At 36.5% G+C, this 144179-nt stretch overlaps 1 protein-coding gene across 7 annotated transcripts; it reads left to right on the top strand.

Moving 5' to 3' along the window:
- Positions 1 to 59242: 59242 nt before the first annotated feature.
- Positions 59243 to 112192, top strand: DNAJC10 (DnaJ heat shock protein family (Hsp40) member C10). Of its 7 annotated transcripts, none has more exons than XR_014143480.1 (24): positions 59243 to 59693; positions 61166 to 61515; positions 63098 to 63263; positions 64538 to 64588; positions 76504 to 76586; positions 76825 to 76956; positions 77484 to 77577; positions 78850 to 78927; positions 82988 to 83031; positions 83694 to 83831; positions 87717 to 87806; positions 88549 to 88662; positions 91195 to 91309; positions 99323 to 99450; positions 99763 to 99879; positions 103458 to 103559; positions 104122 to 104277; positions 105084 to 105217; positions 106289 to 106342; positions 106570 to 106717; positions 108881 to 109000; positions 109219 to 109279; positions 110805 to 110909; positions 111937 to 112192. XR_014143480.1 is itself a non-coding variant. In XM_081814035.1 (24 exons), the coding sequence occupies exons 3-24, from the start codon at positions 61387 to 61389 to the stop codon at positions 111946 to 111948; spliced, it is 2310 nt and encodes a 769-aa protein (XP_081670161.1). In that variant the 5' UTR covers positions 59245 to 59693; positions 61166 to 61267; positions 61382 to 61386; the 3' UTR covers positions 111949 to 112192. The 7 variants fall into 7 exon arrangements, 6 of the variants coding, with proteins under 6 accessions (XP_081670160.1, XP_006727003.1, XP_006727002.1 ...); XM_081814035.1 differs by lacking the exon at positions 109219 to 109279 and having other exon boundaries at positions 59245 to 59693; positions 61166 to 61267; positions 61382 to 61515; XM_031035950.2 differs by lacking the exons at positions 59243 to 59693; positions 109219 to 109279 and adding an exon at positions 59747 to 60453 and having other exon boundaries at positions 61166 to 61267; positions 61382 to 61515.
- The last annotated feature ends 31987 nt before the right edge of the window (positions 112193 to 144179 follow it).

Here is a 144179-nt window from a genome sequence, read left to right as displayed (position 1 = left end):
CAATAAAGCAGTGCTCTGAAACTTAAAGAGTTTTTTCCCACCACCTGACATGAATGGGCAACTAGGGTAATTTCTTCTTACACATTAGATCCAGTTAACAAGGCGGAATCAATATAGTGGAACAGTGTAATGATCTGTTAAATGTTGAGATAATCAAAGTCCTGCAGACTTTATTTTTATAGAGAGAAATGGCATTAATAATGTCCTGGGACAAGATAGTGTGTGCCACTGTCCATCTAACATAAAGGTAAATTGTCTTTGAAACACTCTTGGTTCACAGAGATTGAAAAGAATTCATTTGCTAGATCAATATCAATTACCAGAGGTTATATTGATTTGTTCTAGTGGAGATAAAATATTTGGCACAGCTGTGATTGGGCCCACTATTTGGTTAAGTATGTGGTAGTCTACTGTCATCTGCCAAAATCCCCATGGCTGTTACATGAGTCAAAGAGGTGAATTGAAAAGAAATATGTGGGAAATAAACCTGTGTCCTTTAAGCCTTGGAGGGTGACACTCACCTCTGTAGCTTCTCCTAGTTTTCAGTTTTACTTATGAATTTTTTTCTTGGTGCTGAGAGTTCGACTCACTATAAGACAGATTTAAGGTCCCCTGGGTGGCTCAGTCAGTTAAGTGTCTGCCTTCAGCTCAGGTCATGATCTCAGGGTCCTGGAATGCAGTCCTGCATCGGGCTCCCTGCTCAGTGGGGAGTCTGGCTCTCCCTGTCCCTCTGTGCCTCCCCCAGATTGGGCATGCGCTCTCTCTCTCAAATAAATAACACCTCTCTCTCTCTCATGATAACACCTCTGGTCCCCTGTCATAAGTACCAGCTCAGATTATTTATCCAAAACCCCTTGAAAGGTCTTTACCCAATGTATCACTATCTGATAAGTGGCTGTAAGTCCTTTTGGGTAGGGATTGAAGAAATAGTTATTGCATATACTTGAAGTAGCCACTCAAGGTCCTTTCTCAAAAGAACCAAGGCTTCCCTTCAATCAATGGGCTCTGCATCTGTGAACTAGTTCTGATTACTCTGATAACTAGCTCAGATCTGGAATCTATTTTCCATTGTTCCCTCTAATATCAGTCTTCTCTTCACAATTCATTTTTCCATATATTGAAGTTAACAAGGTACACACTGATGGGCTTTCCATCTCTCTTCTTCTGAGCAGCATGATGTATGAACCCTTGGCACATATCCCAGTGGGCCGAGGCTTCCTCTTTGCCACTCTGGCCTTGTTGCCCATTATAGTAATTCTGTCCAAAGTGCAACCATTTGGCCTCAGATATTCTGGAATCCTGTCATTCCCATTTTCTCTAGGCAACCACAGATGGCAATCTCCAACTGTGCTGTAGTCTATAGAGGACAACTACTACAGAACTTCTCAACGATGCCAATGTCTCCCTCAGTAGTGCATTCCTTATTGCTTTAGGGATAGTCTCACATAAAAAATCCATTCTAACATGCCCACCTTCTGAGCATCTAACTCCATTCCTCAATATTCTGTCAAGGAAGTTCTGGTTTCTCCTCCTATCTTCAAAGAGGTATTATTAAGTCAGCAGGGTATTAAAATGGGCTCCAGGTGTCCTCTCTAGCACATTAAATCTTGAGCTGTGGGCAAAGAAACCCAAGTCTATAAACTCTCCACTTTCCAGACTTGCTTTCTGCACAGGCCCCAGGCCAATATGGTCAAGATGTACTCCCACACACATTCCCAAGTTCCAGCTGGTACACCTTATTCAGCTCCTGCATTTCTTTGGAAAGTAAGCAGTCCCTCCCCCATCCCCCAATAGGTTTTCCCCCTCAAGCTATGTTGCTTTCTTATTTCTATTTTATAGGTAATGAAGGAAGGAAGGAAGGAGGATGCCTTAAGGAAGTCAAGCAACATTTTACAAGGCATTTGGCTCTGTCGAGGTCTTTCATGCAAGGTCTTTCATCAGGCAAGTAGAGGCTGCTCTTCTCTAGCATGTAGGTGGGGGTCACCTCTGCCAGCCCAGGATATTTAAGAGTTCAAACTTCTCTGGCACATCCAATCAATTTCCTCATCCTACTTAATCAAGTTTCCACTATAAGGGTCCTGACACAAACTTAGGAGACATGTCAAGGCCACTCTCTCCACCTCCTTTTTGCTGCTTGACCACCCTCACAATTCAAGTCCAGTCCTAGTCCAATCTCTGATTGCAAGAGATAAGAGACACTTTAAACACTGCCTTCTGGCTTTCACTGTATCCTGAGTTGATAATTGGCTGATCCAAGCCTATGGTTCTTCTTCAAGGCTTCCAAAGCAGGCCAGACAGTATACAGTCCTTATTTCCCCCACATCATTCAATTAGTGGAACTACCCATTATCTCAGCTTAGCTCTTGCATCTCACGTCCACCACAGGTAAGGGTCTTAGCCATCAAAACACACATCACCCCAGAAGTTATCATTCTACTTAACTACATTACTTTTCTTCTAAACAAACAAGAAACCTCTGAGACACAGTACAAAGTTAGAAATGATACTTACTTAGCAAAACAACATTCAGTACAATCAAAACCTCTGAAAATCTATTTTCATATAATTCAAATAATTTCAAATAATTTGACTTTCTCTTACTTTTGTCAGGCAAGCCAGCTTATGGTTTATCTATAATGCACATTCCATGACAATTTCACTTTGAAACTATTTTAATGGAACTGAGCTGGGAAAAACACAATGAAATCATTATTTATCCATTCTGGGTACAGCCTTTATCAAGGTTATAAATTTACAGCAAATGAAGTGAGTCATGCTTTTCTCTTCTCTGTGTCCTAGGCTGAGATTTTAACTTCTGTGGAAAATGAAAATGAATCTTTAAAATATCCTTTTACTTAGTCTATTAGTAGAAATTCAAATAATCTTTTGACTATATTAGGCATCCTAAATATAGTTTTCTACATTTTTCCTAAATTAAATATTCTTATTCTATTAAAAAATTTACAAACAGTTCAAATATACATTAGTATCAACCCATGTAATTTTTAAAATATTTATACAATTATCTTCTTTCCTCTTGTATATGTTTTTTTAATTTTTTTCACAATAAAAATGTATTCTATGTAGTAAAAAAAGATATTACATGAAAATTTTGCAGTTAGATTTAGGATGTCAAACAGTTGCTTGAGACAGGTAATGTGTCAAATGTATTCTGTTATCCTATACTGGCCAAATATTCCCACTTAGTCCTCATATTTCACACTTTTACAAATATAAATCTCTGGTGAAAACAGTTTCATCCCTAACAAAAAAAACGAAGGACAAAAAATATGTCAGAAAATTTGCCAGAATTCTGCAAAATCCTGAAGTGAACAGATGTATTTATGCTGCTCTTCTGTTTCCTCCTTCTGTACTCTTTTCACTATGCCACTCATCTTTATCACCACGCAAACAATATTCTTCTTTTTATTTGACCATAAAACTTTTTTAATTACTTAATTTTTTTAAGTTTTAAATTCCAGTTAGTTAATATACACTGTTATATTAATTTCAGGTGTACAATATAGTGATCCAACAATTCCATACATCGCTTAGTGCTCATCACAACAAGTGCACTGGTTAATGCCCATCACCTATTTCACCTATCCCCCCACCCATCTCCCTTCTAGTAACCATCAGTTTATTCTCTATAATTAAGAGTCTGATACTTTTTTTCTCTCTCTCTCTCCTTCCCTCCCTCCTTTTGTTCATTTGTTTTGATTCTTAAATTGCACATAGGAGTGAAATCATATGGTATCTGTCTTTCTCTGACTTATTTCACTTAACATTATACTCTCTAACTCCATCCTTATCTTTGCAAATGACAAGATTTCATTCTTTTTATGGCTGAGTAATATCCCATTATATATACAGATATATATACCACATCTTCTTTATCCATTCTTCAATCGATGGACACTTGGGCTGTTTCCATATCTTGGCTATTATAAATAATGCTGCTATAAACATAGGGGTGCATGTATCTCTTTCAATTAGTGTTTTTGTATTTTTTGGGTAAACACCCAGTAGTGTGATTGCTGGATCATAGGGTAGTTCTATTTTTAACTTTTTGAGGAAACTCCATACCATTTTCCACAGTGGCTGCATCAGTTTGCATTCCTACCAACAGTGCACAAAAGTTTCTTTTTCTCCACATCCTTGCCAACACCTGTTGATTCTTGGGGTTTTGGTTTTAGCTATTCTGACAGGTGCACAGTGATATCTCATAGTTTTGATTTGCATTTCCCTGACAATGAGTAATGTTGAGCATATTTCTGTTGGCCATCTGGATGTCTTCTTTGGAGAAATGTCTGTTTGTGTCTTCTGCCCATTTTAATTAGATTATTTGTTTTTTGGGTGTTGAGTTTGATAAATTATTTATTTATTTTAGATAACAACCCTTTATCGTATATGTCATTGGCAAATATTTTCTCCCATTCTGAAGGTTGCCTTAAGTTTGGTTGACTTTTCCTTCACTGTACAGAAGTTTTTTATTTTGATGTAATTCCAATAGTTTATATTTGCTTTTGTTTCCCTTGCCTCAGAAGACATATCTAGAAAAAAGTTACTATGGCTAATGTCATAGAAGATACTGCCTGTGTTCTCTTCTAGGATTTTTATAGTTTCATATCCCATAGTTAGGTCCTTAATCCATTTTGAGTTTCTTTTTGTGTATGGTGTAAGAAAGTGGTCCGGTTTCATTCTTCTGCATGTTGCTGTCCAGAATTCCCAACACCATTTTGTTGACGAGACTGTCTTTTTTCCATTGAATATTCTTTCCTATTTTTTTTTGAAGACTAATTGACCATACAGTTGTGGGTTCATTTCTAGGTTTTCTATTCTATTCCATTGATCTATGTGTCTATTTTTGTGTCAGCACCATACTGTTTTGATTACTACCACTTTGTAATATAACCTGAAGTCCAGAATAGTGATGCATCCAGCTTTGTTTTTCTTTTTCAAGATTGCTTTGACTATTGAAGGTCTTTTGTGGCTCCATACAAATTTTAGGATTGTTTGTTCTAGTTCTGTGAAAAATGCTGTTGGTATTTTCATAGAGATTGCAGTAAATCTGTGGATTGATTTGGGTGGCATGGAGATTTTAACAATATTTGTTCTTCCAATCCATGAGCATGGAATATCTTTCCATTTCTTTGTGTCGTCTTCAATTTCTTTCATCAGTGTTTTGTGGTTTTCAGAGTACAGGTCCTTCACCTCTTTGGTTAGGTTTATTTCTAGGTATCTAATTATTTTTGGTACAATTGTAAATGAGATTGTTTTCTTAATTTCTCTTTCTGTTTCTTCATTATTGGTATATAGAAATACAAAAGATTTCTGTATGTTGATTTTGTATCCTGTGACTTTATTGAATTCATTTATCAGTTCTAGCAGTTTTTTAGTGGAATCTTTAGGGGTTTTCTATGTAGAGTATCATCTGCAACTACAAATAGTATCATCTTCAAATAGTGAAAGTTTTACTTCTTCCTTACCAATTTGGATGCCTTTTCTTTCTTTTTGTTGCCTGATTGCTGTGGCTAGGACTTCCAGGACTACATTGAATAAAAGTGGTGAGAGTGGACATCCTGTCTTGTTCCTGACCTTAGGGGAAGGGCTCTCAGTTTTTCCCAATTGAGGATGATGTTTGTTTTCTGTGGGTTTCTTATATATGGTTTTTATTATGTTGAGGTATGTTCCCTCTAAACCTACTTTGTTGAGGGTTTTTATCATGAATGGAGGTTGTACTTTCTCAAATGCTTTTTCTGCATCTATTTAGATGATCTTACAGTTCTCCTTTCTCTTATTGATGTGATGTATCACATTGATTGATTTGTGAATATTGAACTACCCTTGCAACCCAAGAATTAATCCCACTTGAACGTGGTGAATGATTTTTTAAAATGTATTACTGGATTCGGTTTGCTAGTATGTTGTTGAGAATTTTTGCATCTATGTTCATCAGAGATATTGGCCTGCTGTTGGTGTCTTTATCTGGTTTTGGTATCAGGGTAATGCTGGTCTCATAAAATGCATTTGGAAGTTTTTCTTCCTTTTCTATTTTTTGGAAGAGTTGGAGAATAGGTATTAACTCTTCTTTAAGTGTTTGGTAGAATTTGCCTGTGAAGCCATCTGGCCCTGGATTTTTGTTTGTTGAAAGTTTTTTGATTACTGTTTCAATTTCTTTGCTGGTTATCAGTCTGTTCAAATTTTCTATTTCTTCCTATTTCAGTTTCAATAGTTTGTATGTTTCTAGGAATTTATCCATTTCTTCTAGGTTGCCCAATTTGTTGGCATATAATTTTTCATAATATTCTTCTATAATTGTTTGTATTTTTGCGGTGTTGGCTGTTATTTCTCCTCTCTCATTTCTGATTTTATGTATCGGAGTCCTTTCTCTTTTTTCTTGATAAGTCTGGCTGGAGGTTTATCAATTGTATTAATTTTTTTCAAAGAATCGGTTCCTGGTTTCATTGATCTGTTCTATTAGTTTTTTAGTTTCTATATCATTTATTTCTGCTCTAATCTTTATTATTTCCTTCCTCCTGCTGGTTTTAGGTTTTGTTTGTTGTTATTTTTCTAGGTTCTATAGGTGGAATGTTAGGTTGTTTATTTGAGATTTTTCTTGCTTCTTGAGGAAGGCCTGTATTGCTATAAACTTCCCTCATAGAACTGCTTTTGTTGCATCCCAAAGGTTTTGGCCATTGTGTTTTCATTTTCATTTGTTTCCATGTATTTTTTTATTTCTTCTTTTATTTCCTTGTTGACCCATTCTTTGTTTAGTAGCATGTTGTTTAACCTCAATGTATTTGTGGTCTTTCCAGATTTTTTCTTGTGGTTGACTTCTAGTTTCATGCCTTTGAGGTCAGAAAAGTTGCACAGTATGAAATCAGTCTTTTTGTATTTGTTGAGATCTGTTTTATGACCTAATATGTGATCTACTTCTGGATAATTTTCCACGTGCACTTGAAAAGAATGTGAATTCTGCTGTTTTAGGATGGAATATTCTGAATATATCTCTTAAATACCTCTGTTCCAGTGTGTCATTCAAAGCCATCTTTTCTTTGTTTATGTTCTGTTTTGATCATCTGTCCATTGATGTGAGTGGAGTATTACAGTCCCCTACTATTATTGTATTATTATCAATTAGTTCTTTATGTTTGTTTTTATTTATTTGGGTGCTCTTATGTTGGATGCGTATCTTTATAATTGTTATATCTTCTTGTTGTATTGCCCTCTTATTATTATATAGTGTCCTTCCTTGTCTTTTGTTACAATCTGTTTTAAAATCTACTTTGTCCAATATAAGTATTGCTACTTTGGCTTTCTTTTGACATCCATTTGCATGATAGCTATTTCCTCTATCCCTTTACTTCCAATCTGCAGGTGTCTTTTTGTCTGAAATGAGTCCTTTGTAGGCAGCATACAGATGAGTCTTATTTTTTTTTTTAAAGATTTTATTTATTTATTTGACAGAGACAGAGATAGCGAGAGCAGGAACACAAGCAGCGGGAGGGGGAGAGGGAGAAGCAGGCTTCCCCCTGAGGAGGGAGCCCGATGTGGGACTCGATCCCAGGACCCCGGGATCATGACCTGAGCCGAAGGCAGACGCTTAACGACTGAGCCACCCAGGCGCCCCTTGTTTTTTTATCCATTCTGTCACCCTGTCTTTTGATTAGATTTTTTGGTCCATTCACATCCAAAGTAATTATTGATAGATATGTATTTATTGCCATTTGTTACTGTTTTGTGGTTGTTTCTGAAGATTTTCTCTGATCCTTCTCTTTTTCATGATTTTGCTGATTTTCTTTAGTGATATATTTGGATTTATTTCTTTCTTTTTATTCTTTGCATATTAGTGATTTTTGACTTGTGTCACCATTAGGTTTGTATACAGCTTCTTCAGCATATAGCAGTCTGTATTAAGTTGATGATCATTTAAGTTTGAACCCATTCTTTACTCCTCTACTACCCATGTTTTAAGTGTATGTTGTTATATTTTACATCCTTTTATTTTGTGAGTTTCTTGACTGATTTTTTTTTACAGAAATATTCATTTTTTTCTGCTCGTGTGTGTCCTACATTTATACTGTCACTTTTGGTCTCTCCTTTCCACTCAAAGAGTCCTCTTTAATATTTGTTACAGGGCTGGTTTAGTGGTCATGAACTGCTTTAATTTTTGTTTGTCTGGGAAACTCTTTATCTCTCCTTCTATTCTTAAAGATAATTTTGCTGGATAGAGTATTCTTGGCTGCAGAATTTTCCCATTCAGCACTTTGAATATATCATGCCACTCCCTTCTGGATTGGAAAGTTTCTGCTGAAAAATCCCTTGCTAGGCTTATGGGTTTGCCTTATAAGTTACTATCTCCTTTTGCCTTGCTGCTTTTAAGATTTTTTTCTTTATCATTATATTTTGCCATTTTAATTACAATATGTCTTGGTGTGGGTCTATTTTTGTTCATTTTTTGGGGTGTTCTCTGTGCCTCTTGGGTTTGGATATCTGTTTCCTTCCCCAGATTAGGGAAGTTTTCAGCCATTGTTTCTTCAAATAAGTGTTCTGCCCCCCTTTCTCTCTCTCCTTCTGGGACTCCTATAGTATGAATGTTACTACATTTGATGGAGTCATTGAGTTCCCTAAGTCTATTCTAATTTTGCATTATTCTTTTTTCTCTCTTTTGTTCAGTTTGATTGCATTCTATTTGTCTGTCTTTTAGGCCACTAATTCATTCCCCTGCTTCTTCCAGCCTGCTGTTCATTCCATCAGGTGTTTCTCATTTCAGTTGTAGAGCCTTTTATCTCTGCCTATGTTATTCCTTATCTCTGTGTTAAGGATACTTAACTCTTTTCACTCTTTTAGCAAGTCCATATAGTATCCTTATGATCATCACTTTAAATTCTCTATCAGGCATGTTACTTATATCTGTTTTGCTCAGATCTCTGGCCATGGCCTTGTCCTGTTCTTTCATTTGGGATAAATTTCTCTCTCTTCTAATTTTGTCTAAGTCTCTGTGCCTGTTTCTGTGTGTTAGAAAAGTCAGCTACATCTCCCATTCTTGAGGGTAATGGCCTAAAGAAGGAGAAGTCCTGTAGCACCCTGCTGAGTAATGTCCCCTGTTCCCTATGGCCTGGCACTTCTGGAGTGTCTCCAATGTATGTTGTGTGTGTTCTGCTGTTGTGTTCTGGCTGCTTTTTTCTTCAGGCAAGTCATCTTCAGAGGCTTTCTTTGCTTGTGAGCAGTGTTTGGTCCCTGGCGTGAATGTGGTGCATTTTAACTAGGTGTGCTCTGGTCTGCTTGTGAAATGAGACCTGTTGTCAACGCCACAGGAACCAAGGCTCCAGAAAATTCACATGGGGAGAGATGGTGTGAGCAGGGCTTTGGGCCAGTCTTCTCGGGGAGGGGACCCACCACGCTGGGACTGAGTCAAGTATGACTGGGAAAAGCAGTTACACTGGAGTTTGGGGGGCTGGGCCTTGGTGTAAGCAAGTTAGGTAACCAGCGTTGGCACCATGCTGGTTCCTGCAGGTGGCCCTGTGCTTATGCTGAGGGGCGGGGGAGGAAAGTGGCTCTGCCAGTTCCTTTGTTCTCAGAAGGGTCTCTCTGTGAATACTATCTGGCACATTCTCCAAAACCTCCCACTGTGTACCCCAGGTGCTCTTCAGATCACTGTTTCCAAGCTGTATGTCACAGGTGGTTTTCCCACAAAAATTTTTTCCAAGAGCACCACAATGTCATCTGGTCTCTATCCCAACCAAGTCCACTGACCTTTAATGCTCCAGGCTTTAAGCCCCACTGGCTGAAAGAACTCACAAAATTCAGGCCCTCTCACTTTCCAAACCAGTTGCTATGGGGATTCATTTTCCCTGTGCAATCTCCTGTGTGCTAGTCTGTCTCTCACCCTTTTGTGTGACCACAGCTCCTCCCTCCTCCCTACTGTGGTTAAGATCTGTTTCTCTCCCAAACTGCATCTCTGCACTTCCTACCTTCTTCAATGTGTCCTCTTCTCTACTTTTAGTTGTGGAGCTTGTTCTGTCAGTCTTCAGGTCATTTTCTGGGTATTTAGGATGATTTGATAGTTATGTAGCTGTATTAATGGGATAAGGTGAGCCTATGATCCTCCTACTCTGTTACCATATTCCAACTTCCAGCAAACAATATTCTGATAGATCTTCTATGATATCAAGAAAGAAAAAAAACCTCTCTGACATATTTATCTTTTCACTGGCATAATATGTTAATCTTTCTGAAATATTTACATTTTAAAAAGAAATATTAATTATTAAAAATAGTGAAATTTCAGGCATCAGTAAGAGATGTAATTTTTGCTTCTAATGTTCCTGTAATCAGACCATGTGAGGCAGCCCCAGAAGGATAAAACCATTTCTAAGTTTAGCTGTCCCTTTATAAACGGGTGATCATCAGTAAGAGTGTGTTGTAATGGCTTCTTTATCAGACAGAGACCATTTGCTGTGTGACTTGGAAAGTTATTTAAGACTTCTAAGCCTGAGTCTTTGCATCTGTAAAATGAAGAGAATATCTACCTTGCAATGCTGTTATAAAAAGAAGAGTATTGAGATAATGTGTGTATTGGAATGGTATTAGATGTGAGTAGTTTCTCAGTAAAGAAAAAGTTCTTCCTGCCTTCCCTCCTTTGTTAGTTTCACAGAGTTGCCATTAAAAAGTACCACAAGTTGGGCAGCTTAAAACAACAAAAATTTATTCTCTTAACATCTGGAGGCTAGAAGTCCAAAATCAACATGTCAGCAAGGTTAGTTACTTCTGGAGGTTCTGAAGGAGAACCTATTCCATGCTTCTCTCCTAGATTCTGGTGATACCAGCAAACCTTCCCATCCCTTAGCTTGCCACCGCATTACTCTAATCTCTGCTTCCACCATCATGTGGTATTCTCCATGTGTGTGTATGCATCTTCACATGGCTTTCTAATAAAGACATGTGTTATTGAATTTAGAGCCTACCCTAATCCAATGTAACCACATCTTAACCTGATCATATCTGCAAAGACCTTATTTCCAAATGATGCCTTATCTACAGGTACCATAGGTTAGGACTTCAACATATCTTTTTGAGGTACACAATTCAACCCACAACATCTCTTGATTCTATAATGACATCACTTTCTTCCATACCATAATCGAGAGATTAGTCCAAGAGAAGATAATTCAAGGAATGGATCCTATTAACAAGCTTAGCAAGAAAATGGTAGAAGCAGCTAAATAAGTGAATACAGCAAGCATGCACAAATAGTGGCATGTTCTCTCCATCATTCAACTCTGTTTCAGTTTAAGAACAATATCCTTTTGGAAATTGCATACCTGGAAGTTTTCTCCCTTACACATGCAAATGATTTTACTGCCATTTTCTACTCATTCTTAAATTCTGCTATACTTTTAAATATTAGCAAATCCTTTTTCCCATTTTGAAGAAGTATTAATCAGAGACTCCCTGCAAGTCACCAAACTACTAACAGAGACAAACACGGGATCAGGAGAAAAACTCACTTCTCACCATAAAATCTTTTAATCTATTTGCATTTATCATGTATCTGTATTACATGCAAAATAATTTAATTTAAAAAGTCACCAATATCTATGGGTTTATACCATCTTTCATCATATTTGTAAGTTCCATCTACTTAACAAAAGCCACTTTCATTGTAGAATTTCCTCATAAATCTCCAAACCTCATGAATAGTTCCATTCTGTATATTATTATCTTTCTTTGGTAGAAAATTTGCCACCAGATAATCAAATGTGGATGATAAGGAATAGTGTAAGTATGAAGGGCTGTGAGATCCTTGAATAAATCTAACAGTTATGTTTTCCATTTGTTCTGTCCTTTAAAGAGGAAGATATACAGCCTCATAAAAATACAAGGAGAGCATGAAGCAGACAAGAAACATATGCCAAATTATAAATGATAGAGCATAATATAAAATAAAACCAATTCAAAAAGAATTGCACATCAATTATAGGAAAAGGAAAGATTCATCCCTCAAAACCAGTTCAGAGTTGCACAAAATAAGACTATACAAAAGAATACCCCTTTAATTCTAGAAAACTCTGTCTCCATTATTTAATGCAAATATAAGAGGTATATTATAAACTCTTTCTACCCAATGTAGTAATGAGGCAGATGTATGAAAAAGGTTTATACCTGAAGTCAAAAGTCCTCAGTTGAATTCCCTGTTCTACCCAATCCTGCATGTATAATTTGGGAAATCATCAATGTAGGCTTTACTTTCCTCCCTATAACAGTGCTGCTAGGCATAATAACATAAAATGTGGTATGACATCTTGCAAACTATAAAATGCTACTAAAATGTAGGTACTGCTAATAAAGCGCACATCTCCCAAAAGTGAACAAAATGCCATGAAAATGTTTTTTTTTCTGTCATTTTAGGATTCTCTAATGCCCTCATAATTTTTTAGACATTCTATATTCAAGCTGGAAGAGAATAAAATTATACCAGTGTCTATTACTGACTAATACCAATACAATATTAAAATTCTGGGTAAATCACCAGAAATATTGTAAATATGGCTGTTCATGTATGCGTGTGTGTTAGTGTGTGTGTCCATGTGGCTTTGAATGTAGCTGAAATAGCAGCTTAAAACCAGTGAAATGCAGAAGCTCTCAAATTAAAATCTACCAATTATCCAACTACTAAATGTCACATGAAGTGTCCCCAGACTTACCTAAAAAATAAGGCTAGGGGAGGGGGGTGGGAGGATGGTTTAGCCTGGTGATGGGTATTAAAGAGGGCACGTATTGCATGGAGCACTGGGTGTTATACACAAACAATGAATCCTGGAACACTACATCAAAAACTAATGATGTAATGTATGGTGATTAACATAACAATAAAAATTTTTTTAAAAAATAAGGCGAACACCAAACTATCAATTTAAGGCATATGGCAGTTTAAGGCATGTGCAAATGTTTGAAAAAGAGAAAGATTTGTTGAGACTTTCATGCAATGATGCCATGAAATAAGAAAGAAAATGTTTCTCTGAGAGAATGGAAGAAGGAAAGTGACATTCTACATATAATAGACGCGGTAGTCAGAATCCTTAAAATGATCCCCATTGACCCTCACCCTTATATAATCCTCTCCCCTTGAGTGTGGGTAGAACCAATGAAAATGATGAGATATCACCCCAGTGATTATATTGTATTACATGGCAAAAGGAGTTTTGCAGATGTAATTAAGGTTCCAAATCAGTTGACTTTGAGTAAATCAAAAGAGAGATTACCTTGGGTGGTTCTGACCTAATCAGGTGAGCCCATAAATTTTCTCTGGTTGACTTAGGAGGGAAAAAAAGCAAATAGCCATATTGTGAGCTGCTTACAGAATTGGCTTTTAGTTGCTTAGAGTGGTCCCCATCCAACAAGTAGCATGAACACAAGGACCTCAGTTCTAAAACTGCAAGGACGCAAATTTCTGCCAATAACTTAAAGGAGCTTGGGAGAAGACCCAAACCTAGAAGAAAACTGCAGCACAGCTGGGATCTTGATTGCAGCCCTGTGAGATCTGAAGAGAGAATCCAGTTAATCTGTGCCTGAAGTCCTGACCCACAGAAACCTGAGATGATAAATTAATGTTGTTTTAAGTTGCTAAATTTCTGATAATTTGTTACAAAGCAATAGAAACTAATTCAGTAGCAGAACAGCAGAACTTGCTTTCCCTCTCCTAATGCTTTACTATTGGTTTATAAAGAAAGCAAGCACAAAAACATAGCTTCTGAATGACATCTTTAACATTTGAATGTTTATGCCTAGTAAGTTGGTAATAACGATATTTAAAAACAGCAGTTTTGTCATAAATCAATTCTCCCCAGTCACAGAGTGATTCCCTCTTGTTTATCACAGAGATTAGAAAGATTCTTAAATATTCAAGTTGACACCTACTCTAGATAATTTAAGATGTTACCAGATTGCAAGCTGTAATCACTTTATACTTAAGTATATAATTTTCTAGGATTTTTATGCCTGACAGAAATGCTCTTACATAATATATGTCCATATACTAGGAAGCATAATGAAATTTAAATCCACAATTAATAATAAGTATCTACTTATTAGTAAGTAGATAAGTATCTACTGTGTACCAGAAGCAAGGTTAGGTGCTAGGATTAAAGACTTTCCTAACCATTGTTTACAAACATGAATTCAGGGACTTCATGGTTAATGGTGAATTGTTAGCAGCATTGCCACTAAAATTAGATACAAGGATACTGGCTATTACTACATTATTTGATATACTACTAGAGTTTGTCCTTACCTCTGAAGAAAGACAACAAGAAATAAAAAAGATGGAAGTATTGGGGAAAAGAGGAGGCAACTGACATTATTACTATTAGACAATATTACTGTCTACATAAAAGTCCTATAAGAAACTACTGATGGGGCACCTGGGTAGCTCAGTCAGTTAAGCGTCCAATTCTTGATTTCTGCTCAGGTCATGATCTCAGGGTCATCAGTGTGGCTCCACACCTAGCAGGGAGTCTGCTTCCCCTTCTCTCTCTCTCTCCCTCTGCCCCTCCCCCAGCTGTGTGTGCACACACACTCTTTCTCAAATAAATAAATAAATCTTTAAAAAAAAAAAGAAAGTACTGATAAATTATTACAATAAATTGGATATAAGGTATCAAATACATTCCTATACACAATCAATAAATAACTGAAACCTCGCATTTTAAGAGATGTTTTTTGTAATGTTGCAACAAAAACATAAGGTACCTAGGAATAAATCTAGCAAAAGATATGTAAGACATTTATAAACTTTATGAAAAGACATTAAAGAAAACTAAGTAATGTAAGGACAGAGACTTCTCCCAATTTAATCTATAAAACTGATGCAATTCTAACCAAAAATCAAAACAATATATGAATTTGATAATCTGATTCTAAAAAGAATTGATATGAACAACCAAAGAGCCACAAATAGCCAAGACCATTTTTGAAAAAAAAAAAAAATGAAAAATATGGAGAGGGCTTACCCTACCTAATATCAAGACATATTATATAGTTTTAGATGGTGTAACATGACCTCAGAAGTAGATAAATAGAACAGAATAAAAAACTGAGGAACAGATTATGTATTGAGAAAAAACATTCACAGTGAAGAAAGGTTGGAGCAGCTAAAAGAAATCAGTGCTGGAATAGTAGAAAAATAAATTCAAGATAATTGAAAGCATACATATCAAAATCAAACTTTAAACTTTTTTAGAAGAAAATACAGAAGAACTCAAGAAAATTTAAAACTTCTTAAGCAAGATTTCCCTAAAATAAGATAAACTATAAAGGAAGGGATTCATTAAATGTTAAAGCTTCTGAGTATTAAAAGTTTCCATTTTTAAAAAGTGAAAAGACTGGACATAGACTGAGAAAAATTGTCTGCAACTCTTATACGTGGCAAAGGATTAGTATACCAAGTACATAAAGAAAAACACATGGCTATAAAATGAATGACAGAACTACAGGTATTGAAGTGGAAAAATAGGATAGCTAAAGTCTAATATTTATATAGTTTTGAAACATCAGTATATTGTTTAGGGATGAATACAAGTATAGTTAAAATACAAAGACATGCATTGAAATTATAAACATCACATACAAAAAAATGTATCTTTTTTTTTTAAGATTTTATTTATTTATGTGACAGGGAGAGACACAGTGAGAGAGGGAACACAAGCAGGGGAGTGGAAGAGGGAGAAGCAGGCTTCCCGCGGAGGAGGGAGCCCGATGTGGGGCTCAATCCCAGGACCCTGGGATCATGACCTGAGCCGAAGGCAGACGCTTAACCGACTGAGCCACCCAGGTGCCCCAAAAAATGTATCTTTTGATTTTAGAGCAAGGGAGGATGACATGTGATTGAATTCAAAACATTTAAGAGAAGGACACCACTGCCTATCCAAATATCTTAGTCTGCCAAAAAGAAATAACTCTGCCTTAAAATTAGTTCTAATTAATTCATGCATTTGGATCAGTGGAACTTCTGAATCAATATTGCATGCTTCATAATGTCAAGAGGTACTATACAGAGTGAATTTACTGATTTGACATTATTCTAATGAGATACATAAATCAGTGGATTGCATTTCTTTTTCATTTTCAGGTTAAGACAATGCATATTTTAGGTCCACAAAGTCCTGGATAATGGCTTGTAGCACTGCAGTTTTTCTAAGAAAGGGTAAACTCAAAATACAAAATAGTTATAAGTAAGGTTAATTGTTCCTTAGAAGACATCTTTTGAAGTTTATAAACTGTTTTCTTGACAAATTTTAATCAAATCAAATTTTTTCTTTTCCCAATTTATTTATTATGAAAAATTTCAAACATCCAGAAAATTTGATAGACTATTACAATAAACTAGATTTTGCCATTTTCACTTTAACATTTTTTTCATAATTAACATCATCATCATCATCATTGTCATTATTATTTTATGGTTCAGAGATTTAAATTTTCTTGCCATAAAAAATCTACAAGCTTGGGGCACCTGGGTAGCTCAGTCAGTTAAGTGTCTGCCTTTGGCTCAGGTCATGATCCCAGGGTCCTAGGATCAAGCCCTGCTTGGGGCTCCTTGCTTAGCGGGAAGCCTGTTTCTCCCTCTCACTTTGCCTGATGGTCCCCCTGTTTGTACTCTTTCTCTGTCAGATAAATAAATAAAATCTTTTTTAAAAATCTACATGTTTATATAAAGCAGCACCCTTAAATCTGGCTTAATGAAATAAAGATTACTACATTTAAAAAAAATAAAGAGTCAGATGGCAGAATAAAAGGTTCACTGTTCATATCCCTCCATAGCAACAACAATTTGACAGCCATTGCCAAAAAGTGCCTTTGTGGGAGCTTTAGGATCCAGGTGGGAGTTTGTAAAACTCCAGTGGAGCCCAAGACCAAAAAGGCCAATTTGCGAAAGCAAGCCCACACACCGGTGGCACTCACTGTGATCCTGATTACAGACCCAGAAACGGCTCCACCCTCTGTGGACTCAGCCTTATTTGGTCTTGATTCTGCCACTAACACCATCTGCCAAGGAATCTGGGAAAAGTCACACTGTCTCATGCCTTACGTAACAGGCCCACCAACCTCAGCCAGAGCTGTGGACTTTGAAAACAGACCATGACCTGGCTCCGGCCCCTCATGCCATGGTTCAGGAGCAGTACTTCCCAGAGAGGGGTCCAATGGGAGATATACCCATTTGTACCCTCAAAAGCAGATCCACCAACCTTGATCTGATTGTGAATCCTGAACTTGGTTCCAAATCATCCAGACATGAAATCCATAAGGACACAGCAGACAGTAATAACACTATACACTAGATGGATTAAAGAAACATATATAGAACATCCCATCAACAGCAGCAGACTACACATCCTTCTCAAGTACATGTAGAACATTTTCCACATAGATTATATGTAGGGCCACAAAGCAAATCTTTGGAAATCATACCAAATATCTTTTCTGACCACAATGGTATGAAACTAGAAATCAATAACAGAAGGAAAATTGAAAAATTTACACTTATATGGAAATTAAGCAACATACTCTAGAATGATCAATGGATCTTAACTAAATTATAAGAACTAGTATTTCTCAATTCTGGTTCACACATTAAAATCACCTGAGGAGCTTTAAAAACATAGGGATTCCTCAGTCCCACAATACCACAGGTAAATGAAGACTCTCAGAGTAGGGCTCAGTTTTCAATCTTTTTTAAGAGCTCTCAAGTGATTCTATTGTGCAGTCAAGGTTGAGAATCATTAATCTGGGACTAGATCAAGCCAAAGTTGGGAGACACTGTCCTAGGCCTAGGGCAATGGTGTATCACAATCAAACAGGCTGGGGGAGCTTGTTCTTGAACTTCAGATCTACTGAATTAGAATCTCTGGTGGAGAGCGCTGAGAATTTCTATTTTAAAAAAGGTTTCCATGCGTTCTTATCTAGCCAAAATGATCCTGGTTTAGTGACAAACATTGGAAACCAATCACATAGCAATATGTCTCCATTTCTAATGTGCACATGAATCACCTGAGAAATCTAAAAATTCAGGTTTAATCCAGGGTCTGGTGTGGGGCCTGAGATTCTGTATTTCTAATATACTTTCAGGTCATGGCTATGCTGCTGGTCTATGGGTCACCCTTTTGAGTAATGTTAAAGAAAAAATAATACTCTAGGACACCTGTTAAAGCATGGTAAGGAAAATTTTATTCAAAGTCCATATAGGGACATAAGATGGAATATTGCAATGGGGGAGAGAGATTGGGCTCAACTCCATATACAGCCATGGGCAAGTGGGATTTATAGTTAAAGAGTAGGGTAGGGGTCGTGGATGGAAAATTTCTGAAAGGAAACATTAGGGCTAAAGAAGGATTCTGGCTAAACCACCTAACAGGATTTTTGTTGAAGGCAGGCTATGGTGATCAGACATCACCTGAGGGGTGATGGAAGATGGGGAACCCAATCAGATATCGAGGGCCTGCCTGGAACAGGTTGATTAGTCATTAGTAAAAACTATTTTAATGATTCTGGATTCTCTGAGAGACCTTAGGAGTTTAGCTGAGCAGTATTCATGACCGATTGTCTCTGTGATGTCTTCCAGAGTCCTGTTAACCTATCCACTTTAGGGGCATCTGGGTGGCTCAATTGGTTGAGCCTCAAATTCTTGATTTCAGCTCAGGTCCTGATCTCAGAGTCATGAGATCAAGCCCCGCATCGGGTTCCGCGCTTGGCTCAGTGTCTGCTTGGGATTCTTTCTTTCCCTCTGCCTCTGCTCCTCCCCCAACTTGCGCTTTCTAAATAAATAAACACATAAATAAATAAATAAAATCTTTAAAAAAAAATATCCACTTTAGTTAAACTAAACTTGTACCATTTGCCCCCTCAGAAATTTCTCAATTTTATAAGGAAATTTTAGATCTTCATTCTGATTTGAAATAGTGACTGTAAGGCTCCTCAAGTCTTGCTGTCCCAGATTGGGAGCCCCATTCTAAAGCACCATCTATTTCACCTTCTTATGTGTATATCCAGTAGTTGTCAGCTGACTTACGGAGTTGTCATTCTGCTACTCACATGACTCCAGGATTGACTTTTAGAAAATATCAGAGTAATTTCCCCAGAATGAAAAGAATGACAATAGGACAGAAAAGAATTATAATGATGCATATAATATTATCAGAATCCAGTTGCTGCCAAATATTAATGAAAATATATCATTTTATAATTAGCCATGCCATTTTAGACACATCATTGTCTAACCCAATATGGAAACTCTATAATTCTGATTATTCCAAACTGATGACTTTGAAAATGTGTTTGAGCTTAAAATTTCAAGTTTTGACAAGTCTTCATCTGAACATGTAAGAGTTTTTTAAAAACTAATCAGAATATGTAAAAGTTATTATCAAGAGGCGTAAGTATTGAGAGATAATTCTCTAAGGGTCTCTCATATTTCTGCACTTCTTATGAGCAGAAGCACTGAATATCTATCCTTCTAGACTATCTTTTCAGGGATATTTGTAGAGTGAACAGCTTTGGTAAATAGAGATAATGTCTCACTTGCAAAAGGTAAGTATCTTTATGGTCCATTATAAAAGATTGTGATTTATTTAAGTTCAGGGTTTCTCTCCTATAAAACAGCCTACAATGTAAACAGATATTACCTAGTCCTAGTCACATAATACTGTGGAAGAACCTATACAAAAATGCCAATATTCTGGCTACCACTATTGCTGTGATTAATAAATTGTCCTTTATCTCTAATCTAGAAGTCTTGCGTTTTCTGATAGCATCCATGAGACTAAATTGTTAACCTGTAAATAGGGCAAAATTTCAAATCCTTAAAATTTCTTGAGAGTAAGAAATAGTCTGCTGAAGTTGCTATGTTGATTGCTGACAGGTTACAATGAATCCTTTACGTTTTTCTAGAGTGGGAGTCACACCACCAGCTGCCACCAAATACGTCACTGTAATGAAAGCAGGCTTTTCCTTTTTTTTTTTAAATTTTATTTATTTATTTGACAGAGACACAGCGAGAGAGGGAACACAAGCAGGGGAGAGGGAGAAGCCAGCTTCCCGCTGAGCAGGGATCCCGATGCTGGGCTCGATCCCAGGACCCTGGGATCATGATCTGAGCCGAAGGCAGACGCTTAACAACTGAGCCACCCAGGCGCCCCTAAAGCAGGGTTTCCTTAAAGTACTTTTTTAAAAAAGATTTATTTATTTGTTTTAGAGAGAGAGGGTGCACACACACACGTGAGCATGAGCGGGAGGGGCAGAGAGAGAGGGAGAGAGAATCTCAAGCAGACTCTGTACTGAGCGTGGAGCCCCACATGGGGCTCGATCCCACAACCCCGAGTTCATGACCTGTGCAGAAACCGAGAGTTCACAGCTTAACCAGCTGTGCCACCCAGGCATCCCTCCAGCCCCCTGCAATAAAGTATTTTAATAGCAAAGTTTAATTGTCAAAACTAAGGGCAGAAAGAAGATGTATAGTTTCCATATAATCTAAAACTTAATACCTAATAAAAACATTTTCATAGTTATGGGAGTATTCAGGGGAACATTTTATATCAATCACATTATTTACTTATATAGTCTACCTTAAAATGATCAATAAATTTCATTTCTGTATCCATTTACTTTAAAGGTAAAGATTTCCTTCATATGAAATTTTAGAATTGGGTGGAATATATTACCTAGTATAAACTTCTACTTTTAGGAAAATGTAATGAAGCCCAAAGACATAACATGACCTCACCTTTTTTTTTTTTTTACCATAGTGTACCTTCTCTAGATCTAGATCTAGACTATAGCATGTGAAGAAAAGTTAAACAAAAAATCGTGAGAATCATTTTTCAGAAAATGTATCACTTAAAAAAATATTTTGTCTTTAGGAATTATCTATTTTATCTTAGTACAATGGGGCAGCATTTCAATATAGTATTATTAAATGTTTCAAATAAATAATTTGTAAATATCTTGAAATTTAATTCTATTTGAGATTTAGTTTTTAATTTTGTTTTATGCATCGTTTTATACATGACAATTAATCACAGACTACTTTACATATCATTTCTTTAAATATGTTGCTTATTCAACTCAAATTCCTAGGACACATTCTCTGATATAATAAAAACTGAAAATATTATAATAAGAAACCTTAACTATAATAAAAATATCCTATAAGAAAAACATCCTAATTCCTTGTTTAGAAAACAAATCGCCTGTATTTTCTAAACTTGTCACCCTAAAAAGTAGTCACAAATAGGAACATTTAGCCATAAACCTGGCAGAACTTGCCATCCAATAAAAACACTAATGTTTATAGAGTACTTATTATGTACTAGGTAATATTTTGAGTTCTCATATATATAAACTGATTTAAACCTACCAACAAACTATGAAGTAGGCACTAATATCTTGTATTTACAGATGAGAAAGCTAAGGCACAGAAAATGTATAGAATTTGACCATAATCACAGACTTAGTAAGTGGTATAGCCAGGAATTAAACCCACAAAGTCTGCCACCAAAAGCTATGTATTAAAACACTGTGTATACACTACACCACTATGCAATACAACTGTAGTTGTGTTATTTCCAAATTTGCCCCCAAATTCATCTCTTTCTTTGCACAAATATTTAGCGAGTGCCACAGTGTCTGCCACGAAGCACTATAGACAAACACAGTGAACACAGGGTACTAGCCCCTGTAAACTATCCCCTAATTATCCCTTTGACACTCTTATTACTTTAATCTATGCTCTTACCTTAATTTATAATAATCTGGTAGCTGTGTGTATAGAATTTGCAAGTAAAAAGCCAGTATTATCTCTATCAATACGAAATTTTAGGATGCAGAGCCTAAGGCAAAATAAAAATTGACATGCGATTCTGGATTTAATCACATTTATTAATCACAAAGTTTCATTCATAAACACATATATCTGCCATCCACCCCAGTCCAACATACAAACTTGTCCATAATCTATTCAGAACTGCCACATTTCATCATAGTGAAACATGAAACAAATTCAGTGGTAGATTTAAAGGCATATACTCAAAGAAATATTTTCACAACTACTTATTAAAAACTCAAGAAGCCTGCTTGCTACTTACTGTGTTACTTCTGTACATTCTTGACAGCCTATTCCTATCAAACAATGCTCAGTTAGGCCCAGGAATTCTCTTCTCCTTCCAAAAAAACAAAAACAAAAACACTCATTAAAATGGTACTAGGTAGAAAATTCCTCAGTCTATCTCAGCCCAAAAGCCAGGAACTCATACAATGGGAAAATACTAGGACCATTCCTTTAAAAGGCAAGAATGAGACCAGGATAAATACTGTCACTACTATTTCACAGTGTATTGAAGTATTAGTTTTAATTACATTAAGAAAGAAAAGACATTTAGGCATGTGAATTGAAAAATTCTCTCAGTGCTTTCTCTTGCTTAATAACATATAAATTATATAATGTTATGATGTATACCTGAAAATCCCAAGAAAATCAATGGAAAAACAACCACAAACAGTAAGGTATCTTAGTAAGGTAGCAGAATATATAATTACTGCACAGAAATCAATGTACTTTATTAAAACAACAATGATTTAAATGACATAATGGAAAGTAAAATCCCATTTAGCATAGCAACAAAATATATAAAATAGTAGAAATATACTTAAGAAATATAAAAACCTCTATAAGAAAAATTATCAAAACACTTCTGAAATAGAAAAATACAGACTTGAGTAAACAGAAGGCATTTTCTGGAGGTATTTCATGAAGTGGAAGACTCAGTATCAGAAAGATGTCACTTCTGTCTGTGCTGATTTTTAAATTTAGTGTAATTCCATTTAAATTATCAACACCTTTCTTGCTAGAGCTCATGAAATTTATTCAAAAGTCCATATGAAAAAATAAGCAAGCGGGGGGATCCTAGGTGGCTCAGTTGGTTAAGTGTCTGCCTTTAGCTCAGGTCATGATCTCGGGGTCCTGGGATTGAGCCCCACATTGGGCTCCCTGCTCAGCGGGAAGTCTGTTTCTCCTTCTCCTTCTGCCCCTTCCCCCCATTCATTCTCTCTTTCTCTCTCAAATAAATAAATAATATCTTTTAAAAAAAAACAAAAGAAAAAATAAACAAGCAAAAATAGGACTGGAAAACCCTAAAATATAGGCACCATGGCTGGGCAGGTGGGCAGGAGGATGAACATTATCTAGCTCTACTAGATATTAAATTATCAAGCTTCAAAAATTAAAATAACATGGCATTAGCATATGAGTAGTCAGACTGACCATGAAACAAAATTGAATGTGCGGGGGGGCCTGGGTGGCTCAGTCAATTGAGCGTCTACCTTCAGCTCAGGTTATGGTCCCCGGGGTCCTGGATCCAACCCAAGGTCGGGCTCCCTGCTTGGCAGGAGTCTTCTTCTCCCTCTGCTCCTCCCCCCAGCTTGTGCTCTCTCTCTCTCTCTCATTCTGCTCTCTCTCTCTCTCAAATAAATAAATAAAAATCTTTTAAAAAATTGAAATGTCCAGAAATATAAAAGGTACATATAGAAATTTAAAGATAAAAGCAACATTTCAAAGGGCACCTAGGTGGCTCAGTCAGTTAAACATCTGACTTCAGCTCAGGTCATGATCTCAGGGTCTTGGGATCTAGCCCCACATTGGACTCCCTCTCAGCGGGGAGTCTGCTTCTCCCTCTCCCTCTGCCCCTCCCCCACTCATGTGCCCGTGCTCTCTCTCAGATCAATCAATAAATAAATAATCTTAAAAAAAAACCTTCATCAGTGACATAAAAAAGACAGGAATTTAATTTTAAAAAGTACAGCACTGAATGGAGCCCTGGGTGTTATACGCAAACAATGAATCATGGAACACTACATCAAAAACTAATGATGTAATGTATGGTGATTAACATAGCATAATAAAATTTTTAAAAAGTATAGCACAATTTTATACATGCTTAATGGTTAAGAAATATATAAATACTATAGTAAAAATGGCACTCAACCTTGGAAATGACCTGAAGTTCACTTGTAGAAGTGCACTTAGGAAGGGGTTCAGCCTGTAACTCACTTTGAAGTAGTAGAAAGAGGATTATCACAGTTTCACAGCCTTAAATACTTAAATAGCCTGTTTTTCTGCCTTTGAGATGGGCATGCATTTTTAATAGGGACTTGTTTCATCAAAACTGCAGTGTGACACATTGTATAGCTTACTTCAATTAATATCTGTTTCATTGCTGAAAATTCTTTTGTGGCTTTCTTTTTTGTGCTCTTGGCTTTGCCAGACAGCTGAAGACTTTGAAACTGTAACAATGTTTCAAATCACCAAACCAACAGTCCTAAATAAAAAGAAGTCAATTCTGCAGAATTTGGCAATGTCTATTTAAGACCTTATATATAGGTTATGCTTTTCTCTTTGATTGTGAGAAAAGTTGTTGGCAACACAGTTTAGTCTTCAATCCATATTCCATAGTCTTTCCATTGTTTCCACTTTTTTAAAATGTTGTTCTTATTGACCTCACAGCACTTGAGGTTGTTCCAGCCAGAGATGTTTCTTTTTTATTTGTGGAGTGTCTGATTGTCTGCAATGTAAATTCCTTCATACCTTTTGCTTGAAAGGAATCACATACTTTCTCATTTCTTTAAAAATCTTTATTTCAGGTTTTGCACTTTTCTTCTTCTACATACTGCTTGGCATTTTGGAACCAGGATGCTTAGACGTGTTTGGGATGTGGAATGAGTGGGTTTTTTTTTTTTTTAACATAGGAAGTTTACAAATGTGTGAAGTAATAGCAAAACACAACTTTGTAGCAAAACATGTGTTGAACTGAGGTAGATGGTAGATAGTTGAAGGGTGTGTGTGTGTGTGTGTGTGTGTGTGTGTGTGTGTGTGTGTATGCGTATTGTGGACTCCTTAATATTTAGTAGCTCCTATCAGATGAGTAATTTTCTGTGTGCATGTAGTATTTCCCGCAGACAGAATTGTTCATTAGCAAAAGCAAAAATTAGTGTTATGTTTAAACTGTTCCCTAATATATCAATTACATTGGAACTTGTGTCTTCAAAACAAGTGCTACAGTAGAACTGACTGCACTTTCTAAATAGGAAAAATAAAAACTGAGTCCACAAAGATAAACTCAAAATAGACCAAACATCTTAATGTAAAAAACAATGAAACGCTACAATTTTGGGGAGAAGACAAGTGCAAGATCAGAAGAATTTCCATATATCCTACGAGTGGAGAAGTTTTCTAACACTATCAAAATCCAGAAACAATTAAAAAAAAAAAGAAAATTGACAAATTTGACATTATCCAAATTTTTTAAGTAAACTCTATTGCCCAGCATGGGGCTTGAACTCACAACCCTGAGGTCGAGTCCCATCCTCTATAGACTGACCCAGACAGACACCCCTTACATTATCCAAAGTTTTAATTGTGACCAAAAAATGCAGTCAATGGAAAAAACAAAGAGGGGAAAAACACTTGCAACTTTTCACTGACAAAGGGCTTCACTACTTTCTAGATAAAGACCTGAAGAACAAGAAAAATAAATATATTATATATATATTACCTATTCAATATTACATATTTTGGGGCATCTGGGTGGCTTAGTTCGTTAAGCATCTGCCTTTGGCTCGGATCATGATCCCGGGGTCCTGGGTTCAAGCCCTGCATTGGGCTCCCTGCTCAGCTGGGAGCCTGCTTCTCTCTCTCCTTCTGCCTGCCACTCCCTCTGCTTGTGCTCTCACAGTCTCTCTCTCTCTCTGTCAAATAAATAAATAAAATCTTTTAAAAATATTATATATTTTATTTTCTGATCAATATAGACTAATTAAATATATGAGAAAAATAAACCACCTAGACATTTAAGCTAAACAATTCTAAGAAAAACTCACTAGTTTATTTTTTATTCTGCTTTAAAGTAGACTGCAAACCCAGCCTGAAAACTCTCGTATAAGTAATCACCTCAAGGACTTCCAGGTCAGTTTTCCTGAGGAAGGGATTTATAATTTTTTTAAATGCAAACCATGTAGTTTTTATCAGCCAGTTAAATATTAAAATCATGATTTGTTAAATGATATATTGGAGAGGATATATCTGGGTCCTCTATAGTCACACAAAACTCAGAGAGAGAAAGAAAGAGAGAGAATATATATCCAGAAACTAACTTTGTAAAACCTTGGCTATCAAAGAGAGACAGATGGTTGGCCTGGTTCAATGCTTAATGAAATTTATATATTAGAGAAATAAAATAATCTCTACTGGCTATTTTTTTCTTTGTGTTTGACAAAAAGTACATTTTTCTGCTTCTGAATTTCACTAAAGTTTTTAGTAAATTAGTTAAGGAAATATTTGTATGCTTTGTGTAATATGCTTATGTAATACTCATCTCATATTCTCATTATTGAAGAAAATTATTTCATTGACTATTCTTTCCCTTAATTATTTCAATGGAAACAGTACTGACTTTAGAGACCAATTTGGAATTAAAATTTGGCTTAGCATTTTAAGAGCTGGGTCACCTTGTGCATGATAACCTCCCTGAAATTCAGTCTCCTCATCTACAAATTGTGAACAGTCATAGTGCTTGCTATTATTAAAATGCCTGTCAAAAGCCGGGACCATGGAAGACACTTCTTGAATGCTAATCTCCTCTCCTGTCTGTCCATCCTCTGAATCTACCCTTCCCTTTCTCATTGATGTCTCTGTGATTAGAGCATACACTTTCAGGACTCAACCAAGCCAAAGTATGAGATCAATAAAATTGATCTCCTGAAGTACTTTTGCCTTCTTGATGGCACACTTTTCTCCCCATCTTGAGTATCCAATATATTTTTCCTCCTCTCCACTTCCCTAACAGTCTCCTCTTTTGTAATTGGCAAATGAAGCTGAATATATTACCCCTGCCAAGATAATTTGCATTTTAATAAGACACAAAATCTATTCCATTAGTCATTAGAGCAATCTTAATCATCATATATCATATAATGATTCTGTACTAGATAATGAGCTTGATTTGAACCAGTTCAAACTTGATTTAGCTGGCCTTAGCAACCTGATTTTCTAGAGGAACTATGAAAGATTCTCCATACTCTTCCTTTCCTTGCTCTTCTCTATACAAGTTTATGGACTGGAAAATTCTCTGAGTACCCCAGAAGCTGTCTGCAAACTGGGATGAGAATTGACCTAAAATATACCCTCCAAATATGCCAGCAATACCAAAAAAAGAAAAACATCAATTAATATAATTACATGGTGTTTCTTCTTTAATCTAAGGTAATGATTTATATTAATAGATTTCCTAATGTTAAACTATCTTAACCCCCGAAAACCAAAAAAAAAAAAAAAAATCACTTGGTCATGGTTTATTAATCTTTAATACATTGCTGAATCTAATATACTACTATGTTATAATGTTCATAACTGTATTCATGTATATTTTTGTTTGAATTATTCTTACTAGTATTCAGTATCAAGGTTGTCTTTGAAAAACAAATTGTGGCTATTTTGCATACACACATGAGCCAGTTTTTAAAACTCTGTGGTCTGACATTTCTGCAAAGAAGACATCCAAATGGCCAACAGACACATGAAAAACTGCTCAACATCACTCGGCATCAGGGAAATACAAAACAAAGCCTCAATAAGATACCACCTCACACCAGTCAGAATGGCTAAAATTAACAAGTCAGGAAACGACAGACGTTGGCAAGGATGCAGAGAAAGGGGAACCCTCCTACACTGTTGGTGGGAATGCAAGCTGGTGCAGCCATTCTGGAAAACCATATGGGGGTTCCTCAGAAAGTTGAAAATAGAGCTACCCTACAACTTAGCAATTGCACTACTGGGTATTTACCCCAAAGATAAAAATGTAGTGATCCAAAGGGGCACCTGCACCCCAATGTTTATAGCAGCAATGTCCATAATAGCCAAACTATGGAAAGAGCCCAGATGTCCATCAACAGATGGACATTCATTCATCTGTTGTGTATATATATACACATTCATCAAGATATATATATTATATATATATATATATATAATGGAATATTATGCAGCCATCAGAAATGAAATCTTGCCATTTGCAATGACATGGATGAAACTAGAGGGTATTATGTTAAGTGAAATAAGTCAATCAGAGAAAGACAAATATCATATGATCTCACTGATATGTGGAATTTGAGAAACAAGGCAGAGGATCATAGGGGAAGGGAGGAAAAAAATGCAACAAGACAAAACCAGAGAGGGAAACAAACCATAAGAGACTCTTAATCTCAGGAAACAAACTGAGGGTTGCTGGAGTGGAAGGGGGTGGGAGGGATGGGGTGGCTGGGTGATAGACATTGGGGAGGGTATGTGCTATGGTGAGCGCTGTGAATTGTGTAAGACTGATCAATCACAGATCTGTACCCCTGAAACAAATAATACATTATATGTTAATTAAAAAGATAAAAATTAAAAAAAAAACCTGTGGTCTGAAATAGTTAATAACTATTAATAACTATCTAACTTTGAAAGTTAGATTGAATTCAGGTATAAAACAATCTGGACCTGGTGATTTTTTATGGTTATCTCTAAAAAACCTTTTGGATTTCCTACACAATAATCAGTACAAACATGTCTACCTCCTCTTGGGTCATTTCAGATAATTTATATTTTCTCTAGGTATCTATGATTATATCTTACCTAATCAGAGATTACCTAACTTACTAGTTTTTTTATAAAACCATTTTCCAGCTCTCTTTCAAAATCCTTTCCTAGGGGGAAAGAATAAAAGTCTTGTCAGGTAATTGCCATTTATCCAACTCATCTGTTTCTAGACTATGGCTTAGCAGTGTTTTTATTGTTGCTGTTGTTGTTTTTCAATAGAGATAAAATTCACATACCAAAAAATTCATCCTTTTAGATTGTACAATTCTGTGATTTTTAGTAAATTCACAGTTATGCAGCCATCACCATTATGTAATTCCAGAACATTTTCATCAGCCCAAAAAGAAACTCCATACTTATTAAAAGTTGCTGCCCCATTACCCCCTGGCAGCTCCTAACTTACTCCTGTTTCTAACGATTTGCCTATAGTAAGCATTTCATATAAATGGAATCCTATGATATGTGTCCTTTTGTATCTGACTTATTTTCACTAGGCATAATATTTTCAAGGTTTATCCATGTTATAGTATGTATCAGAACTTCATATCTTTGTATGGCCAAAAAAGATTCTGTTGTATGAATATATCACATTTTGTTATCCTTTCATCAGTTGATAAACTTTTAGGTTGTCTCCACTTTTGCACTACTATGATTAATGCTGCTATGAACATTTATGTATAAGTGTTTGCATTTATATATGTTTTCATTATTTGGAAGTGTATATCTAAGAGCGGAATTATGAGATTATATGGTAACTCTTTTTTTTTTAAGATTTTATTTATTTATTTGAGAGAGAGCACATGAGAGGGGGGAGGGTCAGAGGGAGAAGCAGACTCCCTGCTGAGCAGGGAGCCCGATGCGGGACTCGATCCTGGGACTCCAGGATCATGACCTGAGCCGAAGGCAGTCGCCCAACCAACTGAGCCACCCAGGCACCCGAGATAATATGGTAACTCTTTAACCTTTTGGGAACTGTTACAAAGTCGCTGTATCATTTTACATTCCCACTAGCAATGTATGAGTGTTCTGATTTCTCTACATCCTTGTCAACACTCGTTACTACCTTTTTTGTTCTAGCTATTAAAGTGGATGTGAAGTGTTATCTCTGACTTTATTTGCATTGCCCTGATGACTAATAATGTGCATTTTTTATGTGCTTACAGGCCACTTGTATATCTTCTTAGAGAAATATCTTTGCCCATTTTTTAATAAGGTTATTTGCCATTTCATTGTTGAGTTGTAAGAGTTCTTTATATATTCCAGATACTAGACCCTTATCAGATATACCTTTTTCAAATACTTTCTCCCATTCTCTATATTGCCTATTCATTTTCTTCTTTCTTTCTTATTTATTTACTCATTTTTTTTTACAGAGAGGAGTAGTCTGAGTTGGGTTATGAGGTCCCCAGGCAGGGTACATCATCTCAGCCATTGAACTCACTTTGCTATCAGGAAGTCTATTCCAAGCTCTGACTTAAGGAGGCATCCTCCAGCACCTCACACCAAGGACAGGGTCCATGGCATGCCTGTTCATCTTCTTGATAAACACCAAACTTTTTAATTTTTATGAAGTTAAATTTATTTTTTTCTTGTGTTCCCTCTGTTTTGGGTATTATATCTAAATATCTAAGGGACCATTTCCTAATCCAAACTCACAGAGATTTATACCTGAAGTTTCTTCTAAGAGTTATATATGTAACTTAGCTCTTACATTTAGGACTTTGATCCATCCTGAGTTCATTTTTGCATATGGTGTAAGTAGGAGTCCAACTTCACTCTACTGTATGTGGATATCTAGCCATCCCAGCCCCACTTGTTTAAAAGACTGTTCCTTTCCTATTGAATTGTTGTAGCACCTTCATTGAAAACCAACTGACCATAAATGTGTGAGTTTATTTCTGGACTCTCAATTCTACTACATTGATATATACGTCTATTTTTATTTTATATCAGTATCACACAATCTTAAAGATACAGTGGGCTCAAATGGATGCTGTGCATACAGTGGGCTTGTGTTATACCTGAGAAAGACTTAGTTCAGGGAACACACTGCTTTTACAGAAAGCAGTGAGCAAGCCTGCTCTTTGTCCCAAGGAGAGTGTATCTCATCCCCTCACATATTAGATGTAAACAATCCTGGCAAATGGCCCAGGCGAAAGAGGAATCAGGGTCTTACAGTTTGGGTCCAAAAGACGAGAGACCTCTCTTGATAGGGGAGAAGTCTTACATAGAGTAGTGGTTGCTATAGCTGTTCCAAAAGTTACAGAGTGATTCATCATTTGAGAAATGTCAAAGGCCAAACTGCCCCAAACCTCAATCCCTCTGGACTACAAAGATGCCTGAAATTCCCACCCTGAGAGTTAACTCCTACACTACAAGATATCATGTCTCTAAAAATTCTCTATTAAAATAAGAATGGGGGCGCCTGGGTGGCTCAGTTGTTTGGGCGACTGCCTTCGGCTCAGGTCATGATCCTGGAGTCCCAGGATCGAGTCCCACATTGGGCTCCCTGCTCAGCGGGGAGTCTGCTTCTCCCTCTGACCTCCCCCCTCTCATGTGCTCTCTCTCTCTCTCTCATTCTCTCTCTCAAGTAAATAAATAAAATCTTAAAAAAAAAAAGAAGAATGGAGAGGTGGTTGGTGAAGCTCATGAAGGCAATAGTGCTCATCAGCACAATGAAAAGAACATGGGCCTTGGGTCTGACACATCTGGATTTGAATGTTGGCTCACTTGCCACCTAGCTATGTGAACTTAGGAATTGCTTAACATATCTGAACTTCAGGCTCCTTACCTACAAATAGGATTCTAATCTTTATAATATTCTTTTGAAGACTATTTGTGATAATTTGGGAAAATAAGGGATCCAGATCCTATCCCCTTTGTCATGTTTCCACAAGGGCACATGTTTTTTATACCCCTCCCTCTTCAGGACAGGAGGAGTGGGTGATCTGATTGGTTTACAGGAAGGCAGTTCTCCACTGGCCAGTTATAACCAAAAGGCAAGACACTACATTGCCATGTGGACAGGAGACTGCCTCTTGTCCTCCGGGGTCCTTCTGCTCTCTTATACAGTGGGCACCTGTGTTTTTAATCTTTACGTAATAAGCAGACCAAGAGGGCCTGCGTTCTCAACTCCAGCTTCTCACCTGTAAGCAAGTAAATAAATGACAGACCTAGGGATTCCAAAGTTTAGGTTTAGAGGAAATTGGAGGTGTTTCACACCTTTTAATCCAGCTTTACCATAACATGGCTGAAATCTTGAGCCCTGTTACACTCAGATCTTTGATGCCATATTCTATTGACCAGAACCATGGAGGGGAAAAAAGATGAGGGGTACAATTGAGGAGACAAACCCTACTATGTAACTCCAACAATAATAAATATGAAAATGGAAACACTGTGCTTGGAGCCAGGTAGGCACTCAAGAAATGCTAGTTTCTCTTTTTCTACTTAAAGAATTTATCAAGTTAAAAATATCTTATTTTCTATTAAACTCTTGTGCATCAGAAGAGTGGCAAAGGTCAGCATTTTCTCCTTGAAACAGTGCTGCTAAGTGGTTATTATCAGTGACAGAATGCAATTCCCATATACAGGTCTCGTACGTCCTGCCGCCATTCCTAAAATAAAGCCTCTCGGGACAACCTTCAGGCACCAGATTTTAGAGATCTGATTGGGTTTTTATTAGGAGAAAGTAGTTCTTTGCCCCCTACTAAAAATGTCATGTGAGACTAAACCCTAGACTCTAAATATACCTTGGACCCTAAAATTTAATTCTTGAGAATCTATCTTAACGTAAAAAATCTAGCAATGGTTTTATGCAGAATGATAGATCAGCATTATTTATATTACCAAAGGGAAATCTGGAAACAAATTTAATAACTGAAAATAACCATACGGTGACTAGTTAAATAATTTATGCTGAATCCATTTGGTGAAATATTATACACTACACTATCATTAAATATGTTTACAAAGGTTATGATATAACATTAAAAATATTTATATTATGATTCTTAAGTAGAAAGATCAGAATAAAATATTTTTTCAATATTTTTATAGATTTGGAAAAACTAAATGATACACAGAAAAGTATCATCGTATTGGGGTAGGGGGGTATATGAGAAATTTTTCTTTTTCTACTCCTTTTTCTGCCTATGCTTATCCTGAAAAAAATGTATTTCCTTTTAGAGCCCAGAGACATTTGCACACAGTGAGCATATAACATACCCCATCACCAAAGCAAAGAGATAAAACTGCTGGGCTATGACTTCATCTCCCCTTTAAGGCTGTTCTTACTGTTCATTTCAAGCTGATTTCATCTGTAAATATACTCATGTGGGAGAACATGAGAACACAGTGTATTTGGCCCTGAGACCTCTAGTTCCCAAGGAACCTCTTCAGACACTTGGCAATACTTACCAACTAATAGGAGGATCAGGCAGTAATAGGTTTCAGTTATTCTTAAGTATTAAAGACTGTATGTCTATCCCTGACATAGCCCTTTTTCAGTAATAATGTTGGTGTCTTGATCCCTGTTTGAGTCATTGTCTGTGATTATTCTTTTTTAGTTATAACTCGAGGAGAAAGGGATAAGTGGTAAAATTCAGGCTCCAGCCCTTACCCTGAACCTTCACAAAGGAAACCAGGCTAGGAATTGTATTCATCAGAGTAACTAATTCTTCTAGACAAAACCCTGTACTACCCACTATCCACACTCAGGTGGCAATTCACTCTTTCTTTTCCCAGTAAGGAAATGGGTATGATTTGCTGATTGTTTCAGGCTCCCAAGGTGTTGCATTTTGGTAAATAAAACAAATTTCAGGACTGAACTTTTCTTACTTTTTAGTTTCTGAAAATGGATTTTATCAATTCCCTGAGGGGATAATAAAGCACTAGTGCTTTTGATGCATATGACATATTTTACAAGAAACTGATTTAAAATCAAGAATACACACTTATGGGGGCACCTGGGTCACTCAATGGGTTATGCGTCTGCCTTGGGCTCAGGTCATGATCCCAGGGTCCTAGTGTCCTGGGATCAAGCCCAGCATCGGACTCCATACTCAACGGGGAGCCTGCTTCTTCTCCTTCTCCCTCTGACCCTCTCCCCCTACTCGAGTTCTTGCTCACTGTCCTCTCTCTCTCTCTCTCTCAAATAAATAAATAAATAAATCTTTAAAGAAAAAAAAGAATACAGATGTATGATTTTACACTGCATGGTATTTGTTATCTGACGAGTTAATTCATCTTCAAAAAAGTAAAAGAACATAGAAGGTTACTTAGAGTAGAATACTTTTTGATGACAGTAGCAGGCTCTTAAGAGATATTTCCACCAAGCTAAAATAGCATGATGAAATACCATTCCCTGCTGTTAAGAATGTTTCTGTAGAAAGAACAACTTTGTTTTTTCCTTCGTTAACATTTGTGAATGTTTATTATGTACCATGCTTTTTAAAAACATGGTCTTTTATCATTCTCAAAACAATCTATGAAAGCATCATTATGACTATTTTACAGATAAGGAGGAAAGGGGTTAATTGATTTGTCCAGGGCTAAAATGGCACAGCTGGGATTCAAACCCAATCTGTTTCATTCTCCTGTGACCTTGCTCTTTGATCATGGTGCTCAGGCTGCTGGTCATCTGTCTCTGTGTTTCTCCTGAAAAAAAAAAACAGACAAGACTTCATTCTCCAACTTTCTCTTCTCATGAGGAAAACTACTTTTCTTTGCCACCGTCCTATCACTCTTCTTGACAACACAAGTACTTTTATAGTAGGTCACATTTCCTGAGAATAAAAATCAGTAGCTTACTACATTGTGGGGATACCTTACTCTCGTGACAATACAACATATGGCAAATTAGTTCTGGGAAATTTTCCCATTAAAAAAAAAGTAATCCATGGAATACATAGCCTCATTAGTTTTTATTAAGGAAATAGGTCTTTCCTGACATGAATACTGTGTTTACTTTCTGCCCAGTTTTAGTTATATTTTATTTCATCCTAAAAGTTAAGATGTGTTTATCTTTTAAACCTGTGTCCAAATGACAAAGAGTACTGGATTTGTCTGAAATTACCTGTTCACTTTCACTCCCTTGTGATTCTAGACCACCTTCAAAGATATGGCAGAAGAGATGCAATCTCCAGGGTGGGATCAAAGAACAGAATTTTTATTCCAGTAAAAGTAACTGGCTGAGACAATTCTAATAATATTAATTTTAATTATTGTTTAGGAGATTCCTGCATTTTATGTTAACACTCATTTAAAGAATACAAGTAAACGAAATCTAAGGAAGACTCAATTAAATTTGGGATTCTAGAGTCCAGGTTTCTCTAAAGAAATCAATATAGAATTAAAATTAAAAGTGTGAGAGAAACATTAGCATGTGTGGTGGGTAATAATTTATTCATATGAATATTTATTGGACATATACAATATGCAAAGCACTGTACTGCTTTTAGTGAGGGATGTAAAGATGAACAGTAGGTTCTCTGGCCTTACAAGCTTGCCCTGTAGTGAGGGAGAGGAGAAATGTGTACAGGAGGTTAAATGTGATGCACGTCATAAAGTATGTGCAACGAATTAAAGATGAAGTCAGAGAAAATAGATACTCATTGTCTTATTTTTCATAATTTATATATAAAAGCTATAAAAATATTTCTGAATAAGGAGATATATAAGGAATTGATATTAAATCAGAGCAATACTGTTAAAAGCTATTTTCTTAATTATTTAGATTTCTCTTAACTTATTTTCACATGCCATCTTTTTTTTTCACGAAGTGAATTTTATTATGTTATGTTAATCACCATACATTACAACATTAGTTTTTGATGTAGTGTTCCGTAATTCATTGTTTGCATATAACACCTAGTGCTCCATTCAGTACGTGCCCTTTTCTTAATAATTTTTACTTTGAATCAGTCTAAACTCTTTAGGAGCAACATGGCTGGTGTTACTCACCTGCTACTATTGATGTAACTGGTTTTAACTGAAGTCTTTTCCTGTTCAAAATAAAATGAGTAAATAGTTAAAATATATCAGTTTGGATTTGTGTGAGTTATTCATTCTCTTCCTTGTGATCTTTCAGATGTAGGAAAGTCAAAGGACTTTTTTGAAGGATAACCATTACTTTTTAAGATTTCAAGTTATTATGGCAAATAGAGATGAAAGTTAATGACATGAAACTCTTCATGTACTTTAAGCCAACTGGTAAAGCAGAACTGAACCAACCAAATTGTTCTAAACAGTGAAAGCAAGATAGAATTTCTTTGCAGGAGAGGGTGTGGGGAAATATTTCAAGATATATATTTCATGTTATGTAAAAAATCCTACTTGAGATTGGTCCTTATTTCTAATAGCTCTTCAGATCCCAGTGGCAATTTATTTTTCAAGTTCCTCTTAGACTAACTCCAATTTACATTCTGGAAGAAACAGTCCTGTCATTACTCATTAATTTTTTCAGCCCTCAAAAAGTCAGTGATTCTCCATGCTAAAAGATCTCTGATTACAATGCTTTTATGAGCAGAGGAACAGTTAGAATTTCTGATTCTGATCAGAAAGAAAAGAGAAAGATTCCTAATCTACTAAGCAGAACTTAACTCTTTAGGTCGGGTCAAATTTATGCCTCCAGTCTAGAAAAATTTATTTATTAAATGTCTATTATGGTCCAGACCTCCCTCAATGTAAAATCTAAGGAAGAAATATCACAAAAAGGATTGAAAGCCGCCTTTTGCTTACCTGGTCTGTGAGCTAATGAGATTGGGCTGGGAATCCTGATTCTACAAACTAGCTGCATTGTCTTTAACAAATCATTTCCAAATCTAGGTGTCCTCACCCCTGAGATTAGTCAGTCCTGCATAGCTCCAAACTGTAAGGATTACAAACAAAAGACAAAGTAGCTAATAGAATGTCTGACATGTTATAGACCATCCATAGATGGTAAGGTTCTAGCTCTGGTAAGTTCTTGTTGCATCGGTTACATGAATGTAGGAGGTATGGGAGAAATGTTACCAGTTATAAAACCTCAGTTCTTTGAAGAGCACTCTTTGTACTCTTATCTCCTCATACCTTACTGAGGAATTTTGCCTCTGAAGTCACCAAATTGCTGCAGGTATTCAGGACTCTAAAATTCAGGATCCAAGGTAATTGATTTAGCAGTGAATCTAGAACTGTAGAGGGGGAGGGGGCAGCAGGAAGGAGCCATAGGCTACATGAACTGGAAATAGAGTTGAGGTCATTAAAAATGAGTAAGCATGTTAGGTAAAAATTCAAGTGCACAGTTCTCAGGATAGAATGATGACAGTAGGAAGTCTTCTTTGCAATTGGATTAATTAGTGGTTCTCAAACTCTTGTCTCAAGATCCTTTTACATGCTTAAAATTATTGAGGACTTCAAAGAGCTTCTTTTGTGTCCATGATGTCTACTGATATTTACCACATTAGAAATTAAACTGAAAAATTTTAAATATTTATTAATTCATTTTTATTTATTTATTTATTTATTTATTTATTTATTTGACAGAGAGAGAGAGAGAACAAGTAGGCAGAGAGGCAGGCAGAGGGAGAGGGAGAAGCAGGCTCCTCGCTGAGCAGGGAGCCCGATGTGGGGCTCGATCCCAGGACCCTGGGATCATGACCTGAGCCGAAGGCAGCGGCTTAACTGACTGAGCCACCCAGGTGCCCCTTTATTAATTCATTTTAAAAATAATAAATCTATTACATATTAACATGTTTATGAAAATTTTCCCTAAAAAATTAATGAGGAAGATGATAGTACTTTACATTTCTATAAGTCTCTAATGTCAGGCCCTTATAAATGAGGGCTAGATTTTCATACCTGTTTCTACATTCAGTCTACTGTGATATGATACATCATGTAGCTTTTGGAAAACTTTACTGGACACTTGTAACAGAATGAGAGTAAGCAAAGCATAATTAATATCTCACTATTATGAAAATCATTTATAGACAATTTATGTCTTCCCATTATTACAAAAACAGTTTATAAATAATTAACATGTCACTGTTACGATGGAAATGGTTTTGATCTCTTAGATACCTGGAAAGAGTTTGGGGTTCCCAAGAGTTCTTAGATCATATTTCATGTTATGATGATTAATTGAAGTATTTAAAGATTTTTTCTCAGATATGCCCTAGAGAATGTGGCAAACTACAGCTTGTAATTTTCTTGCTCTTGCAACTGTCAAAGTGATGAAGCAGAAATCAAATCAAATCAAAATTTTAGTGTTTACCTTTAAGAATATAGAAAAAATTGCAAAATCTCCAGTTATCTTTAGGACCAAATATCATGTATGGTCATTTTTCAAACAAAAATTCTATGAAGTCAAGTCTTGCTCACTGGAAAGATACTTTTCTTTCCCAGTATACTTTGGCAGCTCATTTTGCCTAATTATTAGTGGGTGGCACTTTTTGCTGGCTCAGTCACATTTTTACAAATTGAACAAAAACAATAATAATGGAGACAGGAGGATAGGCATAGTGAGAGTATGTTTGCTGCCAATGACTTGATGACAATCTGCCCCTTAGCTTTGTAAATTTAAAAAAAGTTATTCATCTAATTAACATTGTTAATTAATAAAAAAGGCATCAAAGAGGACATTTTTACAAGGAGTAGATTAGGTCTTTGGGATATAAATTAATCTTGATGAGGATCAAGTCTTCAAATGAAAAATATATGACAGTAGAATTAAACAGTTCTATTTTACTGCAGAATTATTGCTGATTTCATCATTATGTTATAAAACTTTCTTATAAATGGAATAAACTGCATTAAAGTATCCACTGCTATTGAGAGGGAACATACCAGGTTTTTGTGCTCAGTTATACCAACAGAATTGTTCAATCTAATACTAAGTTCTTGTTGAAAAGTCTATTTCAGAAATTAAAACTTTTCCATGGAGTACAGAATAGAAACCTATATCAAAATGTGAGAGGCTGGCTGTTAGGTATGAAAAGTCCAAAAAATGTCATCACCAGGTCAGACATTTGTATGTAGATGAACAGGAACAGTGGTTCAGTGTTTAAAAATCTGAAAGAGCCTTTCAGTGTCCACTTCCTTCCCTGAAATCCTATTCCCTCATTTAGGGATAGAGAAATCTGTTCTATTCATTTAGCATCTTTATTCAACATGGAGGATGGTTTTTTGCATATTAGTGTGTAGATGAGGTTTTAACATTTTTATGTAATCTTAGCTTGGAGTATATTAATTTGGGCAAGAGGCACATTCAGTTCTGTTTGATGTTTTAAAATGTTGAGAGAAAAGGAATAACCCCTGGAAACAGCATGTAGTTAAAAAAAATTCTTTTAGGTATAAAATAAATTCATTGAGAAGAAGAGAGCCTTTAACTTGAAACTGGTTATGAGTAATATATTCCAAGGTGGCCAAAGTAAGCTTTTCTGTTTGAAAAAGACAATCAAAAAAGCAATAAGGTTAAAAAACAAACAAACAAAACTCACACCTGTGTTCTTTTCTGGCCACAGAATTTTAAAGGGCACGTGGCTGCTAAAGCAAGCAAAAGTAACAAAAACCAAATTGTGGTTCCTCTTATCCATAGAGTCTGGTTAATTAAAGAGACCAATTATATGTTAGCAGTGTAAGAAAGCCTGGGCTCACAAAGTGTTCCTATTTCACACTGGTAGTAGCAAAGGAGTATGAAAGAGTAAGCAGGGTTTATAGTAGCAAAGGTAAGAGACAATTTAGATTCCTCCTTAAAGCAGAATGAGAAAACCCAAAGATAAATTTGGAGGTGAAAACAAAAGCTGATGCTTAACAATTAGTACGTGTCAGGCCCTGTCCCTAAACACATCACTTCTATAACGGTCCATTTACTTCTTCACAATTCTTTGACGTCAGCACTAGTTTATTCTCCTTGTTACATCTAAATGACCCATAGGTCAAAGAAGAATTACAAGAGACATTAGAAAATATTTTGAACTGGGGCGCCTGGGTGGCTCAGTTGGTTAAGCGACTGCCTTAGGCTCAGGTCATGATCCTGGAGTCCCGGGATCGAGTCCCGCATCAGGCTCCCTGCTCGGCAGGAAGTCTGCTTCTCCCTCTGACCCTCCCCCCTCTCATGTGCTCTCTCTCTCTCTCTCTCTCTCATTCTCTCTCTCAAATAAATAAATAAATAAAATCTTTAAAAAAAAAAGAAAATATTTTGAACTGAATGAGAATAAAAACACAAGATATCACAATTTACGGGATTAAAATGGTACTTAGAAAGAAACTGAAAGAGGTGGAAAGACCAAGATGGCAACACAAGAGGCTCCCGAACTTTCCTCCTCCCATAAATGCACCAAATGTACAGCTACACTCAAGAGAAATTCCCTCTGAAAGAAATCCAGAAACTACTGATTGACTCCTGCACATTGGGCAAATGAGAGTGTACCAACATCAAGATGGGTAAGAAAAGCTGAGACACATTCTTGCCACAAACCCCACCCCAGCACAGCACCAAACAATCAGGAAGGAACACCCAGCTTCCAGCATCTCCCTGAGAAGTGAGGAGTTTGGGTCATGTATCTAGCACCCTAACTCTAAGACTCCCATCCAAGGGATAGGATTCCAAGGCACCTGGCTCTTGAGGGCCAATGGGGCATGCACCCATAAGATTCATGGGACTAAGGCAAACAAAGAAGCAGTTCTTTTTTTTTAAGATTTTCTTTATTTGAGGGCGCCTGGGTGGCTCAGTTGGTTAAGCGACTGCCTTCGGCTCAGGTCATGATCCTGGAGTCCCAGGATCGAGTCCCGCATCGGGCTCCCTGCTCGGCAGGGAGTCTGCTTCTCCCTCTGACCCTCACCCTTCTCCTTCTCTCTCTCTCTGTCATTCTCTCTCTCTCAAAAATAAATTAAAAAATTTAAAAAAAAAAAAAAGATTTTCTTTATTTGACAGAGAGAGAGAAAAAGAGAGAGGACAAACAGGGGGAGCAACGGAAGGAGAGGGAGAAGCAGACACCCCGCTGATCAGGGAGGCCGAAGTAGGACTCAATCTCAATTCCAGGACCCTGGGATCATGACCCGAGCCAAAGGCAGACGCTTAACCGACTGAGCCACTCAGGTGCCCCCAAAGAAGCAGTTCTTAAAAGGTGCATGAGCACTCACCACAGCTCTCACTGGTAGAGCCTCTGTGGAAAACAGTATGGAGGCTCCTGAAAAAAATTAAAAATAGAACTAACATGATTTAGCAATCCCACTTCTGGATATATATACAAAGGAAATAATTTTTTCTGAAAGAAATACTCCCATGTTCATTTCAGCATTATTCACAATAGCCAAGGTATGGAAACATCCTGAGTGTCTGTCAATGGATGAATGGATAAAGAAAATATGATACACACACACACACACACGCACATACACAATGGGATATTATTCAGCCTTTAAAAAGACGGAAATCCTGCCATTTGCAACAACATGGATAAACCTAGAGAGCATTATGCTAAGTGAAATAAGCCAGACAAAGAAAAACAAATACTGCATTATATCACCTCTATATAGAATATAAAAAAAAAGAAGAAGAAGTTGAACTCATAGATACAGAGAGTAGAATGACAGTTGCCAGAACCGGGGAATGGAGAGAATTGAGAGGCTGTTTGAAAGGTACATACTTTCATTTATAAGATGGGTAAGTGACAATCTAATGTATAACATGGTGACTATAATTGATAATACTGCATTGTGTAACTGAAATTTGCTAAGAGAATAGAACCTATGTATTCTCACAAAAAAAATGGTAAATATGTTAGGTAATAGATATGGTAATTAATTCAGTGGTGGGGATCCTTTTGTAATTTATATATATATCAACAAATATATTACAGTGTTGTCAATTATATCTCAAAAAGTGGAAAGAAAAGGAAAATTCTAGCTTTAAATGTTTATTCTAGAAAAAGAAGAAATGTCTCAAATCAATAATTTAGACTTCCATTTTAAGTTTGAGAAGCAAAAATGTTCAAGATCAATTAAACCCAATAAAAGCAGAAAGAAGAAAATAAAGATAAGAAAAAATAAATAAAATAAAAAAACAGAACAACAAAAATCAATTAAATCAAAAGATTAAAAATCTTCAAAAACATTTTTAAAAAATTGGTCAGTAGCTTGATCAAGAAAAATGAGGGGGGAAAAAAAGACACAATTGACCAGTGTCAGAAATGAAATAGGAATATCACTACATATTCCCCAGACACTAAAAGATAATAAGGGAATAACATGAACAACTTTACATCAATAAATTTTGCAATTTAGATGAAATAGGCAAATTACTTGAAAAACACAAACTATCAACGCTGACTCAAGAAGAAATACAAAATCTGAATATCCTTATATCCAGTAAAAAATATATATATATATAAAATTTAAAAATTGTATAAAAACTTTCTCTCAAAAAAACTCCAAGTCCAGGTGAATGTACAGTGATTTCTATCACATAGTTACAGAAAAAATAAAATCAATGTGTCTCTAAAAGTAAAGGAAAAGAATATACTTCCCAACTCATTATATGAGGACAGCGTTACCCCCATCTCAGAAGTGCAGACTCTAGAGCCAGGCTACCCAGGTTCAAATTCCAGTTCTGTCCCCACTAGCTGTCCAACCTTGGGCAAGTTGTGACTTCCTGGTGCCTCACTCTCCCTTTGTAAAACTGGAACAATCATATCTACCTCAGAGGACTTTGTAAAAATTAGATGGGTTATGGTGTGAAAAGTACTTAGAACAAAGCCTGGATTATAGTTATCCCCTCATCTTTGTTGGCTATTTCCTGGTTTTCAATTTATTTTTTTCTCACTACATCCTTAATAAATTAATTCCTTTTACCTTTCCTTCCCAGTGTCCCCTCATGTGTGACTGTAGAGCATAATAGGAAAGGAGCATTTCCTAGAAAGTAGAGAAACCATGGAGAATAAGGTGAAAAGGAGGTCACCTCAGAGAGCTGTCATGCTGCCTAACCATAGGACTGACTTTTTCTGCTTTGCTTTTCACACCCAACAGGGTATGATATGTGCTCAGAATTTTGTTATATGTGTTGGGGCACCTGGGTGGCTCAGTCGTTAAGCATCTGCCTTAGGCTCGGGTCATGGTCATTGGGTCCTGGGATTGAGCCCCACATTGGGCTCCCTGCTCGGGGGGAAGCCTGCTTCTCCCTCTCCCACTCCCTCTGCTTGTGTTTCTGCTCTCGTTATCTCTCTCTCTCTCTGTCAAATAAATAAATAAAATCTTTTAAAAAAAGAATTTTGATATATGTGTTTGTCTGCATGTGTTTCCCATTATACATTTTTTCAAATGTGAATTTTTATTGAAGCTATCTTTTTCTTTTTCCACCCTTGTATATTAGATGTTTTGGGTTCCTCATAATGATACTCCCAGAACTCACCCCTACTACTTCTCATTCATTCTAGGCCCGTAACATTCTGTGTCTTATTCATTCAAGGCCCAACATAGTCCAAATGGAGCACTACAAGACCTGCTTCCCCAAGAAATAGTGTGCACACAAAATGAGGTAGAAGAATTGCCAATTATTAGTGGAAAAACTAGCAAAATCCAAATAAAGTCTGTAGTAGAGTTAATAGTATAGTTAAACCAATGTTAAGACATTAGTTTCACAAGTGCCCCATGATTATGTAAGGTATAAATATTTGGGGAAACTAGGTGAATAATATACAAGAACTCTCTGTACTACTTTTGTACCTTTTATAAATTGAAATTATTACAATTTTTTAATTTTAAAGAAAAATGTAAAAATTTAAAAAATAATAGAACTTCCAATTCATAGTGACCAAAGCCTGAGAAGCATATAGAAGAATGAGTTCTATAAATATTTAGACCAAGAGGTCTGGAAATTTCAACTCAGGAGGGCCAAATATTTAGACCAAGAGGTCTAGAATATTCAACTCAGTAGGGCCAAATTCACTGACATAAGTTAAGGATATCATGTTTAATACTTCGGCATTAGCACCTATTAATAACCTGTTAGGTTAGCTAAATGAAGCCTAGATTAAATGATGGTTAATGGTAAACGAGGTCACAATGTCAGAACTTCCCTCGAAGACTATAGAAGAAGAAGTCTAAAGGCTCAGGAAAAAAGGATAAGTTGGAATGGATCTATGATATTCAACCTGCTCTGCCTCTCCCAAACCATCCCCTAGGGAGGAAGAAAAGAACACTAACTTCACGAAAGTATTAATAAATACATTGGGAGAAGGGCAGGAACATCCTTGAAGAATGTTAATGGCCAGAAATGCTGTGGAGAATATTGCGGTAGAAATGAGTTGCTGATCTCACTGAGAACAATAAGATCCCAAAATTGTAGGGGCCAGATGTTAGGATTAAATTAGCAGGGATAGGAGGGTGCAATTATTACAGAGATGGAATGAAAATCAAGTATTTTGACCTGCAGTGATCTGTAGCAATGGCTAATTGACTATAGGGTCCCAAGAAATACAAATGATAGGCAGCTATTAAGGTACTGTGTGACATACATAGAAAGAAAAATTCTAGGTATGCTGGACAGAAAAATAAATTATTGTAGAAGAGATTCACAGACTTACTTAGCTCCCAGATAGAACCAACCCCCAGAACTCAAGTGAGAGAGAGAGACTTGCAACATGAGAACAGGAATATACTATGAGTTTTCCCCTGGAGCCTGCCCCAGGGGAACCAGGGCCCTTGTCCCAACTGACACTGCCCTTGGGAAAGGAAAACAACCAGACCTTCTGGGAATTTTTAGACAGTAATTCTGAGTTTGTGTTGATCCCTAGAAACCCAAAATGCCACCCTAATCTGCTAAGCAGAGTAGAGCTCATCGAGTGTAGCCTGAGTCTAATAGTAGGCCCAAGAGGATGAGAACCCATCCAATGGTTATTTTCCCTGTCCTAGAATGTATACTTTAAATAGATATGCTCAGTAACTGGCAGAATCCCAGCATTGATTCCTTGAGGGGAGGTAGGGTTTTTATGCTAGAAAGGGCCAAATGGAAGCATCTGGAACTGTTCCCACAGACACAAAAAAAGTAAACCAAAAGCAAAATTATATCTCGAGGTGAATATCAGACATAATATCACAGTTAAAGGCCTGAGACATGCAAGGCTGGTGATTTTTTTTTTTTTAAGATTTTATTTATTTATTTGACAGAGAGAGAGAGCAAGAGCAGGAACACAAGCAGGGGAAGCAGGAGAGGGAGAAGCAGGCTTCCCGCCAAGCAGGGGGCTCGATCCCAGGACCCTGGGACCATGACCTGAGCTGAAGGCAGACACCTAACGACTGAGCCACCCAGGTGCCCCAAGGCTGGTGATTCTTAACATATACTCATTTAACTTGCCTTTTTGGCTAAGACAAAAGTCATTGGTTCTTAGAGAATAAAATGGTAATGCTAAAGAAAGTTACATTTTCAAATATATTTTATTAGCTGAAAAAATTTAGCACAGTCTTTGGCACCTGATATGCAGTTAGTAATTAACCTGTTAAATGCTAGGTTTTTTTACTTATATAAGAGAAAACAGAAGCAATTTGTATGTACCTGGCACCATCAGGTATAGCTCATCTTTATTCCAGGACTATGTCAAACCCCTTACTGTCATAGTATGGTTTAGAGGGACTTTGATCATTCTGATAACCTAAAGACCATCATACTGATCCATTATATTGACTTGGAACAGATAAGCAGAATGTACCAAGGCTTACTAAGGCATACATATGCCGGAAAATAGGAGATAAACTTCAGGACCCTGCCATGTTGGGTGAAGTTTCTAGAGGCCCAGTGGTCCAGGACATGTTGGAATATCTCTTTTAAAGTGGTATACAAGTTGATAAAAGTTAAAATGGTCTAAGTGGCATAAATGGCAAAATGGGATGAGTCGCTACATCTAACATAGAGAAAGAGGTTCAACATTTGGTGGCTTCTTAAATTTTGGAGAGTGTATCTACAATATATAGATGTATTACTCCAACGCACATACCAAGTAATTCAGGAGACTGGCCAGTTTTAGGTGGACCTGAATTATGAAAGAGTCTGAAATAAGTAGATCTAAGCTGTGATGTAATGGTCCCATCTCTTGGACCTTATGACCAACAGATCCAATGATACTGAAAGTGCCTTTGGCAGACTGAAATACTATAAGGTGCTTCTGATATGCCCCACTGGGAAAATCACAGCCTAGGCCTTTAGAGTTTTGTTATATGGCAATGGTATCCTTTTATAACAATTATTTTAAACACAAAAGTGGTTCTCAGCTTTCTCCTAGACCCTAGTAGATAATGAATGCCTGAGCACGGCTACCAAGTGATTATGCAATTCATACTGAATCATAAACTATTATCAAATCCACCAAACCATAAATCAATTTCTCTGGGATCTAGGACTTCCCTGTTGTCGCCACACTCTCCCACCTTTCATAGAGATAAGAATGAGTGCATGTATCATAAGCATGGTAAGTGCAGTGTCCACACAATAGAGTGTCTGCATGAGTGCATAAGTGCAGTGTCTGCATCTAGAAGTGCAGTATTACAAGGGACAAGGTAGAGAGGGTGGCCACTACACTGAGTCAGGAAAGAACAGTGTGTCTAGGTTAGTGTCCACCCACCACTGGCACAGGATGCAGTCTGGGCTTCCTAACTCATTGATCAAGTCAGGGTAGGAAACAAAAGGAGAGATTGTGGGAAGTCATCTAGGCTTGGGTCCTGTGCTGTATTTGCTCCACTCCAGATACTTTCATGTCCCCAGTTTTCTGGATTGCTAAAAGATGCCTAAGAACAGATAAACCTTTGAAGAGATGTACCCAGGGCAGATATAGCATTAGGCAGGAGGTCCAGCCAGTCTACAATGGCATGCTGAGCAGCAGACTACTGAAATTTGTATTTTTCAGGCACCTGTCCCAGCACTTCATTGCCACACACTCTGCAGGTGATATGCACATGGAATAGTCATATGATCCTATGCTAGAAGGCCTAGCTTATTATTCTCTGGGCCATAAAGTGTAATCCATGTCTGATTGGAGTGTCTCTGGATAGCCCCAAAGTAAACAGTACCATACTCTCAATGCTTTAACTGTGTCTGTGAGCACCTGCAGTTGGACAGCCAATGCTTCTGCTTTAATGTATGAATCATCAGACGACTCTGGGATCATGGTGGGTGGGGTTGGTTAGCAGCTACCACTTGGCCCCTTTATTTAAATGCCATAACTACATAGCCTTCTGAAAAGAGGTCACCTTATTGTGGAGGCCCGCCCAGTAATTCTGTTAGTTCACTTAGTCTGCGTTAAGGTTATCACTTTCATGGAAGTAGGGAGCAGAGGGGATGATAATGAGGACCACACACTTTATGCTTCCCCCTCTCACTCTACGTAGTACCCTAATAACATGCTCTGTTTCGTACTACATAGTGTATACCCTGGTTACATGACAACCTACACTGCTCTAGTTATAGAATGTGGATTAGGGAAACGATCTGTTTATTTGGTCTCACTTTATCTAAAATTCTTTGCACATTGCACCCACCAGAATATTCAACTAGTAGTTTCACCTGCATTTCCAGTTCACCCTTATCCTTCTGCTTCAGGTCTTATGCAACCCCCTTGAAGGCCTTAATAACAGCCATAGAATATTTGCAATCTATCTCCCCAGGTCTTGACATTCTCAGCAAATTTATTGTTTAAGAAACTTCAAAGGACTAGTTCTTGTAACATTAGTAATTATCCTTCTCAATCCTTGAAGCTAGTTACACTGCCCTATTTGGCTTTTCTCATTTCTAGAGTAGGTCTTTGATCTGCAGACCTTGGAATGCTAGCTCAGATGCCCTAATTTTTTGTGCCAACTGTTAAGCCAACAAGGTCAAATGATGAGACATCGAACACTCCAGGACTGTGATAAAACTTCTGAGAAAGAAGTAGTTGTTGTACAGGTCTTCCATTGCTTATCATATTCTGGGCTAGAACCCAGCCATTTAGAAGGCCAGACATCAGATTCAGAAAAAGCATCCTGGTCTTAATGCTGTGGGGATTTTGACTGGGAAAACACTAGCCTCTCTCTGTCATGATGAGTGTTCTGGATCCCTGACTCCAAGGAGCTGACATTCTAATAACACAAGTTAAAATTTTCAAATTATTTTTTATTAAAAATAAAGGGTTAAAAAATTTTCTCCCTGCCCCCACCCCCAGACCATCAACAGTGTACCACCTAGGATGCACACAGCCCACTCTGTGTACACTCCTTAACTTCTCTTGCTATTCCTATGCACTATACGATCTCCTTTGTGTTTACAAAGGAAGGGAAAGCATGTGGGTGGGAGAATTGAGCCAATCATTAATTTTCTGAATATGACATCTTCTTCTTCCTCCTAGCAAACCAGGGCCTTTCCTTGACACCTTGAAAATACTCACATCCTCATTGTACCTGTCTGGTGGAAGATGCCTCCACTATGTACTACTTGATTGGTTGGAGCAGAGTGATTAGAGGAGGCTACACAGGAAAGAGTTAACACAGCAAACCTGAGACTGCTATTCTTGGAAAGTCCTGCCTGGAAGATTGGTCCTTGCCTCGTGTCTGGGAACTTGGCTAATAAACAACTTCCTGTTAAAAAATCTTTCCTTAAATAACAAGCATGGCTCACTGTGTCTGAACTCTAAAAACAATATGGTTTGTGCTGAACATTTATTTTCCGTCTGGGGTCTAGAATTTTGGTGCATGCTAAGCAAAGGATGCCTACATGTCCGGCTCCCTGTAAAAACTTTGGTCACTTAGTCACTACTGAGCAACCCTTGTGACATGTGGTCACAACACTTTGCACATGTTGCCACAACTCGTTGCTGGAGTTGTGTGTCCTGTGTGACTCCCCCTGGTTTCCTCCAGACTCTGCCCATGCACCTTCTCTCTTTACTGATTCTGCTTTGTTCCCTTTCCCTGTAAGAAATCTTAGCCATGAGTACAATTATATTCATATTCCAATGTATCATTCTAGTGAATCATCGAACCTGGGGATAGTCTTGGGGACATCTAACACAAGGGCCAGCCTGCATAGCTACTCTTAAATATAGTGCCTCAACCAACAGACATCTACAAGTTCCTTCATTGTCATGTCATTTTCTTCTTTACTTACAAACATCCAAAGCCATTCTCATATCTTACAGCATTCTTCTTTGTGCTTTGCTCAGTGATTTCTTTTGTCCATTCAACACCTTTTGTCTTCTACATTTTAGGGATTCCTCAAAGTTTCTGGTCCACTGAGAAGGGTACATATTCTGCAACAATGAGGTGTATTTTTTTTTTTTTTAAGATTTTATTTGTTTGACAGAGAGAGAGACAGCGAGAGAGGGAACACAAGCAGGGGGAGTGGGAGGGGGGGAAGCAGGCTTCTGGCCAAGCAGGGAGCCCGATGCAGGGCTTGATCCCAGGACCTGGAATCACGACCTGAGCCGAAGGCAGACGCTTAGCGACTGAGCCACCCAGGCGCCCCTGAGGTGTATTTTTTTTTTAATAAATTTCTCTATCATCTCCAAAGATTTGGGATGTAATAGGCTGGCAGGCACATTTTGTCAGTTTATAATCTGATCTCTTGGTCCCCTATTGTTCATTCAGTAAAATGGAAAGAAGAAAATATTTCACTAGGACTGTCAATCCATATTTGCTTTTTATTTGCTTTCAATTCAATTTAGTAAGTATTTATGTAGGAAATAGTGCCAAGAAAAACCAATATTTACAAAATATATATACATATATGTGTATATATACATATGCGTATGTGTGTGTACATTCCTATGTCTGCTTTATTTTGACTTTTATTAGCTTAAGGGTTTAATTACCATATTACTTTTTTCCTTTTAAAGATTATTTGTTTGGGAGAGAGGGAAACAGTGAGGGGGGGAAGGGCAGAGGGAGAAGGAGAGAGAAACTCCAGCAGACTTTGCACTGAGAGTGGAGCCCAATGTGGGGCTCGATCCCATGGTGAGATCACGACCTAAGCCAAAACCAAGAATTAGATGCTTAACTAACTGCACCACCCAGGCGCCCCTTACCACTTAACTATTTTTTTAATTAACTTTTAATGTATTATTTGTTTCAGGGGTACAGATCTGTGATTCATCAGTCTTACACTATTCACAGTGCTCACCATAGCACATACCCTCCCCAATGTCCATCACCCAGACACCCCATCCCTCCCACCCCCCCAACTCCAGCAACCCTCAGTTTGTTTCCTGAGATTGAGTCTCTTACTGTTTTGTCTCCCTTCCCAGTTTCGCCTTGTTTCATGTTTCCCTCCCTTCCCCTGTGATCCTCTTTCCTGTTTCTCAAATTCCTCATATCAGTGAGATCATATGATAATTGTCTTTCTCTGATTGACTTATTTCGCTTAGCATAATACCCTCTAGTTCCATTCACGTTGCAAATGGCAAGATTTCACTTTTTTGATGGCTGCAGACCCAGCAATTGCACTACTGGGTATTTACCACATAATTTTTTTTAACACTACAAACTGTAGTGTCAAAATAATTGGGTTGTAGGGAAATAAGCATAAAAGATAGGTCAGCTACAGCTAAAAGTTGACCTGTTTATTGGAGATGAAATATGAAATTATAATTATCACAGAGATATAAGCAACCACAAATTCAACTAAATTCAACACATATATCAAATACCAATTCCGTTAGCAGATGCTGTAAGTGATTTTAAGACATCAACTATTTTGTCCTTACAAATTTGATCTGATCTAATAAGCTATTAAAATTTACCCCCCAAATCAAGTACTTGTGACAGGTGATTATGTTGTTATGAAAAATTATATGGGGCGCCTGGGTGGCTCAGTTGGTTAAGCAACTGCCTTAGGCTCAGGTCATGATCCTGGAGTCCCGGGATCGAGTCCCACATCGGGCTCCCTGCTCAGCGGGGAGTCTGCTTCTCCCTCTGACCCTCCCCCCTCTCATGCTCTCTCTCTCTCATTCTCTCAAATAAATAAAAAGAAAATCTTTAAAAAAAAAAAAGAAAAATTATATGAAAATAACACCTTATTTAGCTTAAATCAATGCTATCAGAAATACTTCAATTACTCGATTGAGGTGTTCCTTGTAGATTCCAGATCTAGACTGCCCAGGCTGGAATCCACAATCTACCACTTCCTAACCATGTAACGTTGTTAAGTATTTAGCTTCAATTTTTCCATCTATAAAATTAATATGATAATTGCACATGCCTCACAGAGTGGTTATGACAATTAAATGTGTTAATACAAGTAAAGTGCTTGATAGAGTGCCTGGGACATATAAAGCATATCTAAGTTTTAGTTATTATGATTATCATTATCATTTCGTACCAGCTAGGAAAATAGGAGACATAGGTTATATTCTCATTTCATCCATTTACATTTCAGTGTCTTCCAGCAAGTCACTCACCAACTTTCTTGGGCCTCAGTTTCCTCCTCTATGAATTTAAAGAATGAACTCCATGAAATCCTCAAAGATTTTACCTGGTTCTGAAATTCAAAATTTATTAGGCATTTTCTTTTGAAATTCAGAAACACCCCTATTGCACTCTGATTCTATTCTGAGCACTTGAGCCCAAAATTGATTCCTTATGGAACATATTGTTTTACCACTCATTTGACATTTATTTTATTATGTTTCTACATGGGAATATGTGTTCTTCATGTTCCTCCCCCCAGGCCAGGTAATAATGACTTTAGGAACAAAGGGCCATTCTTTCCTCTTTGCACATGATAAATATTGATTCTTCACTCCATCATAATGCATGCCCTGAATAGGTGCCAAGCACTGTTCTAGCTAGACACTGAGGAAAAAAGTAAATAAAATCTGATTCCTGATCTCAAAGAATTCATTATAGTAGACCAACCAATGAAACTTAATTACTATATGGTGTAGTAAATGCAATAATAAAGGATGAAATGCTCAAATATGCTTGAATGGCTCACAGAAAATTATTTTTCAGAAGAAACATGAGCTGATCTTGGATGAGTAGCAATGCCCCAGAGGGAATAAAAAAAAAAACACAGTCCTTGTTATAACATATTTCATGCATGATAGAACTATTGTATCAAGTTTTGATTTATTATACCGAGGCTGGTAAGGCTTTGGTTTCCGTGAAGCAGGTGGACATCCCTGATGTCAATTATCTGAAGTAGAAATGTGTCTCCATATATCTTTCTCTTCCCCACCATGACCAGTTCATCACCAAATTCTCTCTCTATATTACCTCTTACTTTTTTCTTCAATCTATTCATTCCTCTAGACCTGCACTAACTCCACCATACTCCAAGCCATCGTCTATCACCTGGGCCACTGCAATGTCTCCTAGCCAGTTTTCCTATACTTACTATTGCCCTCCTAGAATACATTCTTCAAACTGTAGCTAAAATGATTATTAAAAACAATCATGGCCCTTTCCCACCCTGAATTCAAACCAAAAGCCATCAGGTGGGACAGGCACAATGTCAGCGCCAAACCAAGGTGAGGAGTCCATATTGGGTGGAGGTGGTGAGGTGGGGGTGTGAGTTCCTGCATAATGGAGCCCTTTCAGGGTGTCCTGTAGGGAGAGCAGCTGGCACAGGCTGGAACCTGAGTGAAGAAGCAGGGCACCTAGAGTGGCCCAGTATACTGTGTGGGAACCCAAGCGCAACGAGCAGGGCAAATGCACAGGACAGGGGCCAGCATCAGCAATGGGGGATTGCTTACATACAGGAGAATTGAATATTAAGTACATATATATCCAGGATAATGGGAACCATGTTTCTCATTTTCAGGGAATAGAGTTACTCGCATGAAAAAGAGAAAACTAGAACAACTGGAATGATTCCTGTACCATTGTATTGGCATTGGAGGTATTAGTCTGAACTCATAGTGATATATATATGTATATATATATATACATATATATATATGTAAATGTGAACATGTGTGTGTGTATGTACATGTATTCCTTACTTCTGTCCACTAAGAAGGCCTGGGAGTAACAGAATCCCAAAAGCTTGGAACATATCTAGCACCTAAATCTTGCTATCTAAGTATCATTCTTCAGAAGAAACAGAATCATAGAAATGGCTGATATCAGGATTGAGGCAGGAATAGTACTGAATGAGTCTGGAACATCTTATTGTGCAGTAAAATAAGCACAGTCAAAAAGTGATAGGGCTGGGGCGACTGGGCGACTCAGTTGTTAAGCGTCTGCCTTGGGCTCAAGTCATGATCCCAGGATCCTGGGATCAAGCCCCACATCGGGCTCTCTGCTCTGTGGGAAGCCTGCTTCTCCCTCTCCCACTCCCCCCTGCTTATGTTCCCTCTCTAGCTGTCTCTCTCTCTCTGTCAAATAAATAAATAAATAAATCTTAAAAAAAAAAAAAGTGATGGGGATTGTCAAAAGGACACAGAAGCCAGTATGAAAGAATTACAAATGGGGCAATGGGGTAACTGGATGATGGGCATTAGGGAGGGCATGTGATCTGATGAGCACTGGGTGTTATACGCAACTGATGAATCACTGAGCATTATATCAAAAACTAATTATGTACTATATGTTGGCTAGTTGAATTTAAATTTAGAAAAAGGTCAAATCTAGAACAACTTAAGCATCCAAAAAATGATAGTAAGGGATCTTAACCCCTTAAAATAAGAATCCATGAATCCATAATAACATAATGGATAAATTCAAAGTTTGATGAGGAATAGGATATTCATAGAGTTAGGAAGTACCTTCCACAAAGAATTTCTTAATTACCAAAAAAAAAAAAGTAACTTTAGAGTAGAAAGTCCTCACACACTCTTTAATTAAACTATCTAAGTTAACACCACAATAATAAGACAAAGCAAACTTTGGGGCCACCTGATTAACATGCAATGAAAATAACATAGTGTCACTTCTATTATATGTATTTCTGACAAAGATACATAACCTAAATCTATCATGACAAAACATCAGACAAACCTAAAAAGGGAGGCATCTACAGAATAACTGGCCTGTATTCTTCACAAGTATCATAGTCTTGAAAGTCAAGGGAAAACTGAAGAACTATTTCTGACTGAAGGATTCTAAGGAGTTATGACAGTTAATGAAACAAGTAGTTACACACTGGATCCTGCTGACATTATTGGGACAATTGGCAAAGCCTGAATGGGATATGAGGATTACATGGTAATAATGTATCAATGTCAATTTTCTGATTTTGCTAATCGTGTTGTGGATTATAGAAGAATGTCCTTGTTTGTAAAAAATACACACCACAGTTTTGGGGAATAATGGGAAAACATGTCAGCAATTTACTCTCAAAAGGCTGAGGAAAACAAAGTTACTTAAATTATACTTTCAACGTTTTTGTAACTTTGAGATTGTTCACAGATTTTTTAACGTATAACAATAATACTAATGACATTCCACTGTTTAAAACTTGTCTGTGACTTCTATTGCTCTTAGAGAAAAGACCAAAACCCTTAAAATGAAACTTGGCGTGATCTTGTCCCTGTCTACTTTTCCAGTCTCATCTTGTTGAATCTTTCCTTTGGGCTTATTGCATTCTTCTTCTTCTTTTTTTTTTTTTTAAGGTTTATTTATTTAACAGAGAGAGAGAGTACAAGCAAGGGGAGTGGTAGGCAGAGGGAGACTGAGCAAGGAGCCCAATGTGGGGCTCGATGTGGGGCTCGATGTGGGGCTCGATGCGGGGCTCAATCCCAGGACCCTGGGATCATGACCTGAGCTGAAGGCAGATGCTTAACCAACTGAGCCACCCAGGCGCCCCTGGGATTACTGCATTCTGATGTTCTTTTTGTTCCTCAAACAACCCATATGCTTTAGAAGTATGAAGCCGATGTATTTTCTATTACCTCTGCCTAAACCATTCCCTAATTCCTTGCTCATATTCACTAAATTTTTTTCATTTTAATATATATATTTTGGCAATACCTTTTCAAAACCTTTGCACCCAGGACTAGATCAATTCCCCATTATTCATTCTCACAGCACTGAAGTATTTTCCCTTCATAATTATAGATTTGTTTTTATAATTGATTGATGTGCCCCCCCCCCCCATTATACTGCTTCTTCAGGACAGAGCGATGTCTTTGCTCACCATGATATGCCAGGGATCTAGCCCAGTGGACAATAAACAATTTATTGAATAAATGAACTGTTTAATCCATCCACCTCTGTCTCTGACTCTGTCCCTCTCTCCTTTATCTGCAGCCATTCTCTCCCGCCCTCCCTCCCTCCTTCCCTTCCTCCTCCCCTTCCTCCTCCATCTCTCTTTCTCCCTCTCCCTCTCTCGGCTTCTAATCAGCTTTTAAACATATTCAAGCATTTCCAGGCCTAAAACATTTCATCTCTTGAAACCACATCCTCCTCAAGTTGTAATACAATTTCCCTGCTTCTCTTCTCATCCAAACTTTCAAATGAGTCCTATATACTTGCTCTTTCCATCTCCCCAATTCCCATTCGATATTCAGTCCACTGCAACTTGACTTCCACCCATACCATCCACCAAATCTGTGCTTGCTGTGGTAGTTATAACCTAACTGCCAGTCCTGGTTAACAAGTTTTAGTGTCTCACCTGAATCACTTTTTAAAAAAAATTTTATTATGTTATTTTAATCACCATACATTACAACATTAGTTTTTGATGTAGTGTTCCATGATTCATTGTTTGCGTATAACACCCAGTGCTCCATTCAATACGTGCCCTCTTTAATACCCATCACCGGGCTAACCCTTCCTCCATCCCCATCCCCTCTAGAACCCTCAGTTTGTTTCTCAGAGTCCATAGTGTCTCATGGTTCATCTCCCCCTCCGATTTACCCCCTTCATTTTACCCTTCCTAGCTTCTTTTTTTTAACATATAATGTATTATTTGTTTCAGAGGTACAGGTCTGTGATTCACAGTCTTACACAATTCATAGTGCTCACCATAGCACAAACCCTCCCCAGTGTCTGTCACCCAGCCACCCCATCCCTCCCAACCCCCCACCCCTCCAGCAACCCTCAGTTTGTTTCCTGAGATTAAGAATTCCTCCTATCAGTGAGATCATATGATACATGTCTTTCTCTGATTGACTTATTTCACTCAGCATAATACCCTCCAGTTCCATCCATGTTGTCGCAAATGGCAAGATTTCATTCCTTTTGATGGCTGCATATGCCATGTCTTCTTTATCCATTCGTCTGTCGATGGACAGCTTGGCTCTTTCCATAGTTTGGCTATTGTGGACATTGCTGCTATAAACATCGGGGTGCACATACCCCTTCGGATCACTACATTTGTATCTTTGGGGTAAATACCCAGTAGTGCAGTTGCTGGGTTGTAGGGTAGCTCTATTTTCAGCTTTTTGAGGAATCTCTGTACTGTTTTCCAGAGTGGCTGCACCAGCTTCCATTCCCACCAACAGTGTAGGAGGGTTCCCCTTTCTCCACATCCCTGCCAACATCTGTCATTTCCTGACTCGTTAATTTTAGCCATTCTGACTGATGTGAGGTGGTTTTGATTTGGATTTCCCTGATGCCGAGCAATGTTGAGCACTTCTTCATGTGACTGTTGGCCATTTGGATGTCTTCTTTGGAAAAATGTCTGTTCATGTCTTCTGCCCATTTCTTGATTGGATTATTTGTTCTTTGGGTGTTGAGTTTGGTAAGTTCTTTATAGATTTTGGATACTAGCCCTTTATCTGATATGTCATTTGCAAATATCTTCTCCTATTCTGTCTCACCTGAATCACTCTTAATAACTTCCTTGACGTTTAGTTCTTTTTGTACATCGTTGATCATCTCTTTTTTGACTCCTTTATGAGCTCTTCTTTTTCAGCCCAGCTCTCAAATTAATTTGTTTCACTTAAGAAATATTTATTTAGTACCCACCATGTGCCAGGAGCAACTAGGGATACAACAGTAATTCAAACAAATAAAAATTCCTGTTTTCATAGAGCTAACATTCTTTTTTTTTTAATTTGTAAATTTTTATTAAGGTATAATTGACATTATATTAGTTTCAGATATACAATATAATGATTTGATATTTGTATATATTGTGAAATGATCACCACAATAATTCTAATTAACATCTGTCCCATACATAGTTATAGAATTTTTTTTCTTGTGATGAGAACTTTCAACATCTACTCTCTTAGTAACTTTCAAATATGCATTACAGTATTATTAACTATAGTCACCGTGCTGTACATTACATCCCTAGGACTCATATATTTTATAACTGGAAAACTGTACCATCCATCTCACCCACCCCCCACTTCCAGTCTCCGGCAACCAACAATCTGTCCTCTATAGGTTTGGTGGTGTGTGTGTGTGTGTGTGTGAGTCTGTGTGTGTGTGCATGTTTTAGATTCTGTATATAAGATCATACAGTATTTGTCTTTTTCTATATGTCCTTTTTCACTTAGCATAATGCCCTCAAAACCCATCCATGTTGTCACAAATGACAAGATTTCATTCTTTTTTATGGCTGCATAATATTCCATTTTACATATATGCCACATTTTCTTCAGCTATTCATCTGTCATTCAACAGTTAGGTTGTTTCCATATCTTGGCTATTGTGAATAATGCTGTGATAAACATGAGGGTGCATATATCTTTTCTAATTAGTGTTTTCACTTTCTTAGGATAAACACCCAGAAGTAGAATTGCTGGATCATATGGTAGTTCTATTTTTAATTTTTTGAGGAACCTCCATACTGTTTTCCATAGTGGCTGCACCAGTTTTCATTCCCACCGACAGTATGAGGGTTCCCTTTTCCCCACATCCTTGCCAACACTTATTTTTTTGTCTTTTTGATATTATGACTAATATCTGACTGGTGTGAAGTGATATCCCATTGTGGTTTTGATTTGCATTTCTTGATGATTAATGACGCTGAGCACCTTTTCATATGCTTGTTGACCACCTGTATGTCTTCTCTGAAAAAGTGTCTATTCAGATTGTCTGCCCATTTTTTAACTGAATTGTTTGGGGGTTTTTTGCTATTGAGTTGTATAAGCTCTATATATTTTGGATATTAACCCTTTATTAGATATATGATCTGCAAATATTTTCTCCTATTCCATAGGTTGTCTTTTCATTTTGTTGATGGTTTCCTTTGCTATGCAACATTCCTGATATTAGAATTCCCCAAGATTTTATCCTTGGCTCACAGCTTTTATTCTGCTACTTTCTCTGGGTGATCTTATTTATACTCATGGCTCCAACTACCAAAGATTAGTTGATAATTCCCTTTTTCTTTCTTCAGTCTAGACACTTTCCATGAGTTTTAGGCTAGATGTATTTATTTTGGACATAATGTAGGAATTTTGAAACAGATATATCCAAATGAGAACACTTTGTTTTTCCCTGAGATTCTCATTCAGGGGATGTACTCAGTTACCTAAACCAGAAGTAACCTTAGATCCTTCCTCTCCTTTATTTCCCATATCCAGCCAATCACCATTTCCTACCAAATTTACTTTCTCTAGCATTCTCCTTAATGCTCTTCCTTTCTCTTCTGTTTCCTTTGGATTCACTTTCCAATAGCTTCAAATACAATCTCAGTCCCTTACTTAAAAGCTTTAAGTAGTTTTTTCATCACCAAAAAGATAAAGTCTGTGTTTTCATCATTGCGTAAAACCCACTGTGATCTGGTCCCTGCTTGATTCTCCAGTTTTGTTTTGCTTTCCACCTTACTCTAAAGATTTTGTTGGTTCATACACAGTGTGGCATAATGATTAACATCAGTCTTTGGAGCCAGGCTGCTTAAGTGTGACTCCCATGTCTATCACATTATTTACCTCAGTTTCCTCAACTGTGAAATGGGTATAATAATAGTCACTATAAGATTATTTGGAGGACTGAATTAATACATGTGTGCTTAGACCAGTTCCTGGCACATATTTACTATTACATTAGGCTCTTCTAATATTTCTACTTTTGTTCACCTCCTTTCTCCTCTTTCTTGCAATGTATTAGTTCAGCTATGGATTCCATACAGTCATCAGTTTTTTATAAACTTACATTTGATTTACTACCATGAAATTGTTACCAATTACAACTTATTTCATATTAGGGTTAATGTCTTTTTTTTTTTTTAGGGTTAATGTCTTAAGCAGGCATCTTCACAATGTTTTTCTTTTGATGATTGCAAATGTAGCTACTTCAACTGTTCTATGTTGCTGGAGATCAAAAATGCAGTTTTTGTACATCATTTAAATTTAAGGTGAGAGAGAGAGAAGTATGGATAACTCCCTAGTTTCTAGCTTGGATGACTAGGAAACCAGACAATACTGTAGAATGCTCAAATGTTTGTTCTCACACACACACACACAAATATTCTTATTTCTCCCAAGTTTCCTCTTCAGCCTGTAATCAGTGTCACTTTGGCCAAGTTACCCTTTTTCCACAAAATTTCCCCTCTCTGCCACACCCACCCACCAACCAGAAAAATGCTCCATAACTCTGCCTTCCCTTTAAGAACAGGGCCACACGGAAATTGAACGCCTAAACGTGCCCTCCGGGTTTCCCCGTCACCATAGCAACTGGAGCAGGAAGGGGCGGGCTCCATCGTCCTACGACCAGCTCGCGGCGTGCGCCAGCCGCTTTAGTGCGGGGGCGCGGGCGTCTAGGGTTGAGCGGGTTTCTGAGCTCGGGGTTGGAGCCGGAGCCGGAGCCGGAGCCGGATTCCGCGCGGACGGCCACGTCAACCTAAACCTACACCGCCCTCCCCACCCTGCTGCCGCCGCGTCCGCTGAGCCTGCCGCGGGTCCTCCCAGGCCGCGTCCTCCACGCCTTTCCCACAGTGCCCCGCGCCAGGCCCCGCCCCGGTTCGGCGTGGGGACCGGGGCGCGAGGAGCCGACGAGAGCTGCTACGCTGGTTGCTGCCGGTGCGGCTCGACCTCCCCGATCCCGAGCGCGGCGGCCCGGCGGTCGGAGACGGCGTGCTTCGTTCGCGCGCGCACAGCTTGCGTTCGGTCGGGTGGGGTCCGCCGCCGGGAACTGAGGATGGGGGAGTAGCTACAAGAGGCGACCCCGCTACACCGAGGTGGGCATGGGCCGGGGCCCGGGGCTCTGCTGGAGCCGGCGGCGGCCGGGGCTCTCCAGGAAGGGAGAGAGAAATGCCTGTGCACCTCAATCTCCCTTCCCTCCCCTCCGCCCCTGCGGCCGGTTTATTGTGTTCTCGCTCCCCATCTTTTTCCAATTACCTACATCGTCCCCCTTCTTCCGACCTCGGTTCCCTGCTTCTAACTCCCAATTTCTCACTTAAGCCTCAGTTCCTCAGGCTCCTCTCTCCCATGTCCCGCCGGAGACTTCACGCACCAACAACACTTGATAGTCTCTTTCACGCAAGGTCTCCCATCTTTCCCTTCTCCCGCATCCCATTCTGGAGTGATGGCAGCCAGAAAGCTTTCGTATTGGATTTACCTGCAGCTTCCACCTGTACCCGAAGCTCGGCGCGATCAAGTCAGCCACACCCACGCTGAGAACGACCGCTAGGCAGGGAACACCACTTGTCCCAAAGTGGTGTTTAAGAATATGTTCTCTATTTCTCTCTAGTCTTGTTTTCTAGTCTAGATCTTAGTTACTCTCCATCACTATACTTTACAAGGGTATGTTTCAGTTGCATGAAAAGGAGGAATTAGAGATGAGCCAAAGACCATTCGCAGGTAAGGAGAAAAATTTAGAAATAGACATTTAGAATTAAATGAAGAAAAGAGAAACAGAATGCTAAGAAGGTTAGATTTTTCAAAGCAGTTTGAGATCTTTTGTGATCTGATGAAGTGGAGATTATTTACCCTATACAGGTGAGCATGTCAAAATAACTGATTCCTTCTCCTTTTCTCTTTTTTTCTATTTTCATTTATCTCAAACGTAAACTTTGCAATAAAATTACACTCTTGTAGTTATTATTCTGCTATTTATATAAAGTAGTCTCTATATATAGTGTAAGCAACTATTGAGAAAACTCAGAAAATAACGGCCATACCAAGTATGTTGTCTCTTATAACAATATAAATTCATGCCATTCTTGGAAGAGTTATATGAACAATACCCTTTGAAAGGACCCTATACTTCTAGTCCCTCCAAAGGATATCTCCTATAAGTGAAAACTTGATTAAAATGATAACGGTGTAGCCTTAAGTGGCAAAAAAAAAAAAAGGTCAAAAAGGAAATGGTATCACAAAAGAGCAGTTCTTAAACTAGATAGGAAAGGGAAGGAAACAGCTTTTTCCCAACTTTGTGTTCTGGTGCTGATCAGAGCAAATAGTTGAATTTGTTTGTTTTTAAAGTGTTCCAGCTAGCTACAACTACCTACTACCTTTTACCTTTTATCTCCTGTCTTGAGTGGTTTCACAAATTGGGTATGGAAGCAGTGAAAGGGCCCCCAAAGAATAGAGCCTGGGCACTCACCGTGATTTGCCATTGAATGGAGACTGTATTACTGGCCATATTATTTAATAGTGTTAGTGCTATTTTTGTAAATGTATTTTTAACCACCTGGTTTCCTCTCTTTAGATTGACATTTTGGGAGACAATTTCATGATGCTTGATTCACTCTTGGAGTAATGTGAACAGAAGTTCTCAAACTTGCATATTGTATCAACTGGAACCAGCGGTGTATGTTAATGTTCACTTAAATCAGAACTTGTTTAAGAAAAAGAATGGGAGTCTGGTTAAATAAAAATGACTATGTCAGAGACTTGAAAAGGGTCATTCTCTGTTTTCTAATAGTGTATATGGCCATTTTAGTGGGCACAGATCAGGATTTTTACAGTTTACTTGGAGTATCCAAAACTGCAAGCAGTAGAGAAATAAGACAAGCTTTCAAGAAATTGGCATTGAAGTTACATCCTGATAAAAACCCGGTAGGTAAAATTTTTTTAAATATCTCTATTTTAGTAAAGTTTTGCTACATATTTAAATTTTAAATAAGTGCTCAAAATGGTTAAGAAAATCACATGGCAAAAATCACAATTCAGTTTTTGTACTAAGAATCAGCAAAATAGTCTAGTTGAGAACAGTGTGAAGGAATGTTGATACCAAAAATTCAATTCCCTCTTAATTTGAAAACTGATTTACAACAGTTCCATTACAGGTGTTAATTCCAAAGCTGACAGTAATGTTGTGGGGTAGTTTAAGTAGTTTTTTTAATAAAGTAAGTTAGATCAGGGACACCTGGGTGGGCTCAGTCAGTTAAGCGTCTGACCTCGGCTCACATCAAGATCCCAGGGTCCTGGAATCGAGTTCCGCATCGGGCTCCTTCCCTCTGGCTGCCGTTCTGCCTGCTTGTGCGCTCTCTCAGTCTCTCTAACAAATAAATAAAATCTTAAAAAAGAAAAAGTAAGTTAAGATCAACTATTTTATAACTGTAACAGAAAAAGTATTTCCTTAGAACTTGGAAGGTTCTTGCTAAAAATGGCAGTAATAGCTAATAATAACGTGCTTCAACTTTCACTGTTTTCTCCCACGTACAAATCCCAGACCAGAGTCAGAAATTATTATAAATTAAAACTTAAGAGCAGCCAAATCCAGTTAATTCCAGTCATAAATATTTGATTATATATTCAATGTCATTTTTCAAAACTAAATGTTTTAATACTTATAGTATTTTTAATAATTTATGTAACTTTTTAACGAGATTTGACTCATCAAGAAGAAAGGTATGGTTTAAAATTTTCTGTTTTCTGTGTAGAATTTTTTAAATAGAGTTATTTATTTATTGAATAAAACTCAGCAGTAGAACTCTTATTGGTTATTTTCCTGAGATCTGCACTCTATTTAGAATTTTTATTTTTCATATTTTTCTTTAAATTTTCAGAATATGATTTTTTAAGTTTCCATATGAGAGATGGTAGTCCTTTTATAGCTAATTATTATCTAAATGAAAGCATTCTTCAAAAACCAGTTCTGTGAAACAGTAACAAATGAACATTTCTAATCCAGTTTTGAGTTTTACTCTGATATTAGTCTCATTTAATTATCTGATAGATTGGGCACATACCTTTTGTTTTTTGTTTTGGGGTTTGTTGTTGTTTTTAGTTAATATGTTGGTTTTGCCTCAAATGGAAAAATAACCTACAAATTTCTTTGTAATTGTTTTAGGGGTAGTATAATATTTACAAAATTAAATGTTTCTAAGGTTTTGTTAGTTTTTCTCAGTTGCATTTCTTAGACGGAATGACATACTGTAAGACCATATCTGTCAGCCTTTGGAGGCATCAATTCTCATTTCTATGTTACTTTCCTTATTCCTTTCTTTTTTTTGGAAGATTATAGTTCTTTAGAAATACTTTATTTTAACCCGTGATAACCCATTTCATTATCGTACTCCTCCACCTTACTTTGGTATCTATTCTCCCAGAAATCTCAAGATTAAATCTTCATATAGGCTTTGAAGAGACTTGATCGTGTACCTAAAACAAATGTTATATCTAATATTTTTAATAGAATAACCCAAACGCACATAGTGATTTTTTAAAAATAAATAGAGCATATGAAGTACTCAAAGATGAAGATCTGCGGAAAAAATATGACAAATATGGAGAAAAGGGACTTGCAGATAATCAAGAAGGAGGCCAGTATGAAAGCTGGAATTATTATCGTTATGATTTTGGTAAGATGATACGATACTCTGTATGAAATACTGTTTTTTATTTGAGTAAATTTAGAAAATTTTGTTTCACTACTAAGCTTATGTAGTTAATATGTATCACCTTGATTCTTTTTTTTTTTTTAATATAACATTGGAGCAGAATTCAAAAGGGGGGGAGGTAAAATAAACACAGGTATCAAAGCAAGAGGGAACATTCACTTACCCAGTATTTCTCTTCGTTTTTAATTACCCTGAAATGCAGGCTAAGAATTGAGGTATGCTTTTGTAGTGACCACATAAAATACTTTAAATTAATATTGGAGTATTTGTTTCTCAAGACTATTTTTTTTTTTTTTCAAAATAGCATTTTCAGTTATATTCACTGCAACGCAATAGCATGTATCAGATGTCAGCAATGTATGTTTCACAGGCTAAATCTGGCCTGCCACCTCTTTTTGTAAATAGAGATTTATTAATCATAGAATTATGAGACCATGATAATTACAAGAGTAAAATTAGGCTCATTTATTTACATATTGTCTTTGGCTTCTTTCACTTCAGGGGCAGAGTTGAATAGTTATGACAGAAACCATATGTCCCACAAGGCCTATTTAACTGGCCTCTGCAGAAAAAGTTTGCTAACACCTGGTGTATATCCATCACTAGTATTATTTTGATATTTTATATAGTAACAAGAAATTTTCTCACATTGGTTTTAATTATAAAATTTATATTTACTAAATAAGTTGGTCTCTACTTCTGTAAATCTTGTAAGACTGTTAAAAAATAAAATATTTTAGTGATACAATTTATTTAAAAAACCATATAATCTAAGAAGGAAGTGAAGTCTGTAGTCTAGTTAACAGTAACGTATCAGTGTCAGTTTCCTAGTTTTGATATTTTATTAAAGCTACATAAGTTACCCATTAGGGGAAGCTGAGTGAAGGGTACATAGAAGTCTGCTATTTTTACAACTTCCTGTGAGTCTATAACTCGTGCAAAATAAACAAATAATAGAAGTTTTCTGTGGAGATATTACGGGGATATTAGGAACTCCTATACACAACTATGACAGTCCCTCTCAGGAAACGGAATTTTTTGTTTTTTATCACGTTTAGATGCATCACCAGTGGTATTATTTACTCTCGGGTTTTGTTAGTTTGTCTCACCTTCTTCAACTTTGAGATTTAGTACAGTAATCTGATTTTTGATGGTAAAACAAGAGTAACCTATTCTTATATGGTAATTTGTTTTTATGGTGAACCGTTAATTTATAATTTTTACTTTTAAATTAGGTATTTATGATGATGATCCTGAAATCATAACATTGGATAGAAGAGAATTTGGTAAGTTCATGATCATATGATTTTCTAAAACTAGTCCAAGACCACTCTTTTACCTAAAACTCTTAAGGACAGATGTATTTGGAATTTAGAAATTTTTTTGGATTTTAACATGGTAATGTAGTATTTTTAACTTTTAAAATAAAATAGTTATTTTACCAGCAGAAATGGGTGTATTCAGGAATAGCAGAATATTGTAATTCAGGACATGCAAGCTATCGTAAAACCACAGGGAAGTCCAGCAAATAAAAGGAACTTTATTTTATGGAGAAGGAAGTTGGGAGGGGTTGTTTTGAATGAGAGTCCATTAGAGAAAAGCAAGAATTCAAAGAGATAACAGTTTCTCATTAGCTGATTTGCAGGGGTAGTGAGTTTCTTATAGAGGATTCAGTGTACATCTTTTCCTGTTGGGGCCTGTAATTGATCATTTTTTCCTGTTGATGATTCTTCTGTTAGGGTCTTCGTTTGACAGTTCTTCCTGTAATTGACTTTGATTGGTATGGCTCCCCCTTTCAGCTTCCCCAGTCTAATGAGGTTTTCCTTTATTTTCACATTTCCCCCTTTTGGTCAAGATCTTTTTCTGAAAGCACCTCTGATCAAGAGTCGGGTTTTCCATATTTAATGATTTTGTTCCTTAATGCCAGGAAGGACCTTTTCTGGTCCTCACATCCTACTTCGAGGAAAGTACATACCAGAAACCACTTAGGGCCACATTTGAATAACAAGGAAGGTGAGGCACTTCTCATGTATAGTTCATATTTGTCAAGATTGTAAGCATTGGAGATCATCTCCTTACTGGGTACGTGATTTTTACAAAAATTTGACAGGCAACAAAATACAAAACTTAAAATATATTATGCAAAAACAGAAGTAACCTAACTCCCAAATTTTATGATGGTTCTAAACCAAGACCCTAGATCAGAAAGTAACTAACTGAAAATATTTATTGGCACTTACTCCAACTTAGGGGAGAAAATTCTCCCAACAGAAACAGACCCAGAGTTATGAATGCCTCTTGGAAGTCCCCGTTTAAAGTGGCCATGAAAGCAAAGCAGTGAATACTGCAAGAGCACACTGAATTAACCAAGTGCATTTGGGATGATACAGTGCAAGTATAAACATGAAGCAATAGCCAATGTATTTGTTGCAAAAAATAGCAAATCCTCAAAGATGTATTTAAACAGTATTGTTATGTCAAAAGAACTGTTTCGGAAACAAATGTTATCTAACACTACAGCCTGTCAGGTTTGCAAATTCAGAGACCATGAATTTGGATAAGAGTTCCAGAGTCGGGGGGGGGGGGGGGGGGTGCCTGGGTGGCTCAGTTGGTTAAGCGACTGCCTTCGGCTCAGGTCATGATCCTGGAGTCCCAGGATCGAGTCCCACATCGGGCTGCCTGCTCAGCGGGGAGTCTGCTTCTCCCTCTGACCCTACCCCCACTCGTGTTCTCTCTCTCATTCTCTCTCTCGCTTGCTCTCAAATAAATAAATAAAATCTTTAAAAAAAAAAAAAAAAGAGTTCCAGAGTCGGATAATACATCAGATGAAAGAAAGACTTGTGAATTCTGAACCTTCTAAACCTTCGGAAAAAAACAAGTAAAGAATTAATTTGATCACAGGATCATGATGAGGCTATTTCCAAAAGGCCATAATCAAAAGAAGAGGTTTCCCCCTGTTGCAAAGGTTTGGGAAATGCAGACAAAGCCTTCCCTTCTCTCACATACAAAGAGGAAAAAGGGAAGTTGGATGTCTAAAAGCAAGGGGCTTTATTAGGTTTTTCTTTAAAGTACCAAAAGCTGTGTCTACCCACTCTTTCCAAATAATAGGGTCAGGTTTGTCCTTTTTTAGTAAAGCATATAGAGGTTGAGCTAGAATAAAAAAGTTTGGAATCCACTTTCAACAGTGTCCAGTCAGTCCAAGAAAACCTTGTAATTAGAGATTAGTTTTAGATTTGGGGGAGGGAGGAGGAGTTCGGGATGCAATGAAGCCTACCTGAATCCAAATGTAGCCCTTGTTCTGAGATCAGTTATAGAACCTGAATTTGTGCAAACTGCAATTTTTCTTTGGAGACTTTACATCCCTCTAAGTCCAAAAGTTTTAAGGCATAGATGTTGTCTTCCTATGAAGAGGTTCGAGAAGGGCAGCAGAGAAGCAAATAATCTACTATTGTAACAAAGTAGAGCCTGCAGAAAACTTTTTATCATTCAAATCAGCTTTTAAGGTTTGGAAAAAGTAAGAAGGTCTTTCTGTGATACCCTAGAGCATTACTGTTCAGGTGTATTTCTGTTCTTCGAGAGTGAAAGCAAAAATAAATTGGCTGGTCTTATCAACCAGAATACTAAATGTGTACTGCATAGATCAGTTATAGTGAAAAATTTGCTTTTGTGGGAATGGAGATCAGTAGCATATGGGGGTTAGGAACAACAGGGTGCCAAGTGGTAACAATGTTATTTATTGCTTGGTGGTCCTGAGCAAACCTCCATCCTCGATTATTTAGGTTTTCTTACAGGTAAAATAAGTATGTTATGGGCACTAGTGCAGGGAATAATGAGGCCCTGAAGGGCTTCTTTATTTATAGGGTATTCATTAATTCTGGGGAGAGCTTTTGAGGGATCTCTTTGAATCTTGATGGGAGATGCACCGTGGATTCTGCCAATATCAGCTGAAGATCTTGCCCAAAAAGAGGACAGTAGCTGATCCAATAGGAACAAATGATCATCATCCCCAGACTCAGCTATGCTGCTGTCAGAGCAAATAAAAGATGTCAAAGGGTCATTTAATTCACCTGGTTGGCTATTTTAATTATCACTGTCAACTTGTAAAATTATTTCCCCCTTTTGGGAGAAAGGAATTCTGGCATATTTTTCTAGGAAATCTCGACCTGGTAAATCAATGGGGTGGCAGAACTAAGGAGAGAAAGGTGCATATTTCTTAAAGGGCCTAGACAAAAGGGAATAGGTTCAGAGATAGGAACCTGTTGAAGTTGATTAGAGACCCCCACTATTTGAACTGTTTTAGTACTCTGAGGCAAGTTTACTTTATAGCAGTGAGGTTGAGCACCAAGACTGTAGCTCTGGTGTCAAGGACAGGGAAAAATTCATTTCCAATCTGGAGAGTGGTTTCTCCAAGCTGATTAAGTGGGAAGATTGGGAAGACCCCTGGTAGTTCCTTGGAGCCCCATTACTGGGAATTAGGAGGGCATTGGAAAGGTCGCTAGAAGGCTGAAGACATCTGAAGCACTTAAGAGAGTAACATTCTTGGGCGCCTGGGTGGCTCAGTCGTTAAGCGTCTGCCTTCGGCTCAGGTCATGATCCCAGGGTCCTGGGATCGAGTCCCACATCGGCCTCCCTGCTCGGCAGGAAGCCTGCTTCTCCCTCTCCCACTCCCCCTGCGTGTGTTCCCTCTTTCGCTGTTCTCCTCTCTCTCTGTCAAATAAATAAATAAAATCTTTAAAAAAAAGAGAGTAACAATCTTTTATTCAATGTCCTGACTTTTTGCAACAACAGCAGAAACTAGGAGGTTTTGGTTTTGCTTAGGGGCTTTCATTTGCTGGAGTTGAAAATTAAGAATTGTAGTGATTTGTCTTTCAGGTTACTCATCTAGGGTGTGAGCAAGCTGGTTTGCCAGATCTAATCTGGAGTGGACATGGTTTCCCATTTTGTCTTGGTTCTTTTAAGAGAGAGACCCCAGTTCAGCCTGCTAATAAACATAAAGTTAAATGCTACCTGTGTGGATTCAACATGCACAGCAAGATCAGAATTTTCTTTAAAGATAATTTGAAGTTGATTGTAATAATCGTGAACAGGCTCATCAGGCTTTTGTGTGCAAGCCTGAATTTTGTTCCAGTCAACAGGCTTAGGAAAGGCTACTATAATTGCTCAGTGGAGGTTTCCAGCCGAGTGTTCTAACATCTTGCCAAAAGTTAGGGGTCTGTTTCTCAGAATCCCTTTCAGGATGTTCCCCCTGGGCTGATTTCATCCAGCGTTTGGCCTGGCCCTTGTGAACAAGCATGTAGACTAACTGATAAATATCAGAGAAACCAGGTTGGCACGTTTGAATCACTCTGCTAAAATCTTCAGCAGACCTATGGGGGTCCTCACTCACTTTAGGAAGCTCTTTTAACTATGGCTTGTAATTCAGCCTTAGTCCAGGGAACCTAAGAAATTTGGGGGTTATTTGGATCCTCAGAAGTCTCTAAAGGGGCAGGTTTTAGTAGGTCCAGGAGAGGTGGGAGCAGGGAGAGGTTCTAAGGAACAGAGAAGTTAAATGAGAGAATTCAAATGAGGAAACCAAGGGCATAGAGGAGGTGGAGCTTGTGCAGAAGGGAAGGAGGATGATGGCAGTGGAGGTGGTGGGGCCTGAGTGTGAGGGGCTGCACGCGTCCTGAGGCAAGATCAGGGAGGGGGAAAGGAGCCCTTGGAAGCCTTTTTGTCTTTTTTTAATTGTTTGCCTCATTTAGTGAAAAATTATATTTTGCAGAGGCAAGTTTAGGTTCCTGGTAACGGTTGGTTGCTTCAAAATACCAAGCAATATAGGCATCCCATTCAGTTTCAACAACTGTAGAGCCATGGCTGTCCAGTTCAGTTTTGAGGAAAGTAAGTTTGGGGAGATCGAAAGTTCACCATAATAGTCACTGAAGTTCTAAAATTACATTTAGTTAAATGGGTCCATTTAGTTAGAAATATGCATGAGGAAGGACCATAGTTTTTAAACATAAAACTGGCTGAGGTCCTAGAGGTGGAGATGCCCTCAAAGCATTTTGATGACTGGTACCCCATTTCTTAGAGGTTTTTTCCTAAAGCAAAAAGAAAAAAATAGAATAAAAAATAAAATATTTTACCAGCAAAAGAATGGATTTATTCAAGAATAGCAGGGAATTACAGTTTGGGACATGCTAGCTAGGGCAAAGACATAGGCAAGTCCAAGAAACAGCAGAGGGGAATGTTATTTTATGGGGAAGGAGGAGGAAATTGGGAAGGGTTGTTCTGAATGAAAATCCATTGGAGGAAAGCAAGAGTTCAGGGTGATGACAGTTTCTAATTGATCTACAGTCTGTAATTGATCATCTTTTCTGTTGATGATGATTCTGTTGGGGTTTGTAATTGACAGTTCTTACTATAATTGATGCTGAGAGGTATGGCTCCTCATTCTAGCCTCCAACTCTAGTGAAGTTTCCTTTTATTAATTTTCATAGTATACACTATGGGTTAAATAATGTTCTTCGCAGAACGTGGGGCTGTATACTTTTTTCTAAAACATTAATATTTCTGCAGAGAAATGTGTAAGTATGTACACCAAAAAAAAAAAAAAAGTAAAAATAATATGTAGCCAATAGATAAGTTCAGGACAGGTTTGGATGCCACGGGAGCTTGCTGCAAACTTGCACATAAACTCCCAGTTTTGGAGCTTTTGGATTTCAGAGTTTCGGGTAACTGTGGTTATTTTGGAAGCAGATTTATTTTGACTTATGTGAAAGTGGATATAAAAATAACAGTTCTATTATAATTTTCCATTGCATTTTAGAAAATTTTAACTATTGGATTAGATTCTTATACTTTCAAAGGTTGTACAGGTATAATAGGTTTATTCTTTCTTTTCTATTTCAAATCAATATATTTTACCTCAAATCTCAGTTTTATTTTGTTCTATTACAATCTCATTTAATTTAGAAAACAAAAATAGCATACTAGCTGCAAAAAATAATGCATATAGGTTTCTCACATATTATCATTATCAAAGATGTGTTCTAGTCACTTGATTTTGAACAGTTTCTTCTGACCAAGAATTGCATTTATTCTTATTTTCTACGTCCTGTTGGTGAGCTTAGGCCTACAAAGTCAGTATTCGGTATATCACTCTATCAGTAGTCTTATACATGAACACTTGAACAAGTGAACACTTGAACTACTACTCATACACGAGCTGGCAGAATCATAACTTCACTGCATGTAGTTATATAAACCTATAGCTTTCCTATATGGCTATTATTATCTCTCATCTGCTAGTCTGCCAGTGAGTGTTTTGGGACCAGTAGGGCAGAAAACTGGAATCAGAGATAGAATTGGAGGAACTGAGCAAAACTTGCAAGCTGACGAATTAATGAATTGACCCAAAATGAGAGATTTTCCTGATGGTTATATTGCATATGGGTTCAAACTTTCTCAGATGTGTCACTATGGAACAGTTAAGAACTGCTAGTAGTTCATGTACAACCCCAAAGAGTAGTTAAAAATACAGCCACAAAACCTTAGAGATAATTTTTCGGAAATAATAAACTACTACTGATAGGTTCAGTGCATAGTTGCCACCATGGCATCTGATCTCTGACGATACTCTGTTACTGGGCTGAAACAAGCTGATCCTGATGTTTTAATTGAAGAAGCTGAGGCGAGATAGTATCAATCAATTGTGTAAATATCACATTAGCCTACTTGGTTGTGGGTCTCTTTCTATTACCAGTTATTTCTCTTGGTTTGGGTTACTTAGTCCTGTTTTTTGTATAACTAATTATACATATAATTACAGAGATATTTTAAAGTTATGTATGTTCTCTTTCTCCAGAGGAGTTATGCTTTCTTCTGGCTGGGGTCACTAACAACCTCAGATCAGTTTTATCCAAATAGAGACTGAAATGATTCAAAAGCTGAGCTTTGGACTTTGAGAGGACTGGTCACTTTCCAGTTCATCTTTGTTTAGAGGACCCTTTCTTAGATGTGCCGTGTATTCCATTTTTGTCCCTCTGGCCTCATGAATATATTGAAAGCTCTGCTCAGTTTCTTGCCAATCAACTACCTTTTCTCAAAAACACTGGCTCTGTGATTTCCACCTCCTCCCGTGCTTTGGCCCCCTAATTCTTCACTGTGTTGGTAATTGTCTGATGCTTTCAACAGAAGTCTTATATTTTGTCCAATTTTGGGGTTGTAGTGGGAGAGTTAGTCCAAATTACATAGTTCACTTTTATCAGGAGTGAACTCTAGAAAGTTTATAGTACAGAAGAGAAAATGATTAGTAAACTCCACTTAATGTTCTCATCCTTCCCATTAAACGTGTGCATACTGTCTTTTTATATGTCACAGGAAAGTATGATACCGGTCATTATAAGCAAATTCTAGATGGTATCTGCAAAAGCAGAGGACATCTCTCACTTTTACTAGTCATTCTGAATAGTACCTGCATAATACAGGCATCCTTTTGAAGACAAGCTCAAGAAATTACAAAGGAGCTCACAGCACCTCTGCCTCTTTTTCTTTTCTTTTTTTTTTATCTCCATCATCTGCTAACAAAATGCAATCTAGGATTTTGTTCAATTGGACTTTGTCAGGAAACTCTTCTTTGGAGAGTAGTTATTGTTAATTTCAGGGTCTTGTTATTATGAACCAGACATACTTATCTAGTTAATACAAGACGTAAGGGCATCTAACAAAACTTCCCATTCAGTGTTGAAATGATGCAAAGCACAGCCCACATAGGGTGAACTTCTGAACATTCTGGGCCATGTTTGCGGGAGTGTGTGCAATAACTGGATCCTTAGTAAGGTTTTGGGGACTCTCAGGAACATGGGCTATACTGGATTGCTTCCCATTGACTGAGACTTTTTTTGAAACCCTTTTCCTTGGGCTAAGAAAGATGAAATTCTACCATTGCGAATAATGACACAAACTTCTTTTAACTAATATCCTAAATTTCCTAATTTTTTTCCATAATATTCACATCAGGGAGTGAATTATTTCTCAATAACTGAAATGAATCAATGAATAAATAAACCTCCTCTTAAAAGGCTTCATTCTGAGGGACAAAAATTGTGGCAGAATTTTTTTTAATGTGCAGTTTCATGGAGCTGTTGTTGATTTCACAACCGTGCTGTCTGCCGGCAAGTCCCGTGCTGCCTCTTTGTGAGTTATTATAACCAAGTTGTCACATAATATGTGGTCATATTATAAGAATGTTTTGTAGGTAAGTGGAAGAGAATAATAAAACATTGCTATAGTTTGTGAGTGTCCGTTCCTATTCCAGGCAATTAATATTTATCATATTTAATCTTCACAACAAACATCAATATTGATAGTAGTGTTTTTTTCCACAAATTACAAACTGCGTTTCAGAAAAAAAAATTACATGCCTAAGTTCAGCTAATAGATATTTGTAGTATATTTTACTATACTCGTCCATGTTGATTGTTTCTCCTTGAGGTGCTTCTCTGTGATGGAGAATTACACATCTGACTCTTTAGAGTTCAGGCTTGATCTCATGACTTGCTTTGGCCAGTGAAATGTGAACAGAAGTAGTGTATGTCACTTCTAGGCAAAAACTTTAAGAGCCAACATTGGGTTCACCATTTTGCTCTGTCAGGAGAGATAGCATTGTTGAAAATAGAGAGTGGTGAAGTGATATGGAGGAGAGTTGCAGCCAACTCAGTATAGACATGTAATAGATGATAGAAATAAACCTTGCTTGCCAGCCCATGACATAATTGGAATCCTTTCTGTACTATAGCATAACCTTTCCTGACTGACACAGTACCAGAGACAGGACATATGCTCAACTCAGGTTCTTCTTAAAACCCATGCTTGTGCTGCTCTTTTTCTCTTAAATGAAATAAACCTGTTAGCATTAGCATTATTTATCAGTTGTCTTATTGACTGTATACCCTATACTTGTACATTTAGTTTTCTCTTACTAATTTATGCTCTTAACTGACCTCATCCTATTTTTACATTTTTCTAGGCTAACAAGTTATTAGCCATAGTTGTGTGGATATTAATGGACATTACTGTAATTGTAGAATTTAGAAGCTGAAAGTTACGTTTTGAAATATACTTGTTTTATTCTGCGTTGCTGGGTTTTATAAAAACATTGAGCTTCAATAACACAACATTAAGAATATTTTTAATTTGGGGTGCCTGGGTGGCTCAGTCATAAGGCGTCTGCCTTCGGCTCAGGTCATGATCCCAGGGTTCTGGGATCGAGCCCCGCGTCGGGCTCCCTGCTCCACTGGAGGCCTCCTTCTCCCTCTCCCACTCCCTCTCGCTGTGTCTCTCTCTGTCAAATAAATAAATAAAATCTTTAAAAAAAAAAAAAAAAAGAATATTTTTAATTTTACTCAACAGCAGTGGGAACTATGTAAATACGTTAGAAGTGCTCTATGAAAACAAAGTACCAAATAGAGATTTTTTCCCTGTGAAGTTTTGTGTCAATTTAAATGCCATTCAGATTTGTTGTATATCATACTTTTATTTAAGACTTATGAACAGTCCTATTTTGTCTAATCATTGCTTTATCTTTTTATATGTAAAAACCCATCTCATTACTTATAGCTAATGAAATAACCCCATTTCTGTTAGAGTCTTCACTAAATTCATTAAAATTTTACCTAAATTATTACCAGTTAGTGGTCTAAGTCAATGTGGCAATTATTTCAGCCACTTAGAGTGATCTGTTGGTCAGACTTCCTAAACATTGCCAGGGAACAGCTGATAAAATTCTAAATTCTACACTTTATCAGTAATGTACAGATTAACTTTTTCCCACAGATCTGTGTGTCTTGTAATTGAAAGTGGATATTGAGTCTTGTACATGTTTCTATTCAACGTGAATTAGTTATACATATTTAAAATAGTATGTTTGGTTTAATATCTTACAATAAATTACATAATTTATGAAACTTTTATTTATAAATTCCTATTAACTGATTTTGATATGGAATTATACAGAAACACTTCAACCAAAAGCAAATTGTCTTCACTTTTTTGTCTTGGATGTTAGAGTGCATCCCTGCAGAGTTAAAAAAAATTTTTTTGTTGTTTTTTTGAGTACAGTTGACACACAATGTTACATTAGTTTCAGGTGTACAGCATAGTGATTCAACAGCTCTGTAGGTATGCTGTGCTCATCACAAGTGTAGCTACCATCTGTCACCATGAAGTGCTGTTACAATACCATAGACTGTATTCTCGGTAACTATATCTTTTATTCCCATGACTTATTTATTCCATAACTGGGACCTGGTAACTCCCACTTCCCTTCCCATTTACCCTTTCCACACACATTCCTCCCCGCTGGGAACCATCATTTTGTACTTACATGCCTGATTCTACTTTTTGTTTGTTCATTCATCTGTTTTTTAGATTTCACATATAAGTGAAATCATGTGGTGTTTTTCTCTGATTTATTTCACTTAGCATAATACTTTGTAGGTCCATCTGTATTGTCACAAATGGCAGGATCTCATCCTTTTTATGGCTAATATTCCATTGTATATATACCACATTTTTAATCTATTAATCTATCAATGGACACTCGGGCTCCTTCTATATCTTGGCTATTATAAATAATGCTGCAGTGAACAAAAAGGTGCATGTTATCTTTCAAATTAGTGTTTTTGTTTTCTCTAGGTAAATACCCAGTGAAATTATTGGATCATACGGTATTTCTATTTTCAGTTTTTTGAGGAACCTCCCCATAACAATTTACATTCTTATCCACAGTGCACAAAGTGTTCCTTTTTCTTCACATCCTTGCCAACACTTGTTATTTCTTCTTGATTCTAGCTGTTCTGACAGATGTAAAGTGATATCTCATAGTGGTTACGATTTGCTTTTCTCTGCTGATGAGTGATGTTAAGCATCTTTTTATATGTCTAATGGCCATCTGTATATCTTCTTTGGAAGAATATTCAGATCCCCTGCACATTTTTAATCAGATTATGTGGGGTTTTTTTGGTGTTGGGTTGTATAAACTTTTTATGTATTTTAGATATTAACCCCTTATCAGATATCATTTGTAAATATCTCCTCCGATTTAGGAGGTTGCTTTCTTTGTTGATGGTTTTCTTTGCTGTGCAAAAGCTTTTTATTCTGATGTAGTCCCAATAGTTTATTTTTGCTTTTGTTTCCCTTGCCTAAGGAGACGGATCTGAAACAGTGTTGCCACAGCCGGGGTCAAAGAAATTACTGCCTATGTTCTCTTCTTAGAGTGTACATCAAGTCATTTTATAGATTATAATGCATAATAGGTTATTGGCTGGATATCATGTATTCAGATCATTATATTAGCAAATATGTATTTGTGTTTTAAACTATTAAAAACCTTGATCTAATGTTTTTCTAATAATAGAGTTTTCCAAGGTAAATGACTTATTTAAGGGCAAAAATTAAATATAATCTCCACAGTCCTTACTATGTTGTGTAGCTCTCTTATTTCATTCTTTCAGAATTTGAAGTAGCTGTCAGAACTGATTGAACCAGGTATTTTACCTGTGCCTCAGATAGTAGATGAACTTAAATTTCCATCTCTCTCAGTGTTTCTTTTCTTCATTTCTCTTATCCACACAAACTCCTGTATGAGGTTTGGCTGCTGATTCCTTGTGCCACTTCTCACAGCTTCATGGTGACGAGTGTGTTGCAGCTCAGGGTTGCTCTTTATTCAAGTATGTGCCCAAGGGAATTTTTTTTAAGATATTGTTAGTTTGACAGTTGATGCACGGTTGACCCTTGAATAATGCAGGGTTAGGGGCACTGACTCCCCCCACGCAGTTGAAAATCCAAATATAACTTCTGACTCTCCCAAATATAACTACTAATAGCCTTCTGTTGACTAGAAGCCTTGCGGTAATGTAACAGTTGATTAACACATATTTTGTATATATGTTATATACTGTTATTCTTACAGTAAAGTAAACTGGAGAAAAATTACTAAAATCATAAGGAAGAGAAAATACATTACTGTATCAAAAAAAAAAAAAAAAAAAAACCAAGCCCATGTTGTTCAAGGGTCACCTGTAGTATGTTCTCTTTTTATAGAAAAACCTGTACAGAAAATGACAAAGGTAGCATGAAAGATATAAGACAACAGAATTTTAACTAAAATATGCACAAACCTTTAGTAAATAATTCTAAGTTGTTTCGGTTTTATCTGCTTTAGATGCTGCTGTTAATTCTGGAGAACTGTGGTTTGTGAACTTTTACTCCCCAGGATGTTCACACTGCCATGATTTAGCTCCCACAGTATGTATTTTTTACATTCTGATTGTTAAAGTTTTATTCTAATCTGTTGAGTATTTTTTTAATGTATTAGGATTTTTTCCTATTAATAGTAATGATAACTATCAATTATCAAATACTTTCATATATGTATGGTTTTATTTGATAAAAATATTCTCCTTTAAGAATGTATAGCTTGAAGAGTGTTCAAGGGAAGAAAAATTATCTTATAAGGGAAATACCTGTGCTTTTTTCCTCATAGTGGAGAGACTTTGCTAAAGAAGTAGATGGATTACTTCGAATTGGTGCTGTTAACTGCGGTGATGATAGAATGCTTTGCCGAATGAAAGGAGTCAACAGTTATCCCAGCCTCTTCATTTTTAGGTCTGGAATGGTAAGGGGTAAAGTTGGCATTTTTTTAATTTGGAACTTTATGGCAAGGAAGATACTAGAGAAAACACAATACGTGATTTTGTAGATTGTTTTGATTTTTAAATCTGATTTTAGGTGCCATCTGACTAGAGCCTAGTCAGATACTTTAAATGCCATTACTTTGACCTTTCTTTATTTCAAAATTAAATGTTTATCATTGGTTTCTGTCTTAACCATTATGCATATTTTATTTTATAGTTCACAAAATATTTTACCTGCATTGTCTCATTGAATATAAAGTTCTGATAGCCCCTTTTTTTTCTAGTGATAAAACTGAAACTAGAAAACTATTATAGTGTTATTAAAATATCTTTTGTGGAATCTGTAAAATTGAGATCTTCATAACATTTGGAAATACACTATACTATTGAGAGATAAATCTTATTGTATTCAAAATAATGTAAAATTAAAAGCATCTGGTATTATTTTTACTGACTTTTTAGAAGAATAATAAAAGATGTTTCTCTTTTTATAAAAAAAAAATAATAGGCTGCAGTGAAATATCATGGTGACAGATCAAAGGAAAGTTTAGTGAGTTTCGCCATGCAGCATGTTAGAAGCACTGTGACAGAATTATGGACAGGTAATTTTATTTTCTTCATTTGTTTGATTTTCAAGGATACTTTGAATTTGGTATTTTAATTTTTTTTCAGTAATAGTGTTAAAATGTTGGTTATAATATTGACATTTTTAAAGTATCTTTTTAGAAGGGAATTTAGTGATTTTTTCTGAGCTCTGCTAAATAGTTGGTATTTATAACAAATGAATCATATTTGTATAGAAACTAAAACAGTTCAGATGTGGGAAATGAATACAATGTGATGCTAGGTGTAATGGCAGCTTTCAAAGTGCAGTTGAATGTTTAGTTAACCAAGTGTTTTATTGCTTTCATAACTGTACTGTATGGCAGTCAATTCCTGCCTATCTAGCGTAATTTTAAGTTTAAAAACTCTTTCCTCTAATCTTAGACTTCTGATTGATCAAATGACTTTAGGTGGGTTATACTCTGATACCCATGAAATGATAGTATTCACATCTAGTAAGATGTCCACATCATTCACTGAATATAAGTTATGTCTGTGAAACTGTGTTAAATGTTAGGGCTGCAGTAATAAAATATGTAATCCCTCTTTCAAGGGCCTCATTATTTTAGCAAGGAAGGCATTAGTAAACCATTAATGCAGTGTAGTAACTATTATGATAGAGGCAATCTTAGGGAAATGTGAAGAATATAAAAGAACTCAGATGGGGAAAAGTGGAAGGATTAGAAAATACTTTTTGAATGAAGTCAGACCCAATCTGTCATGAAAATGAAGAGGAAGCCTTCAAAGATCACTGTGAACTTGGTAAACTAGCAGTACTTCGCCATGAATCTAACAAAAAGATGGGCAGTGGGGTACGGTGGTATGGGGAAAAACATGGCTAACTGAATGAGTAGACAAAGCTCAGATCACAGGGGCCTTAGTTACCAATTTTAGTCACCAATTTCTTTCTTTCTTTTTTTTTTCTTTAAAGATTTTATTTATTCATTTGAGACACAGTGATACAGAGAGAGAGAGAGCATGAGCAGGGAGAGAGGGAGAGGGAGAAGCAGGCTCCCTGCTGAGCAGGGAGCCCGATGCGGGGCTCGATCCCAGAATGCTGGGATCATGACCTGAGCCGAAGGCAGACGCTTAACCATCTGAGCCACCCAGGCGCCCCGTCACCAATTTCTTTCTTAATGAAATAATGAATTTAGATTTTAGATGATGAAAACAATGGAAAATCAATGTAGGAATTTGATATACTTCAGGAGGATTTTTATGAATTCCTGAATTCCAATAATAATCAGAAATTTGCTTTATTTTCTTTTAAGGAAATTTTGTTAACTCCATACAAACTGCTTTTGCTGCTGGTGTTGGCTGGCTGATCACTTTTTGTTCCAAAGGAGGAGGTAATTTTGTTATTTTGTTATGATGAACAAACCAAGATATTTAATTTTTAGGTGCCATTTTTTTTTTTTATTGAGATTTTTTTTTATTGAAATAACATTATGTAACTTCAGGGTATACAACCTGTTGATACACTTACATATTGCAAAATGATTACCACCATAGCATCAGCTAACACCTCCATCCTGTCATAAATACCTTTTCTTTTTCATGGTAAGAACATTTAAAATCTACTCTCTTAGCAGTTTTCAAGTGTATGATCTAGTATTATTGGTTATTATCACCATGCTGTACATCACATTCCCAGAACTTGTTAATCTTATAACAGGAAGTTTGTACCCTTTGACTAGCTGTCAGTCTTAAGTATGCCACTATAATTGATTATTCAGTACTTCATGCTACAAGTTATATTCAATTACAATTTTTTATTTAATGAATACTTACATTTTTTATTAATTTACACCTAAGTTATAAAATTATTAATTTGTTAAAAATTCATTTATGACTTTGTTTGGTGGACAAGTTTTTCAGCATAATTATTCTCATTATAATTAGTACCTTCAGGTAACCACAGATGTATTTGGCAGTTTGCAAAAATAGTTGCTGACAGATGTAACCCTCCCAAAATAATTTTTTTGGTATTATGGACTTTGTCTCATACTTAACATATCAAAAATGTATACATGTTGCCTTTTAAGATATTTGAAGATGACAATTTTCCATTTCTAGGAGCCTTTCCATGAGTAAATTAATTTGAGAATTCAATACTCTATGGGACCAAACCACAAACTATTAAACTCTGTTCAAACAATGAGATTGGTTAAAAATCAGCCCCCAATGAGATTGGTTAAAAATCAGCCCCCTTATTACAATTCATTAACACATTTTCATATGTTTAATCCCAACATGGGTCTTTAACCCGGACTTTACCTATCAACTTCATGCTGCTGAACTGAGAACGAATTGCCTTACAGCTAAAATCAACCACTCACCCTATCCCATAAGGCCCATCTTAGGAAGGTATTGCCTTCAAGCAAAAATAACCCTTAAATTAGTCTATCATTGAGGGAGTTTGTTTCATTTTGGCCTAATGCACAGATTTCTGTTCACCCACACATTAAGAAAAACTTTTTAACTTTCTGACATTCTTTTACTTTTCACCCCAGGTAGATTGATTTTACCTCTCTTTATAGGCTCTGTGGTACTACAGTTCCCTTGCTTGTAAATCTGTCTCATTGTATCCTAGCATTCCTATTTAAGGATTTTCATGAAAATGGTGAAGTTATTTTAAGATTGTATTGTATTTTAGGAAGGAAAGCTTCCATATTCATTCTATGAGGACAGCATTATCCTGATACCAAAACCAGAAGACGCCACAAAAAAAAAAGAGAACTATAGGCCAATATCTCTGATGAACATAGATGCATAGATGCAAAAATCTTCAACAATACATTAAAAAAATCATTTCACCATGATCCAGTGGGATTTAATTCTGGGATGCAACGGTGGTTCAACATTAGCAGATCAATCAATGTGATACTTTATATCAGCAAAGAAAAGATAAAAACCATATGATTTCAGTAGATGCAGAAAAAGCATTTGACAAAGTACAACATCCATTCATGAACAAAGTAGGTTTAGAAGGAACATACCTCAACATAATAAAGGCCATATACTAACCTACAGCTAACATAATACTCAATGGTGACAAACTAAGGGCTTTTCTCCTAAGATCAGGGCCAAGACAAGACTGTCCACTCTCACCACTTTTATTCAACATAGTACTAGAAGTCCTAGCCACAGCAGTCAGACAAGAAAAAGAAACAAAAGGCATCCAGATCAGTAAGAAAGAAGTAAAACTTTGACTATTTGCAAATGACATGATACTTAGTAAAGAAAACCCTGAAGACTCTACCAAAAACTACTAGCACCGATAAATGAATTCAGTAAAGTTGCAGGATACGAAATCAATATACAGAAACCTGTTGCATGTCTATACCCTAGTAATGAAGCAGCAGAAAGAGAAATTAAGAAAATAATCCCGTTTAGAATTACACCAAGAGTAGTGAAATACTTAAGAATAAACTTAACCAAAGAGGTGAAAGATCTATACTCTGAAAACCATAAAACATGAAAGAAACAAGACGATACAAACAAATGGAAAGATGTTCCATGCTCATGGATTGGAAGAAAAAATACTATTAAAATCTCCATGCTATCCAAATCAATCTATAGATTTACTACAATCCCTATCAAAATACCAATAGCATTTTTCACAGAAATAGAACAAATAATCCTAAAATTTGTACAGAACCACAAAAACCCCAAATAGCCAAAGCAACCTTGAAAAAGAACAAAACTGGAGGTATTACAATCCCAGATTTCAAGATATACTACAAAGCTTTAGTAATCAAAAAAGTATGGTACTGGCACAAAAATAGACACACAGATCAATAGAACAGGATAGAGAGCCCCCCAAAAAAGCCATGCCTATATGGTCAATTAATCTACAACAAAGAAGGAAGAATATGCAGTGGGAAAAAGTCCCTTCAACAAATAGTGTTGGGGAAACTGGGCCACTTTCTCACACCATACACAAAAATAAAATGAAGTCAGGACCTAAAAGTGAGACCTGAAACCATAAAAATCCTAGAAGAGAGCACAGGCAGTAATTTCTCTGACAACAGCCATAGCAGCATTTTTCTCGATATGTCTCCTGAGGCAAGAAAAACAAAAGCAAAAGTAAACTATTGGGACTACATCAAAATAGAAATCTTCTGCACAGCAAAGGAAACAACAAAACTAAAAGGCAATGTATGGAATGGGAAATATATAAAGAACTTACACAACTCAACACATACAAAAAACAATCCAATTTGCAAATGGGGAGGAGACATGAATAGACATTTCACCAAAGAAGACACACAGATGGCCAACACACATGAAAGATGATGAGTTATGTTGAGCATCTCACACCTCACACCTATCAGAATGACTAAAATCAAAAACACAAGAAACAAGTGTGGGTGAGAATGTGGAGAAAAAGGAACCCTCATGCACTGTTGGTGGGAATGCAAACTGGTGTAGCCACTGTGGCAATATGGAGGTTCCTCAAAAAGTTGAAAATAGAATTACCATATAATCCAGTAATTCCTCTACTGGGTAATTACCCAAAGAATATGAAAACACTAGTTCAAAAAGATCTATATCCCTCTGTGTTTATTGCAGCATTATTTATAATATCCAAATTATGGAAGCAGCCCAAATGCCCATCAATAGATGAATGGATAAAGAAGTGGCATATATGTATATAATGAAATATTCAGCCATAAAAAATGAAATCTTGCCATTGGCAACAATATGGATGGATCTAAAAACTTTTATTCTGAGTGAAATAAGTCAGTCAGAAAAAGACATACCATATGATTTCACACATGGAATTTAAGAAATAGGAAAAAAGAGACAAACCAAGAAATAGACTCTTAGTATAGAGAACACACTAATGGTTACCAGAGTGGTGGGTGGGGGGATGGGTGAAAAAAGTAATGGAGATTAAAGAGTACACTTGCTATGATGAGCACTATATAGAATTATTGAATCCCTGTACTGTACATCTGAAACTAACACTGTATGTTAACTACTGGAATTAAAATTAAGTAAAAGACTGTGTTGTATTTTAAATTTAAAGATTCTTTATATACTTTTATCAGATAGAGCCATTACATTTTATTTCTCCAAAATCATGAGATCTCTTGGATCAAGGGGATTGTTGATAGGAGCACAGATTTGAGAGGAAGATCCTAAAGAGATTCCCTTTAGCTAGAAATCCTGGGAAACTAGCGAGAAAATGGGAAAATGTGTGCATGCATGCGTGCGTACACGTGTGTTTGCGTGGGTGGAATGAGATTTTGGCCTCAGTATCTACCCAGTGTATGTGTCACTATTTACCAGTGGAGTCCAGTCAGTTGCCTTAGAGTCAACATGGTAGTTTGGGGGGGAAGGCAAATGAAAGTACAGACTTAATAAAGCTAAAGTTATGTCATAATTTATTTTCCTCTCTAGATTGTTTGACTTCACAGACACGACTCAGGCTCAGTGGCATGTTGGTAAGCATCAATTATTTTGTAAAGCCATATGGCCATGTTAAGAAAGACATTTAAGAATTGATTCTAAATATTTCTTTGTAGTTCCTTAAACAACTCACTTATTTGTAAGGTTTTTTTTTTTTTTGATAAATATATTCATAGCTATAAAACTTTTCTTCCTAACTAATTAGAATTTTGACATATGGTGCTTTCATTGTTGTTCACTTCTAAATATCCTGTAATATAATTATGAATTCTTCTTTAATCAAAGAGGTACATATTAGTGTTGGTGTCACCTCCAAACTTTATTTCTTACTGTTTTTGTTTTGTTGTTATTTTGTTGTATATTTAGCTCTCATCATACTAAGGTTGGGGAATATAATCTGTATGTTGTTGATACTTTTAACACTCATTGGAGCTCCCTTTGCTGCCTGGGAGATTATCAGTTATGAAAATCATGAAAGATCTATGTGTGCTCAAAAATATGTTTTCTGCATATATTAGGTAAAATTTTTATATCTGTTAGACCAATTTTATCTGCATCATTTATTTTTTGTGTAAACTTTTTAAAAAACATTTTAAATTTACAGTAGAAAAGTTGGGGGTTTCTAGATAAAGCTAAATTCCTTTAACTTTCTCTTTTACTCAACACATGACCTGTTTTTTGTTTCTTTCCACTATAGGATGGTCTTGTTAATGTAGGATGGATGGACTGTGCCACCCAGGACAACCTTTGTAAAAGTTTGGATATTACAACAAGTACTACTGCCTATTTTCCTCCTGGAGCCACCTTAAGTAACAAAGAGAAAAGCAGTGTTTTGGTATGAGTTACTAATTTCTTTATATATATGTGAATACATACATTCAAACATAATACATCATTTTATAAACAGTGAACAAGGAAATGAATCCATTTACAATAAACATGTTATTATTTAGAACAAGTATTTAATTTGGGGGATTCTGTTTAATGGTAAGATCTGCTTGTAAGGATTATTTTATAATGGTAGAAACTATTACCCTTTACAACCCAGAAGTATGGGAAACATTCTTAGGTTATATGAATTTTCATTGGTTTCCATTTATGTGTATATTTTCTAATGTTAAAATGTAGATCATTAGTACATTTGGCTGGGACTCAGTATTTGTTTTTTTAAACCACCCTGTTAGATTCTGGTTATAAACTCAGTTTGGAAATCTGTATGGTTCATCTCCCTAATTTTGTGAATGAGGAGACTGAGGTTCAAGCTAGTTATCAAGGAGCTAAGATAAATAATGGGATATTGAATAGGTTCCTAGGAAACCTCAAAAGAAAATAATAAAAGACAAACTTTCATTAGTTTTTATTTCTGTATTTTAATTCTGCTTTCTTGATGTTGACAAAGATAACACATACTCATTATAGAAATTCATACATGGGTATAGAAATGTGTAAAGACAGATGCAAAATTCTTCTAAATCCAAATCACCCACAGATGAGCACCATCAAATCTTGGTAAATACTCTTCCAGATCTCTACTTACATATACGTGCAATTATGACTTCATGCTGACAACTCTCCACTTCTGTCTTTGGCCCGGACCTCTGACCTCCACTCCAGACATACATATTCTGCTGCCTATTCAACATCTCCCCTGGGATATTAACTGATTTATCAAACTTAGATCTCCGTAACTATACCGCTGATATTCTCCCATAGATCTGCTCTGCCCACAGTTTTCTCTATCTCAGTTGATAAAAAAATCCATCCTTTATCATTCAGGTCAAATACCTTAGAGTCATTGTTGACTCTTCTTTTTCTTATATTCTATAACTTACATTGGGAGAATCTGTGGCTCTGTCATTAAATTCTTTCTAAAATCCACTTCTGCTACTAGAGCATTTATCACCTTATAATACTAATATATTATCTTTGTATTTTTATTTTTCTCCCACAATGCATTTTTAAGTTTGAATATTTTTTACTGTTATATCTCAAATCCCTAGAAGATTATCTGGCACAGAAGTGGACACTATATATAGTGCCTTTGTATATTATATGCTATCTGCTAGAGCTAAACATACACATAAATAGATAAATCAACAATCCCTAAGTAACAATCCGTTCACTAAATGTGACATACTTAGTTACTTAATCAGTCCTCCTTGGTATTTAACTCACCTACTTTTTCATGATTATAAGTAATGTTGTAATGACCAATGTTGTTTGTTCATTTTTGTGCACTTCTTTAGTTACCTGTTTAGATGAAATAGCCATGGCAGTTTTAATTTCAGTTTGTTTTGCCAGATTGCCCCTATAGAAAATTTCTGTTTATATTGTCCCACAGTTCATGAGCATGCCTGTTCCCTTAATAGAAGTTCTTGTCTTCAGTACTACAGTCTCATATTTTAGTGAGATCTTTCTGCTTTTTGATATAAAACTGCAAACTCAGATGCAATCTTAGGAGACATAAATGAGTAATACTGGAAGTGTAATTACAGGGAGTGATGAATTAAATGGTCCTTGTCGCTTCTAAAAGCATTCAAGTTTTTAGAAAAGTAAGACATCTGTTGGTCCCCTCAAACTGAATTGGGTGAGAAAAGGTACGGTCTAATATAAACATCTTGGTTATCTCTGAAAGTCTGTTCCATTTTCGCTGTTGGCAAATCGTGCCTTGTTTATTCCAGTGGCAGTTTTTTCTGCTTAATGGTTTGTTTTGTTGGAATGTGAGTTCATTTATTTGTATGTCATATGTAGTTTATGTCTTCCTTAAACGCTCTCTTTCCCAGGTAAATTCCAGTTGTAATACTTGACATCCATTTGAGAAGATCCATCTCTTCGCTCTTTCCTAGTCAGTATATTCAGCAAACATTTATTTACCAAGCCCTTACTGTGGACAGAATTGTACTGGGTAATTGGGAAGAAAAGTAGATAAAAGTCCACATAGTATAGTGAATCATTATAGTATAGTGAATCATTACAGTGTGGCCCCATTGTTTTGGGATGTATTATTTACAACAGCATTTTACACCATTCATATCCTAATGTTATTCTAAAACCCAGTATACTATCAAGGGTAATTTTGTGGTTGTCCGCCCAAAAAAAAAAAAAAAAAAGTACCCAGTATTTTTTTTGTGTGTTCCATTGATAATGAAAAAAATTTCAGTCTGTAATAAACTGATTCATTGTGAAGTGACTGTAATATAGTGGAGTTATATTAAATTGTTAAAACTCTGTCTCCCCAAACACATATTGGGAGGTAATCCCCCAAAAAGGTATGTAACTTTGCATTAGGTATAAAGAAAACTCTGGGTGCTATAATTAGGTTATTTTGAGGCAGAGAGTTATTGTCCCAGCTGATTTAGTATGTTCTATAATTGAGAAATGTTCACCACATTACACCTTTTAAAAGTGATTTACATGTACATTTTATAGGGGACATGTTCTGTGTATAAAGAATAACTTTAAGAGGAAGGGAGGGAGGAAGGAAGAAATTCAGAGGTTAGACAGTATCCTTTGTAAGTGTAACTACTCTTACTTACTTTTACTCTATGACAAACAGGTTTATAATGAGGTTCTACCACTAGAACCGGAGTAAATAATCAGGAGTATTTAATAAAATCTTTCTAATAAATGTGGCTGATGTCAATGACCTGTAGTACTATGGCATGTAGTACTTTGGGCCTTTTAAGCCCTTTGGTAACAGAAAATATTTCATATAGATCTTTAACAATATGCTAAAGATTTAAGAAAAAAGAACAAAAACAAGTTTTAAGAATAGAAACTTAAGAAAAACCGTTTTCTATTCTTACGTTATACCCATTGTTTCTCTCCATTTGGTTCTTCTCATGTTGGGCACAGTTAAGCTCTGAATACCATGGAAGTTGCTATACGTTTTTAATGGAGTTTCAAGCCTTTCAAGTAATACTGAATGATCAGGCATAGGTGGTTCATAATTAAACTCTGTTTTGTCATCCCCCAAATACATTTTCCTGATGTGACCATTACTTTATTCTTTGTTGACAGCTGCTTCTTTGAGAATTGCATGAGGAGGGAGAGTGAGAAAAATATGCTAAAGATAAAATATGGACAGAAATAAAGGAAATTTGTTAGAAAGGAGATGTGCCTTTTTCACTTCTGTGTTTTAAACCTTTAAGATAAGGTCTTTATCAGGATGTTTAACTCTGCCAAACCCCTAGGTGCTTAGGTTTTTGGACTCTATTTCTGAAAACCTCTATAATAAAGAGTATTCCAATTTTCCAGTTATAAGTTCTGAATTCCTACTAGTTATTGGTTGGATATGCAGTGTCTTGGGTCATCAAATAGTCTAGTGTTTTAATTAATAATTCTTTTAAAAGTTTGTAAAGCATTGGCATCCTGCAAAACATGATGAGCATTAAAGTTGCTCTGAACATAATACAGTATTTTCCCCAATAATTCAGAGGTTACTCCAGGTTATTGTGAGGATTATTATAGAATGCACACCACAATTAAAAGAAAATTCCAGATAATGAAATTTTAATTTTACATCAATATTTTTAAGAAACAGCCCTGTTACACAATTTTTTATTAATTGCCAAAATATACTTTTTAAAAAACATTTAGAATAAATAGCTCAAAAACTGTTTTTAACTTTTGTGATTTTTTTTTTCTTAAGAGAGTTCTATGGAAAAAAGACACAAATGGATGTTGATTAAAAGATTACAATATGATTCTCTTATTTTAGTTCCTTAATTCATTGGATGCTAAAGAAATATATTTGGAAATAATGCATAATCTTCCAGATTTTGAACTACTTTCGGCAAACACACTAGAGGTAATATTTCTGTTAATAATAATAAATGGTAGTAAATGTTGGTAACATTTCAAGTCTTAACATTTTAAAATAAGCATTTGTTTTATTCATCACTAGAAAGCAGTTTCAGAGGATTTTATATATTAATGTATATATGTTAGCTATTCTAGGTTAAACTCTAATTGCTGGAGTTGCAACTTTAGGGTGGGTCTGGAGTTCAAGACAACATAACCAGTCCTGAATGGGGGCCTCAGTGGGAGTGTCAAAAAAGCCAAGATTTTGATCACAAAGCAGCTTTCGATCTTATGTGGAATTTTATGTTCTTGCTTACAGAACTATTTATATTGTTCACTGAGAACTAAGAAGCAGCTTTAGAAATACTCAGTTTGTAGTAAAATCATTTTTTTTTCTACTCAGTGATCCCAGAGCTAAGTCTGTATCCCTACCCAACTCTGCTAAACCTGAAAAAGCTTACTTCTCTACCCCCAACTTTTTAGCTATATATCATTAAAACTATGTATTTTTTTTGGAACAGTTGTCTGCTTTTAGATTTTATAATTTAGTGATTTTTAGCCTTTAATATAGGATTGATTTACATAGCATTATTCCAAAGAAATACAAAATATAAGCATAAATGGGTCTGAATTTTAGGCAGTATCTTGAAGTAATGGGTATGGTGGCTAAAATTAACTTTAAGTCAAAGAAATAAAGAATAGAACCCTTAGAATTTCTTGATTCTGACATTATTTTTATCACTTCTAAGGATCGGTTGGCTCATCATCGGTGGCTCATATTTTTTAATTTTGGAAAACATGAAAATTCCAATGATCCTGAGTTGAAGAAACTAAAAACTCTACTTAAAAATGAACATATTCAAGTAAGAAAAATGCATTCTGCCTAGCCTTCTGCTAGTGTGCTTTCTTATTAATTTAATATATAAAATTATATTTTAGGTAACATAAAAATGCTTATTTGAAATTCTAGGTTAAGAAACCCCTAAGTGCTTTTGTTCTTCTGTTGTGATTTTGTTTTTCTATTAAAAATCTACAGTGATATCTGAAAACAGTTAACTTTCATTTCTCTTTAGTAGATGCCATCTGATATATCTGTATCAGACAGTTTTCTGGAATGACATACCATAGAAAAATCTTTCCCTTTTTAAAATTCTTATTTATGTAAATAATTTGTACTCATAGTTTAAAAATTAGGATATATAAATAAGCACAAAAATGAATTAAAATACTTAATATTTTCACCACTGTTAATAGCCCTACTATAAATTTACTATAAATTTACTGTGTAATTTTTCAAACTTTTTTTGCATATGTTTTAGTATGTGGGCATAGGGATATGTGTGTACATAAATGCATATTGTAATGGCCATTATAACAGACATACCTGTAACTTTATTTATGAACTTTTTTAATAAAAATGGATTCACTATAGGGGCGCCTGGGTGGTGCAGTCGGTTAAGTGTCCAACTCTTGGTTTCGGCTCAGGTCTTGGATCATGAGATTGAGCCCCATGTCCAGCTCTGCCCTTAGTGTGAAGTCTGAGTTGCTCTCGCCCTCTCTCTCTCTTTCTCTCTCTCTCTCCCCCTAAAATAAATCAGTCTTTAAAAACAAAAAGAAAAACCCCAAAAAATGGATTCACTATACAGTAGTCCCTCTTTTCTGCAGGGGAAATGTTCCAAGGCCCCCAGTGGATGCCTGAAACCACAGATAGTACCAAACCCTATATATACTTGTTTTTTTCCTATACATACATATCCATAATAGAGTTTAATTCATAAATTAGGTCCAGTAAAAGATTAACAATAACAACAAAATGGACAATTGCAATAATATACTATAATGAAAGTTATGTGAGAATGGTCTCTTACTATACTGCACCGTACTCACCCTTGTAAATTGATATGAGATGGTAAAATGCCTGCATGATGAGATGAAGTGAGGTGAATGACGTAGGCACTGTGACGTGGTGTTTAGCTACCCCTGACCTGAGAGTGCCTGAGAAAGAGAATCATATGCTTCTGGACTACAGGTGGACCAGTGGGAACCAAAACTGTGGAAAGTGAAACCACTGATAAGGGGGGAACTGCTGTATTCTCTTGTGTAGAATTATCCATTTGACAATATCATATATTTTCTTATATGCTAGTTTGTGTATGTGTATATATATATGTGTGTGTTGTGTATATGAATATGTATATATATGTATATGAAGCACTACCTGGCCTTTAGAGATGATGGTAAATATATACATATATATAAATATATTAAATACATTACTAAACACATATGATATAGATATTATCATCCTAGAGATATCATCCTCCCTAAAGTCTAGGTAGTATTTCACTATATGGTTACACCATAGTTGTTTAACAAATCCTCTTTTACTAACATCATTTGCATTATTTTTTATATCAAGAATACATACTCTAAAAATGCAATATGAAGAATTTTTTTAACCAAGGTTGTTTTTTCTTAAATTGTCCTCATTACCAGTGTCCTCCAGAATGTTTATATCATTTTGTATTCTTACAACATGTCAGTAACCATTTCTCCACACCTGTGCCAGCCATGGTATTACCAATTTTTTAATAACCATTCTAATAAGCCAAAAGTGATATGTTAATAATATTCATTTTCACTTATTTGCTTCCTAGTGGGGCTGAAAAAGTTTTTTTGTGATTATTAACAAATCATGATTTTTCTCTGTTTTCTGTCTCTGGCCCATTTTCTCTCTTCTGATAGGATATTTATCTTTTATTTCTTAGTGGATCCTCTGAAATCCTCAGATATTTGTTCTTGGTTTATTATTTCCCTCTTAGTATTCTTTATGCTGTTTCCCTTACAGTGTATGAAATTGTCAGGCTTTGCTTTATTATTTCTGCTTTTAGGGTCTGAAAACGTTTTCTCTCTCCCCCATTCCAAGCTTATATAAATATTCCCTATATTTTTAGAAGAGTGGATTTCTTGAACTTTTTTTAAAGATTTTATTTACTTATTTGAGAGAGAGCACAGCAGGGGGAGCAAGAGGCCCCCTGTGGAGCAGGGAGCCCAATGAGGGGCTCCATCCCAAGACCTTGGAATCATGACCTGAGCTGAAGGCAGACGCTTAACTGCCTGAGCCACCCAGGCGCCCAAAAGAGTGGATTCCTTAAACAACTTCCTATTTTCTGGAAAATTTTCTCAGGTTTTTGAACTTTCTAAAAGGCTTTTTTTTTTTTTTTTCCTTAACTAAAATTGAGTTTCAGTGTTAAATGTAAATTAATTATTTCTATCTTTTATTTTCATGGCCAGTTAATTTCTGTTTAGAAACTGTTAGAGCAATGTCATTCCTTTATGAATATTTAAAAAAATGAATGCGTATGATTTTGTTTTCATCAATTTGAATTCTCTAGGTTGGTAAGTTTGACTGTTCCTCTGCACCAGACATCTGTAGTAATCTGTATGTGTTTCAGCCATGTCTAGCAGTATTTAAAGGACAAGGAACCAAAGAATATGAAATCCATCATGGTAAGAAGGGAGAAAATGATAAAGATATATATTTATTTTCAAATAGCAGTTTTTCAAATGTACTTTTTACCTTGCTTTTTTAAATTCTTTGACATGTAGTTGACACACTGTGTTATATTAGTTTCAGGTGTAAAGTAGTGATTCCACAACTCTGTATGTTATGCTGTGCTCATACAGGTGTAGTTAGCATCGATCACAGTACCATTGACTATATTCCTGTGCTGTACCTTTCATCTCCATGACTTATTCATTCCATAGCTGGAAGCCTGTAACTCCCATGCCATTTCACCCATTTTGCCCATCCTGCCATCTCTCTCCCCTAAGTAACCACCAGTTCTCTGTATTTATGAGTCTGTTTCTAATTTGTTTTGTTTTTTAGATTCCACATATAAGTGAAATCATATGATATTTGTCTTCTCAGACTTACTTCACTTAGCATCATATATTCTAGGTCCATCCATATTGTCACAAATGGCAAGATCTTACTCTGTTTCATGGCTGAGTAACAATACTCCATTTGTGTGTATGTGTATGTCTGTGTACATACGCACATCTTCTTTATCCCTCTATCAGTGGACACTTGTGTTGCTTCCATATCTTGGCTGTTGTAAATTAATGCAATAAACACGGGGTGCATATATCTTTTTAAATTAGTGTTTTTGTTTTCTTTGGGTAAATACTCAATAGTGGAATTACTGGATTGTATGGCATTTTTAATTTTTTGAAGAACCTCTCTACTGTTTTCCACTGTGGCTACACCAATTTATATTCCCATCAACAGTACCTGAGGGTTCTTTTTTTCTATATCGTTGCCAACTCTGGCTATTTGTCTTTTTGTTACTAGGTGTTCTGATAGGTATAAGGTGATATCTCATTGTGGTTTTGATTTGCTTTTCCCTGATGATATTAGATACATCATTTGAGGGGCACCTGGGTGTCTCAGTAACTTAAGTGTCCAACTCTTAATTTCAACTCAGGTCATGATCTCAGGGTCGTGAGATCAAGCCCTGGGTTGGGCTCTGCGCTGAGCATGGAGCCTGCTTAAAATTCTCTCACCCTCTCGGGGCACCTAGGTGGCTCAGTTGGTTGGGCGTCTGACTCCTGGTTTTGGCTTAGGTCATGATCTCATAGGTTGTGAGATTGAGTCCCTCGTTGGGCTCCATGCTCAGCGGGGAGTCTGCTTGAAGATTTTCTCCCTTTGCCCCTCCCCCCACTTGCTCAGCACTCACGCACTCTCTGTCTCTCTAAAATAAATAAATCTGGGGCGCCTGGGTGGCTCAGTTGGTTAAGCCTCTGCCTTTGGCTCAGGTCATGATCCCAGGGTCCTGGGATCGAGTTCCGCATCAGGCTCCTTGCTCGGCAGGGAGCCTGTTTCTCCCTCTGCCTGCCCCTTTCCCCTGCTTGTGTGCTCACTCTCTCTCTCTCTCTGACAAATAAAAATTTTAAAAATAAATAAGTAAAATAAATCTAAAAAAAAAAAAAGGATACTCTTTCCCTCTCCCTCAGCCCCTAACCCCCCATCTCTCATGCACTCTCTCTATCCCTATATATAAAGTTTTAAAAAAAAAAAAATGTATCATTTGAAAATCACTTCTCCCATTCAGTAGGTTGCCTTTTCTTTTTGTTGATTGTTTCCTTCACTGTGCAAAATTTTTTTATTTTGATGTAGTCCTGATAGTTTATTTTTGCTTTTGTTTCCCTTGCCTGAGGAGACAGGTCTAGAAAAATTGTTACTAAGGCCAATGTCAGAGATTACTGCCTATATTTTCTTATAGGACTTCTTTGGTTTCAGGTTTCACGTTTAGGTCTTTGATACCTTTTGAGTTTATTTTTGTGTATGGTGTAAGAAAGTGGTTGAATTTCATTCTTCCTCGTGTAGCTGACCAGTTTTCCTAGCGCCATTTACTGAGGAGACTCTGTTTTCCCCATTGTATAATCTTGCCTCCTTTGTCAAAGATTAATTAGACCATGTAAGCATGGGTTTATTTCCGGGGTCTCTATTCTGTCCCACTGACTGAAGTGTCTGTTTTTATGCCATACCATGCTGTCGTGTTTACTATAGCTTTGTCCTGTATCTCGAAGTCCGGGAGCATATCTAGATTTGTTCTTCTTTTTCAAGATCACTTTGGCTATTTGGGGTCTTTTGTGGTTCTTTTTACTTTGTTTTATATAAATATACTTACTGTAAATAACTTTGCTTTTATTAGTAAATAGGTTTCTTTTGGAGAAAGATTTTTTGAGTTATATTTAGTTATTTTATTCTCTTTTTTTAAAATAACTTTTTTCTGCTATTTTGATTAGTGTTTCAGCAAGAATGCTAGTGACATGTCAGGTTAGTGCAAAATTTAGGGGTCTTATTAATAAAAGTAAGCAACACCTATAGTTTCCATTTCCAGTGTACCAAAGTAGCATCTCAGCCATGGGCATTTTCCAGATTTTTCCCCCACTAGACTATTAAATTTTTTTTTTTAAGATTTTATTTATTTATTTGACAGAAAGAGACACAGTGAGAGAGGGAACACAAGCAGGGGGAGTGGGAGAGGGAGAAGCAGGCTTCCCGCCTAGCAGGTAGCCCGATGTGGGGCTCGATCGCAGGACCCTGGGATCATGACCTGAGCCGAAGGCAGACGCTTTATGACTGAGCCACCCAGGCGCCCCTAGACTATTAAATATTTCTATCTTATCTCTCTTGAATTTATAATTACATTTTTACATTTCAGCTTGTGATGGGACTTTAGCTCTGCATTCATGTAAGTACAGTTGCAGTTATGAGGATTTGGGATACCTCATAGTCCCTGTCCTGAAAAAGGTCAAATGTAGCAAAAGAAACACACCAACTACTAACTATAACACAGCTAAGTGAGTAACAGATATTGACTGATGTTATGTGCTTAGGAATGCAAAGTTCTCTCGAGACATTTAAAATATCAGGGCGCCTGGGTGGCTCAGTTGGTTAAGTGTCTGCCTTCAGCTCGGGTCGTGATCCCGGGATCCTGGGATCCAGTCCCTCATCGGGCTCCCTGCTCAGCGGGGAGTCTGCTTCTCCCTCTGCCTCTCTCTCTGTCTCTCATGAATAAATAAATAAAATCTTTAAAAAAATTTTTTTAAGTATCATCTGGTGGGGTTGATAGAAGGAGATCATAAGACAATGTGAAAAACATTGTAATGGCCAGTATGTATAAATTATAAGATCAAATAAAGAGACTTATATGTAGTTTAGATCCAGAGATGATATTTGAATTGAGATAACATTTGAATGCTCAGTTTCTCAAAGTGAATAGAGAAAAGCAAGAAGTGAGGCTAAGCTGAAGGAATTATGTGAGCAAAGTCTTGGCAAGATGAACCTAACAGTAACTCCTGTTTATTTAGTACTTTCTACAATTCAGATGTTTTTCTAAAGGCTTCACTACATTTCCCTTTCTGTTTTTATCTTCACAACAGCCCACCAAGGGAGAAAACAGTGGCTCAGGATAATTATTTGCCTATGATCAACAACTAGTAACTAGTCAAGGTAGATTTTTGTATCCAAACAGGTCTGACTCCAAAGCCTAGGATTATAGCAGCACTAAACTGTACTGTCTCCTGAAAGTGCTAAAAATGACCACGTTTTAATAATGGAGTTCTGTTCTTTTTTATCTCTGAAATAATTCAGATTCCCCTCCCTCTGTTTTTGCTGCTTTATTTCCAGTTCATCATCTCCTTCATTTACTCTATTATCCTTTGGTAAAATTGACAGTCTCACATCACTTTTCTGCCTTGACTTTGCTGATTTCTTTAAGTATTTTTAAATTTTTTTCATTGAAGTAGAATTGGAATACAGTATTAGTTTCAGGTATGTTATATAATAATTCCCTTTTATATATACATTGATCAGATCAGAATGATCTGATCAGTGTATATATACAGATCACCATGATCACCATGATGTTTAGTTACCATCTGTCATCAAGTTGTTACATTATTAGTAACTCTGTTCCTTGTGCTCTACTTTACACCCCTGTGACTTATTTGTAACTGGAAGTTTGTACCTCTTAATCCCCTTAACTGTTTCACCCTTCCTCCCACCTCCCTCTCCTCTGGCAATCACCAGTTTGTTCTCTGTATTTATGAGTCTGTTCTATTTTGTTTTGCTTCTTCATTCATTTTGTTTTTTAGATATTGGTAAGACAGATGTCCAAGAGTTTTCTGCCTGTGTTTTCTTTTAGGAGTCATGGTTTCAGGTCTTATATTTAGGTCTGTAATATATTTTGAATTGATTTTTGTTTATGGCACAAGAAAGTGGTCCGGTTTCATTCTTTTGCATGTAGCTCTAGTTTTCCCAGTACCATTTATTGAAGAGACTGTCTTTTCCCCATTGTATGTTCTTACCTCCTTTGTCACAGATTGACCATATAAATATGGGTTTATTTCTCTCTATTCTGGCTCTCTATTCTGTTCCATTGATCTGTGTGTCTGTTTTTGTGCCAATACTATGTGTTTTGATTATTATAGCTTTATAGTGTATCTTGAAATCAGGGAGCACAATACCTCTGGCTTTGTTCTCTCTTTTCATGGTTGCTTTGATTCTTCATGGTCTTTTGTGGTTCCATACAAATTTTAAGATAATTTGTTCTAACTCTGTAAAAAAAAAAAAAAAATGCCATTGATGTTTTCATAGGGATCGCATTGAATATGTAGATTTTTAGAGATCATATAGACATTTTAATAACATTAATCCTTCAATCTATGAAGACTGTATATCTTTCTATTTATTTGTGTCCTCTTCAGTTTCTTCAACAATGTCTTGTAGTTTTTGGAGTACAGGTCTTTTATCTCCTTGGTTACATTTATTCCTAAGTGTTTTATCCTTTTTGATGCAATTCTAAATGGGATTGTTTTCATAATTTCTCTGATAGTTTGATATTATAGAAATAGCACAGACTGAGGAACCTGGGTGGCTCAGTCAGTTAAGTGTCCAGCTCTTGGGGCGCCTGGGTGGCTCAGTTGGTTAAGCATCTGACTTTTGATTTCAGCTCAGGTCATGATCTCAGGGTTGTGAGATTGAGCCCCACATCACGCTCAACGCTGGGTGTGGAGCCTGCTTAAGATTCTCCCTCTCCCTTTCCCTCTGCCCCTCCCTGCCCTCAAAAAAAAAAAGAACACAGATTTTGGTATATTAATTTTGTATCCTGTTACTTTACTGAGTTGATTTGTTCTATTAGTTTTTGAGTAGAGAGTCATTTATTTCTGCTCTGATTTTTAATTTTTCCTTCTATTAACTTGGGACTTTATTTCTTCTTTTTCTAGTTCCTTTAAGATGTAAGGTTAGATTGAGATTTGTTTCCTGAGGTAGGCCTATATCTCTATAATCTTGCCTCTTATTTTTTTTTTAAAGATTTTATTTATTTATTTATTTGAGAGAGTGAGGGAGCGAGAGAGAGAACACGAGTGGGGGCAGAGGCAGAGGGAGAAGCAGACTCCCCACTGAGCAGGGAGCCAGATGCTGAGCTCAGTTGGGGTGATGAGCTGAAGGCAGACACTTAACCCACTGAGCCACCCAGGTGCCCCTAAACTTGCCTCTTAAAACTGCTTTTGGTGGGTCCCATAGATTTTGGAACATTGTGTTTGATTTTTATTTGTCATAAGGTATTTTTTTTGTTTTCTTCTTTCATTTCTTCATCAACTCATTGATTGTTAGGAACATGTTTAGCTTTGATGTGTTTGTGTTTTTTCCCAGTTTTGTTTTAGTTTCTAGTTTTATACTATTGGGTCAGAAAAAAATGCTTGGTATGATTTCAGTCTTCTTAAATTTATTGAGACTTGTTTTGTGGCCTGACATGATTATCTTGGAGAGTGTTCCATGTGCCCCAGAATACATGAAGAACATGTATTCTGTTTTTGAAAAGAATGTTCTGTATATATCTATTAAGTCAAACTGGTCTAATATGTCCTTGAAGGTTACTGTTTTGTTGATTTTCTGTCTGGATGATCTGTCGTCCATTGATGTATGTGAGGTGTTATTGTATTACTGTCACTTTCTCCCATTATGTCAGTTAATACTTGCTCTACATATTAGGTGCTCCTATGTTGATATTTGTAGATTTGTATAATTATTTCCTCTTGTTGAATTGATCCCTTTATCATTATGTAATGTCCTTCTTTGTCTCTTATTACAGTCTTTGTTGTAAAGTCTGTTTTGTCTAAGTATTGCTAGTCTATTTTTCTTTTTGTTTCCATTTGCATGGAATATCTTTTATCATCCCTTCACTTTGTCTGTGTATGTCCTTACATCTGAAGTGATATAGGTAGCCTATAGAGGGGGTTTGGTTTTGTTTGCTTTTGTTATCCTTTCAGCTACCCTCTGTCTTTTGTTTGGAGCATTTGGTCCATTTACACTTAAAAGTACTTACTGATGATAGGTATGTATTGCCATTTTCTTCATTATTTTCTGGTTTTGTAGTTCCTCTCTGTTCTACTCTTGTGATTTGACGACTTTGTTTAGTGTTATATTTGGATTTCTTTTTTCTGTGCATCTGTTGTAGGTTTTTGGTTACCATTAGGCTCATATATAACAACCTATGTATATAGTAGTCTTTTCAGTTGAGTGTCACTTAGGTTTGAATGCATCTTAAAAGCAGTGTGTTTTACTCTCCTGCTGACTTTTTTTGGCATCCTATTTTACATCTTTTTGTGTATCCCATAACTAATTATTGTAGATACAGATTTTACTACTTTTCTCTTTAACCTTCATACTAGCCTTATAAGTGATGGATCTACTACATTTTCTACATGTTTACCAATGTTTGCCATTACCAGTGATTTTTTTCTTTCTTTCATAACTTTCTTCTAACTATGGCCTTTTCTGCTTAAAGAAGTCTCTATAACATTTAAGGCTGGTTTAGTGGTGATGAACTCCTTTAACTTTTGTTTGCCTGGGAAACCATCTCTCCTTCAATTCTGAATGATAACTATGAATATATCCTGCCACCCTCTTCTGGCCTGCTATGTTTCTGCTGAAAAACCAGCTTATAATCGTATGGGGGTGCCCTTGTGTGTAACTAGTTGGCACGGCTCTTGCTGCTTTTTCAGATTTTCTCTTTTCTCTTTAGTTCAGACATTTTAAAAATGTGTCTGGGTGTGAATTTACTTGAGTTCTTGTTTGGTCTTCTCTGTGCTTCCTAAATCTGTGGGTCTGCTTCCTTCCCCTGGTAGGGAAGGTTTTCAGCTCTGATTTCCTCAAAGTTTTCTGCCTTTTATTCTCTTTCTTCTCCTTCTGAACCTTCTGTAATGTCAATATTAGGACACTTGATGATGTCCTAGAGGCCCTTTAACCTAACCTATGCTCATTTTTTATTCTTTTCTTTTTGCTGTTCCGCCTGGGGGATTTCCTCAACTCTGGCTTCCAGATCCATCTGGTCCGTTATGCTGCTTCTAATCTGCTCTTGATTCCCTCTAGTGTGTTTTTAGTGTCAGTTATTGTGTTCTTTGGCTCTGACTCATTTTTTAGACATTTTATTTCTTTATTCCTTAATTCTTTAAGTTCTCACTATGTTGATCCACCTAGTGGGTGACTATGCCATTGCCAAGATAGGGAAGGTGAGAAAAGGAGCAAGTTCGGGGGGAAATAGCTCAACTTCAATTTTAATATATTTGAAGTGTTTGTATGACATCCATGTGAGTATTTTTGGGCAGTTGGTAATACAGGTTTTGAATTCATAAGGGAAGTTGAGTTTGAAGAAATAGATTTAGTAGTTGGGCCACAGTAGTAGTTCAGGTAAGCATAAAGAACATAAATACTGCAAAAAAGTGGTTACTCTGCCTCTAAGGATGAAGGAGCATTGCAAAGAAAGGTGCTCCTGGCAGAGCAAACCTGTTTATCTATAGTATACAGAACACTAGACCCTCACCGAAATCAGTGTGTTCAATAAGTTTGTCTTCATTTCTTTAATATCTGAAGTATAAAAACTTTGAAATGTTTCTATGGATAGAAAGGCAGAATGTGGATTTTAATTTTTCTTTTATTCAATTTCAAAGGAAAGAAGATTCTGTATGATATACTTGCCTTTGCCAAAGAAAGTGTTAATTCTCATGTTACCACACTTGGACCTCAAAATTTTCCTGCCAATGACAAGGAACCATGGCTTGTTGATTTTTTTGCCCCAGTAAGTAATTTTTATCTGTCAAATTTCAGTGTTGTCACATTTTCTCTTATCATAGCAAAAAGACATTTTCTAGATAGTCTTGAACCATGAGTACCAAAATTGTGTTACTGAGTTTTGGCCCCTATCACATATTGCTTCTAGGAGAGCGGGGATGTACTTGCCCCTCCAAGAATTAAATAGACACACACACGCACGCATAAGATTTGTCCCTAAGTATGGTTTATCTTACTTAGTATATATTGCTTGTTGCAGAACTGTGGGGGTTTTTTGTTTCATTTAGCTCAGTGCTTGTGAATATTTTTTCTTTCATAGTGGTGCCCACCGTGTCGAGCTTTATTGCCAGAGTTACGAAAAGCATCAAAACATCTTTACGGTCAGCTTAAGTTTGGTACACTAGATTGTACAGTTCACGAGGGACTCTGTAACATGGTATGTATAAAATACTTGTTCTAATTAATACTTCTGTAAAATAGTTCTTAAGTTACACTGACAAAGGTCTCTATTTCAGATGTACATCTGTGTTTAGAGTAGTAAATTATTTAATCAAATAATTTCAACAAATATTTCAAAAAATGATATAAAATGATTGAATTAAAACATGAATAGACAACATAAATAGTTGAATATAAACATGGTCTTATCAAACTTGGGAAAATATTTTGTTTGCTTGATAAAATACATGATTTTTCCATTATTTAAAATCTTTATAATTTTTGACTCAATATTACCTTTTGGCAGTCTGTAGTTTGAGTCTCAGGTTTTCCTCATAATTGTCTTCCGAGTATAGTTAGTAGATGGAAATTTTAAAAATGAACAAGTTTTTTTCAACCTTTGTTTACATAAAAATATTTTCTTAGGTTAATTCATAAACTATTCATTCTTCAGTTCCAGGAATAACTAGGAATTATATATCTTGTCATGAAAGTATATAATACCACCTATAAAATATTCTTGGAACAAGTCTCTGAAACCTAAATCAGATACCACACCTTGAGATCTGTCCGTATGTAGGGAATCAGTTAGAGGAACATGTTAAGTGACACCATGGGCATGAAATCTGCAAGTCCCAGTATATAGAGGATCTTACAGGACAAATACCTAATTTATTGGTATTCAGATACACTGAAAGGTGGGAAAAGAGATGAAAGAGACTCAAAAGACATATCATTGTAATGTTTAGGTCTCGTTTGGATGCCAAACCAACTGTAAAAAAGTGAGCAAGCGATAATTGGGGAAATTTGAACACTGACAGGGTATCTGATAATTATCAGGAATTGTTCATTTTTAGGTGTAAAAATGACAGTGTAGTTACACTTGGGGGAAAATCCTTATATTTTAAATGTACTGAAATGTGGGTGAAATGATAAATCATCTGGAATTTACTTTAAAATAATCTTGGTGTAGGAGTAGAGTTGGGAGGGAGTATAAATGAAGTAAGTGTGCCCGTGAGTGGATGATTATTGTAGCTACAAGAGTACATGCAAGTTTATTGCTGTCTGCTTTTGTGTATATTTTAAATATTTTATAAAAGTAAACATTTTTAAAAAGAAAGAGAAAAATGGGGGAGAAGAAAAAGAAAATGATAGGTTTTAAAAACAAATAAATGTAGAGTGAAATCTTTATGGCATCTGTGTGAGGAAGAATTTCTCAGTCCACACACACAAGGTAAAAATTAATGTGAATGATTTTGACTATATTAAATGATAAAACTATTGCCAAAGAAAAAGACACTATGAAGTTAAGACAACAGACTATTTACAGCACATGTAACTGACAGAAAAGCTTACTGCCAGAATATTTGACTACAGGTCAGTTTTTTTATATAGATAAAATGAGAAAGTTGAAACATTTTTTTTAGAAAAAGAAATCCAACAAACAAAAAATCTTGCACTTCACTAGCTAGCCATCAAGAAAGTACAAATTATAACAATCCATCAAATTAATCCATCATCAAATGAACAAAAATTTAGAAATCTGACAATAGCAAGTATGTGGATAGATTATCCAGTTACATAATGGAATACCATAGAGCATTTAAAATTAGATCTGTCCTTACCAGCACGGGTAAGTCTCAAAAATACATTGTAAGATGACAAAAGCAGGTTGCAGAATAGCTTACAGAGTATGATAGAATAACAGAAAATTTTTTAATGCTCCCAACATTTCACTCTACTGCCCAGGAATACATATGCATGTCACAAAAGTATAAAAACATTAGTGGATTAGATATATACTTATTTGAGGATATTAATTGCTCCTACTTTCAGGGAGGAAAGGAAATGGGACCAAGAAAAAGAACTTAAGCAATCTGCCAGTGTGACAAAGAAGTTAAACTTCCTTAAATATCGAGAAGGGATATGTGGGTATCTGTTAGATGATTTCTCTCTTCGTTCTGTTTGAAATTTCATTTAACTAAAAACAAATACAATCTTTGGTTTTGAATGTCTTGTGACATTGAAACTAAGCAAGATACAAACAATGTGAAACAGTGATTATCTTAATTTGAATTCTTCTAGTTTTTCTACTTTTTAATCTAAACTATTAAATATCCTTTAGATAATTGAGTAAAATATAAGGATTTAAAACTGTGGTGTCCACTTCACCTGGAATAGAGACCAGGAGTCATTACTCACTAATTGGTGGACCTTGACCAAGTCACATAGCCTCTCAATACCTTGTTTTCTCATCTGTAAAGTTGACATGGTAATTTTAGCTTCTGAATAGAGTTGTTGTAGAGAATAGATTAGAAACTACATGTTTAAGGGGCGCCTGGGTGGCTCAGTCGATTAAGCGTCAGATTCTTGGTTTCGGCGCAGGTTGTGATCTCGCGGTCATGGGATTGAGCCCCATGTCAGGCTCTGCGCTTGGCATGGAATCTGCTTCAGATTCTCTATCCCTCTCTCTCAAATAAATAAAATCTTTAGGAAAAGAAACTACATGTGTAAGTGCTAAAAAGATGCCCAACACATGCTAAACACTAATAAGTAGATTAACAAAACAACAGTCATCCCTAATGAGTTATTTGGATTTACACTCATTTTACAAAAGTTTGATAAAGATTTCCATTGTTTTTACAAAAATTATTTTTGAATCCTAATCAAAGATTCTAATTTGCTGCTGAGTGCTTGTCAACTTTAAGGATGCGAAGATCAGCTACAGTAAATTCACATAGATATACTAACTTTTAGAAAAATAAAAATTAAAACTTCAAAGAAATGCTTCCTGGGCCAATGTTCATGTTAATTCTGAGGAGGAAATTACAGTATTTGTACCATAAACAGTATCTTGAATGAAGAATGAAAAGGGACCATATTCTTAGGACATGAGTCATAATTCCTTAAGTTAAAATATGGTTGTATACACATTATTAATTTATTTCTTTATCCTTGCTACTTTGTTTCCTTTTTCTTCTACTGCTGGACAAATTGGAGCATTATTGTGGTTTCAAAAAGACTCAAGCCAGAGATTAGCCTGCTCTTTACAGCCTTATCCATCTTGTTTTAGCAGAGTCAAAAGGGCCCACGCTCATAATTAGCCATATTGTGGCTATACACACTTCTCAGTGTTTCACTGCCCATGCATTTTTATGGCTAATGGACTACCTATAAAAAAAGGTCATTTATCAGTGCAACTGTGAATCCATTTTCTTTGCCAAATTTGGCTAGGCTAAAATTTTTCAGTCACCAGCAGTTTAGCAATGGGTTTTTTTTGGTTTTTTTTTAAAGATTTTATTCATTTTATTCATGAGAGACAGAGAGAGAGAGAGAGAGAGGCAGAGGGAGAAGCAGGCTCCCAAGGAGCAGGGAGCCCGATGTGGGACTCGATCCCAGGACCCTGGGATCATGACCTGAGCCGAAGGCAGACGCTTAACCATCTGAGCCACCCAGGCGCCCTAGCAATGGGTTTTTTAAGTGTTATTGTTGTTACTTAAAAGCAAGCTGGTTATAAATTTGAAACCAATAGGTAAAATGCATAAAATCTTTAATTTGTATTCTCATTCCTAACAGTATAACATTCAGGCTTATCCAACAACAGTGGTTTTCAACCAGTCCAATGTTCATGAATATGAAGGACATCACTCTGCTGAACAGATCTTGGAATTCATAGAGGTATTTATTTTTAAATGGTTTTTGGTTTTGTGTTGTTTTGTTTATTATTATTTCCCCAGTGAAGCTAACATTTTTGTTAGTGTTACCCTATCATGGTAGACTTAAGCTTTATTAAAGCAGCATTTAGAGCAAGTGAGCTTTTAGGGAGGTTGAGCAGTATCTCCAATCAGACTGTCAGGAAAATAGAATAATAGGCTTTCCATTAATAATTAAAGGATCATTTCCAAACCAATCATTGATTCTGGAACAGAACTATATGGCCTGTGTAGACATCTGGACACCTCTTAGAACTTTTTGTCCCATTTACTGTCACCTTAAAGTTGCCTCTGTTCCCTACCTAAGATGATTTTAATGATACATAGAAATAAGAAAAAAATATACCTTGATTTAAGAAGGTTGATGGGCAAAGCCCAAATTAACAAGGAATAATTTCTTTCTTTTAAACATCCATAAGTATCTTTTGATTATTCAGAAATAGGAACTTTTCTAAGCGACAACAATTTGCCAAGAATATAGGAATACCTTTTTATATCTGTTATAATGAACGTTATATTCTCTTTAGGATCTTATGAATCCTTCAGTGATCTCCCTGACACCCACCACTTTCAATGAACTAGTTAAACAGAGAAAACATGATGAAGTGTGGATGGTTGATTTCTATTCTCCGTGGTGTCATCCATGTCAAGTCCTAATGCCAGAATGGAAAAGAATGGCCCGGGTAGAGTAGTTTATTTTAAATCTTAAAATGTAGCATGAATGTGTATTTAACAGAACTATTTTGAAACTGAGATGAACCCACCTTCTAGATTGTCACTTACAACAGTTCTCATTATACCAGTTAGATTTCAACTCTGTTTCTGTCTGCTTGGGTGAATGGTATAATCTACCTTTTTTTTTTTTCCTGTGTCACTTGTTTGGTACATATCTGACCAAATTTCTGCCCAAGTCGACCCAAAAATCCCTTTATTTTCTATACAAATAGTGTTATAAAAGAATGGAAAAAAGTTACTTTTAGAGAATGGAAAATGAAATCACTGTTTTATATTTCTAAGAAAAAGTGAACAAACCAAAGAGTTAAGTGATTTCTAGTATCTTAACATTTAAGATAATGCAATTTTGTGTCCTGAATTTTCAGTAAAATTTTAAAATTTGGGCATGATTCAGTGTGCTGCAATGTAGGTCTCTATTTGAAAAATAACTTTGAAATACCATTGCAGAGACCTTCATTATTCCTTGTTTCTGACACTAAATTTTAGAGATACCTAATTTTACCCCCACATAGAACATGAATGAAATCTGTTGTTCAATCTGTAATAATTGTAGTAAGGTCTTAACTCCAACTACAATTTCAGTTCATTACTGTAAGTGTTCTATTATGTTTTAAACCCTTAATTTGGTGAAAATCACTGATAAATAATAAGCATCTCACAGTAATAATTTTTCTTTTGTAAATATAAATAGTTATGTAGGTAATTTTATTCTAATCACTTTGATCTATTTATCTCTTCTTTTTCTCTTTTATAGACATTAACTGGACTGATCAATGTGGGCAGTATAGACTGCCAACAGTATCATTCTTTTTGTGCCCAAGAAAATGTTCGGAGATACCCTGAGATAAGATTTTTCCCCCCAAAATCAAATAAAGCTTATCAGTATCAGTAAGTGTTGCCTAAAATTTAAAGACATTTATTTAAGCAAAATTTAAAAGTTATCTTAGGGGTTCCTGGCTGGTTCAGTCAGAAGAGCATGTGACTCTTGATCTGAGGGTCATGAGTTTGAGCCCTACGTTGGGTGTAGAGATTACTTAAATAAATAAATAAGCTTGTCTTAAAAAGTTAACTAAATAAAAGTTAACCCAACAAATATTTTTTGGGAGCCCACCATGTTTGAAGATCATGTGCTAATGAGAACCTCTGAAGATGAAAAAAGAATTGAGTGATTCCAGTACTCATGAAGCTGGCACACCAGTATAGAAGAAGAGAAACAGAGGAAGTACTGACATTTAGGAAGTCAGTGTTTGGTTTCAGGTACTATACTAGATCCTTTGCTCATGGTATTCCCACTAGTCCTCACATATACCCTGAGAAATAAGAATTATTGCCCTTCCTCCTATACAAATATGTAAACTGATTAACAGACCTTAAGTCCCACAGCTGCTAAGGTTTGTAATTGAGGATTCAGCCCAGTCTGTGTCAGTGCCCATCCTATTTCTATAACACCACACAGCATTTGAGGTAGTAAACTCAAGTGCAAGGTAGAATATAAGGAATATTATTTAAAAGGTAAAACTGAGCCATGGATTGCATAGGAGGAAAGGATTACAGCTATGAGAGGAGATCATGAAAGGTTGCATTTATGAGGTGGCTTTTGAAATGCATCTTAAAAAGTACTTAGGAATTTGACGGACATAATGACCAGAGTAAAGGTTCTGAAACTGAAGTCTTAGGCATTTGGAGTGTTACCATTCCCATGCGTCTATAGGAGATGTCCAGCGGGCAGCTAGACATTCAGGGCTGTCTTGAGCACAAAAAAAAAAAAAACATCGAGACTAGAGAAAAATATATTTGGGAAGTCATGTAAGCAGCATTTATAGCTAGGTGTATCTGAGAAGGGAAATGGTATGTAGTCAATAAGTTAAACTTTTCAATTGCTGTAGAGAGATGGTTTTCTGAACATATCCAATAATAGAAAATAGTACTTACAACTTACATATTTTTTTCTTCTTTCAGTAGTTACAATGGTTGGAATAGAGATGCTTATTCCCTGAGAATTTGGGGTCTAGGGTGAGTAATCAAAATATGCATCATTGTATAAAATAGATTCAGTGCTATTTACCTTCCTCTTATGTCTGTAGTTACAGGCTGTAGCATTTTACATTACTTAGTAAAGAATTACAATTTACCAAGATAACTTGGAAGTCATTTTTAACTTAGAAACTTCTGCAATATTATATTTTAGATGTTTGCTTTGGTTTCATGTAATGAAAAATAATTTTGATCCCTTGCCACAGATTTTTACCTCAAGCATCCATAGATCTAACACCTCAGACTTTCAATGAAGAAGTTATACAAGGGAAAAATCATTGGGTGGTTGATTTCTATGCTCCTTGGTGTGGACCTTGCCAAAATTTTGCTCCAGAGTTTGAGCTCTTGGCTAGGGTAAGTCTTGTCTGTCTACTTAGATAAGTTGTAGTCATATGCATGTTTTAATAATTAGATAAAATAACAGTTATTTAGGGCGCCTGGGTGGCTCAGTCGATTGAGCGTCTGCCTTTGGCTCAGGTCATGATTCCAGGGTCCTAGGATTGAGCCCCATGTCCAGTTCTCTGCTCAGTGGGAAGCCTGCTTCTCCCTCTCCCTCTTCCTGCCACCCCCCCTGTTTGTACTCTGTCAAAGAAATAAATAAAATCTTTAAAAAAATAAGTTATTTAAAAATTAGGTAAAATGATTATATCTAATTATATTTTAAATACAATTCTCTTAAAAGTTTTCTGTGAATTTTTTAAAACTCCATTTCATTGGGGCGCCTGGGTGGCTCAGTCGTTAAGCGTCTGCCTTCGGCTCAGGTCATGATCCCGGGGTCCTGGGATCGAGCCCCACATCGGGCTCCCTCCTCCGCAGGAAACTTGCTTCTCCCTCTCCCACTCCCCCTGCTTGTGTTCCCTCTCTCGCTGTGTCTCTCTCTGTCAAATAAATAAATAATCTTTAAAAAAAAAAAAAAACCTCCATTTCATTTCTATGACTATAATCTTCGCACATTTCTTCCTTCTTTATTAATGCTGTTAGCTGAAATCTCTGTCTTGATTGAGGACTCATCTACCTAACCAGAACAGCCAGACACCTCACTTCTTCTGCTTGTTCCCTTTTTCTTTCCTTTACTCATCTGATGGCCTGGCAAGCGGCATCTGTCTCCTACATGCCTTTCCAATCTGTCATCTCCTCTCCATCTGCTCTGCTAGCCTCTCTGTTCAAGCCCTCATCATCTCATCTAGACATGTGTGCCTTTGAACTAGTCTTATGTTTCAGTTATGCCCTGATCATCTTTCTGAAATACTCCTTTCTCAGGCTTCCTGTGAACAAGTTTCTGGACTTGCATCCTTGGTTGCAGGTCTGCGATGGGACCCTTCATACGTCTTCAGCTTTTTCTCTGTCCCACCCCACACCTTACAGTTCAGGCACAACAAAGTACTTCAGATTTGTTGAACAAATACGTGCTGTTCCCTCTCTCTAAAATGCCTTTTCCTTACCTTGGGCATCTGGATCTTTTTCTCCTTACCCTACAAAACCCAGCTTCAGTTGGCACTTCTGTGTTCACTGTCCTTCTCATTCAGTTCACTTTGATATCTTGTACTCCATTGGTGTACTTACACGATGAATGTTAAATATTTATTTAGTTACCAGTCTCCTCCATAAGACTGAGCTTCTTGAGGGCAAGTTTTACAGGTCTTGTCCAACTCAGTAAATGCTTATAAAACTTAACTGAATGCATAAGCTGAATGCAATCTGAGTTTTTGTTGTTTCTGTCACCACCATCCTGCTCATTAGTTAATCCAGATTGTTAGCTTCCCTTGCTTCGAGGAGCTTTGCCATGGGCTATAAAACACTCACTAGAATGAGAAAGCTCCAGTTTCACCAGCCTAAAACAAAACCTAAAATCCCAAGCCATCGAGATTTCTTTAGCAAAGGGATTTCAGAGCTCCCCGGAGTCGTAAAAGATTATTTTAGTTCTTGGATTGTCCTTCAAATAAAAGGTCATTCATTTTCCACTTACTAGATCTTCTCCTCTTATGCTTCCTTTTTCTCTAGTAATTCTAACAAAATGTTTTTGCTCCCTTTGTATTTAGCTTATTTTGTAATGCAACCGTATCTTGAATATAGCAGAAAGTTATTCAGTATGAAAAAGATCATAGCCTGAAGAGCAAGTCCAAGGTCTGATAGAGAGGGACTGGAGGCTATAGGTGTAGCTGTCAGCCTTCCACAAAATGCAGAATGTTTGCTACCTCAGCCTGTGAGCCAGAGAAAGGAAGAAGGCGGGTGAGGACAGAATCTGAGGTGTTTGTGGTGTGACGGACAAGGTGTGGGTACCAGGAAGGAGTTTTTTTTTGATAAGATGAAGAGTTTATTTGCTCTGGAGAGGTGGTTCTGCGTAAATAGGTGTTTAAAGAGCCAGTAAAAAGTTGGAAGCAATCTTACTAGGATGGAAAGGATGAAAGCTTGTCTTTAAAATTACAAAGATTTGAAAATATTTCTATCATGTTGCTTTGTGGTTGCCAATATAGTCTATGCCACAGAGAATGGCAAACCATATTTCTCTCTTTTCAGATGATTAAAGGAAAAGTGAAAGCTGGAAAAGTAGACTGTCAGGCTTATGCTCAAACATGCCAGAAAGCTGGTATCAGAGCCTATCCAACTGTTAAATTTTTTCCCTACGAAAGAGCAAAGGTACGTACAAGGCCTTCCTATATGTGCCTTTCCTTTAGCAGACCAAGTTGAAAAGGTTTATTAGTCTGAATGTTTTTATTCGCTTTTTCTCCCTTTGTCATTTTTTATTTGTATATGTGAAAAGAAGCTTCAGTAATACGCATCAAGTGATTTTAAAAGGTTTTTGTCTCAGTTTATATGATCCACTGCCTTAAAATTTTTATACTCCTGAATTACAGAAACTACTGAAGAGACATACCAGAATACTAGTAGTAGTTTTCTGTGAGTGGAGAATTTAAGGTAATTATTTTCTATGAAGTTCTGTATTTCCTACTTTTAGAAAAATAACTTACATTACCTTTATAATTATTTTTTCCTGGAAAGGAAAAAAATTAAAAGAATACTGTCATATTTTTGAAATAGACCAGTACCAGAACATTTATCTTGAGAAATATTTATTAGTGATTTAGACTACAAAATAAAAGATAGGGTTCCTTGGTTTGGTTATAACTCCCTTCTCTAGGCCACTATGTTTTTTTTTCCCCCTCAAAAAGAAAACTAGACATCTACTGATGGGTCTTAAAATTCAGGTGATAACCCCTATGGTCATTTATATGCGTATATCTTTCAACCAATATAATTGCTAACTGAAAGTACTCATGACTTTTGCTATCTTCCTGAGTAAAAGCATGACATTTTTGACAATAGAACTGTAATTAAATAAGGATTTGCCATGTATTCATGTTTTCTGGTAAAACATTTGAAATAAGTCATTTCAAATATTTTTATACTTTTTGAGAAAGAACTTCAGCTTAAGATCTCATGTTATTTATTAGAAATTATATTTTGGAGTTAAATAATGAAATTGGATGATGAATTTCAGAAGTCTAGTATTGTCATCTAGATTTTTCAGTGAAGGATTTTGATTTGTCAAAGAGGTTAATTCTGTCTTCAGAACAGCCTGGGGTAAGCAGAACTCAATGAGAGTAAAAGGAGCTTACACCAGTACCTGAATCTTCATTCCTTTGGAATCATTGACTCTACTTTGATTCTCAGAACAGCTGAGAAATAGGTGACATAGATAGGGGTCTTCACTCAGAATAATGTTAGGGAAGTATCAATATAATGAGCAGTCACAGAATTAATCAGGCCATAGAAGGAGCTGTTTGAAAAGATGATGTTACCATGTGTTTAGAGAAGCCCAGAAGACATTAGGACTCCAAATATCCCTGCCCAAACCAAGAGACGGGGTGGAAGACCAGGCCAGATTTGAAAACCAAAGCAGAACAGTGACTGTGGTAAACAGCAGTACAAATCAGGTGGGCAGTAACACACAAAAACAAGATCCTAACATATAGTGTGGAGTTCCCACCAGGAAGGAGGAAATAAATGACTCCAGATCCAAGATAAACAAGCCTGATACATTGACCTGCCCCCTTCCCTGCTTTTTAACCACCTTCCTGCTGTGAGCAGATGAGAACCAGGAGACATATATTACTTTCCAGTGTTGTTGTTGATCAAGGTTTTAACTGTGCCTATGATTTGTATTAGATTAGAACAATTTGGGTCCTTTTCTTTACAGTTTAGTTATTTTAAGGCAACTGGAGTTAGCAATACATTTTTTCCAAGGAATTGTTTTACATGTTCCCATAACAGTATTGTATTTAAGTAAATTATGAGTTCACTGCTTTTGCTATTTCCTTGAAGAAATTTGAGCTTCAAACATTCAGAACTTTTAAGGAATACTTAATCAAATTTCTTATATGGAAATGTCATGTTTTGATTAGATACCTAAAGATTGTAAGAGGATTGTTTTTAATTTTAGAGAAGTATTTGGGGAGAGCAAATAGATGCCAGAGATGCAAAAGAGATTGCTACCTTAATATATGAAAAATTGAAAAATCTCCAAAATCATGGAAAGAGGGATAAGGTAAGGACTAAATCTAGAGCTGACTTTGGCAAACATTATTGATAGATACAATGTACAGTAAGAATAGATAAACAGGTACAATGGAAACTTCAAAAAATAGTAAAGTTGAAGTTTCTTAATTTGGAAAACAGGACAATCAGAGTGTAGCCTGTATACACTGATAAGCTTAGAAATTTGGACAAGTAAAACCATTTAACTCAAAATAGTAAACTATGGCCATAAATTATTTAAATTTTGTTCAAGTATAAATAAAGCATTGACTTGTTGGGAATAAATATACTGGAGCCTCATAAAATATTTTGTATAGCAAATTTTCTTCTGGTAGAGTCAGGATGTATTGGAACCATATTCATCTTTGCCCCTCCTTGAATTTTTATTTCTCAAGAGGCAGTGCAACCCATTTGCTATTCTGTGAAAGAACTGTTTTTCCCCCCTTTTTAAATCATTGTCATTCTAGGACATACTTACAAACAGACCAAAGAGTACTGGAGTGCTTTCTGAGTGGAATTTAATAAAATCACGCATGAGGTTTTTTGGATTCTTTCCCTATAAGGTGAAAGAAGGCCAAAAAAGAACACAGTTTCTGGAAAGGGCTAGAGCTGTCTGGCTTTATAGAACCATATTAGAACTGCAGACTCCAATATAGAATCCTTACATCCTGTAGTGAGAGTTATAAATCTTTATTTTCTTGGGTTTACAAAAATATTTTTCTGATGTTTTGACTATGTTAGCTTCCTCAAGAGGTTTTAGTGTGTCTCTTACCTCAAGTTAAACATTTGAAGTAGAAAATGTTACTAGTCATGAACCAGAATATTGTAATTGAAATTAAATAGTCACACTGGTATGTTTTTAAACTTAAGTGTAATTAGTAGTATCTGCATGGACAGGTAAGAACTAAGAGATAGCCTTTTCCTTTCTATTATTTCATACGGTGATCCATTAATTATTTTTTAAAAGGTAAAATACTAAACTAACATTTTAATAAAAATTCATACTTTTTCTTTCAATCACTTTTACATTACTGTAGGATGAACTTTAATGATGGTTGAAGATGGAGAAAAGGAATTCTAACAAATGACATCAGAAGACATCTTTTTAGGATGTTACTACATTCTCGGTGGGAATAAATGAACATTATCTTGGACTTGTAATTGCACTGTCTGAATTCTGTACAACACTGGTATAAATAAAAGGTCTGCAAGCTTTTTCTGTAAAAGGCCAGATCGTAAAGATTTTAGGTTTTGTAGACCATATACAGTTGTCACATATTCTGTTTTTGTTTTGTTTACAACCCTTTAAAAAATGCAAAAACGATTCTTAGCTCAGGGCCATACACAAACAGGCCACAAGCCACATTCAGTTCCTGGGCCATAGATTACTGACCCCTGGAAATGACGTTAAGACTGGCTGGCTCAAACATGAGCCTGCTCTATTATGTACATACATGTCTAAGTTGTACAAAACTGGACTCTATTCCTTAAAGTTTTGTGGCTGGCCTGAAAAGAAATAACTTGGTTTTAGTCGCCTGTTCTAAATATTGGATGAAATGGATTCTGTTTCATTTAAAAAACACAAGTTGTGGCAAACATACCCTATTTTCATGCTGTATTATAGTGAAGCGATTTTTCATTTTCTTTCCTTTCTAAAGGTTGAACTGATTTTGTAATAATAAATAAACCCAGTAGATTTCTACAGCATCTAGAAATACCTGAGGAAAACAATATTTGTAGCTATTAGCTGGGCACTGTAGAATATCTCAAATATATCAAGTATTTAGAGTTCTGTATTTTAAACATATGTGTTCATTTATTTTCTGAATTGCTTTCTTAAAAGTTTTACCCTGTGATAGTAATTGACTTTTGAAGTATTGTTCTAATACTTATGGTTTTGCCTTCTGGACTTTGTTTTGATACAGATCCTTTATTTACATTTGCCTTCTCCCCTCCCTCCACCCCCCATAGCTGTGGTTTTTCACTAGTCTGATTTCTTCATTATTCAAATCGGAAAAGTAACTTTGCAGCTTTGTTTCACTGTAGTTCATATTGACACTGCAGTTATTCCATTTATTAGTTTGCTGTTGAATGCTACCATTTTCAGACAAATATTGGCATAACTGAACTTATTTTTGTAAGAAAATCAAGTATATAAATCTAAGGATGGGATCTTTTCATTTCTCAGTTGTTCGGACTAAAAGAATCCAAAATTTTCCTTGCATCTAAACAAAACATGTCAACGTGCAGTTGTTTAGTTACAATTCAGAGTGTATGGAATGGTAAAAACTCCAGTTGATCAAAAGAGGTCAGCAAATTGAAAAGTTATCCCAAAAACTTATTAGGATTATGCTTTATTATATTAGAAGAGTTTTATTTTTTTAACGTAACTATGTCCTTCCCAATATTTCCTCATAAAGATAATTATTTTACCACTGCAGTATCTACAAAGACAAATTTTATTTTCAAGTCTAACCTTAACTCATATTCTCCCATTTTGCTTCACTTGAATCCTTTCAGTCCTACTACCCTTGGATTCCAGTTCACTTATGTGGGCAGTTACAGACCAATTGCCACTTCTAACTTTAATACCACCTTTTTTTTTTTTTTTAAAAGACACAGCGAGAGAGGGAACACAAGCAGGGGGAGTGGGAGAGGGAGAAGCAGGCTTCCTGCGAGCAGGGAGCCCAATGCGGGGCTCGATCCCAGGACCCTGGGATCATGACCTGAGCCGAAGGCAGATGCTTAACGACTGAGCCACCCAGGCACCCCAATACCACCTTTTTGAAATATGATTAGTAATGGCAAGTGCCTTTCATGTGTTAAATTTTCACTGCCTAGAAATCTCAAAATTGGCTTTCCACAATAATCCCAAAATGGAAGACCTAAAGAAGTCTTGGTAACTGTTTATTGAATTAATGTACCAGTTATGCAGATACCACTGTGCTGGACACTGAAGCATGTGTAGAAGGAATCCAAGGGTTGGTTCCTGTCTCCCAAGTGTCTGTAATTCACAGGTCTGACACTGAACCCATAAATAGGTTTATAGGTACCTGTACTACTACCTATAAATGCAATTCCAAACTTAGAAACATTTTAGGCAGTAAAAAAAAAAAAAAAAAGTAAACATTATGTATCCTGTAACTTGGTCTAAGTATGTGCCTATGGAATTGGCTCTAAAGCCAGGGCTACTGGGAGTTCTATTAAATATTTATCCTACAGTATCCAACTGGAGGCTATTTTCTGCAAAAATAAGTGTCATTGAGTATCTCAAGAACAGCTGGCAGAATTAAAGGTTTTAACAGCCATGTAAGTGCAGTAGAGCACCTCTGAAGAGTGCCAGGTAAAACGTGCCATTTCTCTCAGCAACACCATTTTTGTGTGCAACTGCCCTTGGGTAACAGAGCACCATTTCTAGCAGACTAGAGAGTATTCTGTCAGGCAACTGTATTTGAAAATTAAATATTTAAATATGTGGCTATATAAAACAATTTGGAGTTTGTGTTTTTGATATTAATGATGCTTACCTATTCCATTTTCCCAAATTCTATTTAAGATTTTTTATATCTTTTTTACTTAAGGTATATGATTAAGATAAAGGAAAATGAAATTATTTTTATATTGTAAAAAAGTTTTCTTTAAATTTATGCTTTGTTTTCTAACAGTGTTCAAAGCAGGAGTTTTCTTAAGTACAGTTATCAGAATTGCTGTGTTGTTGTTTCCTATGGGACACATTTACAAAGATACTTAGAATATGAAAAGTTTTAATGAGGTAATATTTTTCAGCCCTTTTAAGACAGATTTTTTTTGTATAATTAGGCCATAGGTCTACCAAACTCAGATAAATGTCTTAAATTAGACATATTCAGTCCACCGTGACTGTTGTTAAATAGTACAAGGTTAACAAAATGTATTTTAAATTTCCTGTAATGATTCCTAATTGATTCTGAGGATGAAAAGAAAATAATCTTTCAAGTAGTATGCTACTTTACACATAAACTAAAACTTTCAAATACACCTAAATTCCTCTGATGAATAGCTTATTGTCAGTAAGAGTAATGAAAATTTAGGTTAGCCACCAGGCTAAGTAGAAATGTATTACTGATCATACACCAAAGTATTAGTGATTAACCACTTGAGTCTTTTTTATATTTAACACTAAATTTGCACTTAGGTTCTTATACTGTCACCCAGTCCCCTTGTTAGCAGTTGGATCTATTTTGTGAGAAGTGACTAACCCAAATTATGGCTGCAGGCTAATGCCAGACTAGCCAATATGATATCTTGATCACTTGGTTACACTGGTCACTTGAGTGCATTCCTTAGTACCTGCCGTCCTGTTAAAAAAGAGGTCAAAAGCCTATTCAAAAAGATCTGTGCTAATGTGCACAAAAAAGTGTTCTATATTAACTACTGATAGAAAACTCTTTATTAAATAATTGCTATTCTAAACATTTTAATGTTTTACATCCTCAAATTAAAAAAAAGGAATTGGTTCCAGTAGAAGATGGTGAGAAAAGAGGCTCCTGAACTCAGCTCCTCCCATGGACACACTGAATCCACACCTGTGTACAAAACAATTCCCTCTAAAAGAAATCCGGACACTAGCCAAGTGACTCCTATCCATCAGGTTAATGAGAGAAAAACCCACATTCGTGTGGGCAGAAGAAGCTATGACACACTCTCCTCATACACCCCATCCCCCAGCGCAATGCCACAACAACGAGGGAACTCACGAATGCCAACCAAGAATACGCAGCAAAATTGTCCTTCAGAATTAAAAGAGAGATAAGCAAAAGCTGAAGGAATTTATCACCACTAGACAAGCCTTACAAGGGATGTTAAAGGGACTTCTTCAAGCTGAAATGAAAGGGCGTTAATTAGTAAATACAAAACATATGAAAGTATCAATCTCACTGGCCAAAGTAAATATATACTTAGATTCTGAATACTCTAATGTGATGCTGGTGGGTCCATCATTTATAAATCTATACTAAAGATTTAAATGTCACATCAGATACACAAAAGAGTAAAGCAGTAAAGTTTTTATAGGAAAATTAAATTATTAGCATAAATCGACTGATTTAAAGATGTTCTATGTAAGATTCATGGTAACCACACAGCAAAACTTACAATAGATGCACAAAAGCTAAAGAGAGTTGGGGTGCCTGGGTGGCTCAGTTAAGCATCTGCCTTCAGCTCGGGTTGTGATCTCAGGATCCTAGGATCAAGCCCCACATCAGGCTCTCTGCTCAGCAGAGAGTCTGCTTCTCCCTGTCCCTCTGCTCTCCACCCTCTGCTTGTGCTCTCTCTCAAATAAAATCTTAAAAAAAAAAAAAAAATAGAATTAAAGTGAATCACTACAGAAAATTATCAACTCACAAAGGAAGACTGCAAGAGAGGAAGAAATGAACAAGAGAAATATAAAACAGCCAGAGAACAATTATGAAACAATATTAGTAAGGCCTTGCCTATCAATAATTAAATGTAAATGAATTGAATTCTCCAATCAAAACACAGAATAGCTGGATGGCTTGAAAAAAACAAGACCCAACTATATGCTGCCTACTAGAAACACTACAGTTTTAAGGACACACATAAGCTCAGGAATGAAGAGAAGGAAGCTGTTACAAGCGGAACCCAAAAGTTGATAAAGCTATACTTATCTGACAAAATATACTTTAAAACAAGGACTGTAATAAATGACAAGGTCATTATATAATGATAAAGGGGTCAAGCAGGATGTCACACTTGTAAATGTTTATGCACCCAAATTAGGAGCACCTAAATACATAGAGCAAATGTTAAAGAGTTAAAGGTAAAAATAGACAGCAATAAAATAATAGTAAGGTATAACAGTCCCCACCCACTTTCATCAATGGATAGATCAGACAGAAAAATCAAGACAGAAAACATTGGACTTAAACTACAAGTTAGACCAGATGAATAGACATTTACCACCCAAAAGCAGACTAGACATTCTCAAATGGAACATTTTCCAGGTCAGAGCATGTGTTAGGCCCAAAACAAGTTTTAGTAAATATGATGTTTCATATTTCAAGTATCTTTTCTGACCATAATGGTATAAAATTAAAAATTACAAGAAGAAAACTAGAAAAATTATATATGTATGGAGATAAACATGCTATCAAACTATCAGTGGGTCAAACAAAAATGCCTTGAAACAAATGAAAATACAACATAGTAAATCCTATGGGATGCAGCAAAAGCAGTTCCAATATAAGTTTATAGTGATCAAAAATCTACATTAAGAAAAAGGAAAGCTCTGAGGAGAGGGGAAGATGGGAGCAGAGTAGGAGGACCCTAGGCTTGCTGTGTCCCACGAATACAACTAGATCACTATTGAATCATCCTAAATACCCTAGAAATCGATCTGAAGACTGGCAGGACAAACTCCACAACTAAAGGTAGAAAAGAGGCCACATCAAAGAAGGTTGGAAGTGCAGAGACACAGCTTGGGAGAGAGACAGATTGTGGCTCCTGCAATGGAGAGAGAGCCATAGTCCTGGAGAAGGGCAGGAGACGCACTAGCACACAGGGAAAGTGAATCCCCATAGTAATTGGTTTGGAAAGTGAGAAGATCCGAATTTCATGAGTTCTTAAAACCAGCAGGATTTAAAACCTTGATTATAAAGGTTAGCATGCTTGGCTCTGGGAGAGCTTGGAGGACATTGGGGCTACTCTTGGAGAAAAGGAAGGACAAACAGCCCATGGACACACAATGTGGAAACAGCTAATGAAGAGCACAAAGGGCACACAGTGAGGTTAGTTGTTCATCTTGAAGCACATTCCAGAGAGGCAGTATTCACAGATCTCTCTAGGAGCAAAGGAACTGGCAAAGCCATTTCCTTCACCCATCCCCTCAGCATAAGCACAGGGCTGTCTGTGGGAACCAGCACAGCACCCACACTCACTACCTAAGTTACACCATGACCTGTCACCTTCCCAGTCATGCTTACCTGAGTCCCAGCATGGGGGGAGAGGGGGGCCTCCCCCAGAAGAATGGCCCAAACCCCTGCCAACACCACAATTTCTGACCCAGAAGTTTTCTGAGGCCTTGGATCGAGTAGTGGTGGTGACAGGTCTCGTTTCATGAACAGACAAGAGCACACCTAGTTAAAATGCACCACATTCAGGCCAAGGACCAAACACTACCTGTGACAGGCAAAGAGAGCCTCTGCAGACGACTGACATGAAGGATAAAGTGGTCGGGGAACAACAGCAAGGCACACAGAGCATACACTGGAGATAATCCCCAAAGCAGCAGGCCCTGGAGAACAAAGGACAGACACTACACTGCATGGCACTACAGGACCTATTCATAAAGCCATTGTCCTCAAGAACAGGAGACATGGCTGATTTACATTACACAGATAAACAGGCACAGAGACTTAGACAAAATGAGAACACAGAGGAATTCTTCCCAAATGAAAGAACAGGCTGGAGATCTAAATGAAACAGATGTAAGGAATGTACCTGATGGAAAATTTAAAGCAATGATCATAAAGATAATACCCAGATTTGGTAAAAGAGTGGAGAACATCAGCGAGACCATTAACACAGAGATAAGGAATAATAGAGCAGAGATAAAGGGCTCAATAAACAAAATGAGACACATGTTTAGTGGAATGAACAGGCTAGAAGAAGCAGAAGAATGAATTAATAACCTAGAAGACAAAGTAATGGAAAGTAATTAAGCTGAACCAAAGAGAGAAAAATTATGCAAAACAAGAATATACAGAGGGAACTCAGTGACTCCATCAAATGTAGTGTTGTAGGAATTCAGAAGAAGAGAAAAGGGGGCAGATAATTTATTTGAAGAAATAAGAGCTGATAACTTCCCAAATCTGGGGAAGGAAACAGATATCCAGATCCAAGAGGCACAGAGAACCCCCAACAAAATCAACAAAAGTAGATCCACACCAAGACATATTGTAATTAAAATGGCAAAATATAGTGATAAAAATATTGAAGTCAGCAAGACAAAGGAAGACAGTTACATACAAAGGAAACCCCATAAGGCTATCACCAGATTTTTCAGCAGAAACTTTGCAAGCCAGAAGGGAGTGGCATGTTATATTCAAAGTGCTGATTGAGGAAAACCTGCAGCCAAGAATACTTTATCCATCAAGGCTATTGTTAAGAATAGAAGGAGAAGGAAAGAGATTCCCAAACAAAAAGGAGTTCGTGACCACTAAACCAGCCCTGGAATATTAAAGGGAACTCTTTGAGTGGAAAGAGCAGATCAAAAATCACAGCATGAAGGTAGGAAACACAAAAGAGTAAAAATATTTCTGTAAAAAATCAGTCAAGGAACTCAAAAGGATGTAAAATATGACACCATATACCTAAACCATGGGGAGGAGAAGAGTAAAGAATGGGTTCAAATTTAAACAACCATCAACTTAATACAGACTGCTCTATGCAGAAGAGGTTATATATAAACCTATGGTAAGTATATATCAAAAACCATTAAGTATGCAAAGAATAAAGAGAAAGAGGGTGCCTGGGTGGCTCAGTTGGTTAAGCGACAGCCTTCAGCTCAGGTCATGATCCTGGAGTCCCAGGATCGAGTCCCGCCTCCGGCTCCCTGCTCAGCAGGGAGTCTGCTTCTCCCTCTGACCTTGCCCCCCTCTCATGCCCTCTCTCTCGCTCTCATTCTCTCTCAAATAAAGAAATAAAATTAAAAAAAAAAAAAAGAATAAAGAGAAAGAAATCCAAACATATTAGTAAAGAAAACCAGCAAACCATAATAGACAAGAAAGGATCAGAGAAAATCTTCAGAAACAACCACAAAACAAGTAAAATGGCAATAAATACAGATCTATCAATAATTACTTTGAATATAAATGGACTAAATGCTATAATCAAAAGACATACAGTGACAGAATGGATTTAAAAGAAAAAAACAAAATCCATCTGTATGCTGCCTACAAGAGACTCATTTTAGACCTAAAGCCACCTGCAGATTAAAAGTGAGAGGATGGAGAAATACCTATCATGCAAATGGATGTCAAAAGAAAGCCAGAGTAGCAATACTTAGACAAAACAGACTTTAGAAGAAGGACATTATATAATAATAAAGGGGACAATCCAACAAGAAAGACATAACAATTGTAAATATTTATGCACCCACCAAGGGAGCACCCAAATATATCAAACAGTTAATAACAAACATAAAGGAACTAATCAATAATAATACACTAGTAGGAGACTTTAACACCCCACTTACATCAATTGCCAGATCCAGCTAAACAGAAAAATCAATAAGGAAACAATGGCTTTGAATGACACACTGGACCAGATGGATCTAACATATATTTAGAACATTCTATCCTATGGGTGACTGGGTGGCTTAGTTGGTTAAGCATCTGACTCTTGATTTCAGCTCAGGTCTTGATCTCAGGGTTGTGAGTGCAAGCCCCTCATTGGGCTCCATGCTGGATGTGGAGCCTACCTTAAAAAAAAAAAAAAAAAATCCATTTTTTTTTTTTTTTTAAAGATTTTATTTATTTGACAGAGAGAGACACAGCGAGAGAGGGAACACAAGCAGGGGGAGTGGGAGAGGGAGAAGCAGTCTCCCCGCAGAGCAGGGAGCCTGATGCGGGACTCGATCCCAGGACCCTGGGATCATGACCTGAGCTGAAGGCAGTCGCTTAACCAACTGAGCCACCCAGGCGCCCAAAAATCCATCTTAAAACAGCAGAATACACATTATTTTCAAGTGCACAGGGAACATCCTCCAGAATAGATCACATATTGGCCCACAAAACAAGCCTCAACAAATTTGGAAAGATCAAAGTCCTACCATGCATCTTTTCTGACCATAAACCACAAGAAAAAATCTGGAAAGATCACAAACACATGGAGGTTAAATAAAGTGCTACAAAATAATGTGTCAACCAGGAAATCAAAGAAGAAATTAAAAAGTACATGGAAACAAAAATGAAAACAATGGTTCAAAACCTTTAAGACAGCAGAAGCAGTTCTAAGGGGAAATTTTAAGGCAATATAGGTCTACCTTGAAAAGCAAGAAAAATCTCAACCTAACCCTAATGCCTAAAGAAGCTAGAAAAAGAACGACAGGTAAAACCTAAAACCAGCAGAAGGAAGTAAATAATAAAGAACAGAGCAGAAATAAATGCTATCGAAACTAAAAAACCAATAGAACAGATCAATGAAACCAGGAGCTAGTTCTCGGGTGAAGGGTGGGGGGGGAAATCAGTAAAATTGAAAAACCTCCAGCCAGACTTATCAGGAAAAAAAAAAGAAAAAGCCCAAATAAATAAAATCATGAATGAGAGAGGAGAGAACACCACAGAAATACAAACAATAAGCGAGCATTATGAAAAACTAAATGCCAACAAACTGGACAACCTGGAAGAAATGGATAAATTCCTAGAATCAAAATGGGCAACAGGCACATGAAAAGATGTTCAACATCCCTAATGACCAAGGAAATGCAGATTAAAACCACAATGAGATATCAATATGTTTGAATGACTGTCATCAAGACAAAGGACAACAGGTGCTGGTGAAGACATGGTTAATAGGGAACTCTTATACACTGTTTTAAGAATGTAAATTGGGGTGCCTGGATGCTCAGTCAGTTAAGCGTCTGCCTTCAGATTAGGTCATGATCCCAGGGTCCTGGGGTCAAGTCCCACATCAGGCTCCTTGCTCAGCTGGAGAGCCTGCGGCACCCTCTCCCCCCAACTTGTGTGCTAGCTCTCTCTCACTCTCTCTCTCTCAAATAAATAAAATCTTAAAAAAAATAAAGAATGTAAACTGGGGGGCACCTGAGTGGCTCAGTCTGTTAAGCAGCTGACTCTTGATTTCAGCTCAGGTCATGATCTCAAGGTCCTGGGATTGAGCCCCACCTCAAAGCTCTGTGCTCAACATGGAGCCTGCTTGAGAATTCTCTCTCCTTCTCCCTCTGCTCCTCACTCCTCTCCCTCTCCCTCTCTCAAATGAAAATAAATAAATCTTTTTAAAAAAAGAATGTAAAGGGGGCGCCTGGGTGGCTCAGTCATTAAGCATCTGCCTTCAGCTCAGGTCATGATCCCAGCGTCCTGGGATCGAGCCCCGCATCGGGTTCCCTGCTCCATGGAAAGCCTGCTTCTCCCTCTCCCACTCCCCCTGCTTGTGTTCCCTCTCTCACTGTGTCTCTCTCTGTCAAATAAATAAAATCTTCAAAAAAATTTAAAAAATAATAAAAATAAAAAACCAAAAATGTAAATTGGTCTGACCACTACGGGAAACAATATGGGGATTCTCCAAAAAATTACAAATAGATCTACCATATGATCTAGCAATCCCACTTCTGGGTATATACCCAATGGAAATGAGGATTTCAGAAAGATAAATGCACTCCCATGTTACTGCATCATTATTCACAATAGTCAAGATATGGGAACAACCTAAATGCCTATCAACAGATAAATGAAAAAAAAAGATGTATATGTACACAATGGATTATCACTCAGCCATGAGAAAGAAGGATATCCTGCCATCTGCAATAACATGGATGGACTTTGAGCACATTATGCTAAGTGAGATAAGTCAGAGAAAGACAAGTAATGTATGATTATCACTTATAAGTGGAATCTAAAAAGGTCAAACCTGTAAAAAGGCAGAATAAAATGGTGGTTACCAGGGGATGGCGGATGGGTGAGTAAGACATGTTGTTTAAAGGTACAAACTTGTAACAAGTAGTAAATAAACTATAGAGATCTAAAACATAGTAAATATAGACAATAATACTGTCCTATAATGTGATAAATAATATAATGGCAATCATATTTCAATATATAAATGTATCAAAGTAACACATTTGTATACCTTAAATTTATGCAATGTTATATGTCAAATTTATTCAATTAGGAGAAAAAAAGAAAAGAAACTCATAGATACATAGAACAGATTGGTAGTTGCCAGAAGCGGGGTATGGTGGGGAGGGGAGTGAAATGTGTGGAGGTAGTCAAAAGATACAAACTTCCAGTTATAAGGTAAATAAGTCCTGGTGTTATGATATACAGCATGGTGACTATAGTTAATAATACTGTATTGCATATTTGAAAGTTGCTGAGAGTAAATCTTAAAAGTTCTCATTACAAGAAAACATACAACTATGTATGGTGATGGGTATTAATTAGACTTGTGATCATTTCACAATATACATACATCAAATCACTATAATGTACACTTAAAACTAATACAGTGTTATATGTCATATCTCTTTTTAAAAAAATAAATGTGTTGGTTTTTTTGAAAATATAAAATCAGAAATTTAGTAAACTCAAATTCTTTGAGTAATAAATGATAAAATGATAAAACTCTGGCTAATAAAACATGGTTCTGAGGCGATTTAACCAACAAAGAGCCCCACCTATGCAGTCAAGTATCTGTTGCAGGTCCATTAAGTAAAGTATTTGGCTCTGACACTAAATATGTATTATATTTATGCCATATATGTATATGTGGATATGGATGTATCAGGGGCCGTCACCAACTGAAAGGCAGTAATACAAGAAAATAAGACAATTCATCCTACATATGTTAAAACAACTAGTTAATTTACAAAACATCTACTCTTTCTCTAGTTACCATGAAAATTATGAAGGTAAAGTCTATACCATCTTTGCTTTGTCTTTGAGTAAACTTAGACTTAATGCTAACTAGTCTCTAACCTTGCTTTCCTTAGTTCTATGTTTTAAAAATCCTTTACTTGATATTTTGTTATAGGGGTGAAAATTTTTTTAATGATTTATAAAAGTGATATGTGTATTTATATAATAAAATGTCCAGGTTTGGAACAGCAACATCTCATATAGTTTACTAAAAAACCTGAGGATATTACCATGTCAACCATATTGTGATTTTTAAAAATACCTCAGCAGTTTATGCTCTCTGAAATAGTCACAAAAGAACACAGACTCAGTAATAAGATATATCAAAAAGTCTAAATCCTATTAAGGCCTTGGGAAGTTAATTCAATCTGTATTAACTATAATAAATTCAAAATGCAAAAAATACCTATTTTACTATAGAGATTAAGTAAATTTTGAATTTATTTTGTTGATGTGTTTTGTATAAACTTAGAAAAATCTAAATAAGAAATTTCTTCCACCTCCTCTCCTCCATAATTTACAATTTTCTTCCATGAGGATAAGCCATGGCTTTCTTATGTCCTCCTCTGTTTTCAGAACCTAACACACACATATAAAGTGTATACTCTAATTAACAACCAGAGGTATTGTACTATATTGTTAAATTTGTTTAATATTAGTTTGCCAGTGGGCGCCTGGGTGGCTCAGTTGGTTAAGTGACTGCCTTCAGCTCAGGTCATGATCCCAGGGTCCTGGGATCGAGTCCCGCATCGGGCTCCCTGCTCTGTGGGGAGCCTGCTTCTCCCTCTCCCACTCCCCCTGCTTGTGTTCCCTCTCTCGCTCTGTCTCTCTCTGTCAAATAAATAAAATCTTTAAAAAAAAAATACTGGTTTGCCAGTAATTCAATTGTGATAAGAATTGTTGGCTAGAAATTAAAATTATTTTATGCCTTAAAAGTTGTAGGTGATGGTCTGTAAGTTTATCAGCCCTTATGATGCTTAGGGGATATTGTAATAGATATAATGGAAACTTCCTTTTTAGAAGTTGGTGATTTTTATCGTATATTTAAGGTAGTTTTACCTATCAAGAAAGCAGTTATTCCTTCAAAAGGAACTTTCTCTAATAATTTTTATGACTTCATAATTTTTTTTTCTCTGTAGAAGTCCTTATGATAAATTTCCTTAAAGGATTTTAGTGAAAAACATCAGGCACCAGTAGATGGCAGTAAAAAATAAGCAGAGACATAGAAGATATTTCATTACTCCTAGAAAATGCTGTTTCTACCTCAGTAGTGAATGAGAATTTACACAGCCTCCTTTGCCTTTGTTTCGCACTATAAAGATCCTGAATATCAATCACATACATTTGACTGTAAGAAATTGCAAATAAACTAACACTGGATTTTGAATCCCAAAGTTTATAATCTAGTATAGTAAATGAGACAAAGAAATAATCAAATGAGTGAATGATATGAAAGGATAAATTCAAGAAAGTCTTAGCGGGGGGAGTTAAGATGGCAGAGGAGTAGGGGACACCAATTTCGTCTGGTCCCCGGAATTCAGTTAAATAGTTATCAAAATCATTCTCAACACCTGTGAAATCAACCTGAGATCTGAGAAAAGAATTGCTACAATGCTATAAATAGAAAAGTGACCACTTTGCAAGATAGGAGGTGAGGAGAAGTGAATCTAAGGTGATATATTGGAAGATAAACTGTGAGGGAAGGTAACCTCCATAAGCCAGCTACTGGAAAGTGATATAAGCAGCAACGTGAAAAATTGGAACTTTAGAAGTTGGCTCTGGTGAGGGATGTCCCTGCCCGAAAAGTGCTCAGGTGGTGAAGCCAGGCAGACTCCCAGGTGAGACAGCGTGGTCTTAGGATCCCTGGGGTCACAAAAAGATTGAGGGTGTCTGAGTATGGTAGAGTTCCCAAACACCAGAGCAGGAAAGGCGGCTGCAAACAGCCTGTCTAGGTGTCAGCTTCCTGCTTGGTGTTGCTATAAACCCCAAACAGCTGCACAGTATGGCAACCACCCTCCAAGAAGGGACCCAGCAAAAGGCAGAAGCATGATGAGAGCCCCCTCCCTCCCATGGGAGGAACAGCGTGGGTCCACACCACAGGAGTCTGTAAAGTTTGGAGACTCAAAATGGGGTCACATGCCTGAGATAAAAATGCTTGGTCATAGGTTGGGTGAACACAGAGTGCAGACAGAAACCAGGGAGACAAGAGTGATTACTTTTCTATGAGGGCATACTGAAGAGTAGGGGACACAAACTATCAGCTCCAGGGCAGAGATTGGGGTATTGCCATTTTCATCCTCCCCATCAGTGCTGAAATCTTTCAGGGAGCAAAACAGTGCCATATAATGCAATCTGGAGCAGCTTACACTGAGCCTGGCCCCCTGGCAAGGGGTGGGGGGTACAATTCCACCCAGGGCTAAGACACCTGAGAATCAGCACAACAGGCCCCTCCCCCAGAAAACCAGCAGGAACATCTGGCTAATACCAAGTTTACTGATCATAGAGAACTGCAAAATTTCAGCTCTTGGGGAGTTTACAGCATTCATTGTTTTTTTTTATTATTCTTTAGTCTTTCATGGTTTTTTTTCCTTTTCAGCTATTTTTTATTTTATCAATTCTACTTTTAAGTCTTTTTTAATTTTTACTTTTACATTTATGATATATATATATATTTACATTTTTTGCTTCCTTTCATTGTATTCAATTTTATTTGGTATATATATATATAATATATATATATATATAAGTTTTTCTTTCTTATTTTAGGATCTAGTTTCTTCTAATAGACCAAAATACACCCAGGATCTAGTTTATTGTTGTGTTCTGTTTTACTTCTTGTTTTTTTCCTCTCTCTCTCTTTTTTTTTTTTTTTTGTTTCTGTTTTCTTCTGATTTGTTTTGTTTGTATATTTCTGGTGTTGTTGCTATTTTTGTATTTTCTCTCTCTTTCATCTATTCCTTTCTGGACATAGTGATGAGACTGAGAAACTCACCCCAAAAGAAAGAGCAGGAGGCAGTACTCACTGCCAGGGATTTAATCATTATGGATATAAGATGTTGGGACTAGAATTCAAAACAATGATTATAAAGATACTAGCTGGGCTTGGAAAAAGCATAGGAGACACTAGAGAATCCATTACTGTAGAAATAAAAGAAATAAATCAGACTGAAATCAAAAAGGCTATTACTGAGATGCAGTCAAAAATGGAGGCTTTAACTACTAGGATAAATGAGGCAGAAGAGAGAATCAGTGATATAGAAGACAAAATGATGGAAAATAAGGAAGCTGAGAAAAACAACTACTGGATCACAAAGGGAGGATTTGAGAAATCAGCGACACCATAAAGTGAAATAATATTAGAATAATAGGGGTCCCAGAGTAAGGGGGGGTGGGGCAGAAGATGTATTTGAACAAATTGTAGTGGAGAACTTCCCTAATCTGGGGAAGGAAACAGGCATTCAAGTCCAGGAGGTTCAGAGAAACCCCTCAAAATCAATAAAAATAGGTCAACACCTTGACATATAATAGTGAAACTTGCAAATCTCAGAGATAAAGAGAAAATCCTGAAAGCAGCTCAGGATAAGAGGTCCTTAACCTACAAGGGTAGAAACATAAGGCTGACAGCAGACCTGTCCACAGAAATCTGGCAGGCTACAAAGGACTTGCATGATATATTCAATGTGCTAATTGAGAAAAATATGTAGCCAAGAATACTTTATCCAGCAAGGCTGTCATTCAGAATAGAAGGAGAAATAAAAAGTTTCCAGGACAAACAGAAACTAAAAGAATTGGTGATCACTAAACCAGCCCTGCAAGAAATATTAAAGGGGATTCTTTGAGAGAAGAGAGAGCCCAAAAGTAACAAAGATCAGAAAGGAACAGAGACAGTATACAGAAACAGTGACTTTACAGGTAATACAATGGCATTAAATTAATATCTTTCAATAATTACTCTGAATGTAAATGGACTAAGTACTCCAATCAAAAGACACAGAGTATCAGATTGGATAAAAAAAACAAGACCCTTGCTATCTGCAAGAGACTCATTAGACCCAAAGACACCGCCAGAATGAAAGTGGGGGTGGGGGGAGCCATTTATCATGCTAATAGACATCAAAAGAAAACTGGGGTAACAATCCTTATATCAGACAAACTAGATTTTAAACCAAAGACTGTAATAAGAGATGAAGAAGGACATTATATCCTAATAAAAGGGTCTATCCAACAAGAAGATCTAACAATTGCAAATATTTGTGCCCCTAACATGGGAGCAGCCAATTATATAAACCAATTAATAACAAAATTAAAGAAACACATTGATAATAATACAATAATAGTAGGGGACTTTAACACCCCACTCACAGCAATGGACAGATCATCTAAGCAGAAGATCAACAAGGAAACAAGAGCTTTGAATGACACACTGGACCAGGTGGACTTCACTGATATATTAAGAGCATTTCATCCTAAAGCAACAGAATACACATTCTTCTTGAGTGCACATGGAACATTCTCCAGAATAGATCACATACTGGGCCACAAATCAGGTCTCAACCGGTACCAAAAGACTGGGGTTTTCCCTGCATATTTTTAGACCACAATGTTTTAAAACTTGAACTCAATCACACGGGAAAATTTGAAAGGAACACAAATATATGGAGGTTAAAGAGCATCCTATTAAAGAATGAATAGGTCAACCAGGAAATTAAAGAAGAATTTTAAAAATTCATGGAAACAAATAGAACTGAAAACATAACAATTCAGAACCTTTGGATGCAGCAAAGGCAGTCCTAAGAGGGAAATATATAGCAATACAGGCCTTTCTCAAGAAAAGTCTCAAATACACAACCTTACACTTAAAGGAGCTGGAGAAAGAAGAGCAAATAAAGCCTAAATCCAGCAGGAGAAGAGAAATAAAGATCAGCACAGAAATCAATGAAATAGAAACCAAAAGAACAGTAGAACAGATCAACAAAACCAGGAGCTTGTTCTTTGAAAGAATTAATAAGATTGATAAACCCCTGGCCAGACTTATCAAAAAGAAAAGAGAAAGGACCCAAATAAATAAAATCGTAAATGAAAGAGAAGGGATCACAACCAACACTGAAGAAATACAAACAATTATAAGAACATATTACAAGCAACTAGATGCCAGCAAATTAGGCAATCTGAAAGAAATGGATGCATTTCTAGAAACATGTAGACTACCAAAACTGAAACAGGAAGAAATAGAAAACCTGAACAGACCCATAACCAGCAAGGAAACTGAAGCAGTAATCAATCTCCCAACAAATAAGAGTCCAGGACCAGATGGCTTCCCAGTGGAATTCTACCAAACATTTAAAGAATTAATACCTATTATTCTGAAGCTGTTTCAAAAAAATAGAAATGCAAGGAAAACTTCCAAACTCATTCTATGAGGCCAACATTTACCTTGTTCCCAAAACCAGACAAAGACCCCACCAAAAAAGAATTACAGACCAATATCCCTGATGAACATGGATGGCAAAATTCTCACCAAGATACTAGCCAATAGGATCCAACAGTACATTAAAAGGATTATTCACCATGACTGAGTGGGATTTATTCTTAGGCTGCAAGGGTGGTTCAACATCTGCAAATCAATCAATGTGATACACCACATTAATAAAAGAAAGGACAAGAACCATATGATCCTCTCAATAGATGCAGAAAAAGCATTTGACAAAGCACAGCATCCTTTCTTGATTAAAACTCTTCACAGTGTAGGGATAGAGGGAAGCTACCTCAATATCATAAAAGCCATATGTGAAAAACTCACGGTGAATATCATCCTTGATGGGGAAAAACTGAGAGCCTCTCCCGTAAAGTCAGAAACATGATAGGGATGTCCACTCTCACCACTATCGTTCAACATAGTACTGGGGGTCCTAGCCTCAACAATCAGACAACAAAAAGAAATAAAAGGCATCGAAATCAGCAAAGAAGTCAAACTTTCATTCTTCACGGATAACATGATACTCTATGTTGAAACCCGAAAGACTCCACCCAAAAATTGGTAGAACTCATACAGGAATTCAGCAACATGGCAGGATATAAAATCAATGCACAGAAGTCAGTTGCATTGCTATACACTATATATACTATAGAACACTTATGAAGGAAATTGAGGTAGACACAAAGAAATGGAAAAACATTCCATGCTCATGGATTGGAAGAACAAATATTGTTAAAATGTCTATGCTACCCAAAGCTATCTATACATTCAATGCAATCCCTATCAAAATACCATCAAATTTTTTTCACAGAGCTAGAACAAATAATCCTAAAATTTGTATGGAACCAGAAAAGACCCTGAATAGCCAAAGGAATGTTGAAAAAGAAAACCAAAGCTGATGGCATCACAATTCTGGACTTAAGGTGTATTACAAAGCTGTAATCATCAATACAGTATGGTACTGGCACAAAAACAGACACACAGGTCAGTGGAACAGAATAGAGAACCCAGAAATGTACCCTTATCTCTATAGTCAACTAATCTTCAACAAAGCAGGAAAGAATGTCCAATGGAACAAAGACAGTCTCTTCAACAAATGGTGTTGGGAAAATTGAACAGCCACATGAAGAAGAATGAAACTGGACCATTTTTTTACACCATACACAAAGATAAACTCAAAATGGATGAAAGACCTACATGTGAGACAGGAATCCATCAAAATCCTAAAGGAGAACACAGGCAGCAACCTGTGACCTCTGCCACAGCAACTTCTTGCTAGACATGTCTCCAAAGGCAAGGGAAACAAAAGCAAAAATGAACTATTGGGACTTCATTAAGACAAAAAGTTTTGCACAGCAAAAGAAACAGTCGACAAAACTAAAAGACAACCTACAGAATGGGAAAAGATATTTGCAAATGTCTTACCAGATAAAGGACTAGTATCCAAAATCTATAAAGAATGTATCAATCTCAACACTCAAAAACTATTATAATCTGGTCAAGAAATGGGCAGAAGACATAAACAGACATTTCTCCAAAGAAGACAACCAAATACCAACAGACACATAAAAAAATGCTCCACATCACTTGGCACCAGGGAAATATAAATCAAAACCACAATGAGATACCACCTCACACAAGTCAGAATGGCTAAAATTAACAAGTCAGGAAACAACAGGTGCTAGCCTGGATGTGGAGAAAGGGGAACCCTCTTACACTATTGGTGGGAATGCAAATTGGTACAGCCACTCTGAAAAACAGTATGGAGATTCCTCCAAAAGTTAAAAATAGAGCTACCCTATGATCCAGCAATTGCACTACTAGGTATTTATCCAAAGGATACAAACATAGTGATTCGAAGGGGCAGCTGCACCCCAATGTTCATAGCAGCAATGTCCATTACTTCATCTCTCTGTATCCTGATCAACTCATATACTAAATGGCAAAAACATCTCTTCCACCTACTTCATCAGGCAGTCCTGTAGATAAATGAGATAATGTGTTTTTTAAGACAAACATACATATGCAAACAACAAAAATCAAGAATGTGAGGATTTTGTAGGACAAATGACATGGTTTCTTAATGAAAAAATATGGCAAGAATAAAGAAGAGGAAAGGGTAACTTATAGATTAAAAGAAAAATTAGGGGCGCCTGGGTGGCTCAGTCGTTAAGCGTCTGCCTTCGGCTCAGGTCATGATCCCAGGGTTCTGGGATTGAGCCCCGCATCGGGCTCTCTGCTCAGCAGGAATCCTGCTTCTCCCTCTCCCACTCCCCCTGCTTGTGTTCCCTCACTTGCTGTGGATCTCTCTATCAAATAAATAAATAAAATCTTTAAAATAAATTAAAAAAAATTAAAGAGAGACATTCTAAAGTCATATCAGCCAAAAGCAATGTGTGGACTTTATGTGGATTTTGACTTGAAGAAACAGACCCTGCAAAAAATTTATTGAATATTTGAGCATATTTAGAACACGGACTGATATTTGATATTAACCAAGTATTATTTGGGGAGGGGGAATAATGGTGTTCAGGTGTGCTAATAATATTTACAAAATAGCAATGTCTGGAATTTGCTTTAAAATAATCCCTGACCAGGATGTTGGGGGAAGGTGGGGTAGAGGAGGGAAAATATAATAATCCAGGGGCTGGAGGTGGTTGTTAAATGAAACGAGATTGACTGTATCTTACTGGAGCTGAATAATGGATAAATAGAGGTTGGTTATACAATTCTATTTTTTCCATTTGAAAATTTCCATAATAAAATTTAATAACTAAGTTTAGTTTTTCAAAAGGCAAAGTGTTGTCTTTATAACTAAAATATTATTGAAATTTCATGCAGAACTCCAAATGACAAATTTATAATAATCTGTTTGCCAGATAAATCAGTGTATTAGGAGAGGTAGGAAAATTACAGGATAAAAATGGAATTGGTTGGCACTAAGTAGGACTACTTTGGAAGAGAGTAAGTGCAATTCATTTTCCTTTCATTACTCCCTCCCAACTTGGAGCCTGAGAGCCACTTCACTATTTAGAGCCTATGTAATTGGCTCAAACTATCAGAATGCCTGAAAATTATGATCCTGTTTCCTACTCAGGTCATAAGACTGAATTCTCAAACAGAATTAACTAGAGATTGTCTGGTCAGCCCAGACTAACAGAACTGAAGCCTCGCTATACACAGAGGTTCACCATTTTCTGCAAGGGAGACTTAACTGAATCTGCCTGATAGGGCAGGTACACCATCTTCCTAAAACCACCTTTCCTCCTGTTCCCAAAGGACATTCCTTTGGCTGGCAGCACCTAGCGCTTGTCCTTGATAGATATACCACAAATTCAAAGAGTCAACCATCAGTGATTGCTCCTTCTAGGGGTACCTTTTCCTGACCTAAATCATGGTTTCCTGTCCTGGATTATCTCTACAGCTCATCAGTTCAGTGTTACTAGTGAAGTACTGCTCTTATTTAAAAACTTGTATTCCTAAGAAACAGGACTTTCCTTTAAAATAGCTCTTTAAGAGAGTTTAGTGCATTGTACATCATCTCAGATGATCATTTGAACAATATTGCTCAGTTAAGAAACATTAGGTATATCAGAAGACAAACCAGAGAGGGAGAAAAACCGAAAGAGTCTCTTAATCTCAGGAAACAAACTGAGGGTTGCTGGAGCAGAGGGGGGTGGGGGGAATGAGGTGGCTGGGTGATGGACATTGGGGAGGGTATGTGTTGTGGTGAACACTGTGTATTGTGTAAGACTGATGAATCACAGACCTGTACTCCTGAAACAAATAATACATTTTATGTTAATAATAAAACATAAATTTTAAAAAATAAAAATTTGACAAAAAAAAAAAAAACATGGTATATCTAAGACACTATAGATTCTACAGTATATAGTTGGGTAATTAATGAGTGAAATGGACTCAATTAGATTCTAGTCTGGAATATATACCCCTTTGCCCCTTTAACTCCTTGCTTCCATGTTCTAAGGCAGAGCACAGACTTTCTTCTGGCTTCAAATGTGCTTCCATAGTCCTTGGAGTGCACCGTCTTCCTTACCCTCTCACTGTGTTATTGAGTAGAGCCTATCATTCCTCTTGATACCTGAATTCAGTCCTCCAGGAAACCTAGGAGCAACTCTCAAGATTTCTTTCATACCCCACCATGAGGTACAGATGCACCTATACGCACTGGGCCCAGAAACAATTTTAGGTAAGCTACAGTGCCCCAAGTTGGAAGCACAAACTCAGTCCTAGTAAGTTTAATAGCTATCAAGGAAGAAATTTCTTTGTTATAAGAGGAGAAAATTGAGAAGGATTCAAACACCTAAATGTTTGCTGTAATGTTGTTTTCAGATTTCACAAGTCTATGAATAATTATTTTTAGAGACAATGAAGAGAAAGTGCCACTCAAATCAGGAGATGAGAACTCCAATGGAAATAGTCAGGAAGGAAAGGGTCAGAATGAGTAGTCACTCTGCAACAGGGACTAGTGGTTTGGAGGAATTAGTAATAGTGGTAATTTAATAATGATCACCTGTCTCATTTTGCAATACAAAATATAAACTGGGATGGTAGCCAATGCACATAGTTAAGTTCAAGTCAAAAGAGAATTATCTAAAAAAAAAATCTCTTATTCATTGAAAAAATATTGGCTGTGACCAGCTAGAGAATATATTCACCTAAGCACCAGCCTTAGCCTAACCCCTCAGTATTTCTACAACTGGGAATCCTACTTCTAAATCAGTCACATCCCCATTGGTCACATGAACACTAGAGGGGATGATTCATAGTTATGGGTGTTACCACCACTTTTCATATTAAGTCAAGCTTCAGCAAGGGATCCCATCACCCACTAGTCACTGGGGTCTCTGCTTCTTAAGGGCTCTAGAAATTGTGGAAGGAAATAGTGTAGGCATACTTTATCTACAATTTACATGGTGTTTGACCTCTGAATAGTGTACAAGTTCTGCTGTTCAAGAAGTTCAGAAAAACTTATAAACTACTACTACTGAACAGTCCATGAGTCAGGACAGAAATGTGCTAGCAAAGCCATAGACTAGGCCTAGGCCTTTCTATGTAAGACCACTACTGAAGGCTTACATGCTTAGTCATGAGCAGTTACAACTTCAACTGGAAAAAAAAATTAATTTAGTCAAAATAGGTATAGGAATAAAGATGTAGTCATATAATATATTTAATAGGCAAACAATGTTTTGGAAATTAGATGCCTCTAAATTGAAGTAATGATTAGTAGAAAACTAAGATATACAATTTCAATATAATCTCAGAAATAAGTAACACATTTTTTAAAGAGTAACTATTTGAGAAAAAAGAAAACTAAAAATAAGAATGGATAACTAAGAAGTATTAAAAGTTGAAAAATATCTAGAAAGTAAGGACAGAGACTTGAAATATTGTCTCAGAATGAGAAATGTTAGCAATGAATAGTAGTAATAAGTCCTCCCATAAGTATTGGTCTTATCTGTGTTCTTTAGTTTTAGAGGAGAACAAAAATCAGCAAGCTGCCCCCAGGCACCAGGGACTTCTGTTTATCTCAGGGGAAAGCCAGGTAACTTCCTTCCTGGGACAATGAATGGTAGACTATTTAGAAGTCTTGAAAGGCTTTCAAGTTCTGGGACTTTATGATCTCTTACAGTTAGTGATTATTTTTCTCACTGTACACAGAGATGAGAACTACAGTCAACTATTTCAGACTTAGAGAAGTATCTCTGGATTCTCTGCAAGAATATCAAGTGTATCTAGGTTTTAACTTGGAAGGAGGGAGGGAGGTTTCAAGTTTATAAAGTGTCTTCCTTAGAACTCTTGATTCCTTTTAGTTTTTTAAGACAGTGACTAAATACACATAACATAAAATTTACTATCTTGATTATTCTTAAGTGTACATATCAGTAGTGTCAAGTATATTCACATGGTTGTGTAACCAATCTCCAGAACTTTATCATCTTGCAAAACCAAAACTCTATACCCATTAAATAACAACTCCCCATTTTCCCCTGCCCCAAGCCCCTGACAACCACCATGTTACTTTCTGTGTCTATAAACTTGCTACATTAGTAGGTGTCTCATATAAATGGAATAATACAGGATTTGTGTTTTTGTGACTAGCTCATTTTACTTAACGTGATGTCCTCAAGGCTCATCCATATTGCAGCATGTGTCAGAGTCTTCTTCCTTTTTAAGGCTAAGTAATATTCAATTGTGTGTGTATACCTCATTTTGTTTTTCCTTTTATCCATTAAGGGACACTCGGGCTGCTTCTACCTTTTGGCTATTGTCAACAATGCTGCTATAAACATTGCTGTACAAATATCTCTGACACCCTGATTTCAATTTTTTTGGATATATACCTAGAGTTGGAATTGCTGGAGCATATGGTAATTCTGTTTTTAGTTTTTTGAGGAATCCCATAAGGTTTTCCACAGTAGCTGCATGATTTTACATTCCCACCACAAGCATTCCAATTTCTCTAAATCCTCACCTACTCTTGCTATTTTCTGTTTCATAGTAGCTATCTTAATGAGTGTGAAGTGATACCCTGTAGTTTTGATTTGCACATTTACAGTTTTTTAATTATTACTTTTTCCATATCAATATATTTTATGGGAAGTTGCCTCATTTATATTTTCACACCTTCTTCATAGTATTGTCCCACTTGGATGCCTTTTTCATCCTTCACCTCATCCTTTAAATCCAAACTCTGTCTTCCTTTGTGAAGCCCTTACTGATGTCTTTATTCCCTATCAATTTCTGAATTTCTAAAAATATCTACCACATAACTTTGTTTATAAGAAAGCATTAGCTTTTATTCAGCCCTGTATTAGTCTCCAATTATCCTATACGCTGTCTTCCAAAGTAGATTGCTAGGTTTTCAAGAGCAAAAGAAATTTGTTTTGTACTTATAACCTTCAAGAGCCACTGAAATACTTTAGGGTGCTAAATACTTGGTAGCTTATTTACTTAGTTTGCATAACTTTCTGCATGTGAAATATGAGAAGTTTGCAAAGTAAATATTTTGGACTTATACAACTGAGCAATATTTCTATGTACTTAAATCTGCTATATAAAATGCCAAAAGTAAAACCATTATTTAATGAAACAATTTTCCCTTTTCTTAAATTAAGATAGTAATAATCACACTTTCCAGCACCAAATATCAAATAACCTAGGTTGCTTAATATATCAGTTACACTGCCTGCTAATATTTGTTTTTTGACATTGCCTTTGCTTATTTTCTATCTTACTTTTTCCAAGTAACCATATTTCTCTCCTCCTCTTTCTACCTTTGTTCATTATTCTAGTATTTAAACAAGTAAATATTTTTAGCATTCTTTGGGATAAAATATACTCTGTATAAATCCAGTGGATAAATACCCACACACAGATCTACCCTACATGAATTGTGTTCTCTCAGAAGTAGGCCAGTTCATCCATTATAGGATCAAGCCATAAAAACTGAATCCAAGCAGTAATTCTCCAATTAAAGAAACTCCAGAGCCTAGTTTTCAGTTCCTTCTGAATCATAACTTTTTGGCAACAAAAGCTGGCATGCCATGGTGTGAATAAGCCCTAACATAAAAACTCCTCACCCAGCCTCCAGAGATAGAATTTTAGGGAGAAATATGTTCAGGTGGCCATTTATACACAATATTTTTCAATACTATTTTGACCAAGTTAGTATCAAATGGGTTGCAATCCAGTGAAATTTTAAAAACACATGCACATCCTGAATGTTCAGCCCAGCTAGAAGCTAGTATGTATCCTGATACTAAGCTGGGGAAAACAGATTTGTCCATATGTCCATACCTGTTAGCAGAATACTGGCCAAACCTGCTTTAATTCCATGTCTTGTATTCAAGACATTCTTCAAGCTGGCCTCCTCAATGAAATTTTTCTTGACAAGGAAAACCTGGCACCAATAATGTCTACAGTTGACTCTTAAACAATGAAGGGGCCTACAGACACCAACCACCCCCACCCCACAGTCAGAAAAATCTATGAATAACTTTTGGCTCCCCCCAAAACTTAATTACTAATAGCCTACTGTTAATTAGATAAACAGTCAGTTAACAGATTTTGTCTATTATGTGTATTGATATACTGTATTCTTACAATAAAGTAAGCTAGAGAAAAGAAAATGTTATTAAGAAAATCAAAAGGAAAATATATTTACAGTGCTGTACTTTATTTACTGAAAAAAAAAAAAAACTCACATGTAAGTGGACCCATGCAGTTCAAACCCACGTTGTTCAAGAGTCAACTATATTTTGCTCTTCCTCTCATTTCTTTTCTGCTTGATAAATTAGCATACAGACATACAAACTGTACACAGTGTTTCAAGACACTCCAATGAAATACATATAGGTCAATTTAAAAACAGGAATTTAATCATTATAATATGCAATAAGATTTCTAGTTAGAATTTTTAATATCACATTTTAATTAATTGCAACATGGGAATAAAAGAGATATTTAAAAGCCAAAAGTGAATGTTTAAAAGTGGTTTTAAATTATATTTTGCACTTGCAAAGTGTTAAAGATCTGAATTTTAAATTAAACTCTTAAATGATATTCTAAAGAGTCAGAAAATTGGATTCAGACATTTACCTTGTAAGTTTAGGCCTGTTTGTCTATTTCCCTGCCCCAGGACTGTATCTTGTTCACTTTTGATCACATGGGCTCAGCATTCAATATTTATTTGGAGAATAAATGAATAAAAGAAAAATAGATGTAGAAGTCCATTTATAAGCAATCTTCACAAATGTATATAAATCATCAATGAAAAATTGTTCTTTAAATTCTGCTGTAATCTTTCATAGTTTTCTTTAGAATTACATGCACCAACTGAAGTATATTTTTTACTGAACTAACTAAAATTACACTAGTGTGCTTGGTTATCTTTGTAAGGGAGTTCGGGAGTGTGGAACAGGATAACATTTTGATGTCCAAAAATAATGGAAAGGACCTATTCAATCTTTTTTCCCAAAAAACTTTTCATTAGAGCTGTTACCAACCCTGGTAGAATTGATTGGTAGTTTCCTATTTGGTCCTTCAAGTTAATATTCAAAGAAGTCCCATTCAATGGATTTATTGTCTCAATCTATCTCATTTTTTGAAAGAACAACTCATTGCATCCCACAAATTATAGACCTGTTGGCTTATAGAGGTCCATTTAAAATGCATCCCAGTTTCTTTCTTGATAAATTGCATGCCCGTAATTTCAAAATGAGTAGATGTTATGTTCAACTCTTCCACTAAGGGAACACTGTGATCCTTTTTGTCATCTTCCCTTTGGCCTGCCTGAATAGAAATCATATGATCTAGCCACATGAGTTCAACACAAACCCCTATTGTTCAACAAAAATTCACTGAGCACTTAAAAGGTACTAGGCTTTGTTCTATGCATTTAAGGTAGTAAATTAGAGTTCTTGACCTCATGAGGATTTGATTCTAGCAGGGAAAGATAGAAAATAAACTCCTAACATAAGTAAATGTTACAGTATGTTAGAAAGAGATAGGTTATAGAGTAAAGGAAAAAGCAGATTAGGATAAGAGGAATCAAGAGAGTGGTGGCAACAGCAGGAGAGTTGCAGTATTAAATAGGGTAGGCAGGGTAGGTCTCTTGGAGAAGATGACGTTGATGGAGGTGAAAAACACAGCCACAAGGATACCTGCTGGTTGAACATATTCATAGTGAGGATAGCTAGAGCAGAGGCTCCAATGCATGCTTGACAAGTTTAAGGAACAGTAGAGGCTACTATGGCCAGAGTGGAGGAGTAACCTAGTGGGAGAGTGATAGAGGTTGAGGAGAAACAGAATAAGAAGCCAGATCATAGAGGGCCTTGTGGATCATTGTAAGCACTTTCACTTTTACTCAAAGTGAAATTGTCAAATTTTAGAACCAAACAGAAGATCCTAAAACTTTCTGGAGAAGAAACACACACAGTTACAGGAGAACAAGATTCAGACTGTAATAAGAACTCTGGATATGTTAGAAGACTGTGGAAGGAAGCCTTCCAAGTTCTGAGGAAAAAATAAAATTCTAAAATTCTACACACATCTCCCAGGCACAAATAGCAGGCAGACAATGAAGATATTTTTTTCTTAGGTGGTTAGTGCACAGTATACCTCCACTAAATGAAGACATAAACAAAAAAATACATAAAATCCAGGAAACAATGGCTCCAACCCAACAGAGCAATGAAGCAAAATCACAAGACAACAGCTAAGCAAGAAGACTAAAAATGATCCAGGTCAGATTGGAGCTACAAAGAGAAGACCTGGGAAAGAAGTCTCTTAGGAGGAAGGAGGAAGTGTTGGGGCACATCTATATCTCTGGGCTTGAGAAAAACTTGAGTACATAGGAAACAAATGTGGAGTATAGAACTGAAGAATGCATTCAGACTCTTCTTTGAGTGACCAGTCAACAACTTGGCTTTTCAGTGTGCTATGTTCTTTATAAAACAGATTTCTCATAAAAATACAAATACTGTCATTGATTTTCAGCTTAACAATATAAAATATATACTGACCCAGATAAAGAGAAGGGTACGAGCACTAATATCCTTATCTTTCAGAGAGAGAAGAGACTTTGTAGTTCAGGGATTGCAAAGTCAGGTAGCCAAATAGGCAAAATAAATGAGGGCAGTTAGCACCTGCCCTATCTAAATGGGGCAGCAGTTTCTCAGCTCCAAAAGATTGTGGTCATGAAGAAACAGAGACCCAGAGATTCCAATTTACCAAGTAAGGCCAGAATCTGGATTCTTATGAAAAATGGACCTTCGTGCCTTGGTGAAGTCTCTCAATTTCTGGCACTAGGTGTCACCTTCACAATTTTTGTCATACACGTCTTTTTCTTTATTGAATTACCTTATCATTTAAATTACTTTTTATTCCTTTTAAATTTTAAAATTGTAATATATCTTAAATATAGTAAAATTTATTATTTTTGATATATAGTTCTATGAGTTTTGATAAATACATGCTGCCATATAACCTCCACCACAATCAAAATACAGAACCATTTCATCATCTGCCAATATTCCCTGATGCCTCTTATAGGTATCCCATCCCCAAACCCTAGCTCCTGGCAACCACTTATCCATTTACTTACCCCTATATAGTTTTGGTGTATGATACATATAATACTCAACATCATATAAATGGAATTATAAGTGTAACCTTTTGAGTCTAGCTTTTTTCACTGAGAATAATGCATTTGAGAGTCATTCCTATTGGTGTGTATCATCAGTAGTTCTTTCCTTTTTATTGTTGAGTAGTATTTCATGAAAAGCAAGTAAATGGATTTGTTTATCCATTTACCAACTGAAATACATGTGGGCTATTTCCAGTTTTTTTTTGGCAACTATGAATAAAACAACTCAAGACATTAAAAAAAATGTTTCAAATGTTGTCAAATACTTTAAAACTTTGAAAAATATTATAAAGGTCAAACAATGCAGATCCAGCCTGGGTCTCCAGTTTGTGACATTGCTACAGCAGAAAGCAAAAACAGGTGTTTGAAGGTACTTCCTTGACCAGTGGAGAAGCTGAGCCAGTGACAGCAGCAGCTTTAGGACACTGGAGGGCCATCTACTGAAATCACGCTAGGTGATCTGTCTTAAAACTGCAATGAATTGCAAGTATACTATTTGTGTTTATTTCAGGGAAGGGTGGGGAGGCGGGGTCTAGGGGAAATTATGGAAGCTAACATTCCTTTTCCGCCAGCCACTCCCAGTTGCCAACTCTAGAGAGCAGTGGTAAGATTGCAGGAGAAAGAAGGAGGAAGAGAAAAGGTGTTAAGTGTGCTAAATCCTCACCTATCATGATGGGAAATCAAATGCCAATGTCTAAATTAATGTATTTTATTATTTTTTTAAAAGATTTTATTTATTTGACAGAGAGAGACACAGCAGGAGAGGGAACACAAGCAGGGAGAGTGGGAGAGGGAGAAGCAGGTCTCCCGCCGAGCAGGGAACCTGATGCGGGGCTCGATCCCAGGACCCTGGGATCATGACCTGAGCTGAAGGCAGACGCTTAACTATCTGAGCCACCCAGGTGCCCCTAAATTAATGTATTTTAAAGCACTATAAGCATGCTAAATCGCTGAGGAAGAACTAAAAAAGGGAATAAAAAAGGTTGTCACAACATATACCAAAACTACTTCTGCATTTATCTTCTGCCCAGCAACCCTACTTCTAGAAAATCTACACTGAAGATACACCTCAACAATATGAAAATACATATGCACAAAGTTTTTCACTGCAACATTATTTGTAATTTCAAAATACTATAAACAACCTAAATACATATCACAGACTGATTTTATGAACTACAGTTTATAAGCTATAGTTTATACTCAATAGAGCACTAGGTAGCTGGGAAAATCATTTAAGTTTTTTTTTTTTTTTAAGAGGAAGATCTGTATAAACTGATATGTTAAAAAGAGAACAATGCAAAGTTCAAAAGAATATCTGTAGTATGGTACCTTTGTCTAAGAAAGACAAGGAAATAAGAATATACATGTTTGTTTATTTTTGCAAAAAGAAACACAAGAATGATAACTGAGAAATTAATGAAATTGGAGACTTACATGGGGTATGGTAGAATGGGGTAGAAGGGATAGAGAAGAAAACTTCTGAAAGTACACATTTCTGTACTTTTGGAATCATGTTAATATTCTACATATTCAAAAAATAGAATTGTCAAAGATGAAATGAAAACCCCCCAAAATAATGTAAACAAATATAAATGAATCCAACTATATTTCAAATAAACTACATAACCAAGCTGAAGGAGAAGGGAGGACAAATCCTAGGAACTTTTAAAAATTGATTCAACTATATGCCTGCAGTCTAGGCAAATGCAAATAAATCTTGAACTATTTTTAACTGGTTTGTTTTGGGTAGTGATATGGATGTAGCCATTCTTAAACAATTCTTTGTATTTTGTAGGAATGAGCAAATGAATTACCATGTTAATGTTGTTGAGAGACAGGATTCTCACTATGGAAGAAGGGGAGTTAAAATATGGAATGAGTGAAGTCAAGAAAAAACCCTGTGGGGTTGGATTGAAATTAGGTAGATGGGTGGATAGATAGGCACATGGAAAAATTAGCCTCGTTAGCTAGGGCCATGTACTGGAGTTCACGCCTACTGACTTATGAGAGCCAATTGTACAATTCTTTCCAGAGACACATTCAGGGATTTCATAATGGCAGCTTGAAACCATCCCCAGTGGGAATGCTTACACCTTGGAAATTGGCAAATACTAAAAGATCAGGGCTTTCCACACCTCCCTGTCTCTCCCCGACCAGTGAGTTGTTAAACTTTTCCATTTTACTAATAAATGATAGAGAAATAGGTTTCCTAGCTCTATCTGTTTAAAAGGCCTACAAGCAATTATACTCCAGTGAAAATAAGCACACATAATGTTCGGGTCTTAGTTTTTAAATATCATTCCCCACTTAGAAAAATGACTAATTTCAAGGCTGCAGTAGGAAAAGTACAAGGTGAGCTTAGAACATCTTTCTGTGACAGAAAGTAAGGACATTCTCAAAAAACGATGAGGACCTCTCACGTAAGGACACATAAGGTATCTTGAAGGGTCACGCTCTGTCCAAATCTGGGGCATTGATATAAGAACAGTAATGAATTATAATTCACTGAATACATTAGAAATCCGTGAGTCAAAACTAATGATAGAAAGGCAAGGGAGGGAGGGAGGACATGCACACAAGAGAGGGAGGGAGGGAAAGAAGGAGACGGAGAAAAGGAGGAGGAGAGGGGGAGGAGGAGAAGAAGTAAAGGAGGAGGAGGAGATGGGGAGAGGGAGGGAGAGATCGATCTAGCTGGCTCTTACAGTAGAATGTAAACTCATAAATGTAGGAGTAGTGTTCAAGTTATCCTTGACTCTAAACTTAATCTTGCACTAAGAGACCAAATGCTCTAAGGGACATTGTTGGAACAATTGATGAAACTGGAATATAAATGATAAATTAAAATATTGAACCAGTGAATTGGATACGTGTACTGTGATGATGTAAAAGGATATTCAACTTGCATTTAGAATACACACACTGAAGTATTTAAGGGGATGTATGCAAACTACACTCAAATAGTTCAAAAATTCATGTCTATCTTTTTCAATCTCTATATATGTACATAAAGGGAGAAAAATGATAAGAAACTGTAGCAAAATATGAAAGATTGATGCATCTGAGGAAAACGTAAAAACAACAAAAAAAATGAAATGGCAGTGCCTGGTAAGTGAGACAGGAGAGGAAAGGACTGGGGGAAAGGATTTCTGTTTTTCTGGTTAAGCTTCTTTATATAATTTTATTTTTAAAATACTTATATAGTTATTACTTTGGTCTTGTTTTTATTTTTTTTATTTTATAAATTTATTAAATTTCTATATGAAGCAGATTCATGCATTGAAAATTTCTGGATTTGCAATCCTGTTATTTTATTGGATTGTTATTTACTTTTAGCTATACATTTTTTTAGTTAAGCTTTTAAATTCCAGTTAACATACAATGTAATATTAGTTTCAGGTGTACATTTTAGTGATGCAACACTTCCATACACCACCAGATGCTCATCACAACCAGTGCCCTCCTTCATCCCCATCACCCATTTAGCCCATCCCCCCACCCACCTCCCCTCCGGTAACCATCAGTTTGTTCTCTATAGTTAGAAGTCTGTTTCTTGGTTTGCCTCTCTTCCCACCCCCCACCATGTTCATTTGTTTTGTTTCTTGAAATCCACATAAGAAGTCATATGGTATTTTTCTTACTTTCACTGACTTATTTTGCTTAGCATAAGAGTCATTGTCTTTTTTATGGCTGAATAATAGTCCATTGTATGTATGTATACCACTTCTTCTTTATCCATTCATCCATCGTTGGACATTTGGGTTCTTTCCACAATTTGGCTATTGTTGATAATACTGCTATAAACATCAGGAGGCACGTGTCCCTTCAAATTACTATTTTTGTATCCTTTGGGCAAATACCTAGTAGTACAATTGCTAGGTCATAGGGTAGTTCTATTTTTAACTTTTTGAGGAACCTCCATACTGTTTTCCAGAGTGCCTGCACCAGTTTGTATTCCCACCAACAGTGCAAGAGAGTTCT

This window comes from Leptonychotes weddellii, chromosome 3 (assembly GCF_054177405.1).
Source record: "Leptonychotes weddellii isolate Sample4059 chromosome 3, ASM5417740v2, whole genome shotgun sequence".
In the NCBI taxonomy this organism is placed as follows: domain Eukaryota; kingdom Metazoa; phylum Chordata; class Mammalia; order Carnivora; family Phocidae; genus Leptonychotes; species Leptonychotes weddellii.
This window is presented reverse-complemented; position numbering and strand designations above follow the sequence as displayed.

What these genes read in the sequence shown, in the direction of transcription:
- DNAJC10 (XM_006726939.3), top strand. Translation starts at nt 61,312, where the DNA reads ATGGGAGTCTGGTTAAATAAAAATGACTATGTCAGAGACTTGAAAAGG. An exon ending in TCATTTTTAGGTCTGGAATG is followed by an intron (nt 76,957 to 77,483) that starts GTAAGGGGTAAA and finishes AAAAAATAATAG; the next exon opens with GCTGCAGTGAAATATCATGG. An exon ending in TTTCGGCAAACACACTAGAG is followed by an intron (nt 87,807 to 88,548) that starts GTAATATTTCTG and finishes ATCACTTCTAAG; the next exon opens with GATCGGTTGGCTCATCATCG.